Below are 114,079 nucleotides of genomic sequence, written 5' to 3'. Positions count from 1 at the left end.
CCTCCCTGGTTCAAGCGATCGTTGTGCCTCAGCCTCCCAAGTAGCTGGGACTACAGGTGCACACCACTATGCCCGGCTAATTTTTTTCTTTTTCTTTTTTTTTGAGACAGAGTCTCGCCCCGTCACCCAGGCTGGAGTGCAGGGGTGCAATCACAGCTCACTGCAACCTTTGCCTCCCAGGTTCAAGCGATTCTCCTGCCTCAGCCTCCCGAGTAGCTGGGACTACAGGCATGTGCCACCACGCCTGGCTAATTTTTTTTTTTTTTTTTTTGAGACGGAGTCTTGCTGTGTCGCCCAGGCTGGAGTGCAGTGGCGCGATCTCGGCTCACTGCAAGCTCCGCCTCCCAGGTTCACGCCATTCTCCTGCCTCAGCCTCGTGAGTAGCTGGGACTACAGACGCCTGCCACCATGCCTGGCTAATTTTTTGTATTTTTAGTAGAGACGGGGTTTCACCGTGTTAGCCAGGATGGTCTCGATCTCCTGACCTCGTGATCCGCCTGCCTCGGCCTCCTAAAGTGCTGGGATTACAGGCGTGAGCCACTGTGCCCGGCCTCGCCCAGCTAATTTTTGTATTTTTTTTTTTTTTTTTTTTTTGAGATGGAGTCTCGCTCTGTCTCCCAGGCTGGAGTGCAGTGGTGCGATCTCGGCTCACTGCAAGCTTCACCTCCTGGGTTTTACACCATTCTCCTGCCTCAGCCTCCTGAGTAGCTGGGACTACAGGCGTGCACCACCTACATCCGACTAATTTTTAAAATATTTTTAGTAGAGATGGGGTTTCACCGTGTTAGCCAGGATGGTCCCCAACTCCTGACCTCATGATCCGCCCGCCTCGGCCTCCCAAAGTGCTGGGATTACAGGCGTGAGCCACCGCGCCCAGCTAATTTTTGTATTTTTAGTAGAGATGAGATTTCACTATGTTGGCCAGGCTAGTCTCGAACTCCTGACCTCAAGTTATTTGCCCACCTCATCCTCCCAAAGTGCTGGGATGACAGGTGTGAGCCACCGTGCCCAGCCTGTTGTCTTAAGAAATTCATCCATGGTGGCTATGCCCCAGGGGAGTAGGCCCTGCCTTCCTCCCCACAGATGAGGGCTGTGGATTAGAACCGGGGCCAGGGCACCCCCAGGCCTGCTGCCATCAAACACCGCGAGACAGTGCAGACTTCCAGCAACACTCCTTTTAATATCTGGATGTCCAGAGCCACAGCCTGTGTGTTGAGCCCCGGGCTGTTGGCTTCCAGCAGCAGCACCACGTGGTTTTTTGAAAGGAGAGCCCGGAGAGTGGCAGCCAGCAGGGGCCCAGCCCCTTGGGCCGCGTGCCTGGTCCCAGCTGCAGCGTCCCTCTGGCCAGCTACAAAGTGGAATGCTTCTCGAAGGGTACAGTCAGGAGGCGGGCGGCTGCCTCGTCCAAGAACCAGCACAGTTTCCCGGTGTGGGGCTGGACCAGGGCGGCGGGCAGCGGGTTTTCCTCCTGGTCCTCCAAAATGCGCTGCAGAAGAGGGCAGAAGAGTAAGGCCCCGCCCGCGGCCCAGGCGCCGCCCCTCGGCACTCTCCTGGCTCCCCAACCAAGGATAAATAAGACTCTTGTATCTTCAAAATGCGACAATGCCCAGCTCAGCTGTCCTAGTGCCAAACAGCAGGGACAAGAGTCCCTTCCTTTCTATCCACTTTAACTATTTTTATTTATTTATTTATTTATTTTGAGATGGAGTCTCACTCTGTCGCCCAGGCTGGAATGCAGTGGTGCGATCTTGGCTCACTGCAACCTCCGCCTCCCGGTTTCTGGCGATTCTTCTGCCTCAGCCTCCCGAGTAGCTGGGAAGTGCCACCACGCTCGGCTAACGTTTTTCTTTTTTTTTTTTTTGAGACGAAGTCTCGATCTTGTCCCCCAGGCTGGAGTGTGATGGCGTGATGGTGCGATCTTGGCTCACTGCAACTTCCGCCTCCTGGCTTCAAGCAATTCTCCTGCCTCGGCCCCCGCAAGTAGCTGGGATTACAGGCGCCTCCCACCACACCCGGCTAATTTTTTTGTTTTTAGTAGAGACAGTTTCATCATGTTGGCCAGGCTGGTCTAGAACTCCCGACCTCAGGTGATCTACCCGCCTAGGCCTCCCAAATGTTGGGATTACAGGCGTGAGCCACCGTGCCCGGCCGAATTTTTTTATATTTTTAGTAGACACGGGGTTTCACCATATTAGCCAGGCTGGTCTTGAACTCCCGCGTTGAGCTACCATGCTCGGTCCACTGTAACCATTTTTATTTTTTTTTTGAGACAAGGTCTTGCGCTGTCATCCAGGCTGGAGTACAGCGACGGCATCAAGGCTCACTGCAGCCTCAATCTCTGAGGCTCAAGCGATCCTCTTGCCTCAGTCTGCTAAGTATCTGGGACCACAGGCACGTGGCACCCATGCCCAGCTAATTTTTTATTTTTTGTAGAGACAGGGTCTTGCTATGTTGCCCAGACTAGTCTCAAACTCCTAGACTCAAGCAATCCTCCTGCCTCAGCCTCCCAAAGTGCAGGCATGAGCCACTGTGCCTGGTCTGTAACTGTTTTAATACTGCAGTTGGCACCCTTTTTCAGCAAAAGACCAGAGTCAATAGATTAAGCTCTGCAGACCATCCAGTCTCTGTTGCAACCACTCAGCTCTGCAGTTCTGGCCCCAGAGCAGCTGCAGACAATACATACATAAGCGGGTGTTGCTATGTTCCAATAAAACTTTTCTGGGCTGGGTGCGGTGGTTCATGCCTGTAATCCCAGCACTTTGGGAGGCTGAGGGGGGTGGATCACTTGAGGTTAGGAGTTTGAGACCAGCCTGGCCAACATGGTGAAACCCAGTCTTTACTAAAAATACAAAAATTAGCTGGGCGTGATGGCAGGTGCCTGTAATCCCAGCTACTCGGGAGGCTGAGGCAGGAGGATCACTTGAGGTTAGGAGTTTGAGACCAGCCTGGCCAACATGGTGAAACCCTGTCTTTACTAAAAATACAAAAATTAGCTGGGTGTGGTGGCAGGTGCCTGTAATCCCAGCTACTCGGGAGGCTGAGGCAGAAGAACCACTTGAACCTGGGAGGTAGAGATTGCAGTGAGCTGAGGTCACATCACTGCACTCCAGCCTTGGCGACAGACGGAGACTCTGTCTCAACAACAATACCAAAAAGCAAATAAATAAATAAAAATATATTTCCAGTTTCTTCTGTAGTTGTTGGTCTTTTCAACGAAGGCAACTAAAACCTTTTTAATTATTTAGTTTATTTTTAATGCTGTGATGAATTTGTATTTTCCTAAAATACTTTACATAACAGTACCTTTTATTTTATTCATAATACCACGTGATTTTTTTTTCTCTTGATTAGCCTTGTCAGGAGCTTGTCTATCTTTTAGATCTACTTACCATTAAAGTTTAAAATATATTAACCGACTCATTAATTTCTGATTTTAATTTCACTGAGTCCTGCCACTGACTTTTGTAGATATATATTATTGTCCTTTTTCTAATTCTACAGGAAAGCACTTGATTTATTTCAATGGTTTGCTACTTAATAATTTTTTTCTTTTTTTTTTTTTTTTTTTGAGACAGAGTCTCACTCTGTATCCCAGGCCAGAGTGCAATGGTGCGATCTCGGCTCACTGCAAGCTCTGCCTCTCAGGTTCACGCCATTCTCCTGCCTCAGCCTCGTGAGTAGCTGGGATTACAGGCGCCCACCACCATGCCCGGCTAATTTTTTTGTATTTTTAGTAGAGAGAGAGTTTCACTGTGTTAGCCAGGATGGTCTCGATCTCCTGACCTCGTGATCCGCCCACCTCGGCCTCCCAAAGTGCTGGGATTACAGGCGTGAGCCACCGTGCCCAGCCAATAATTTTTTAAAAATGCATTTGAATGCTATTAATTTACCTCTGAATGCAGCTTTGGTCTCATCTCATCAATTTCATTTCACGCCAGTTAATACCTAACTAGCCTTTAATTGCAATTTCCTGGTTTTTTTTTTTTTTCCTTTTTTTCTAATTGCAATTTCAAGTTACCTTTCAACCCAAGAATGACTGAGTTTTCTTCAGATCTGATGCTTCAGCACAATAATGTCTGGGGCCATTTTCTGTCCCTGGGACCCACATGCCTATGAACTTCCTGGGACTAGAACCCTCAGCTGTTACCTTCAGAACAGCTGCCTTGCCTTCTCCGGTTGCCACAAAGATGACAGTTCGTGCTGCATTCAGGACAGGTAGTGTGAGGGTCACACGCTGTGGCGGTGGCTTCGGGGAGTCACTGATGGGAGCCACAATCTTCTCCCGCTCCTTGGGGAGGAAGCCCAGGGATGGAGGCAGAAGGACAATGTCACTTCGGCTTCTTGGACACTTACACACACCAGGCCTGGTCTAGCCACCGTTCCATCCCATCCTACTAACAATCCCATGGTGGGTAGTTTAAGGTCCTTGTTTTAAGGGGTTCAACTGAGACCTGGAAGGGTTGAGCCCAGCAGGCAGGTACGTTGGTGGAGGCTGACTTGAACTCCGGCTCTAGACACCCCACCCCGCAGGTGGCCCTCCCTCTGGAAGTCCCAGATATTAGAGACTGGGCTCAGGACTAGGGTGGAACCCCGCATCGGTGTGCTCACCTGGAGGAGGGGGTGGTCTGGGAAGAGTGAGCAGGTGTGACCATCGGGGCCCACTCCCAGGATCAGCAGGTCGAAAACCGGGATGGAGTCCCCTTGGAATGCCTGGGCGTGGGGAGAAGACAGCCTTGAGAGGTTGTAGGTGGCAGGGGCAGGGGAGACTCAGAGGACACAGAGACAGTTGTCAGATAAAAAAATACAAGTAGCTGTGGCTGGGTGCGGTGGCTCACACCGCACTTTGGGAGGCCGAGGTGGGCGGATCACGAGGTCAGTTCAAGACCAGCCTGGCCAACATGATGAAACCCCGTCTCTACTAAAAATACAAAAATTAGCCAGGCATGGTGGCAGGCGCCTGTAGTCCTAGCTACTTGGGAGGCTGAGGCAGGATAATCACTTGAGCAGTGAGCTGAGATTGCATCACTGCACTCCAGCCTAGGTGACAGAGTGACAGAGTGAGACTCCATCTCAAAAAAAAAAAAAAAAAGGCCTGCAGTGGCTCACACCTGTAATCCCAGCACTTTGGAGGCCGAGGCAGATCACGAAGTCAGGAGATCGAGACCATCCTGGCTAATACGGTGAAATCCTGTCTCTACTAAAAAAATACAAAAAAATTAGCCAGGCCTGGTGGCAGGCGCCTGTAGTCCCAGCTATTCGGGAGGCTGAGGCAGGAGAATGGCGTGAACATGGGAGGCGGAGCTTGCAGTGAGCCATGATCACGCCACTGCACTCCAGCCTGGACGACAGAGCAAGACTCCGTCTTAAAAAAAAAAAAAAAAAAAGAAAAAAGAAATACAAGTAGCTGTAATGCAGGAAACAGTGCTCAGTGTACTCAACATAGCCTGTGATCAAAGCCATACCCATCATATTTCCCCAAGATGTGAGGACCCAGGCCTGTTACCTGGGCAACAGAGGCCAGGTGGCCTTCAGGCTCCCCAGGACAGGGCTGTGGCCTTGAAGAGGGGATTCCTCAAAGGGATCTGCCAGTGATCCCTGGGGCAGTTCCTGCTGGTGACAATCAGAAGGCCGTTCTGTTGCCCAGAGTGTGGCCACTTCGTGGATGTGACTCCCTTGCGGCTGCTCCTCGGGGCTCACCTGTCTCAGCTTCTTGGCGTAGTCCTCAGCCGCCTCCTCCACAGGCAGCTCAGGGTTAATGGTGATCACCTGGCTTTCTGGGATCGGCAATCTGGAGAGAAGATGCGTCTGCAGCCAACAGAGGGACAATGTCACCAACAGACCACCTGGGTCCTCCAGGGAGGTTATGACAGTACTGTCATAACACTCATTTACAGATGGGGAGACTGAGGCATGGGGAGGCTGGTGCATTTGTGCAAGGTCCTTCAGTTGGTGACACTTTGGTTGGTGAGTCACCTCTGGAATGCTGGAAGCCAGGATCCTGAGCCCTGGGTGACCCCGCCTCTCAGGGCAGAGGAGGTTCAAGGGCAAGAGGGAGCCCTGCTGCTCTTGGGGGGCTGGACAGGAGGGTGGCCCCCTCCTGGGTGAATCGGGATCATGGTGGTTCCAGCGGGGGCCAGCATTCCAACAGGAGTCTTTCAATTCCGTTGTATTTGAGGGGTTTCCTGGCCATAGCCTGCACCTGTCTAGCCAGCCCATTGTCCTGTTTCAAAGCCTCCAGGGTCCCACGGCCCTTGGGATAAAACTCAGCCCCTCACCGCCCTCCATGGAGAAGGGTGACCTTCTCCATCCCCACCCTCCCTCCTAAGGCTGCCTGGGAAACTCATATACATCCCTCAGGCCACCTCCTCTGAGCAGCCACCCCCGCCTGCACCTGCCCCACTACAGGGAGTGGGGGCCAGCCTTGCCCAGGCCCAGCACTTGTGGCCAGCGCACAGTAGATGCCCTGGCCTGTCAATGGTGGAGTAGTTGGAAGCAGATTTAACTCAAAAGCACTTGGATCAAGGAGAAAGCTGCAGCCCTATCCCACTGAGATGCGCCCCAGGGGCCCTGATCTGCTCTGAGATGGCGTCCATGTCTCGGTGCCTCGTGTTTGTGCAGTCTAGCTCAGTGAGCTGAGGCAATGCTAAGGTGAGCCACGAAGTAAACGCAGGGGCTGACTGCCCGGAATGTTGACCTGAGGAGTATGAGCTCCACACTGAGGGCACTGGGGAGCCAAGGAGGGTGTGTGAGCTGGGGAGGGACACAATCGTATCCATAGTTGGAAAGCCCACTCTGCTTTGTCCAAGGTCCCTGTGTTAGTCTATGCAGGCTGCTATCACAAAATACCATAAACTTGAGGCTTATAAACACCAGAAAATGGCCAGGCATGGTGGCTCACGGCTGTAATCCCAGCACTTTGGGAGGCTGACGTGGGACAATCGGTTGAGCCCAGGAGTTTGAGACCAGCCTGGGCAACATAGTGAGACTTCATATTTACCTAAAATAAAAAATTAGCGGCCTGGCACGGTGGCTCATGCCTGTAATCCCAGCACTTTGGGAGGCCAAAGCGGGCGGATCACCTGAGGTCAGGAGTTTGAGACCAGCCTGACCAACATGGAGAAAGCCCATCTCTACTAAAAATAAAAAATTAGCTGGGCGTGGTGGTGAATGCCTGTAATCCCAGCTCCTTGGGAGACTGAGGCAGGAGAATCACTTGAACCTGGGAGGCGGAGGTTGTGGTGAGCCAAGATCGCGCCATTGCACTCCAGCCTGAGCAACAAGGGCCAAACTCTGACTCAAAAAAAAAAAAAAAAAAAAAAAATTAGCTGGGCCTGGTGGTGCACACCTGTAGTACCAGGTACTGAGGAGACTGAGGCAGGAGGATTGATAAAGCCCGGGAGTTGAAGGCTGCAGTAAGCCATGATCGTGCCTCTGCACTCCAGTCTGGGCAACACAGCAAGATTCTATCTCAAAAAAAGAAAGAAAAGGAAAGGAAAAGAAAAGAAAGTATAGGAAGGGAAGAAGGAAGGGAGGGAGGTAGGGAGGGAGGGAAGGAAGGAAGGAAGGAAATAGGGTCTTTGCAGATGTAATTAGTTAAGAACAAGTCATAGTGGATTAGTGTGCGCCCTAAATCCAATGACTGGCGTCCATATATGAGAAGACACACAGAATCCGAGAAGGCCATGTGCAGACAGAGACAGGAAATGGAATGGTGTGACCCCAAGCCAAGGAACGCCCAGAGCCCCCAGAAGATGGAGGAGAAAATGAAGGATCCCCCCAAAGAGCTTTCAGATGGGGCGTGACTCCACCAACACCTTGATTTCAGACTTCTGGCCTCCAAAACGGTGAGAGAATAAATTCCTGTGGCTTTAAGCCACTCAGTTTGTGGTCATTTGTTATGTAGCCCTAGGGAACCAATATGGTTCCCCTCACAGAGAACAGGCAGAAGGAGCAAGTCCTGGTTTCAGGTTTGTTCCCATCACACAGCCTTGGCCTTAGCTGAGCCCTCTTGCCGTAGCTTGACCATGGCCAGCTCCTGCACATGCTCCAGCTCTCAGCTCAAATGGCACCTTCTCAGGACCCCCCACCCCATAGCCCTTGACAAATGCTCACTCCCTATTCCCTAGCACTCTGCAGCATTTCACAATTATTTGAGACAGAGTCTCAAATGTCGCTCAGGCTGGAGTGCAGTGGCATGATCTCAGCTCACTGCAACCTCCGCCTCCTGCATTCAAGCGATTCTCGTGCCTCAGCCTCCCCTGTAGCTGGGATTACAGGCGTGCGCCACCATACCCAGCTAATTTTTGTTATTTTTAGTAGAGACGGGGTCTCGCCATGTTGGCCAGGCTGGTCTCCAACACCTGACCTCGGGTGATCCGCCATCCTTGGCCTCCCAAAGTGCTGGGATTACAGGTATGAGCCACCACACCTGGCCAAAAACCCGCTTTTTTTTTTTTTTTCTTTAAGACAGTCTCGCTCTGTTGCCCAGGCTGGAGTGTAATGGCATGATTTCGGCTCACTGATCATTCCTCACTCCTGCCTCAGCCTCCCAAGTAGCTGGGATTACAGGCGCACACCACCACGCCTGGCTAATTTTTGTATTTTTAGTAGAGACAGGTTTCACCATGTTGGTCAGGGTGGTCTCAAACTCCTGACCTCGTGATCCGCCCACCTCAGCCTCCCAAAGTGCTGGGATTACAAGCGTGAGCCTCCGCACACAGCCAATTTTTGTATTTTTTTTAGTAGAGACAGGGTTTTGCCACGTTGGCCAGGCTGGTCTTGAAATCCTGACCTCAGGTGATCTACTCACCTCGGCCTCCCAAAGTGCTGGGATTACAGGCGTGAGCCACCGCGCCCGGCCAAAACTTTTTAATGATGCTCTTGGAAAACACACACAGGAAGGCGGAAGTTAAATGTGTACCCAACTACGAAGTCAGATGAGGAAGGGTCACACCCTGGCTGCCCCTCTGGTCACTAGATGCCTTGGGCAGGTAAGCTCGCCTCTTCTGGCCTCAGTTTCTCCATCTGTGAAATGAGTGTAACATCTCATAGGCTGTGGTGCGGATTCATGAATTGATGCATATAAAGCGTTCAGTAAGCCTTTTCTCTTAATAAAAAACCCACAAAACCATCACCAGCTCAAGATTCTATGCAAAGAGAAGACGACACACCCAGCATGGGGTGTCCCTTGACGCTGCCAGGCTCAGGTGACTTTAAGTTCCTGGCCTTTGAGCCCGCCCCTTCCCACTCTTCCCTCGGCCAGGCCAAGGCTCCTCCAAGCCTCAGTTTCCCTGTCTGTAAAAAGAGCGCGTTCCTCTGATTCTATAGAATCTTGAGGCTCAAAGCCAAAAGATAAACAGCCTGGAAGCAGAACCATCAGAGCGGCAAAGCCGCGCAGGGATCCCCGAGAACTCGCTGGGGTTAGAGAACAGGACCCTGAGACTCAGGCTCTACACCTGATTCCTCGTGCCCCCGTCCGCTAAGGGGCTGAGTTACGGGCATCGTTTGACATGGGCCACTCGGATTCCCTTCCAGGCCCTTGCCCATGCCGTTCCCTCTGCCTGGCCACCAGATGAACCATGAAGACGGACTACAAGTAGACCATTTCTAGCCCTGCCCAGATAAAGGCAGATGGCGCAGTGAGGTCCTGCGCGACCTACTGTAGGCGGGGTTCAGGCGGCGGGCGAGCCCTGCGGGCAAGACCCCCCAGCGGCCCCCGTAGTCGAGGTGAAGGCAGTGGGCGTGGCCATCTCGGCATGACCCCCAGTTGCCCTCGTAGCCAAGTGCAACCGGCGGGCGCGGCCCTCTTGGCATGACCCCCAGCGGCCCACGTAGCCGAGGTGCAGGCAGTGGGCACGGCCCTCTTGGCATGATACCCAGTGGCCCCCGTAGCCGAGGTGCAGGCAGTGGGCGCGGCCCTCTCGGCGTGACTCCCAGCGGCCCCCGTAGCCAAGGTGCAGACAGTGGGCGCGGCCCTCTCGGCATGGCCCCCGGCGGCCTCCGTAGCCGGGGTGTAGGCGGTGGCTGTGGCCCTCTCGGCGTGACCCCCGGCGGCCCCCGTAGCTCTCACCCGGTAGAGGCCGTACGTGCTCTCGGCGTGATCGAAGGGCACGAGGCGCTCGTCGCAGAAGCCCAGCGTCCAGCGCGCTAAGCTGGCTGGCCCGGCAGGGGCGACGGCGGCGGGCAGCTCGCGGGCTAGCATCGAGACAAGGCTCCCGCCCGACAGGCCAAGCGCGAAACGGGCGCGGGCCCCCGCCAGGCAGCATGCTGCGCGCTGGGCCACCAGCTGCGCTAGCGACGCACCCAGCTCCTGGGGGCTCGAGAACACCGAGATGAGACCCGGGGCCGGCGCGGCCATGGCGAGGGCGGCTGCGGGGAGGAGGAAGCGCTCCCTACGGCCGCTAGTACGCCTGCGCAAGGGCCGGCCCTGCCGCTGGGTTTCGAGTACTTTGGGCGATTGTCTCTGGCACATGCGCAGTGAGGCAATTGAAGCACCGCGAAGGTCGGGCTGTCGGTCCGGCCCTACCCGTTGAATCTTTGCCTGCTGTGCCTGAGTCGAAGTGAGCTCGGGAAGCCAGTGCCCGAATGCTCAACCTTGCGGTATCAGGGAAGACCGGAGAGGGGAGCTCAAGAAGAGGACGTCCTATCGAGGCGGCAGGAATTTTCTGAAGGAGGGCGTATTTTGGCGAGTTTTAAAATTCCTGCACCGCCGGGCGCGGTGGCTCACGCCTATAATCCCAACACTTTGGGAGGCCGAGGCGGGCGGATCACGAGGTCAGGAGATCGAGACCATCCTGGCTAACACGGTGAAACCCCATCTCTACTAAAAACACAAAAAATTAGCCAGGCGTGGTGGCGGGCGCCTGTAGTCCCAACTACTCGGGATGCTGAGGCAGGAGAATCGCTTGAACCCGGGTGGCGGAGGTTGCAGTGAGCCAAGATCGTGCCACTGCACTCCAGCTTGGGCGACAGAGCGAGACTCGATCTCAAAAAAAAAGTAGGGGATGAAAATATGCTTGTTGAATTTTTTTTTTTTTTTTTTTTACTTTTTCTGGAGGGACGGGCTCTTGCTATATGGTCTAGGCTGGTCTTGAACCCCTGGGCTCAAGCGATCTTCCCGCCTCGGCCTCCCAAAGTGGTAGCATTCAGGCGAAAGCCACTGCGCCTGGCCATGCTTGTTGAATTTTTTTAAGCTAACGCTCCTAGTGTGCTGTTGTGTCCCTCTGAGTGCCCAGAAAGGCCTCCAATCGAGTTGTTGCCTGGACAGAGGGCTGGAAGGGGAAGAAGGCCTGGTGGGCCTGGGGAGGCTGGGCCACTTCTGAGAGTGGGACATTTCAGTGATGTGTGTAAGCGCAGTTCAACTAACACAGGTAGTGGATTTTAAAGTCAGTAGCAAATTAAGAAAACAATTCCATTTACCGTAGCATCATAAAGAATAAAGTAGGCATAAATTTAATAAAAGAAGTACAAGACTGTACTTCTTGAGAGCTGTAGCTGGGCTTGGTGGCTCACAGCTGTAATCCCAGCACGTTGGGAAGCCAAGGCTGGACCTGGTGGCAGCTGCCTATGGTCCCAGCTACTTGGGAGGCTGTGGTGGGAGGATCACTTGAGCCCAGGAGGCTAAGGCTGCAGTGAGCTGTGTTCCTGCCACTCCACTCCAGCCTGGGCAATAGAGTGAGACCCTGTCTCGAAACAAGCAAAAGAACTAAAACTTTGCTGAAAAAAAAATTAAAGATGATCTAAATAAATGGTAAGACATTCTACGTTCATGGATTGGAAAGTATAATATTGTTAAGATGGCAGTACTCCACAAATTGGTCTACAGATGCAATGTAATCCCTTTCAAATTTACAATGTCTTTGTTGAAATTGACAAATTGATCCTAAAATTCATCATAAATTGCAGATGGCCCCCAAATAGCCAAAACAATCTTGAATAAAATAGGACTCATACTTTCTCATTTCAAACTTAATAAAAAGGTACAGTAATCAAAATTGTGGTATTGGCATAAGGATAGACATACAAATAAATGATTGGAACTGATGCAGAAATAAACCTATGCATATATGGTCAACTCATCTTTGGCAACGGTGCCAGGACTATTCAGAAAGGAGGGCTGGGCGTGGTGGCTCACGCCTGCAATTCCAGCACTTTGGGAGGCCAAGGTGGGTGGATCACCTGAGGTCGGGAGTTCAAGACCAGCCTGACCAACATGGAGAAACCCTGTCTCTACTAAAAATACAAAACCTTAGCTGGGCGTGGTGGCACATGCCTGTAATCTCAGCTACTCGGGAGGTGGAGGCAGGAGAATGGCTTGAACCCCGGAGGCGGAGGTTGTGGTGAGCTGAGATCACACCATTGCACTCTAGCGTGGGCAACGAGCAAAACTGTCTCAAAAAAAAAGGAATAGGCCAGGCGTGGTGCCTCACGCCTGTAATCCCAACACTTTGGCAGGCCGAGGTAGGCGGATCACCTGAGGTCAGGAGTTCGAGACCAGCCTCTCAAATGAAGTAGAAACCCCATCTCTACTAAAAATGCAAAAATTAGCCAGGCGTAGTAGCTCATGCCTGTAATCCCAGCTACTCGGGAGTCTGAGGCAGGAGAATGGCTTGAACCCGGGAGGCAGAGGTTGCAGTGAGCCAAGATTGCGCCACGGCACTCCAGCCTGGGCGAAAGAACAGGACTCCCTCTTAAACAAATAAATAAATAGGCCGGGTGCGGTGGCTTACACCTGTAATGCCAGCACTTTGAGAGGCCGAGGCCGGTGGATCACAAGGTCAGGAGATCATGACCATCCTGGCTAACGGTGAAACCCCGTCTCTAGTAAAAATACAAATTAGCCAGGTGTGGTGGCGGGCGCCTGTGGTCCCAGCTACCTGGGAGGCTGAGACAGGAGAATGGCGTGAACCTGGGAGAAGGAGCTTGCAGTGAGCCGTGATCGTGCCACTGCACTCCAGCCTGGGCAACAGAGCTAGACTCCGTCTCAAAACAAGAAAGAAAGAAAACCCAAAAAGTCTATTAATTAATAAGAAAAACTAACAGAGTTCAAGCCCAAGAGTCATTGGGATTATTTTCTGGCCAACTCGGAGGGAACTTCCTAGACACTGTTGCAGCTAGAGGCTTTGGAACAAGAAAGTTCACTGGGCCACTGTCTCACCTGGAGCCCCTGGCAATGAGTCCATTCCCCTTCTTGTGCCTCAGTTTCTGCATCTGTACAGTGGGGACCATGGTGACACTTCCTGAGGTGGTTGCGAGGTTGGAGAGAGATTAGTCAGAATTCACTTGCCCAGCTGGGTGCTGTGGCTCACGCCTGTAATTCCAGCACTTTGAGAGGCCAAGGTGGGTGGATCACCTGAGGTCAGGAGTTCGAGACCAGCCTGGCCAACATGGTGAAACCCTGTCTCTACTAAAAATACAAAAATGAGCTGGGTGTGGTGGCACGTGCCTGCAATCCCAGCTACTCAGGAGGCTGAGGCAGGAGAATTGCTTGAACCCGGGAGGCGGAGGCTGCAGTGAGTCAGATTGTGCCACTGCACTCCAGCGTGGGTGACAGAGCAAGACTCCATCTCAAAACAAAAAAAAAACAAAAAATTCACTTGCTCATCTGCACACAAGGGTTACCCCCTCAGTGCCCTCTCCCAGCAAATGCTCTGTCACCTCCTGTCCCCTGAGGTAGAGACAACAAACAGGATGCCAACATTATGATACGGGGGGGGACAGCAGAGGTGAGAGTCAGTTGAGAGTACAGTAGTCCCCGCTTATTCAAAGTTTCTCTTTCTGAGGTTTCCACAGTTCAAACATATTAAATGGAAAATTCCAGAAATAAGCAATTCATAAGTTTTAAATTGCGTGCTGTTCTGAGGAGCATGATGAAATCTCAGACTGCCTTGCTCCATCCCTCTCTGTCCCGCCCAGTGTCATGAATCACCCCTTTGTCCAGCAGATCCATGCTGGAGACACCACTCCCCCCATGCCCACTCATTTGTCACTTAGTAGCCTCCTGGTTATGAGATCGAAAAACCAGTATAAACTGGGCACGGTGACTCACACCTGTAATCCCAGCACTTTAGGAGGCCGAGGCAGGAGGATGGCTTGAGCCCAGGAGTTCAAGACCAGCCTGGGCAATACAGTGGGACCTCATCTCTGCAAACAAATCAAAAAATTAGCTGGGCATGATGGTGCACATCTGTAGTCTCAGCCACGCAGGAGGCTGATGGAGGATTGCTTGAGTGTGGGAGGTCAAGGCTGCAGTGAGCTATGATCATGCCACTGTACTCAGGCCTGGGCAACAGAATAAGACCTTGTCTTAAAAATAAATAAATTAGGCTGGGTGCGGTGGCTCACGCCTGTAATCCCAGCACTTTGGGAGGCCGAGGAGGGCGGATCACGAGGTCAGGAGATCGAGACCATCCTGGCTAACACGGTGAAACCCCGTCTCTACTAAAAATACAAAAAAATTAGCCGGGCGTGGTGGCGGGCGCCTGTAGTCCCAGCTACTCGGGAGGCTGAAGCAGGAGAATGGCGTGAACCCGGGAGGGAGGCAGAGCTTGCAGTGAGCTGAGATCGTGCCACTGCACTCCAGCCTGGGAGACAGCAGGACTCCGTCTCAAAAATAAATAAATAATTAAATTAAATTAAAATTAGAAAGGGAGGAAAGGATGAAGGAAAGGAAGGGAGGGAGGAGGAAGGGAAAGAAAAAGAAAGAAGGAAAGAAAGGAAGAAAGAAAAGAAACGAAACATATTTAGGGCTCAGTATTATGGTCAGTTTCAGGCATCCATTTGGGGTCTTGGAACATATCCCCCAGGGATTGGGAGGAATACTGTATAGACTCCTGAGCTTGGAGTCCTGGGTTCAAATCCCAGCTCAGACGGCCACCCCAGCAGGCCTAGCGACTTTCACCCAGAGCTCTCACACCAGCCGGCCTGTACATGGAAGAGGACACTCCCAGGGCAGCCACAGGTGCCAGGACACACTGTGATCTGAACCATCCTGCAACACCTGCAGGAACCCACAGGCAGATTGGATCCTCCCCTGCAACCACAGAGGCCAACGCGGGCCTGTGAGGCCCAGAGGCTGCAGGGAGGTGCCTTCCCCTCGGCAGGCCAGCGAGAGGGCCAACCCGAGTGCCCCTGCCCCAAGGTCCTTTCGGTCTTGCAAATGGGGCCGCATAGTACAGGCTCCCGCCTTTTTCTTTTCTTTTTGAGACAAAGTCTCGCTCTGTCACCCAGGATGGGGTGCAGTGGCACCATCTTGGCTCACTGCAACCTCCACCTCCTGGGCTCAAGCAATTCTCCTGCCTCTCAGCCTCCGGGGTAACTGGGATTACAGGTGCGCACCACCACGCCTGGCTACTTTTTGTATTTTCTTTCTTTCTTTTCTTTCTTTCTTTTTCTTTCTTTTTCTTCTTTTTCTTCTTTCCTTCCTTCCTTCCTTCCTTCCTCCCTCCCTCCCTCCCTTTCTCCTACACCACCATGCCTGGCTACTTTTTGTATTTCCTCCCTCCCTCCCTCTCTCTCCCTCTTTCCCTCCCTCCCTCTATTTTGAACCAGAGTCTCGCTCTGCCACCCAGGCTGGAGTGCACTGTAACCTCTGCCTCCTAGGTTCCAGCAATTCTCCTGCCTCAGCCTCCCGAGTAGCTGGAATTACAGGCATGAGCCACCACGCCCAGCTAATTATTTTGTTTGTATTTTTAGTAGAGAGCATTTCACCATGTTGGCCAGGCTGGTCTTGAACTCCTGGGCTCAAGTGATTCACCCACCTCAGCCTCCCAAAGTGCTGGGATTGCAGGCATGAGCCACTATGCCCGGCTGGCCGAGTCCTGTCTTCTGAAACTCAGCAAGGGTTCTGTGCCACGTAGGGACACTCAATGAATGGGCTCCCAGCAGGCACCAGACGGTCTTCAGGTTTATTTCTTAAATCAATTAGGAAATAAAACCACAGTGCCCAGGAAAGTTCACATGAGATGCCACAGTGTCTCTCGCCATGGCCCCACCACTCCAGGGACCAGGGCATGCTGCTGGAGGGAGGACAGACGGACAGGCGGCCTGGGTGGCCAGCCCCAGAAAGGCTGGCATGGATGTCCGAGATGAGCCACCAGCGAAGCCAATAGGGATGTCTGGGCCGTCCTGGTGAGATTGTCTGGGACATCGCCACCAACACAGTGTCAGAGCCATCAGTGGGGACATCGGAGGGGCCACCACCAGGTGGGGGATATTCAACAGGCTAGAACCCCTGAGGCTTGAGAGGCCAACCCCCGGCAGGAGACCTCCCCTGACCCCTCTGCTGCCTCTCCTGTGGGACCCTCCAATAGCCACACCAGATGAGGACACCCAAGAGGCTCCCAGGACAGGAAGCACCCGGCTGGGCAGCCACGCAGTGCAGGGTTCAGGGCCCTCCAGCAGGAGCTCCATGGAGATGGCTAAATGGGGACATCAAGGCAGGGGCCGACAGTGGCGACATCCAAGTGGTCACAGTCAATTCCGGAAGCTTTCAGGGCATTGAGAGGGGAAGGTGGGGCTGGGGAAATGTGACAGGAACAGGGAAGTGCAAAAGGCAATTGGCCTAGCCTGGGAGATGTTTCCAGTTGGCCTGGGGGCTCCCCCCCGGCTCCTCCATTCAGCAGGGAGGGCGGAGGGCCTGCTTGGAAGTCACATGGAGCTGCAGCATCTGGAACCCAACAGCCACAGGAGGATCGGGGCTCCGTAAGGCACAGCCGAGAGGGAGGTGGGGAGGCCCCAGTCCGAGTCCAGGGCCCAGGGGAGATGATTCATGCAGTCCCCGAGAGCAGCTGGGCCCTGCACAAGATGCGGCTCCCAGGACACTCGTGTTCCACTCTTGGCAGGAGAGGACAGGAAAAAAGGAAAGGCCGGGCCAGTGGCTCACGCCTGTAATCCCAGCACTCTGGGAGGCCGAGGACAGGGGATCACCTGAGGTCAGGAGTTCAAGACCAGCCTGACCAACATGGTGAAACCCCGTCTCTACTAAAAATATAAAAATTAGCTGGACGTGGTGGCAGGTGCCTGTAATCCCAGCTACTCAGGTGGTTGAGGTGGGAGGATCACTTGAACCCCAGGAGGCAGAGGTTGCAGTGAGCCGAGATCCCACCACTGCACTCTAGCCTGGGCAGCAGGGTGAGACTCTGTCTCAGAAAAAAGAAAAGGAAGAGTTAAGGCCAGACAGGCACAGAGATGGAAGGAGACAGAGGCTGAAAAGCAGGGAGAGGAGGCAGACACAGGGGCACCAAGGCAGCAGAGAGGCACGGGTTCCTCTGTGGTTCCAGTTTCTCAGTCCAGGATAGGCCCTGCCAGGTACAGCTCGGCCAGGTGGGTGTGTAGTAGGCGGCCACCCCTGGGCAGGGCTGTCTGGCTCAAGCCGGCCTCTCCCACCAGGCCCAGAGTTTCTGGCCAGTAGAGGAACAGCTTCAGAGGGAGAAGGCGCCCGAGCAGATGCGAGTGTAGACTGCCTCGTTTAAGGGCAGGTAGTGGCCCTGCTTCAGGTCCAGGAAGAAGAGCCGGTCCGAGGTCTGGCGCGGGTCAAAGCCCTCTCGCTGCAGCCTCGTCTTCTGGATCTTGAAGGTGCCTATAGTGGGGATGGGGGGCAGATAAGGGCTGAGCAGGTGGCTTCTGGGAGGCCTCAACTCAACGTCCTCTCCTGTACCTCTGGGCCTTCCCACAGGCTGTCCCCTGGGCAGGAATGTTCTTCCCCATTTTGCCTGCCTGATTCCCCCTTGTCTGTCAGATCCTGGCTTCATGCCCACTCCTCCAGGGAGGCCTCCCTGACCACTCCTCACCAGAGCAAGAAAATGTGTACCCTGCCTGGTCATGTGTCCATTCCCCACACGACAGGCAGGGCTGTGTCTGTTATGCAGTGGATAAGAGTTTAGCAACTTACATCCTGTGGGCCAAATTTGGCCCTCCACCTATTTTTCTAAATAAAGTTTTATTGGGGCCGGGCACAATAACGGCTCATGCCTATAATCTCAGTACTTTGGGAGGCCAAGGCAGGAGGGTCGCTTGAACCCAGGAGTTTGAGACCGGCCTGGGCAATATAGTGAGACTCTGTCTCTACAAAAACAATTTTTTTTTTTTTTTTTGAGACATAGTCTTGCTCTGTCACCCAGGCTGGAGTGCAATGGTGCGATCTCAGCTCACTGCAATCTCCACATCCTGGGTTCAAGTGATTCTCCTGCCTCAGCCTCCCAAGTAGCTGGGATTATAGGCGTGCACCACCACGCCTGGCTAATTTTTGTAATTTTAGTAGAGACAGGGTTTCACTATGTTGGCCAGGCTGGTCTTGAACTCCTGACCTCAAGTGATCTGCCCGCCTTGGCCTCTCAAAGTGCTGGGATTACAGGCGTGAGCCACCGCATCTGGCCAACAATTTTTTTTTTTTTTTTTTTTAATTAGCTGGGTGTCATGGCACGTGCGTGTAGTTCCAGCTACTTGGGAGGCTGAGGTGGGAGAATCACTTGAGCCCAGGAGGAGAAGGCTGCAGTAAACTATGATTGCATTATTGCATTCCAGCCTGGGCAACAGCAAGATCTTGTCTCAAAAAATAAATAAAAATTTAGAAATAAAGTTTTATTGGCACACAGCCATGCCCATTCATTTGCACATTGTCTATGGCTGCTTTTGCACAAGAATAGCAGCATTGAATAGCAATCGAGGCTGTATGACCTGCAAAGCCGAAAATGTTAACTATCTGGTCCTTTAAGAAAAAGTTTGCCTGAGCCCAGGACTGCGAGACCAGCCTGGGCAACTCAGTGAGACCCTGATATAATTTGGCTGTGTCCCCACCCAAATCTCATCTTGAATTGTAGCTCCCATAATTCCCACGTGTTGTGGGAGGGACCCGGTGGGAGGTAGTTGAATCATGGGGGTGGGTGTTTCCCATGCTGTTCTCGTGATAGTGAAGGGGTCTCACGAGATTTGATAGTTTTATTTGGTGGTTTTTAAAGAGGAGTTCCCCTGCACACACTCTCTTGCCTTCCACCATGTAAAAGTCTCCTTTGCTTTTCCTTCGTCTTCTGCCATGATTGTGAGGCCACCCCAGCCATGTGGAACTGTGAGTCCATTAAACCTCTTTCCTTTATAAATTACCCAGTCTCGGATATGTCTTTATTAGCAGCATGAGAACGGACTAATACAGACCCCATCTCTATAAAAAATCAAAAAAATGGCCGGGCGCGGTGGCTCACGCTTGTAATCCCAGCACTGTGGGAGGCCGAGGCGGGCGGATCACGAGGTCAGGATATCGAGACCACGGTGAAACCCCGTCTCTACTAAAAATACAAAAAAAATTAGCCGGGCGTGGTGGCGGGCGCCTGTAGTCCCAGCTACTCGGAGAGGCTGAGGCAGGAGAATGGCATGAACCCAGGAGGCGGAGCTTGCAGTGAGTCGAGATTGAGTCACTGCACTCCAGCCTGGGCGACAGAGCAAGACTCCGTCTCAAAAAAAAAAAAAAAAAAAAAAAAAAAATCAAAAAAATTAGGCGTGATGGTGCCTGCCTGTTCCTAGCTACTCCAGAGACTGAGGTGGGAGGATCATTTGAACCCAGGAGGCCGAGGCTGCAGTGAGCTATGATAGTGCCACTGCATGCCAGCCTGGGCAACAGAGTAAGATCCTGTCTCAAACAAACAAAAAAAAAACGAAAGAAAAAGAAAAGATACACCGAGGCTGGGTGCAGTGGCTCATGTGTGTAATCCCAGCACTTTGGGAGGCCGAGGCAGGTGGATCACTTGAGGTCAGGAGTTCAAGACTAGCCTGGCCAATATGGTGAAACTCCATCTCTACTGAAAATACAAAAAAATTAGCTGGGCATGGTGGTGAACACCTGCAATCCCAGCTATTCAGGAGGCTGAGGCAGGAGAATCGCTTGAACTCAGGAAGTAGAGGTTGCAATGAGCCAAGATCGCGCCACTGCACTCCAGCCTGGGCGACAGAGCAAGACTCCATCTCCAAAAAAAAAAAAAAATACACTGACTATTTCAGAATGCTTAGTGGCAGTGGAAGTGAGGAAGGGAAATAAATAACTACTAAAATAAAACAGCAGAAGGGACCCGCATGAGCCACAGTGCTAGCTGGCTGTGAACCCTTGTGTCAGTCTCAGGACAGTGTCCTGAACTAGGATGAATAAATAAATGGTTTGGATACGGTTTGTTTGTCCACACCAAAAATCATGTTGAAATTATTATTATTATGAGACATTGTCTCACTCTGTCACCCAGGCTGGAGTGCAGTGGCCTGATCTAGGCTCACTGCAACCTCTGCCTCCCAGGTTCAAGCAATTCTCCTGCCTCAGCCTCCTGAGTAGCTGGGACTACAAGCGCATGCCACCATGACTGGCTGACTTTTTTTTTGTATTTTTAGTAGAGACACAGTTTCACCATGTTGGCCAGGCTGGTCTTGAACTCCTGACCTCAGGTGATCCACCTGCCTCGGCCTCCCAAAGTGCTGGGATTACAGGCATGAGCCACCGCACCCGGCCAGGTATTTTTTTTTTTTTTTTTTTTTTTTTTTTTTTTTTTTTTGAGACAGAGTCTCGCTCTATCGCCCAGGCTGGAGTGCAGTGGCACGATCTCGGCTCACTGCAAACTCCGCCTCCCAAGTTCATGCCATTCTCCTGCCTCAGCCTCCCAAGTAGCTGGGACTATAGGCACTCGCCACTGTGCCCGGCTAATTTTTTGTATTTTTAGTAGAGACGGGGTTTCACTGTGTTAGCCAGGATGGTCTCGATCTCCTGACCTCGTGATCTGCCCACCTTGGCCTCCCAGAGTGCTGGGATTACAGGCGTGAGCCACCGTGCCCAGCCCCGGCCAGGTATTCTTTTAGAGCAACACGAAATGGACCAAGACACGAATCAACAGACACACTGATGGATGAAGAGAGGGGTTGGAGTGGGGGAGACTCGCACCTGTGGTGTCCACCTGGGGCAGGAGGCGCAGGAAGATGGGCCGGGCATAGGGTGCCAGCACCTTCTGCAGCTCCTGGTATATCGCGTTGGGGTCCAGCAGGCTGTGGGGGTCTGCGACGGCTGCCATCCCTGCCTTACCCTCCACTCCTGGAGGCAGAGGCTCAGCTGAGGACACCCCGCCTCTCATCCGCCCCACCAGCAGGACCAGATACACTGTCAAGCAGTAGCCCCTGGTCTGTAATCTCCAGTCTCTCCCAACCTGGGATGACATTTATGGAAGCAGCCACACATTTTATGGAGCTCCTGCTTGGCTCGTTGAAGCCATAAGACAGGTGGGCTTTCACGATCCCATTTTCTGGGTGACAAAACTGAGGCTCAACATCACTCAGGTGAACTGGCTCCAGATCCAGTGCTTCCTCCTGGGCTGCCATGAGCAGTTGTCCAGGTTGTGCACTGCCCAAAGGCGCCTGTACTTCTAAGCCCCTTTTGGCTGAGCTCCCTCAGGACCATGCCTCAGGACCACCCCCTGCAACCCCAGCTTGCCTGGAACAGCCACCCCATAGACGGCCACGTCTGTCTGGCCCAGCAGGCGGCTCAGCACGCCCTCCACCTCAGTGGTGGAGACATTCTCCCCTCGCCAGCGGAAGGTATCCCCGCTACGGTCCCGGAAGTACATGTAGCCCAGCTCGTCCATCACTAGCACGTCACCTGGCAGAGGGGAGAGGAGCAGATGGGTGGCGGATCCCCATCCGCACAGTTGGTCACCGGGGCCTAGCAGGCTGCGCACCTGAGAGGTAGGCGCTGTCGCCCTTGCTGAAGACACTGTGGGCGATCTTCTTGCTGGTGGCACTCTCGCTGACATAGCCATCGAAGCGGCGCAGCGGGTCCTGTTGGTTGATCTGACCCACAAGGAGGCCAGGTTCCCCTAGGGAGGAGGCCATGTTCAGGCTGTGATAGGCAGGCAGGGTGTGGGGACCCCAGCTCCAGCAGGGGGGACCACGCAGGGGCCCTGCTCACCGGCCTGGCAGGGGATGCAGAGGCCCTGGGCATCCCGCAGCAGCTCCATCGTGTCCTCATTGACCTTCACCAGCCGGATGGGGTACACATGGGGCAGGATGCGGCTGTTGAAACCACAGGAGCCCACCTGGGATGGGGTGAACTGAGTTGGAAGGAGCCAGGGATATTCGGGGTCCTTCTCACTAACACTTTGCCTGCCTTGCCCCGGGGCTTGGACCTAGCACCTCCAGTGTCACTCTAAGCTCTGTGACCTTGGCTGATCTGCAAAAGCAGAGTAGTGTCACCTCCAACTCAGGGCCCCGCCTCCCACCTTCCCAGCCTGCATTCAGTCAAGAAAAGACCTCTGGCTGGCGCCCACTTCCTGGTCCACAAAACCCTCCATGCTAGCAGGAAGTAGATGCCTCTGTGTGGACCCTACAGCTACGTCAGACACCGCAGAGCTTCACTTGCTGCCCGCCGCCCTGCTTGGCATGGTTCTATGAACAGAAATCCTTCTCCAACACGTTTGAGCCACTACACCCTGTCTGGTGTGTTCTTTCTGCCTTTCCCCCTTCCTCCCTTCCTTCCTTCCTTCCTTTTTTTATAGAGTCTCACTCTGTCGCCTAGGCTGGAATGCAGTGGTGCAATCTTCGCTCACTCTAACCTCCGCCTCCCAGGTTCAAGTGGTTCTCATGCCTCAGCCTCCTGAGTCTGGGATTACAGGCACATGCCACTGAGCCCAATTTTTTTTTTTTTTTGCATTTTTAGTAGAGACGGGGTTTTGCCATGTTGGCCAGACTGGTCTCGAACTCGTGACCTCAAGTGATCCGCCCACCTCAGCCTCCCAAAGTGCTGGGATTACAGGCGTGAGCCACCATGCCTGGCCTGGTGTGTTTCCTATGCAAGAATCTGAGCTACAGTGAGCAAAAGTGCCCTGGGGGCTGGCCATCCAACACCAAGCACACTGAGGAAGGAGCACTGTTCTTGGCATTGGGGACCCAGCCCCCATGGCACTTGCTGGTTTTTTGTTTTTTTTTCCTTTTTAGAGACACAGAGTCTCACTCAGTTGCCCAGGCTGGAGTCCAGTGGTGTAATCATAGCTCACTGCAGCCTCGACCTCGTGAGCTCACGTGATCCTCCCGCCTCAGCCTCCTTAGTAGCAGTGACTACAGGCACCCGCCACCATGCCTGGCTAATTTTTTATTTTTTGTAGAGAAGGGGGTCTCACTACATTGCCTATGCTGGTCTCAAACTCCTGAGCTCAAGTGATCCTCCTGCCTCAGCCTCCCAAAGTGTTAGAATTACAGGTGTGAGCCACTGTGCCCAGCCGACATTTGCTTAATGATCATTATTATGGTCTGTTCTTGGCCGTGGATGGGAGGGGCTTGGGAAAGGAGAGGGAGATTCATGCAAGCGGAGAATGGAGATGATTAAGAGAGTAAGTAGTTGCTAATTATGAAGGTATCTGTTTGCTGCTACTTGGGAGGCTGAGGCAGGAGAATTGCTTGAGCTCAGGAACTCAAAGCTACAGTGAGCTATGATCACGTGGCTGCACTCCAGCCTGGGCGACAGAGCGAGACTCTGTCTCAAACAAACAACAACAACAAAATTAACAGCACGGTACCCAGAGCCCTATTCTCCTTGCTAATCTCCACACGCAGAAACTGAGGCTCAGAAAGGCTGAGGCACTTGCCAGGGCGCACAGCCATACCTATCCTCCAACTCTCCTGACCCAAGGACCACAGTCACATGACTATCTGTGCAGGCTGGAGGATTGTCCCTCTGGTGGTGCACCGACAGTCCCAGGAACTCCCCTTACGCCCCGCCCGACGTGCGCCTTGGCGGAGCCTTCTGCGCCAGTCCAGGCTGTTTTATGGATCCCAGGGGCCCCAGGAAGAGGAGACAGTGGCCTTCCCTGAACTCCGAGACCTGCCCAGGGGCCCTGCCGGTGCGCACCTTGCCGTCCATGTTGGCAATGCTGCAGTTGCACTCGGTGGCGCCGTAGAACTCCCCGATCTGGCGCACGCCGAAGCGCTGCGTGAACTCCTCCCAGATGGCGGGACGCAGCCCGTTCCCCACAGCCAGGCGCACGCGGTGTCGCCTCTCCGCCTCGCGCACCGGCTGCTTCAGCAGGTAGCGGCAGATTTCCCCGATGTACTGAACCACCTGGGGGGCGGGGTGAAGAAGTGGGTGATGCAGACGGTGGGGAGCCCGGATCAGAGGAGAGACCCCGAGACCGCCCCACCCAGGGAGCTAATCCTATGAGCCGAACAGCCTAAGGATGATGATGGCTGCAGAATCGTCCACACTCCATTAGGGACCACATTGACTCCTAGGACTCGTTCAGTCTCTTGCAAAGGGTCTAGGATGCAGCTTTCTTTGTTGTTTTTTAGTTGGGGTCTCCCTGTGCCGCCCAGGCTGGAGTACAGTGGCATGATCACGGCTCACTGTAGCCTCTAACTCCTGGGTTCAAGTGATCCTCCAGCCTTAGCCTCCCGAGTAGCTGGGACTACAGATTTTTTTGTAGAGATGGGGGATATCGCTCTGTCGCCCAGACTGGTCTTGGACTCCTGGCCTCAAGCAATCCTCCTGCCTCAGCTTCCCAAAGTGTGAGATTCCAGGTGTGAGCCACTTGTGCCTGGCCGGATGCAACTTCTATCCAAGCAGATGCAGTGTCTTTCCCCCTCCCCCTACCCGCACCCCTTCATGGTCCCTCGATTCTGCCAGGCAGCTTCCTGGAGATACCACATCCCTGTCTGAGCCTCAGCAGGCACACAGGGCAGGACTAGCAGGAGAGTTGGCACCCCGCAGGGCAACCCTCGGCCTGGAGCCTACACTGTCACCCAGAGCCCCCTGGCTGAGCCTGGGCTGGCCAGAGCGTCACCCCTGGGCAGACCACTCCCAGGTGCACGCACTAGGCTGCGCTGCATCTAGACTGAGCCCCATGGGCCCACGGAGCCACCTGCTCATGGGCTCCCCCTGCAGGACATCTTCCCTCCCTGCCACACATTCTCAAGCCCCTCAAGAGCTTCCTGGGGTCATCTGCCAGGTGCCCCACGGTGCCTTTGAGTTCTCATCTCCAGGTGGGCTTCGGAATGACTGCCCCCCCAATTTACAGATGGAGAAATCGAGGCTAACAGATGGTAAGGAACTGGAACGAGATCACAGAGCTGGGAAGTGGCAGAATTTGATTTGAACCCAGGCATCCTGGCCCCAGAGTCGGAATAAAACAGTTGCATGCCAGGGATTACCCACTAGATGGATCAAAACAGCTGCAAATGTGCTCGGGGCTTCCCGCTCACGCACAGGATGAAACCCACATTACTTCCTGTGGCCAACTGGATCTGGCCCTGCCGCCCCTGCTGCCTCCTCTCCCTCCATCTCCTCTGAACACTCTACCTCCTCAAGGACTTTGCACACGCTAGCCTTTTGCCTGAAGCAGTCTTCCCCCAGATGCATTTGCCTTAACTCTTCGGTCTCAGCTCAAACGTCACTGAGAGGCATCCCCTGTGCCCCCAGCTGTGCCCCCAGCTGCACCCCTGAGAAGATACTGACTAAATAGCTGATGACTAAACCAATATGATCAGCAGACACCACCGCCACGCTCTGAGCTGAGCTTGGAGATGAAGGCACTGAGGCCCAGAGAGGAAATGCAGTGCATCCGAGATCACTGGCTGCTGACCAACAGCAGGTCCCTAAGGAGGAGGGTCCTCTCCCTCCATTCTCAGACTTGGGCCACTGCCTTAGGTGTGGTACAGTCCACACCATCTCTAGGAGAGAAGCTGGCCAATCAGCCCAGCCCCTCCTCAGCCAATATGACTGGTTTAAGAATGGGCACGGCCAGGCAGGATGGCTCATGCCTGTAATCCCAGCACTTTGGGAGGCCGAGGCGGGTGGATCACGAGGTCAGGAGATCGAGACCATCCTGCCTAACATGGTGAAACCCCGTCTCTACTAAAAAATACAAAAAATTAGCCGGCGTGGTGACATGCACCTGTAATCCCAGCTACTCGGGAGGCTGAGGCAGGAGAATGGTGTGAACCCGGGAGGCAGAGCTTGCAGTGAGCCGAGATCGCGCCACTGCACTCCAGCCTAGGTGACAGAGCAAGACTCCATCTCAAAAAAAAAAAAAAACGAATGGGCACACGGCTGGGCGCAGTGGCTCATGCCTGTAATCCCAGCACTTTGGGAGGCTGAGGTGGGCAGATCACTTCAGGTCAGAAGTTCGAGACCAGCCTGGCCAATGTAGTAACACCTCATCTCTACAAAAATACAAGAAAATTTAGCCAGGCATGGTGGCATGTGCCTGTAATCCCAGCTACTCAGGAGGCTGAGGCAGGAGAATCTCTTGAACCTGAGAGGCAGAGGTTGCAGTAAGCCAAGATCACTCTATTGTACTCCAGCCTGGGGACAAGAGTGAGACTCCGCCTCAGAAAAAAAAAAAAAAAAAAAAAAAGCAAGGATTTTTACAGACAAGCTAGCAGGGAGGCTGTATCTGATCTAAATAGACCGTGAAAAACCGGTGAGGATCAGGTGTGCCATCCAATTAGGGCGCAAATCTCTGACAGACCCCAACCCAATCTCTTATTATGCAGGTGAGTAGCTACTCCACGTTGCCTATTTTTTTTTATTTGAAAAAAAAGAGTCCTCGGTAGAACTTCCCTTCTAACAAAAAGCAGCCCAAGAAATCACTTATTTTCTAACAAAGAAAAGCCTGGAAGATAGGGCTGCAAACACAGATAAGGAAGCTGGAGGCTTGCACGGGGATATGCCAGCAGCTGCACCAATAAAAAGGGCTACCTGGGGCCGGGCACGGTGGCTCACGCCTGTAATCTCAGCACTTTCGGAGGCCAAGGCAGGTGGATCACCTGAGGTCAGGAGTTCGAGACCAGCCTGGCCAACATGGTGAAACCCCATCTCTACTAAAAATACAAAATTAGCCAGGCGTGGTGGCACACACCTGTAATCCCAGCTATTCAGGAGCCTGAGGCAGGAGAATCACTTGAACCCAGGAGGTGGAGGTTGCAGTGAGCTGAGATTGCACCACTGCACTCTGGCCTGGGCAACAGAGTGAGACTCCGTCTCAAAAAAGAAAAAGAAAAAGGCCCGACGCAGTGGCTCACTCCTGTAATCCCAGCACTTTGGGAGGCCGAGGTGGGCGGATCAGGAGGTCAGGAGATCGAGACCATCCTGGCTAACACGGTGAAACCCCGTCTCTACTAAAAAAATACAAAAAAACAATTAGCCGGGCGTGGTGGCGGGCGCCTGTAGTGCCAGCTACTCAGCAGGCTGAGGCAGGAGAATGGCGGGAACCCAGGAAGTGGAACTTGCAGTGAGCCAAGATCACGCCACTGCACTCCAGCCTGGAAGACAGAGTGAGACTCCGTCTCAAAAAAAAAAAAAAAAAAAAAAAAGAAAGAAACAGCTACCTGGGGCTGGGCATGTTCACCCTGGGGGCTCCACTATCCCTTTTTTGTTAGCACGTGTACAGTAAGAAAGAAAGAAGCAACAAAAGCCGGGAGCTGTGGCTCATGACTGTAATCCCAGCAGTTTGGGAGGCTGGGGCAGGCAGATCACCTGAGGTCAGGAGTTTGAGACCAGCCTGGCCAACACGATGAAACCCCGTCTCTACTAAAAATACAAAAAATTAGCTAGGCTTGGTGGTAGACCCCTGTAATCCCAGCTACTTGGGAGGCTGAGGCAGGGGAATCACTTGAACCCAGGAGGAGAAGGAGGTTGCAGTGAGCCGAGATCACACCACTCCATTCCAGCCTGGGAGATGCAGCGAGACTCTGTCTCAAAAAAAAAAAAAAAAAAAAAAAAAATTAAGTAAGTAAGGTTCTAGATGACAGCCTGCTGCCCCCATGAGAATGGCTAGACTGCAACTGCTGCTACAGATAAAACAGCAGTGAGCAGTTTCTCATGAGATGTAATTTCTGAACCCAAATAAATGCATGCTCTTGTTTTCTCCCTGTGTTCTTGTTAAACATCACCTTTAGAGATTCTGTCCTGTTTTTTTTTGTTGTTGTTGTTTTTGTTTTGTTTGTTTTTTTTGAGATGGAGTTGTGCTCTGTCACCCAGTCTGGAGTGCAGTGGTGCAATCTCGGCTCACTGCAACCTCCACTTCCCGAGTTCAAATGATTCTCCTGCCTCAGCCTCCTGGGTAGCTGGGACTACAGGTGCCCGCCACCACACATGGCTAATTGTTTTTGTAGAGACAGGGTTTCACCATGTTGGCCAGGCTGGTCTTGAACTCCTGGCCTCAGGTGATCCACCTGCCTCGACTTCCCAAAGTGCTGGGATTACAGGCCTGAGCCACCGCGCCCGGCTCTGTCCTCTATTTCTTTTTCTTTTTTTTTTTTTGAGATGGAGTCTCACTCTGTCGCCCAGGCTGGAGTGCAGTGGCACAAACTCGGCTCACTGCAACCTCCACCTCCTGGTTCACAGGATTCTCCTGCCTCAGCCTCCCAAATAGCTGGGACTACAGGTGCCCGCCACCGTGCCTGGCTAATTTCCCATCCTCTATTTCTTTCTTTCTTTTTTTTTTTAAGACGGAGTTTCGCTCTCGTTGCCCAGGCTGGAGTGCAATGGCACAATCTCAGCTGTCACTGTAACCTCCACCTCTGGGTTCAAGCAATCCTCCTGCCTCAGCCTCCTGAGTAGCTGGGATTACAGGCACGTGCCACCACGCCCTGCTAATTTTTGTATTTTTAGTAGAGATGGGGTTTCTCCATGTTGGTCAGGCTGGTCTCAAACTCCCGACCTCAGGTGATCCACCCACCTCGGCCTCCCAAAGTGCTGGGATTACAGGTGTAAGACACTGGGCCCGGCCCTGTCCTCTATTTCTTTTTTCTTTTTTTTTTTTTTTTGAGATGGAGTCTCATTCTGTTGCCCAGGCTGGAGTGCAGTGGTGTGATCTTGGTTCACTGCAACCTCCACCTCCTGGGTTCACAGGATTCTCCTGCCTCAGCCTCCCAAATAACTGGGACTATAGGCGCCCACCACGCCTAGCTAATTTCCCATCCTCTATTTCTTAAAGAGCCTCTCAATGTTCACTGTGTGCCTTATTTGACACAGAAATTCCACTTCTAGGAAACTGACAGAATGAGCTTCCAAGGGCCAGGAGACAGTAAGTAGTAACCAATGCAAGATGGTGTGTCAAGGACAAAGAGAGATCATCAGACATGACGGGCTTCCCAGTGGAAGGACACCACACCACCCATACAGAATCTTTGCCAAAAAAGTTGAGTTTGAAGCCGATAAAATATATAGCCAGCGATTCTCAAGCAGGGACCATTCTGTCCCCCAGGGACACTTAGCAACGTCTAGACACATTTTTTAAATTGTCACAACTTGGGAGGAGGGGACTGCTACTGGCATCTGGTGCATGGAGGCCAGGGATGTTGCTAAATATATGCTACAATGCATAGGACACCTCCCACCCCAGGGAATGATCCAGCCCCAAATGTTCAGAGTCAAACCTGGTCTGGACACTCTCTCAATTTCTGTAATAAATAAATTCCAAGAGGGAAGAGAGACAGACAGAAAGAGAAAAGGCACCTACAGATGAAATGTTTCTTTTTTTCTTTTCTTTTCTTTTTTTGAGATAGGGGCTTGCTCTGTTGCCCAGGCTAGAGTACACTGGCACCATCACGGCTCACAGCAGCCTTGACCTCCTGGGCTCAAGCAATCCTCCCACCTCAGCCTCCCAAGCAGTTGGGACTACAGGCACAAACCACCACAACCAGCTAGATTTTCAATTTTTTTGTAGAGATGAGGGACTCACTATGTTGCCCAGGCTGGTCTCCAACTCTTGGGCTCAAGTGATCCTCCCACCTTGGCTTCCCAAAGTGCTGGGATTACAGGCATGAGCCATTGCGCTCAGCCAAGAAGTCTTACAAGACACATCAACCAGTCATAATGCTGGTTGTGTATTTAATTATGGAAATAAGAAAAAACACATTTTTGACATTGTGAGACAGGATTGAGCCACTGCCCAGATTCCTGATGACACTGAGAAATCACTGTCACTTAAAAACAATCCTTACCAGACACAAAAGGCTACAGTATCTGACTCCATTGATCTGAAATGTCCAGAACAGGCAAATCATAGAGGCAGGAAGCAAAACAGTGGTTGCCAGGGGCTGGGAGTGGAGGAATGGGGAGTAAATGGGGATGGGATTTCCTTTGGGGAGCATGAGAATGTTCTGGATCTAGATAGACATGGTGATTGTACATTGTGAATGCCACCAAATTACTGACTTTTTTTTTTTTTTTTTTTAAAGATGGAATCTCACTCTGTCGCCCAGGCTGGAGTGCAGTGGCATGATCTCAGCTCACTGCAGCCTCCGCTTCCCAGGTTCAAGCGATTCTCCTGCCTCAGCCTTCCAGGTAGCTGGGATTACAGGCGCACACCATCATGCCCAGCCAATTTTTTTTTTTTTTGAGATGGAGTCTCATTCTGTTGTGCCCAGGCGGAGTGCAGTGATGCAATCTTGGCTCACTGCAACCTCTGCCTCCCGGGTTCAAGCGATTCTCCCGCCTCAGCCTCCCGAGTAGCTGGGATTACAGGCACCAACCACCATGCCAGGCTACATTTCTGTATTTTTAGTAGAGACAGGGTTTCACCATGTTGGCCAGGCTGGTCTCAAACTCCTGACCTCAAGTGATCTGCCCACCTCAGCCTCCCGAAGTGCAGGGATTACAGGCATGAGCCACTGTGCCTGGCCAAATTATTCACTTTAATATGGCTAATTTATATGAATTTCACTTTAATTTGAAAAAACAAGCACTCATCTTTCAAAGGTTATAGTGAAACAGCTACACAGGAAACATGATGCCGTCTGAGGGATGCTTTACGCCATCGCCGAGGGGGGATGTGGGGAGGTGGGGAGGGGTAGGACAGGGTATCTGATAGCCCCTGGGTCCAGCTGAGGGGTGCACCAGAACTCTCTATACTTTTCTGTCCACTTTTATGTGTATTTGCTACTCTCTGTAATTTTTTTTAAAAGATAATTTTGGGCTGGGTACAGTGGCTCACACCTGTAATCCCAGCACTTTGGGAGGCTGAGGTGGGTGGATTGCTTGAACCTAGGAGTTTGAGACCAGCCTGGGCAACATGGCGAAACCTCTTCTCTACAAAAAAAGTTCAAAAGTGGGCCAGGCGTGGTGGTGCGCACCTGTAGTCCCAGCTACTTGGGGGGCCGATGCTGGAAGATCACTGAGCCCAGGAGGTCAAAGCTGCAGTGAGCCATGATAGCGCCACTGCACTCTAGTCTGGGCGACAGAGTGAGATCCTGTCTCAAAAAAAATAATAAACAAAATAAAAATATACTTTTGCATTTCAACATGCAGATTAGTAATTTTCCCAAGACCCCCCCGCCCCGCAAAACATAACCAAAACTCCTCAAAAGCGGAGCCAAGCACAGCTGCGGACCTTGTGGTGTACCCCAAGATGCTCAGCCCAGAGCCCCCAACCCCTGCTCAGCTGTGTGACCTGGACTGAACCTCTCTGGGCCCCATCTGTCCAATCTGCATCTGCCAACTTGCCACAGTCCCTGGACAACCCCTCACCCAATCCTTCCCAGCCAGCCTTGCTATTCCCTCTGGGCTCCATACCTGTTTCCTGTACCTCCCACCTGTATTTCCTGTATCCTGCCCCCCCGTTACAGCACTGAAACCGTCAGCTTGGTTTCCTCTCACTATAGAGGGGAAAGGAGAATTCCTGCTCTTAACCTCTGCCTGCTCTCCTCTCCGGGACAGCAGATGCCTCCACCTCCGCCTCACGCATTCCTCACCTGGAAGCCCCAGCCTCATCGCCCTTCCCCTCCCAGGGTCTCAATTCCCTACAGTCAGCAGCAGGGAGGACCCACAGGGCACAAGGCATGGGGAAGGCGTTGCCATAAGGAGCTCAGGCACCCTGGGCCCAATCCCAGCTGCATTACAAGCCTCAGTTTCCCCAGCTGCAAAATGGGTCCACCCTCCAAGCAGTTATAGGATTGCATTGAGTTTACACGTGGAGGGTTTAGCTCTGGTCTGGACACAGAGCAGGCACTCAGGAAACACTACTTGCCCTCTCTGTCCCCATCCTGGACAGCCATTCCTTAGACCCCACTCCCCATCCCACCCCTAGAGATGGAAGGGCAGGTTGCACCAGCAGGTGGACAGGAGGGCACACATAAGGGAGTTAAGGGAATAGAGCCTGGTCGGGGGGCGGGGCCTGCCTGGGAGAGGACGGGGCCTGACCAGGAGGAGGTGGGGCTTTGCTGGGAGGGACGGGGCCTCACCGGGAGGAGGTGGGGCCTGATTGGGAGGGGGTGAGGCCTGGCTGGGAGGGGCGGGGTCTAGACAGAACAGGGCAGGGCCTGACCGTGCAGTTGTACTTGATGCAGTCGTCCCAGAAGCGGCTGGCCGAGAATTTCTTGCGGAGGACGACTGTCAGCCCATAGATGAGGCACTGCCCCACGCCGATGATGTTTCCTGAAGAGGGTGGCCTCAGTAAGGGGTCCCCCACCCCCACCCACCATTCCCTACCCAGGCCGTAGTACCTGCCGAGTGGTACAGGGGCAGGCAGTCATAGAGCACGTCAGCCGCCTGCATGCGGTAGGCGTGGTGGCCGAAGGCTGCCATGCGGTAGTACCTGCAGGGGGAGGGGGAGCCGGGAGGGCAGAGGCTGGGACCTAAATCCCCCAGGGTACAAGCATGGGGAAGCAGGCTGCGTGTGGACCCAGGCAAAGCCAGCCCAGTTCTCATGGGTTCACAGGCTGGCAGGAAGGAAACACGCAACCAACAATTGTTGGTGGTGTTAGGTGTCACAAGGGATATAATAGGGTCAAGGGGCATAGAGGGGCTGATAGTGACGTAGCCAGGGGGGTTGGGGGATCCTGTCTGGGGAGGTGAAGTGTGATCTGAGACCTAGCAAGAAAGAGCTGTGGGGGCAAGCTATGGAAGAGTGCCCAGGCACAGCACATGCGAGGGCCCTGAGGCTAGGAGTGTATGGGTTTGAAGAGTTTGGGGGGCTGAGGAGGAGTGAGTAAGGGGTGAAGGGGAGGAAAATGACATCAGGGAAGTGGCAGAAGACACCCGAACTGAGAGAGCGTTTTTGTTTGTTTGTTTGTTGTTGTTTGTTTCTTTTTTTGAGAGGGAGTCTTGCTGTATCATCCAGGCTGGAGTGCAGTGGCGGGATCTCAGCTCACTGCAACCTCCGCTTCCAGGTTCAAGCGATTCTCCTGCCTCAGCCTCCTGAGTAGCTGGGATTACAGTCATGTGCCACCACGCCCGGCTAATTTTTGTATTTTTAGTAGAGACGGGGTTTCGCCACGTTAGCCAGGATGGTCTCGAACTCCTGACGTCAAGTGACCCGCCTGTCTCAGCCTCCCAAAGTGTTGGGATTACAGGCGTGAGCCACCGCGCCTAGCCCGAGAGAGGGTTTTATTCTGAGGGTCACGGTAGGTGCAGGGAGGTCTGGGGCAGGGGATGTCTGATTTAGGATTTTCAACCCTCCTGTAGCTGCTGACAGGAGCTGGGCCATCATGGGTGGAGCAGAGAGTGGGGGGAGCAGGAGGAGCCCGAGGAGGGGCTGGCACAGGTCCAGGTGGGGGGCATGGAGAAAAGTAGACAGAGGGAGGGGACAGGTTTTGCTGGTGGGATGGATGTGGTGAACAGGTGGGGGGATGAGAGGGGCCCCAGAGTAGTGGGCACAGGGCAACGAGGTCCCAAGATGGGTGTGAAAATGGGTGTGATGCCTTTGTCTAGCCCCAAGCAGTTATGAGGGTTGCAATGAGTTTACACGTGGAGGGCTTGGCCCTGGTCTGGACACAGAGCAAGTGCTCAGGAAACACCAGCTGCCCTCTCTGTCCCCAGGGTAACGTGGAGATGCCCACAGGAGCTGAGGGGTAGGTCAGGCTGGCAAGATAGCCTGGGTCACTCTCAGCGGCTGAGGGCATTATGCCTGTGGGCCCCTCACCTGCTGTGCACGACAATGGCGGCCTTGGGCAGCCCAGTGGTCCCCGATGTGTAGATGTAGAAAAGACGATCTGCAGGAGATACAGGTGTTAGGGGTGGGGCCTGAGCATTGGGGGTGGGGCCTGGAAGTTGGGGGCGGGACCTGGGCAGGTAGGAAACCAGTTGATAGAGCAGAGGTCCCACCCTTGACTCACCATCCATGCCCTTGCTGGGGATCTGTGCCAAGGGGGCAGTAGAGGCCTCCTTCAGCAGCGGGTCCAGGAGGTGGGTGTCCGGCAAGATGCCCTTGGGCCCCAAGTCTCCAGAGCAGAACTTGATCAAACTTTTCCCCAGATGCCCGCTCACTTCGGCCACCGCTGTGGTCCCCAACACATGGGTCATGGTCACCGCCAGACAGGCCCCCTCCCGAGGCCTGGGATGCACCAACTCCCTGCTCAGGGCATACCCAGACCGTGCATTTCATGGCCACATCCAGGGCGGCCGCCTTCCAAGGCCTGGGGTGCAGCATCTCCCCGCCCACCCAGGGGCCAGTCCTGGGTCCCCGCCCACCTGATGCCCATGCCTGGCCTCACCTGCCACCATTTCTCCTCCAAAGATCAGGGCCTTAGCGCCCGAGGTGCCCAGGCAGAAGGCCAGGGGCTCGCACCGCAGGTTCACGTTGAGCAGCGCGGCCTCCATGCCCGCCTTGGCCAGGCCCAGCCACAGCCCCACGAACTCGGGCCGGCCCTCCAGGAAGATGGCCACCACATCGCCCGGCGCGAAGCCCAGCTGGCAGAAGAGGTTGGCTACCGCATTGGAGTAGGCGTCCAGCTGCGCGAAGGTCCAGCACTCGCCAGTCGCAGCATCCACCAGCGCCAGGCGTTCGGGCTGTCGCTGCACTACCGCCTGAAAGATGCGCGGGATGGTGTGGCCTGCACGCTGGTGCCGCCGCAGCTCCAGGCGCACGCGGATCAGCACAGAGAGACCGCTGGGAGGGAGGACGGAGGGGACAGCGTCACTGGTGCCCTGCCCCACCTGGCCTCCGAGAGCCTCAGCCTCCCTGCTGCAGGACCGCAGGGCAGCCAGGGGCTTTGATGAGGTCTATGGTGAAACTTTTGGTGGCTGGATGTCTCAGGGGACCAAGGGCAAGGGCCATTTACCAACCAGCCAGGAAGTAGGTAGATTCTCAAAGCATAATACACCAGTCACCCTGTCCTCCCCTATACCCCAGCTGGCTTGGTGGCCCTGGGGGAGCTGGGGCCTGATCCCATCCTCCTTTCTGCCCCCTGCGACGTCTGGAGCACCTGACACCATCCCCCACCACCTCCAGCCTGGACTCTTCATGCTCAGACCACCCTAACCAGGACCTCCAGGGTTCAGCCCCGAGCTGGGCAGCTGCTCCGCCCCCAGGTCACTGGGTGGCACCAGGGACAGATGGCTGAAGCATCTAGCACGTGTGCCCCCAACTGGGGAGGGATTGCCCCTGCGCCAGGTAGGGCCAGGAGATGTGCCAGTGGATGGGGGGTGTAGGGACAAATGCCAAGTCCAGATGGACGGTTCCAAGTTCCCCCTCCTCACTTGCTAGTAGCTATAAGGGGCAGAGGCCCCAGGAAACTGCAGAGCCCCCAGTGAAAGGAGCCGGGTTCCTGAATGACTGTGTGGAGGCAGTCGGGCCACCACTTGCTGTTAGATGAATGAGAATGAACTGTTTTTTTGGTTTTGTTTTTGGTTTTTTTTGAGACGGAGTCTCACTCTGTCACCCAGGCCAGAGTGCAGTGGTGCAATCTCAGCTCGCCCTCCACCTTCTGGGTTTAAGCAATTCTCTCGCCTCAGCCTCTGGAGTAGCTGGGATTACAGGCGCCCACCACCATACCTGACTAATTTTTGTATTTTTAGTAGAGATGGGGTTTCATCACATTGGTCAGGCTGGCCTCAAACTCCTGACCTCAGGTAATCCACCAGCTCTGGCCTCCCAAAGTGTTGGGATTACAGGTGTGAGCCACCATGCCCAGCCAAGAATGAACTTTAAAAACAAACAAACAAGAAATGCTTTAGGCTGGGCGTGGTGGCTCACACCTGTAATCCTAACACTTTGGGAGGCTGAGGCAGGTGGATCACCTGAGGTCAGGAGTTCGAGACCAGCTGGGCCAACGTGGTGAAACCCCGTCTCTACTAAAAATACAAAAATTAGCTGGGCGTGGTGGTGGGCGCCTGTAATCCCAGCTACTCCAGAGGCTGAGGCAGGAGAATTGCTTAAACACAGCAGGCAGAGGTTGCAGTGAGCCGAGATCATGCAACTTCACTCCAGCCTGGGCGAAAGAGCAAGACTCCGTCAAAAAAACAAAAAAACAAACAAAAAAGGAAACGAAAAGGAAATGGAAAGGAAAGGAAAAGTTTAGATCACAGAAGCTGGAAATTCAGATTTTCTTGGTTGAGAAGCTGGAGAAATGAGTGGTTCCCCACCCCTTCCTGGCTCCTTGCCCCACCGCCCTGCGCCCCTGGCTCTGGGAACCAATAACCTTGTACTGGGCTAAGCCACTGGAATGTGGGGCGTGTTTGTTACAGTACCTGGCCCTGCCCAGCCCTGACCAACACAGGGCAGGGGCTCCACCCACCTGCCCCTGCTTCAACCTGGCCCGGCCACCACCTCCCTCCAGCGTCCGCATCAAAATCATCATCAAATCCATCCTTTGGATCTCCCCTGCCTTTCCCAGGCCTCCCCAGATTCCTGCAATGGCTCCTCACACCCCCAAAAATGTTCGCAGTGGACCTCAGCACCGATATTCATTCATCCTCTTGGTCATTCATTCATTCTCTCCTTCGTTCTTTCCCTCTTTCATTCCCTCCCTCATTCTCTCCTTCATTCATTCCCTCCTTCATTCATCATTCATTCCATAATTCATTCCATCTTCATTCACTCATTCCCTACTTCACTCACGCTTTCCCTCCCTCTGTCATTCATTCTTTGCTCCCTTCACTCATTCAGTCCTTTTTTTTTTTTTTTTTTTGAGACAGGGTCTCACTCTGTCGCCCAGACTGGAGTCCATGATCTTGGCTCACTGCAGACCTCCCAGGCTCAAGCGATCCTCCCACCTCAGCCTCCCTAGTAGCTGAGACCACAGGTGCACGTCACCAGGGCGGGCAAAATTTTTGTATTTTTTGCAGAGACAGGGTTTCACCATGTTGGCCAGGCTGGTCTCGAACTCCTGGGCTCAGATGGTCCTCCCTCAGCCTCCCAATGTGCTGGGATTACAGGCGTGGGCCACTGCATCTGGCTTCATTCCATCCTTATTTATTATCTTCTTCACTCATTCATTCCCTCCTTTGTTCATTTATTCCATCCTTCATGCATTTATTCCCTCCATCATTCATTCCCTCCTTTATTCTTTCCCTCCATTTATCATTTACTCCCTCTTTCATTCATTCATTCCCTCCTTCCTTCATTCATTCAAGCAGCTGGTGCATACCAGTGTCTGTTGTGCTTTAGGCACTGTTCTCAGCTCTAGGGACAGAGCAGCCAGACCACCAGGCCCCACCCTCTGGGGTTCACAGTCCTCTGGGGAGAGAGACCCCTTCCATGTACATGACTGAATGCCAGACCGTGCTGGATGGTGACAAGACTGCAAGGGGCGATGTAGTCAGTCACATGGACCAAGGGCAGAGGCACGGGAGGCCCTTGAGAGAGGCAGGTGGCATCTGAGCAGGACCTGGTGAGGCAAAAGGGAGTGGCTGTGGGTACATCCAGAATGCAGCCAGTGCAAAGGCCCTGGGGTGGGAAGAGGCCTGGGAATGGGGCACAGTTGAGGACCAGCGTGGAGGTCAGTGTGGGGGGAATCAGGGGAAAGCGAGATGAAAGGGGAGTGAGGTCTGAGGTGGGCAGGGGCCGGCTCCATGGGGATCATGGGCCCCAGGAAGGGTTCACAATGAAAGCCATGGAGACAGGAGGTTGCTGGGATCTGTTGGGGGAGAGCATCTGCAATTTCTAAAAACAAAGGTCCAGGGTTTTCATGATACTTCCTGCATGGGTCAAACCACTTACCCTGGAAGCCCCTAGAAGGCCCCTCTGGCTACTTTTGGGATATGAGCAGGCTGCTGAACTCCTAGTGACAATGCTTCCCTACACGCCACAACCCACAAGCTCACTGAGCTGAGCACAGACCCCCACACACACCCACTCATTGAGCTCCCCCCAGCATCCTCATCACCTCCCTCAGGAAGGCTTCCAGGCACCACATGGCCCATGCACCATGCTTACTGTTCCCCAACCACAGCTCCCCCGAAATGGGGCCACACTTGGTCAGTGGGGCACTGGCTGGTCTCAGGGAGCTCTCTGTTCCACCCTGGGAGCCCTCCCTGTCACCTTCACTCTCCCCATCAAAGCCTTGTGCAGAGCCACCAGGTCATGGGTCTATTTCCCCCTCATTCATTCACTCATTTCACTCATTCATTCCCTCCTTTGTTCATTCATTCTCTCATTCCCCCATTCATTCATTCATTCCCTCCTTCCCTCATTCCCTCATTCATTCATTGCCTCCTTCACTCGTTCCCTCATTCATTCACTCCCTCCTTCACTCATTCCCTCATTCATTCATTCCCTCCTTCACTCATTCCCTCATTCATTCATTCGTTCCCTCCATCATTCATTGGCATTGTGAGCATGCAGGAGATCTGTGCATCTGTGCATCTCTAGCATCTGTGCATCTGCTGGAGTATGTGCTCAGTCAATAGAGGGTGGACCAATGTTCATTTCAGGCCCCTGGGTCCAGTACCTAGGGCATCTGCCCTCCCTAGCAGCCAGTTGCTGAACTCTGATTCTTGAAATGGTGAGCACCTACTGAGTGCCAGGCCCACACTAGCCAAGACCCTGTGGTGATACAGACCCTCCTCCCGCTCCATTCTTTTTTTTTTTTTTTGAGACAGTGTCTTGCTCTGTCGCCCAGGCCAGAGTGCAGTGGTGCTATCTCGGCTCACTGAAACATTTGCCTCCTGGGTTCGAGCAATTCTCCTGCCTCAGCCTCCCAAGTAGCTGGGACTACAGGCGCATGCTGTCACGCCCAGCTAATTTTTGTATTTTTAGTAGAGATGGGGTTTCACCATGTTAGCCAGAATGGTCTCCATTTCTTGACCTCGTGATCTGCCTGCCTCGGCCTCCCAAAGTGGTGGCATTACAGGCGTGAGCCACCGCACCCGGCCATTTTTGTATTTTTAGTAGAGACGGAGTTTCGTCATGTTGGCCAGGCTGGTCTCAAGCTCCTGACCTCAGGTGATCTGCCTGCCTCGCCCCGGCAAAGTGCTGGGATTACAGGCGTGAGCCACCGCGCCCGGCCGGCACTTCTAGTCTTTAAACGCCATGTGCAATGTACTCATTTACCACCTTGTCCTTGGTCTGTCCCTCCCTACACTGGGTAGACAGGGCATGCATCTGTTACATTCTAGTACCAGAGAGACAGCAGGGGAGGAGACCGCCCAAGACCCCGCTCTCCTGGAGCACAGAGAGCTTGCTACAAATAATCTCGAGGGAAGAGAGGCATCTGGGACTCTCAGATCAGGTTCCAATCCTGCAGGCTTAGGGAAAGAGCAGCCACCCGTGGCCCCAGCCCGATCTAAGGGGTCCTGGGCAGGTTCTGGCCCATCACGTCTCCCGGCGGGGGCCTGTCCTGCTGCTCTCTGGGTGGCTCATGGGCTGCTGATAAATTAACATCTCCAGTTGGAGAGTTCCCTCCTTAAGGAGAGAACTTCAAAAAATGTCAATCAGCCACGCAGGCATGCTGGCTCACGCCTGTAATCCCAGCACTTTGGAAGGCTGAGGTGGGAGGATTGCTTGAGCCCAGCAGTTCAAGACCAGCCTGGGCAACATGGTGAAACCCCAGCTCTACTAAAAATACAGAAATTAGCCAGGGTAGTGGCGCAAGCCTGTAGTCCCAACTACTCAGAAGGCTGAAGCAGGAGGATCGCTTGAGCCCAGGAAGTCAAGACTGCAGTGAACCGAGATTGTGTCACTGCACTCCAGCCTAGGTTATGGGAGTGAGAACCTATCTCAGAAATTTTTTAAAATCATTTTTTAAAAATGTAAATGGAGGCCAGGTGTTGTGGCATGAGCCTATAATCCCAGCTACTCAGGAGGCTGAGGCAGGAGAATCGCTTGGACCCAGGAGGCAGAGGTTGCAGTGAGCCGAGATTGCGCCACTGCACTCCAGCCTGGGTGACAGATTGAGACTCTGTCTCAAAAAAAAAAAAAAAAAGGAACGAAACCATGTGCTTTGGAGCAACGTGGATGCAGCTGGAGGCCATGACCCTGAGCAAATTAAGGCAAGAACAGAAATCTAAACACCGCCGGGCCCCAGTGGCTCACGCTTGTAATCCCAGCACTTTGGGAGGCTGAGGTGGGTGGATCATCTGAGGTTGGGAGTTCGAGACCAGCCTGGCCAACATGGAGAAACCCCATCTCAACTAAAATTACAAAATTAGCCAGGCGTGGTGGCGCATGCCTGTAATCTCAACTACTTGGGAGGCTGAAGCAGGAGAACTGCTTGAACCTGGGAGGCGGAGGTTGCGGTGAGCCGAGATCGTGTCATTGCACTCCAGGCTGAGCAACAAGAGCAAAACTCCATCTCAAAAAAAAAAAAAAAAGAAATCCAAATACCACGTTTTCAGTTATAAGTGGGAGCTAAACATTGAGTACGCACGGATGCAAAGATGGGAACAACAGACACTGGGAACTCCATAAGGGGCAACTGAAAATAACCTATTGGATATTCTATTCTGTTCACTACCTGGACAATGGGATGATTACAAGCCCAAACCTCAGCATCATGCAATATACCAATGCAACAAACCAGCACATGCACCCTGCAGCCTAAAATTAAAATTTTTTTAAAAGTTGGGTGGACACGGTTGCTCATGCCTATAATCCTAGGACTTTGAAAGGTCAAGGTGGGAGGATCACTTGAGCTCAGGAGTTTGAAACCAGCCTGGGCAACAAACTGAGACCTCATCTCTGCAAAAAAAAAAGAAAAAAAGAAAAAAAATTAGCTGGCCATGGTGGCATGTATAGTCCCAGCTGCTCAGGAGGCTGAGACAGGAGGATCGCTTGAGCCCAGGAGGTCGAGGTTGCAGAGAGCCATGATAGCGCCACTGCAATCGAGCCTGGGTGACAGAGTAAAACTTCTTCATGAAAAAAAAAGAGAAAGAAATGACAATATAAATATATGTCTCAAAAATTTTTTAAAAATAGGCCAGGTGTCGTGGCTCATGTCTGTAATCTGAGCACTTTGGGAGGCCGTGGTGAGCAGATCACTTGAGGTCAGGAGTTCGAGACCAGCCCGGCCAACATGGTGAAACCCCGTCTCTACTAAAAATACAAAAATTAGCCGGATGTGGTGGCACATTCCTGCAGTCCCAGCTACTTGGGAGGCTGTGGCAGGAGAATCACTGGAACCTGGGAGGTGGAGGTTGCAGTGAGCTGAGATCATGCCACTGCACTCCAGCCTGGGTGACAGAGTGAGACTCTGTCTCAAAAAAAAACTTTTTTATATCAAAAAATAAAAAATTTGGCATCTTAAAGTCGAATGGGAGAAATGACAGTGCTATTCATTGTAGCTTCCAAAGAGCAGATCAGGCTGGGCACAGTGGCTCACACCTGTAATCCCAGCACTTTGTGAGGTCAAGGTGGGCAGATCACTTGAGGCCAGGAGTTCGAGACTAGCCTGGCCAACATGGCGAAACTCTGTCTCTACTAAAGATACAAAAATTAGCCATGCGTGGTGGTGGGTGCCTGTAATCCTGGATACTCAAAAGGATGAGGCACAAGAATCGCTTGAATCTGGGAGGCAGAGCTTGCAGTGAGCCTAGATTGCGCCACTGCACTCCAGCTGAGCCACAGAGCAAGACTCATCTTAAAAAAACTGAGAAAGGGAGAGAAAGAAACGGCAATAGAATATGAAGTATGTCTCGAAAATTTAAAAAATAAAAAGTTTGGCATATTAAATTCGCATACAGGAAATAACAGTGCTATTCATTGTAGCTTCCAAAGGGCAGAAGATCAGAAAAACACCAAACGCCCTACAGCAGGGGAGGGATGACCTATACAATGGCTTGTCTTTACAACAGAAAACTGGGCAGCCTGCACAAGAATGGGGCCCCCCGCTGCAGGCTGATGACTAACGGGGCTCAAACCAAGTGGGAAAATTCAGTGATTTCATGACAAACACAGCAAATCCAGTACAAAGACACTGACCGGCCTTTGTGCCTTCCTGCATCTCCAAAATTGCCAGTAAAGGGATTTTTGTGGGTTTTTTTCGTTTTGTTTTGTTTTGTTTTTTGTAGAGAAGGGATCCCATTTTGTTGGCCAGGCTGGTCTTGAACTTCTGGCCTCAGGTGATCCGCCTGCCTCGGCCTCCCAAAGTACCAGGATTCCAGGCGTGAGCAGTGTGCCCAGCTGATAATTTTTTTAATTTTTTATTGTTTAGAGACAGGGTCTCACTCTGTTACCTAGGCTGGAGTGCAGTGGCACCATTATAACTCACTGCGGCCTCGAACTCCAGGGCTCAAGTGATCCTCCGGCCTCAGCCTCCTGAATAGCTGCCATTCACTGCCATTCTCAAACACACGCGGAGAGGTGAAAAATCAGAATTGCCAACATGCATGTTCCCATCTGAAGTCATCAAGACAACACTCTGCCTTCTTTTTTTTTTTTTGAGACAGGGTCTCACTCAGTTGCCCAGGGTGGAGTGCAGTGGCACAATCTTGGCTCACTGCAACCTCTGCCTCCTGGGCTCAAGCAATCCTCCCACCTCAGCCCCCTGAGTAGCTGGGACTACAGGTGTGCACCACCACACCTGGCTAATTTTTGTATTTTTGTAGAGATGGGGTTTCACCATGTTGCCCAGGCTGGTCTCAAACTCCTGGGCTCAAGCCATCCTCCCACCTCAGCCTCCCAAAGTGCTAGGATTACAGGCGTGAGCCACCGCACTTGGCCCACTCTGCCTCCTTAATTCAGCTCTCACATTGTAAACAAGCACTCTTGTCACAGTCTATTTAAGTGCCATGTTTTTTGCATTTTTGTGCCTTTTTTTTTTTTTTTTGAGACGGAGTCTCGCTCTGCCGCCCAGGCTGGAGTGCAATGGCACAATCTCGGCTCACTGCAGCCTCTGCCTCCCGGGTTCAAGCGATTTTCCTGCCTCAGCCTCCTGAGTAGCTGGGACTACAGGCGCCTGCCACCACGCCTGGCTAATTTTTGTATTTTTAGTAGAGACGGGGTTTCATCATGTTGGCCAGGCTGGTCTCAAACTCCTGACCTCAGGTGATCCGCCTGCCTCAGCCTCCCAAAGTGCTGGGATTACAGGCATGAGCCACCACGCCCAGCTGCATTTTTGTGATTTTTGCTGGTGACTTCGCTGTTGAAAATGACCCCCAAGCACAGGGCTGAGGTGCTTGTCTGGTGTGATGTGCCTCATGGAGAAAATACATGTGTTACAGCAGCTTTCTTCAGGCATGGGTTTTAGTGCTGCTGGTTGAGTTCAATGTCAACACTTCAGGGCCGGGCGTAGGGGCTCACTCCTGTAATGCCAGCACTTTGGGAGGCCGAGACAGGCGGATTATTTGAGGCCAGGAGTTTGAGACCAGCCTGGGCAATATAGTGAGACCTCATCTCCATGTTAAAATAATTTTTTTAAATTTATTTTTTAAAAAAAGGGGGGGAGGGCCAGGCGCGGTGGCTCACACCTGTAATCCCAGCACTTTGGGAGGCTGAGGTGGGCGGATCACCTGAGGGCAGGAGTTCAAGACCAGCCTGCCCAACATGGCGAAACCCTGTCTCTACTAAAAATACAAAAAATTAGCTGGGCGTGGTGGCGGGCGCCTGTAATCCCAGCTACTCGGGAGGCTGAGGCAGGAGAATTGCTTGAACTCAGGAGGTGGAGGTTGCAGTGAGCCAAGATTGCACCACTGCACTCCAGCCTGGGTGACAGTGTGAGACCATGTCTCAAAACAACAACAACAAAAAACAGATGATCATTCTCAGTGTTTATTAAGCACCTACTATCTGCCATGCCCTGTGCTAACCTTATATCCACCCTCCAAAATAAGTCCCTCAGATCCCCATTTGTCAAATAATGAATGAACTGGGGGCTCAGAGTGGGGAATTAACACGCCCAAGGTCACAGAGCAATCTGAGGACAGAACAACCCAGAAATGAAGCCTCCTCACAGCGTCCCTCTAATCCCTGGCAGACTTATTACAAAGCATTTATCAAGTGCTAGCGACATAGCCAGTGGCAGGCCAAGTGCCCATGGGGCACACAGCAGGTGCAGGTGCCCAATGCCTGCGTCTTTTTTTTTTCTTTTTCTTTTTTTTTTTTTTTTGAGACAGAGTCTCATTCTGTCACCCAGGCTGGAATGCAGTGGTGCCACCTCAGCTCACTGCAACCTCTGCCTCCCAGGTTCAAGCGATTCTCCTGTCTCAGCGTCCTGCGTAGCTGGGATTACAGGTGCCCGCTACCACACCCCGCTAATTTTTTTGTATTTTTAGTAAAGACAGGGTTTTGCCACGTTGGCCAGGCTAGTCTCGAACTCCTGACCTCAGGTGATCAGCCCGCCTCGGCTTCCCAAAGTGCTGGGATTACAGGCATGAGCCACCATGCCCAGCCTGGAGCACCTATTATACACCCAATTCTGCTCTAAGGGCTTCCTGTGAGTGAATTTGACAGAGCACCCCAAGAACTCCACGATGGGGTACAAATGTTACACCCATGGGGAGAGGGCCATTATTGAGGGAGTAACCACAGGAAACAGCCCCTGCCAGTAGGCTGCCCGTCCAGAGGCAACACAACAAGAAGAAACAGGAACTGAGGCCACAGCTGCTCACTGTCGGGCTAAACACCAGAGCTAGATGTGGGAACACGAGGATTCACCCCCAGTCTCCTGGTCTCTTGGTCTCACTCATTCTCTCTCAAGGACGCCCACACCAGCAGGCAGTGGATTCCGGTACTTGGTTCTAGCCACATGCCTGGGCAGCCCTGCCTGGCAGCTGCTAAAGCCACCCCCAGCTGGGGACAATGAGCCCACTGTCCAGCTCTGGGCCCAGGACTCGGGGCGGAAGAAATCAACAAGGATGAATACCATCAGATTTCATGCAGGAAGTACAGGGCATGTTAGGAGAGTCAGGGCAGGGTGCTGAAATATTTTCTGAAGCCAAGGTCTAAATTTAGCACTCCCATCACTCCAGTGAGGCACAGTGGCTAAGAGCACATGCTCTGGAGTCCTGTGCCTCCCCAGCTGTGTGTTCCTGGGCAAATAACCTCCCCTCTCTGTGCCTTGGTTCTCTCATGTGTTAAATGGTATTTGTCAGCATCCCTTCATTTTTCAAGACAGAATCTTGCTCCCTCACCCGGGCTGGAGTGCAGTGGGACAATCATGGCTAATTTTTTATGTGTAGAGATGGAGTCTCATCATGTTGCCCAGGCTGGTCTTGAACTCCTGGCCTCAGGCAATCCTCCCATCTTGGGCTCTCAAAGTGCTGGAATTATATGCATGAGCCTCTGCACCCAGCCTCCATCACTTCTGATGTATTTTATTCACTAGAAGGGAGTCACTAGGGCCGGGTGCAGTGGTTCAGCCTGTAATACCAGCATTTTGGGAGGCCGAGGCGGGAGGATCACCTGAGGTTAGGAGTTTGAAACCAGCCTGGCGAACGTGGTGAAACCCCTTCTCAACTAAAAATACAAAAATTATCCGGGCGTGGTGGCGGGCACCTATAATCCCAGCTACTCGGGAGGCTGAGACAGGAGAATTGCTTGAACCTGGGAGCTGGAGAGGTTGCAGTGAGCTGAGATCGCACCACTGCACTCCAGCCTGGGTGGCAGAGCAAGACTCTGTCTCAAAAAAAAAAAAAAAAAAAGGCAGGGCACGGTGGCTTACACCTGTAATTCCAGCACTTTGGGAGGCCCAGGTGGGGGGATCACCTGAGGTCGGGAGTTCAAGACGAGCCTGGCCAACATGGAGAAACCCTGTCTCTACTAAAAATACAAAATTAGCCGGGCGTGGTGGCACATGCTTGTAATCCCAGCTACTCGGGAGGCTAAGGCAGGAAGAAAATCACTTGAACCTGGGAGGCGGAGGTTGCGGTGAGCCGAGATCGCGCCATTGCACTCTAGCCTGGGTGACAGAGCAAAACTCTGTCTCAAAAAAAAAAAAAAAAAAAAAGAAGGGGGTCACTAGGTCCAGCCCACACTCAAAGGGAGGGGACCATGCAAGTGGGAAGAGCAGGAGACAGGGATCCCTGGAGCCATCTTCAAAGCTGCCACCCACAGGCAAGTATGTCAAGCCATGTCAGGAACTTAGAACCAGGCATGGACACCCACAGGGCCCATGGGAGCAGAGCTGGAGGGGAGGGAGAGATGGGCCTGGGTGAACCCAAGAAGGAAGGGATGGCCTTCCACCTAACAAACATGTCCTGCGCTACTGCTGTGCGCCAATCCTGAGTGGGGCGCAGGGCCACAGTGGCACCAAGACTGACACAGTCTCCTTCTGTGCCCCTATAGGACCCACAGTCTAGAAAAAGGCCCAAGATTAAAAGGCAAGAAAACAGGCCAGATGTGGTAGTTCACACCTGTAATCCTAGCACTTTGGGAGGCTGAGGCAGGAGGATCTCTTGACCTCAGGAGTTCAAGACCAGCCTGGACAACATAGTGAGACCTCTCCTCTATAAAAAATAAACAAAATCTGCCGGCTGTTGTGGCACACATCTGTAGTCCCAGCTACTTGGGAGGCTGTGGCAGGAGGATCATTTGAGCCCAGGAAGTTGAGACTAGAGTGAGCTACGATCACACCACTGCACTCCAGCCTGGGTGACAGAGTAAGACTTTATAAAAAACACAAGAAACTTCTAATCCCAAAGCAAAGAAAGAAAAGAAAACAACTAAAAATGCTGGGTTAAAGGAGTTAAATCTTTGTTTTGTTTTGTTTTTTGAGATGGAGTTTCGCTCTTGTTGCCCAGTCTGGAGTGCAATGGCACGATCTTGGCTCACTGCAACCTCTGCCTCCCAGGTTCAAGTGATTCTCTTGCCTCAGCCTCCCAAGTAGCTGAGATTACAGGCGTGCACCACCATGCCCGGCTAATTTTTGTATTTTTAGTAGAGACAAGGTTTCGCCCTTTTGGCCAGGCTGGTCTCAAACTCCTGACCTCAGGTGATCCACCTGCTTCGGCCTCCCAAAGTGTTGGGATTACAGGCGTGAGCCACCACGCCCGGCCAAGTTAATTTTTTATTAATGTAGCAACAAGGTGATCAGAAAATAAGGACCAACCAGAGGCCAAAATGTCATTGTAGCCCCAGGAGGGGGGCAGCTTAGGTGTCAGACAAGCAGGTTTGAGTCTGATAAGACCTCAAAGCATGCCCATTCAACATAAAGGTGAATTGGAAATCAAAATAAGATCTTTCCTTAACATACACACCCCAGGAGCTAAAAGGAAATTTGGTATCTCAGACCTTGCTGTTAGGAGGAAGGGGTGAAATCTCAATTGATGACTCATAACCTCACATGAGTTTGCAACTCCAACCGCATCATCTGGGTGTCTGAAAGTCCTCAAGTAGAAAATATGGTTCAAAGCAGTTCACGCTGGGCACGGTAATCCCAGCAGTTTCGGAGGCTGAAATTGGGTGATCGCTTGAGGCCAGGAGTTCGAGACTAGCCTGGGCAACATGGCAGAACCACGTCTCTACAAAAAATACAAAAATTAGCCAGGTGTGGTGGTGTGCACCTGTCATCCCAGCTACTTGGGAGGCTGAGGTAGAAGGATCGCTTAAAGCCAGGAGTTCCAGACCCTACTGGGCAATATAGCGAGACCCCATCTCTATAAAAAACATTCTATTAACTATCCAGGAGCAGTGGCAGGCACTTGTAGTCCCAGCTATTCAGGAGGCTGAGGTGGGAGGATTGCTTGAGCCCAGGAGATGGAGGCTGGTCCACCTTGGGCAACAGAGGGGACACCCTGTCTCAAAAAAAAGGGGGCCAGGCATGGTGGCTCATGCCTGTAATCCCAGCACTTTAGGAGGCCGAGGCAGACGGATTACGTGAGGTCAGGAGTTTGAGACCAGCCTGGTTAACACAGTGAAACCCCATCTCTACTAAAAATATAAAAATTAGCTGGGCATGGTGGCATGTGCCCGTAGTCCCAGCTACTCGAGAGGCTGACGCAGCAGAATCACTTGAACCTGGGAGGCGGAGGTTGCAGTGAGCCGAGATCGCGCCACTGCACTCCAGCCTGGGCGACAGAGTGAGACTCTGCCTCAAACAAACGAGCAATAGACAAGAGGTAAGTGCAGCTAGGTGACAAGAGGGAAGGAAGCGGAGGCTGGGACATGGTCAGGGACCTCGTGCGCAATGCTAAGGAGTATGGCCTCAATTCTAATTCTATTTTTTTTTTTTGAGGCGGAGTCTCACTCTGTCGCCCAGGCTGGAGTGCAGTGGCGCGATCTCCGCTCACTGCAAGCTCCGCCTCCCGGGTTCGCGCCATTCTCCTGCCTCAGCCTCCCGAGTAGCTGGGACTACAGGCGCCCACCACCACGCCAGGCTAATTTTTTTGTATTTTTATTAGAAACGGGGTTTCACCATGTTAGCCAGGATGGTCTTGATCTCCTAACCTCGTGATCTGCCTGCCTCGGCCTCCCAAAGTGCTAGGATTACAGCCGTGAGCCATCGCTCCAGACCAGTATGGCCTCAATTCTAAGGGCAACAAGGAGCTATGGGAGGGTGCTGAGCAGGAAAATTCAGCAAAAGTTCCCAGAGGGAGAGCCTGCACTGGCTAAAAGGGGTCCAGTATGTTCTGGGCAGCTTGAGATTGACACTGCAAATCTCTCTGAAGACCAGGTGAACATATGGATGGGGGAGTGGCAGGTGGGCAGGGAACAGATGGTAGGACCTTGAGTGCCCAGCTAGGGGCTGAATCTTCCTTCTGCCAAGGATGGGCTGGCCGTGGAAGGTGTCTGAGCAGAGGGCACAGTCAGATTTCCACATCAGAACAACCAAGGGGCCGGGGGCAGGGGGCCATGGCATGCAGAAGGGGGTGAGTTTTAGAAAGTTCAGAACCAGTCAACTTATGGTGGGATCCTTCCCATCTCCACACCCTCTGTGCCCTCCTTACAATGGGTTCAGTCCCTCCTGCAACTCCATCTTACAAGGAGCTGTGAAGGTGTTGAACCCTGCCCCGCTAGCCGGCGCTCACCTGCTCCCACGTGGTGCTGTTCCTGAGATCTGCTCTGATAGGAACCCCCAGCAATGCCTGTTTCATCCCAGAAGGACCTCCAACGGCTCGTTTGAGCAAGCCCCTCAGAGACACCGCAAAAACCCTCCAAGGATCCTTGCACAGGTCACCAGAATCTGCCCCCCAGCATGAACCCAGTGTTCCAGTCTCCAGAAGAGACCCCCCCAAACAAGTCCTGGAATACACGGCAGCCTCCCTACACACTCCGAACAACTCCCAAACCCAAAGTCCCACACAGACCCCAAAATCTCAAACAGTGCCCCAGCTGTAAACGGTCCCGAGGAAACACACGCCTTCAGAAACCCGGCAAGTCCTTTATAGACTTCCTAAGCAGCTCGCTCATCCCTCAGAGAAAGCCCTAGATAGACCCAAAGTGTCTTGGCAACCCCCAGAGACTATCTGTTGGGTCGTCCCTGTGAGCCCCGGTGACCTACTGGAGAGCCCCCTGAAGTATCTCACAGTTATCACGGCTCCAAAGAGACCCCTACACCGCCACGGCTTTCCAGTCAGCCCCAGCTCCCTGGAATTTCCACCAGCTGCCCAAAGTCCCCCAAGTTGCCCCCCAAATCCTCTGAGATCATCACCTAAGCAGCCTGCAACGCCCCAAGCACCTTGGAAGCTACTCATCTCCCTCGAGAAATCCTTAAAGTGTCCCCTGTAGCCCCCTCAGAGCCCCCCAACTGGGCACCCTCTCAGGCCCCGCCCCCGCCCAGCCCTCGGCCCAGCCCCGCCCCCAACCTACAAAGCACCCCCCCGCTCTCCGGACCCTCCAAGCCGTCCCCGCAACCCAGCCCTGCACCGTGCGCCCCCAGAGCCCTCAGCCCCGACCCCGGCCCTGGCCGGATCCCGGCAACACTCACAAGAGGTCTCGCCTCGCGGTCTTGCAGACGATGCGCAGGAAGCGCCAGCCGCCGCTGCCCACGTACACGCCGAGCGCCGCTGCCGCGCTCCAGGTCCACGGCAGCCCCAGCAGCCACAACAGCGCCAGCGAGACCACCGAGGCTGCGCCCGCACCCGGAGCCCGCATCCTGGGGAAGCAGAGAGCGCTGAGGCCGCGGGCCGCTCCAGCTCCGCCCCACGACCCGCTCCGCCCCACGACCGCCCCCGCCTCTACAACGAACCCCGCCCCCAGGCCTCGGCTCCGCCCCCCGCGAGTCCGGGAACGCGCTCCGAGTCAGACTCCGCCCCCAGGCCTGGGATTGGTCAACTCCTCAGGCCAGGCATCGCCTCCTTTCCAGGCTTTTACACCCGCCCGCTAACTAGGAACCAGACTCTGGCCCCAGGCCTGGGATTGGCCAGGTCCTGGCCAGGCTCCGCCCCCGGACCCTGGGTCCGCTCTACTCCATATTTTTGAGCCCATCCTTCCCTGCCAATCTTACAACAGTTCCCGCCCCGAGAGCCAGCATTTCCACCCTGTCAGTCACTGTCAGGCCACGCCACATGCCTTCATCTAGCCTCTATCCTCGATCCCCGAATTACCCTTCACGTCCTGGCCCCTTCTCTCCTGGTCCTGCCTCTACCCTGTGGCATTTTCACCACTCACTGGGCCCCGCCCTTAGGTTATGCTTCTAGCCCCGCCCACAGGCACAAGCCCTCTCCCCCCCGAGTCCCGCCCCTCTCAGCCAGGCCTCACCCCCTAGGTTAGACATATGCCCCCGCCCACAAGCACACGCCCCGCCCTCCAGGAACTAGACCCCTCCCCAGTCCGTTCAAGCCCCACCCCAGTTCCGGGCCTAGCCCAAGTTCCCAGGCTCAGGTTTTATCCAGGCTCAGGTTTTATCCAGGCTCAGGTTTTTTTTTTTTGTTTTTTTTTTTAAAGTCAGTTTATTTTTTTTTTTTATTTTTTTATTTTTGAGACGGAGTCTTGCTCTGTCGCCCAGGCTGGAGTGCAGTGGCGCGATCTCGGCTCACTGCAACCTCCGCCTCCCGGGTTCACGCCATTCTCCTGCCTCAGCCTCTCCGAGTAGCTGGGACTACAGGCGCCCGCCACCACGCCCGGCTAATTTTTTGTATTTTTAGTAGAGACGGGGTTTCACTGTGGTCTCGATCTCCTGACCTCGTGATCTGCCCGCCTCGGCCTCCCAAAGTGCTGGGATTACAAGCGTGAGCCACCGCGCCCGGCCTCAGGCTCAGGTTTTATCCTGGCCACTGGCCCCGCCCTCAGGCTTCGGCTCGGTAGCCACCTCCTGGGTTTCACTCCAGCCCCGCTAGGACCTAGGCCCCGCCCCTCTTCCTACCTGTCTACCTCGAAGCCCCTCAGCCCGCAGAGCCGAGGCGGGCCCTCTTCCAGAAGCCACGACCATAGAGAGGCAACCGGACCAGAGAGAGGACGGCCAAAGAGACATGGGTGCTAGAACGGCCAGCCAGGGTGGGCCGCTGTCTCCATGACAACCAAGCCTTGCCCCGCCTCCTCTCCTTTTAGGAAACACACGTGTCCTGCAGCCGTGGGGCGTGGCTCGCAAGATATCAGGACCGGAGCCCTAGTTGGCGTGCAGGATCTCTACCCCCGGGGACCAGAAAAATCCCAGTCCACACCCACGGCCAGCGCGGGCTGTATTCTTGCCCCAGCTTGTCCTGAATCCAAGCCCCAAAGCCTCTTTCAGTCTTAAAAACACATTCCAGGGCCCGGGGGAGTGCTCAGCTCACACCACGGGGGCCTCACAAGTCTCTAATTGTAAACACGTGTAATTCAAGGACACAGCTAATTCTTAATCCATGTCCCGAAGCCTTGTCGGTTAAGTCTCAACGTCACACCCCAGGATCCCAGGGAGGACAAAATCCACACGCCAGGTCCCCAACCTTCCTAGAAGCACCTACAGGCCCTTTACTTGCACCCCGGGGTCCTAGATGCTCCCCCAGGCGCTGCCAGCGCTGGCCTGGGGGCACCCACAACCCTGTTCTGTGGCTGACCTGAAGCTGCAAAGGGTGCCTTCAGTCTCCCAGAAGCTCAGGCAGGAGGCAGGCAGGGACTAGGAGGCTGAGGCCGGGGACCTTTCTGTTTCTGCAGACTCCTGGACCCTTCTTGGGTGCGCTGTGCCCACTGTGCGGGCTTCTGCTTTGGGGTCCTTCCCTTCCAGCTCCCCCTCCTCTGCCCCACTGCTGATTCCACCACTGCTTGTTTTCTGCTCTGCTTGGCCGACCTTTCCAGCGTTCTCCTTGGGAGGCGGCCCGGGCCTGATTCCAATGCATTTGGAGGACAGGGCTGGGCAGGCGCTCACCCCCTACGCTGCCATTGGTCCCTGCGGGCAGCAGGGTGGCTGGAATAGGGGATCACGAGGAAGATCCGGAGGACAGGCCCAGAGCCAGCCACTGGCCTGCTGCTTTCTGGGCCTGGAAGAGTCAGCAATGCAAGTAACTACAGTTGCACTCTTACCTAGCCAGGTAGCACCGCTGTGATCACCCCGTTTGACAAGTAAAGAAACTGAGGGCAGGCTGGGCGCGGTGACTCACGCCTGTAATCCCAGCATTTTAGGAGGCCGAGTTGGGTGGATCACTTGAGGCCAGAAGTTCGAAACCAGCCTGACCAACATGGTGAAACCCCGTCTCTACTAAAAATACAAAAATTAGCCAGGCATGGTGGAGCACACCTGTAATAACAGCTACTCCGGAGGCTGAGGGAGCAGAATCGCTTGAAGCCGGAAGGCAGAGGATCCAGTGAGCCGAGATCACATCACTATACTCCAGCCTGGGTGACAAAGCAAGACCCTGTCTTAAAAAAAAAAAAAAAATAGAAGAAAGAAGGGAAGGGGAGGGGAGGGGAGGGAAAGGAAGGAAGGAAGAAAGAAAAGAAGGGAGGGAGGGAAGGAAAGAAGGAAGGAGGGAAGGAAGGAAGGAAAGAAGAAAGAAAGAAAAAAAGAAAGAAAGAAAGAAAGAAAGAGAGAGAGAGAGAAAGAAAGAAAGAAAGAAAGAAAGAAAGAAAGAAAGAAAGAAAGAAAGAGAGAGAAACAGGACTGGAGCTGTCATGCTTACTTGGAATTGAGATTCATTCATTCGTAAATGTCAGCTGAGTGTTCCCTGTCCCTCCTCCCCTCCTCTCCTCCTTTCCCTCCTCCTTCCTCTCTTCTTACCCCTCCTCCTCCTTTTTCTTCTCTAAACTTCCCCTCAACCTTTCTTGTGCTCTGATTCTCTCTTCTCTTACCCCACTTCCTCCTTCTTTCTCCCTCCTTCTCTCCTTTCTGCCCTTTTCTCTCCTCCTCCCTGCCCTCCTCCTCTCTTCCCCCCTTCCTCTTTTTTCCTTTCTTCCCTTTTCCCCCTCCATCTTACCAGTTTGTTTGTTTGTTTTGAGATGGAATCTTACTCTGTCACACAGGCTGGAGTGCAGTGTCTCAATCTTGGCTCACTGCAACCTCCGCCTCCTGGGTCCACGCGATTCCTGCCTCAGCCTCTCCAGGAGCTGGGATTACAGGCACACGCCACCAAGCCTAGCTAATTATGTATTTTTGGTAGAGACGAGGTTTCACCATGTTGACCAGGCTGGTCACGAACTTCTGATCTCAAGCGATCCGCATGCCTTGGCCTCCCAAAGTGCTGGGATTACAGACGTGAGGCACCATACCCAGCCAAGGGTTCTAGTTTCTAAAACCTACCTTGGGAAAGAGGGATTCTAGTTTTTATGGCCAGCCTTGAGGGAGAATAGATCTGAGACACAAGAGGGCAGGAGAAGGTCAGAGAAAAACTTTTGCTTCTGAGACCTTCGTTTTGGGGTGTTTTCTTTCTTCCTTCCTTCCTTTCTTTCTTCCTTCCTTCCTTCCTTCCTTCCTTCCTTCCTTCCTTCCTTTCTTTCTCTCTCTCTCTTTCTTTCTTTTTTTCAGTCGGAATCTCACTCTGTCACCCAGGTTGGAGTGCAGTTGCGGGATCTCAGCTCACTGCGACTTCTGCCTCCCGGGTTCAAGCGATTCTCCTGCCTCAGCCTCCTGAGTAGCTGGGATTACAGATGCACACCACCATGCCTGGCTAATTTTTGTATTTTTAGTAGAGACGGGGTTTCACCATGTTGGCCAGGCTGGTCTCGAACTCCTGACTTCAAGTGATCCCCAACCTCGGCCTCCCAAAGTGCTGGGATTACAGGCATGAGCCACTGAGCCCGGCCTGGGTATTATTTTCTGAGCCCCCTAAAACAGCACGGGTATACAGCAGCCTCTGCCCCCAGTTGTTTTCCTAAAATACAAAATCTCCCAATTCACAAACACAGCTGTCCCAGGGATTTCAGATGAGGGACTGGGAACTGTCCTATCCCCAGGAAACTGAGATATGGACCAGGGGGTAAAACTCAGGCTTCCAGGCCAAACTGCTCTCTGCCCCTTTCTAGCCGGGTGGCCTTAGACTGGTCACCTCTGTGGGCGGCAAGCCACCCAGGTACCGAGGCAAGAGACCGAGGGCACCAGCTGTTCCAGTATAATAAAGAAAATATATAGAATAAGAATAGTTATACTAGAAATAGAATATAGATATGATTATATATGAATATTATTAATCATTAGTTAGTTAGTAGCGTTACTCTTTATTCCAGTATTAAAATAATCTCTGTTCTACAATTATAACCTAGGAAAAACCAGGCCATACAGAGATAGGAGCTGAAGGGACACGGTGAGAAGTCACCAGAAGACAAGAGTGTGAGCCCTCTGTCATGCCTGAACAGGGCCACTAGAGGGCTCCCTGGTCTAGCGGCAACGCCAGCGCCTGGGAAGGCACCCATTACTTAGCCGACCTGGAAAGGGAGCCTCCCTTTCCCAGGGGGAGTTAGAGAAGAACGTGGTGGAAGGCCTGACATCAGTCAGCCCTGCCCGCAGCCATCCGGAGGCCTAAACGTCCGCCTGTGACGCTGTGCTTCAGCAGTCACGCTCCTGTTCACAACATCAGTCACTGGATTTAGGGCCCACTCAGATAATTCAGGATGATGTCATCTCAAGATCCTTAACTAAGTAACACCTGCAAAGACTCCTTCTTCCAAACAAGGTCCTATTAACAGGTTCCGGGGATGAAGGCACGGATTTATCTGTTTGTGGGGAGCCTGTAGTTCAACCCACTACAGCAGGAGGAAAGATGAGAGCTATGGTTCTCAACAGAAGCTACATGGACTTCAAAGATGAAAGTGTTCACCTCCCAGTCCTCAACAGACAAGAGGCACAGAGCCCTGGACTAGAGTTTCTTTCTTTCTTTCTCTTGCTCTCTTTCTTTCTTTTGTCTTTCTATCTTCCTTCCCCCCTTCCTTCCTTCCTGCTCTTTCTTTCCCTTTCTTTCTTCTTTCTTTCTTTCTTTCTTTCTTTCTTTCCTTCTTCTTTCTTTCTTTCTTTTTCTTTCTTGCTTTTTCTTTTTTTTTTTTTTTTGAGACAGAGTCTCACTCTGTCGCCAGGCTGGAGTGCAGTGGCGTGATCTCGGCTCATTGCAACCTCCTCCTCCCGGGTTCAAGCGATTCTCCTGCCTCGGCTTCCCAAGTAGCTGGGACTACAGGCATGTGCCACCATGCCCAGCTAATTTTTGTATTTTTAGTAGAGACAGGGTTTCACTATGTTGGCCAGGATGATTTCTATCTCTTGACCTCGTGATCCACCTGCCTCGGCCTCCCAAAGTGCTGGGATTACAGGCATGAGCTACCACGCCCGGCCCCTTCTTTCTTTTTTATTGTTGAGACAGGGTTTCACTCTGTGGCCAAGGCTGGAGTGCAGTGGCACAATCCCAGCTCACTGCAGCCTTGACCTCCTGGGCTCAGGAGGGAGAGCCTCCCATCCCAGCCTCTCAAATAGCTGGGAACACAGGTGTGTGCCACCACACCTGGCTAATTTTTGTAGAGACAGGGTTTTGCTACATTGCCTAAGCTGGTCTCAAACTCCTGGGGTCAAGCAATCTTCCTGCCTTGGCCTGCCAAATTGCTGCGATTACAGGCATGAGCATGAGCCACTGTGCCATACCTAGATCTGTATTTATTTATTTATTTATTTATTTATTTATTTATTTATTTAGACAGGGTCTCACTCTATTGCCTGGGGGCTGGAGTGCAGTGGCATCATCTCAGTTCCCCGCATCCCTGACCTCCCAGGCTCAAGTGATCCTCCAGCCTCAGCACCCTCGAGTAGCTGGGACTACAGGTGCGCCACCATGCCCAGTTAATTTTTGTATTTTTTTTGTAGAGACGGGGTTTTGCTATGTTGCCCACGCTACTCTTGAACTCCTGAGCTCAAGAGATCTGATCGCCTCAGCTTCCCAAAGTGCTGGGATTACAGGTGTGAGCAAATTTGCTCCGCCTAGATCGGCTTTCTTCCATGGAGTCCCAACACAGAGTTTCAAGAGTAAAATGAGAGGCAGAAGGAAACTAAAGATACTCTCCAGGCCAGGCACATTACAGCTGTAATCCCAGCACTTTGGGAGGCTAAGGTGGGAGGATCTCTTAAGACCAGGAGTTCCAGACCAGCATGGGCAAAAGAGTGAGACCCGACCTCTACAAAAAATTTTAAAGCTAGATGGGCATGCTGGCATGCACCTGTAGTCCCATCTACTCAGGAGGCTGAGGCGGGAGGATCCCATGAGTCCAGGAGGTCAAGACTACAGTGAGCTATGATTACACCACTGCACTTCAGCCTGAGTGATAGATTGAGACCCCGTCTCTGAAAAATAAAATAAAATGAAGACATTTCTGGAACTCACACATTTCACCACATTCTATTTTATTTATTTTTGAGACAGAGTCGTGCTCTGTCTCCCAGGCTGGAGTGCAATGGTGCGATCACAGCTCACTGCAATCTCTGCCTCCCAAATTCAAGTGATTCTCCCACTTCAGCCTCCTGAGTAGCTGGGATTACAGGCGTGCACCACCATGCCCTGCTAATTTTTGTATTTTTAGTAGAGAGAGGATTTCACCATTGTTGTCTAGGCTGGTCTTGAACTCCTGACCTCACGCGATCCGCCTGCCTCGGCCTCCAAAAGTGCTGGGATTACAGGCTGAGCCACCACGCCCAGCCCATTCCACACATTTGATACGTCAAAGCAAGTCATGAAACCTACCTGAATTCAAGGGGAGCAGAACTAGTCTCTACCCTTTGACAGGGTTGGAGTTGGAGATGCAAAATATAATGGCCATGACTTTCAACCTTCTACACCTACACATCTACAATCTCAAGGTGTGGGTGGTCCGGACAGAATTCAGGAGGATAGAGAAAAAAAAAATACAAGATCATTTTCATTAGCTGCTTCTTCTTCTTCCTCTTCTTCTTCTTCTTCTTCTTCTTCTTCTTCTTCTTCTTCTTCTTCTTCTTCTTCTTCTTCTTCTTTTTTTTTTTTTGAGATGGAGTCTCGCTCTGTCGCCCAGCCTGGAGTGCAGAGGCGCGATCTCGGCTCACTGCAAGCTCCGCCTCCCGGGTTCACACCATTCTCCTGCCTCAGCCTCTCCAAGTAGCTGGGACTACAGGCGCATGCCACCACGCCCAGCTAGTTTTTTTGTATTTTTAGTACAGACAGGGTTTCACCATGTTAGCCAGGATGGTCTCCATCTCCTGACCTCGTGATGCGCCCGCCTTGGCCTCCCAAAGTGCTGGGATTACAGGCGTGAGCCACTGCGCCCAGCACCCCCATTTTGTTTTGTTTTGTTTTGTTATTTTAGAGACAGAGTCTGGCTCTGTCGTCCAGGCTGGAGTGCAGCGGCGTGATCTCAGCTCACTGCAACCTCTTCCTCCCGGGTTTAAGCGATTCTCTGCCTCAGCCTCCTGAGTACCTGGGATTACAGGAGTGCGCTACCACACCTGGCTAATTTTTGTATTTTTTAGTGGAGATGGGGTTTCACTATATGTTGACCAGGCTGGTCTTGAACTCCTGACTTCAGGTGATCCTCCCGCCCCGGCCTCCCAAAGTGCTGGGATTATAGGCGTGAGCCACTGTGCCCGGCCCATTTCATTAGCCTCTAACTGGAATTCATCAGGTCCTCTCACTGTGAATGTAGACATTGGCTAGCCCTGGAACTTTGTCCCCTGTGGAAATGAAAAATAATTTCATATCACATCCTGATCATAGGAGACACCCTAAAATATCACAGATGCTCACCCTGACTTAGACCTTGAAGTAACTAGTAGAGTCCATGTGAATCAATGTGATTTAATATATTTATGAAAAGGTGTGGCCAGTTGCATGCTCATGCCTGTAATCCCAGCACTTTGGGAGGCCGAGGCTGGAGGATTGCTTGAGCCCAGGACTTGGAGGCCAGCCTGGGCAACATGGCAAAACCTCATCTCTACTAAAAATACAAAAACTTAGCCAGACGTGGTGGCACACAACTCTAGTGCCAACTAACAGGGACGCTGAAATAGAAGGATCACCCGAGCCCTGGAGGTCAAGGCTGCAGTGAGCCATCATCACACCAATGCACTCCAGTCTGGGTGCCTCGACAGAGTGAGACCCAGTCTCAAAAAATATACATACAAAAAAGTCAGATATTAAATTTTTTTTTTTAATTTTGGAGACAGAGTCTTGCTCTGTCGCCCAGGTTGAAGTGCAATGGGACGATCTTGTCTCACTGCAGCCTCCGCCTCTTGGGTTCAAGCAATTCTCCTCCCTCAGCCTCCCAAGTAGCTGGGATTACAGGCATGCACCACTACGCCTGGCTAATTTTTGCTTTTTTTTTTTTTTTTTTTTTTGAGATGTAGTCTCGCTCTGTTGCCCAGGCTGGATGGAGTGCAGTGGTGCGATCTTGGCTCACTGCAACCTCCGCCTCCCAGGCTCAAGCAATTCTCCTGCCTCAGCCTCCCAAGTAGCTGGGATTACAGGCACGTGCCATCACGAGCAGCTAATTTTTGTATTTTTAGTAGAGATGGGGTTTTACCATTTGGCCAGGCTGGTTTCGAACTCCTGACCTCAGGTGATCCGCCCGCCTCAGCCTCCCAAAGCACTGGGATTACAGGCGTGAGCCACCACGCCTGGCCTAATTTTTGCTTTTTTTTTTTTTTTTTTTTTGAGACGGAATCTCACTCTGTCATCCAGGCTGGAGTGCAGTGGTGCGATCTCGGCTCACTGAAAGCTCCACCTCCCGGGTTCACGCCATTCTCCTGCCTCAGCCTCCCAAGTAGCTGGGACTACAGGTGCCCGCCACCACACCCGGCTAATTTTTTTTGTACTTTTAGGAGAGACGGGGTTTCACTGTGTTAGCCAGGATGGTCTCGATCTCCTGACCTTGTGATCCACCTGCCTCGGCCTCCCAAAGTGCTGGGATTACAGGCGTGAGCCACCGTGTGTGGCCAATTTTTGCATTTTTAGTAGAGATGGGGTTTCGCCATGTTGGCCAGACTGGTCTCGAACTCCTGACCTCAGGCGATCCACCTGCCTTGACCTCCCAAAGTTTTGGGATTACAGGCGTGAGCCACCGTGCCCAGCCTATTTTTTATTTTTAGACACTAGGTCTTGCTCTGTCACCCAGGATGGAGTGCAGTAGTGCAGTAGTGCAGTCATTGCAGCCTCAATCTCCCAGGCTGAAGTGATCGTCCCATCTCAGCTGAGTAGCTGAGACTACAGGCTCATGACAACACCATGCCCAGCTAAGTTTTTAATTTTTTCATAGAGATGGGGTCTCACGCTGTTGCCCAAGCTGCTCTCAAACTCTTGGTCTCAGGTGATCCTCCTGCCTCAGCCTCCCAAAGTGCTGAGATTACATGCGTGAGTCACTGTCTGCTACATGGTTTTTTGGGTTTTTTTTCTTTTTTTCTTTCTTTCTTTCATTTTTTTTTTTTTTTTTGAGATGGAGTCTCGCTCTGTTGCCCAGGCTGGAGTGCAATGGCACAAACTCAGCTCACTGCAACCTCCGCCTCCTGGCTTCAAGCGATTCTCCTGCCTCAGCCTCCCGAGTAGCTGGGATTACAGGTGCCCACCACCATGCCTGGCTAATTTTTGTATTTTTTTAGTACAGGCAGGGTTTCACCATGTTGGCCAGGCTGGTCTCGAACTCCTGACCTCAGATGATCCTCCCACCTCTGCCTCTCAAAGTGCTGGGATCACAGGCGTGAGCCACCGTGCCCATCTGTTACGTGTTTTCTTAATGCGTTTGTGGCTCTCTCCTGAGAAGGGCCACACAGAGAGCCCTGCCCCCTGCCCTTAGAGGCCCCTCAGGTCAAGGTTTAGGCAGATTAGTGAAGTCCTAAGCTGGTTTCCTAAAGATTTCTATTTCTGGGAGAGGAGCCAGTCAGCAGACCGGGGACCACACGCCGCGCTGTTCCCAGCACCCAGCCCAGGTTACCATGGCCTCCCTGTTCTCTGGCCGCATCCTGATCTGCAACAATAGCGACCAGGACGAGCTGGACACGGAGACCGAGGTCAGCCGCAGGCTGGAGAACCGGCTGGTGCTGCTGTTCTTTGGCGCCAGGGCTTGTCCGCAGTGCCAGGCCTTCGTGCCTATCCTCAAGGACTTCTTCGTGCGGCTCACAGATGAGTTCTATGTACTGCGGGCAGCGCAGCTGGCCCTGGTGTACGTGTCCCAGGACTCTACGGAGGAGCAGCAGGACCTTTTCCTCAAGGATATGCCAAAGAAGTGGCTTTTCTTGCCCTTTGAGGATGATCTGAGGAGGTGAGGAGGGACAGGGAGGTCTTCCTGGAGGAGGGGGCATGTTCGCTGAAAAGTGAAGCATCCATTCTAACTAGAGTGAATGAGCAGCCTCTGTGTGCCAGTCCATATACTGGGAACTAGGGGGTACAGAGAGGGGTGTCCACTTCCACATGCCGGCTTCCATGCCACCCCAGGGAGCTTAGAGCCGAGTGAGAGGAACAGATGCAAAAGAGAGACTCAACTATGTAATAGCAAGGCCGGGCATGGTGGCTTAACCCTGTAATCCCAGGACTTTGGCAGGCTGAGGTGGGAGGATCATCTGAGGTCGGGAGTTTGAGACCAGCCTGGTCAACATGGTGAAACCCTGTCTGTACTAAAAATACAAAAATTAGCCAGGCGTGGTGGTGGGCGCCTGTAATCCCAGCTGCTTGGGAGGCTGAGGCAGGAGAATCATTTGAATCTGGGAGGCAGATGCTGCAGTGAGGTGAGATCGTGCCACTGCCTTCCATCCTGGGTGAGAGAGAGACTCTGTCTAAAAAAACAAAAAACAAATATATAATAGTGAACTGCGGTAGTGCTCAGAGGACAAAGCTAAGCCAGAAAGTGGAAATACAGTGAGGGAAACCTTGGTGAGGTTCCGGGGTCAGAGGATGCTTCCCCAAAAAAGTAGCTTTAAAGAGAGACCCCTAGCTGGGCGCGGTGGCTCATGCCTGTAGTCCCAGCCACTTGGGAGGCTATGGTAAGAGGATAACTGGAGCTTGGAGTTTGAGGCTGCAGTGAGCTATGATCGCACCACTGCACTCCAGCCAGGGCAATACAAGTAGACCCTGTCTCTTAAAAAAGTAAGGCCAGGCACGGTGGCTCACGCCTGTAAATCTAGCACTTTGGGAGGCCAAGGTGAGCAGATCACCTGAGGTCAGGAGTTCGAGACTAGCCTGACCAATATGGCAAAACCCCGTCTCTACTAAACATACAAAAATTAGCCAGGCCTTGTGGCGCACACCTGTGGTCCCAGCCACTTGGGAGGCTGAGGCAGGAGAATCGCTTGAATCCAGGAGGCGAAAGTTGCAGTGATCTGAGATGGTGCCACTGCACTTCAGCCTGGGCAACAGAGCAAGACTCCGTCTCAAAAAAAAGAAAGAAAGAAGGAAGGAAGGAAGGAAGGAAGGAAGGAAGGAAGGAAGGAAGGAAGGAAGGAAGGAAGGAAAGAAAAGAAAAAATGTTCAAACATAGCAAAAAGTTGAAAGAAGTGTACAATGAAACCCACCGCAACTGTTAACATTTTGCCGTATTCACTTTGTCTACACACACGTGTAGTTTGTGCTAAACTATTTGAAAGTGAGTTGCAGACTTCATGACATTTTCCCAATGTCATGCCTTTTGTTACTCAACAAGTTGGAAGTTTCTGGTCATCATCATAGTTTGGACATCATCAGAGTTTGGACACTGAATCCTGCCCACTGCCCTCGGCAGCTAAAGAGATTCCTCCCTGACGCTAGCAACACTCCCTTCCCTGGGGCAGCTGCAGACAAATGCTGACCTTGTCTGAGACAGGGTCCTCTCAACAAAACATTCACCCAGACTAGTATGTTATCTGGGCAATTCCCATTCCACATCCCCCGTAGATGGGATATCCAGTTAAATGAAATTTCAGGCTGGGCACGGTGGCTCATGCCTGTAATCCCAGTGCTTTGGGAGGCAGAGATGGAAGGATGACTTGAGGCCAGGAGTTCAAAACCAGCTTGGGCAACATAGCAAGACCATGTCTTTACAAAAACTTAAAAAAAATATTAGGTGTAGTGGTACAAGCCTGTAGTCCCAGCTACTCAGGAGGCTGAAGCTATAGGATCACTGGAGCCCAGAAGTTTGAAGTTACCGCGATCTGTGATCCCACCACTGCACTCTAGCCTGGGTGACAGATGGAGGCTCTGTCTCTAAAAAAAAAAAAAAAAAAAAAAAAAAAGAGATGAACAATGAATAATCTTTCTTTTAGTATAAGTATGTCTCATGCATTTGGATATACTTATACTAAAAGATTATTCATTGCTTATCTGAAATTCAAATTTAACTAGTGTGTGTATTTATATATAGAATAGAGAGAGATGGAGTCTCGTTATGTTGCCAAAGCTGGTCTCAAACCCCTGGGCTCAGGCAATCCTCCCACCTCAGCCTCCCAAAGTGCTGGGATTACAGGGATGAGCCACTGTACCCTGCCTCAAATTTTTACTTTTAATTTTAATTTTTTTTTTTTTTTTTTGAGACGGAGTCTCTCTCTTTCGCCCAGGCCGGACTGCAGTGGCGCAATCTCGGCTCACTGCAAGCTCCGCCTCCCGGGTTCACGCCATTCTCCTGCCTCAGCCTCCCGAGTAGCTGGGACTACAGGCGCCCGCCACCATGCCTGGCTAATTTTTTTTGTACTTTTAGTAGAGACGCGGTTTCACCATGTTAGCCAGGATGGTCTCGATCTCCTGACCTCGTGATCCGCCCGCCTCAGCTTCCCAAAGTGCTGGAATTACAGGCATGAGCCAACGCGCCCAGCCAATTTTTATTTTTTTAAGAGAGGGAGTGTCTCATATTTTTAATTGCTGAACCTGGCAAACTACTCATGGGATTTTGTAAGTATTATGGGTTCTCTTTGTGGCAGCCTGGAAAAGGGCCACTGAAGAACTCAGCAGGCTGAAATTAAGAACTGTTAGCTATGGCCAGGAGCAGTGGCTCATGCCTGTAATCCCAGCATTTTGGGAGACCAAGGAAGGCGGATCACTTGAGGTCAGGAGTTCAAGACCAGCCTGGCCAACATGGTGATACCTCATCTCTACTAAAAATACAAAAATTAACTGGTTGTGGTGGCGCACTCCTGTAGTCCCAGCTACTCAGAAGGCTGAGGTAGGAGAATCGCTTGAACCCAGGAGGCAGAGATTGCAATGATGCGAGATCATGCCACTACATTCCAGCCTGGGCAACACAGCGAGACTCTGTCTTAAACAAACAAACAAAAAAAATCCAGGCGCGTTGGCTCACACCTGTAATCCCAGGGAGGCTGTTTTGTGTTGGCACGCACCTGTATTCCCAGCTACTTGTGAGGCTGAGGCAGGAGAATTGCTTCAACCCAGGAGGCAGAGGTTGCAGTGAGCTGAGATCGCGCCATTGCACTCCAGCCTGGGCAACAAGACCGAAACTCCATCTTAGAAAATAAAAATTAAAAAATGGGCTGCACGCGGTGGCTCATGCCTGTAATTTCAGCACTTTGGGAGGCCAAGGCAGGCAGATCACCTGAGGTCAAGTGTTCAAGACCAGCTTGGCCAATATGGTGAAATCCCATGTTTACTAAAAATACAAAAATTAGCCTGGCATGGTGGCAGACACCTGTAATGCCAGCTACTTGGGAGGCTGAGGCAGGAGAATCACTTGGACCCGGGAGACAGAGGTTGCAGTGAGCCGAGATTACGCCATTGCACTCCAGCCTGGGTGACAGAGCAAGACTCTGTCTCAAATAAATAAATAAATAAATAAAATTTTTTTAAAAAATAAAAAATATATATAATTAATTATAAAAGAAAAATAAAGGACTGTGGGTTGAGCCTGGTGCCTGTAGTCCCAGCTACTTGGGAGGCTGAGATGGGAGGATCCCTTGAGCCCAGGAGTTCAAAACCAGAAAAAAAAAAAACAGAACTCTGGGTGATGGGCCCAGTTTGGCAGCTGCCTCTACTCCAGGATGAGAGGGTGGAGGATGCAGGATTTGGGCCTAGATGGGGGGTTTGGTCCAGGGTCTCCTAGGGTTGTGGAGAGCTTCGCATTGACTTCCTTTAAGACTTAGAACAAAGCTGAGGCTGGGCACAGTGGCTCATGCCTGTAATCCCAGCACTTTGGGAGGCTGAGGCAGGAGGATTGCATGAGCTCAGGAGTTTGAGACCAGCTCAGGCAACATAGTGAGACCCTGTTTCTACAAAACAGTTTAAAAATTAGCCAGGCATGGTGGTGCGAGCCTGTAGTCCAGCTATTTGGAAGGCTGAGGCCAGAGGATTGCTTCAGCCTGGGAGGTCGAGGCTGCAGTGAGCTGTGATTGTACCATTGCTCTCCAGCCTGGGTGACAGAGCAAGATGCTGTCTCAAAGAAAAAGAAAAAAAGAAGAAAATTGAAACTCCTTACCATGACCCTATATGGCTTGTGTGATCAGGGCTGTACCCCAATGACCATCCCACCTCAGGGCCTTTGCATGTTCTGTGCCTACTGCCTGGGATACCTTTCCCCCAGTTCTCCAACCCCCTTCATCCCACAGATCTCAGCTCAGAGATTGCAGCTCATCTCTCCTTGGAGAGATGCTCTCTAACCAGCAACCCCTTACCCTGCTTAATATCTCTCTCTGACTTTTTTTTTTTCTTTTGAGATGAAGTCTTGCTCTGTTGCCCAGGCTGGAGTGCAGTGGCACAATCTCGGCTGACTGCAACCCTGGCCTCCCAGGTTCAAGCAATTCTCCTGCCTCAGCCTCCCAAGTAGCTGAGACTACAGGCGCCCGCCACCACACCCAGCTAATGTTTTTGTTTTTTTAGCAGAGATGGGATTTCACCATGTTGGCCAGGCTGGTCTCGAACTCCTGACCTCTGGAGGACCCGCCCATCTCAGCCTCCCAAAGTGCTGAGATTACAGGCATGAGCCACCACGCCGGCCAAGCAGGAGAAATTTTAAAAACCATACATGATGTTGGATGCTGAAAGGCACTTCGGAGAAAAACAATGCTTTGGGTTGTTATTTATTCTATTTTTCAGACAGGATCTGGCTCTGTCACCCAGGCTGGAGTGTAGTGGTGCAATCATAGCTCACTGCAGCCTCGAAATCCTGGGCTCAAGCGATCCTTCTACCTCGGCCTCCTGAGTACCTGGGACTACAGGAGCGCACCACCACGCCATGCTTTATTTATCTATTTATTTATTTATTTATTTATTTATTTATTTATTTATTTATTGGTAGAGACAGGGTCTTACTACGTTGTCCTTATGTCTTGCGATGTGAGGTCTCCATACTACAGGGTCTTAGCCTGCAAATGTCTGAGGAGAGCGCTCCAGGCGCAGGGCACAGCCAGCGCAAATGCCCCGAAGTTGGAGCATGCCTGGGGTGCTGGAGACATAGCGCGGGGGCCAAAGTGTCTGGCCCTGGCCCTGGTCCTCGTGTGCACCTACCCAGTGCTCGGCAAGAGACAGTGCACACAGAAGGCGCTGCCTAAGTACTGGGAGGAGGGATGTGGGGCTCTCTGGTTCAGCATCAGGGATGTGGATCCGTCCAGACTGACCTGCCCGCTCCGCAGGGACCTCGGGCGCCAGTTCTCAGTGGAGCGCCTGCCGGCGGTCGTGGTGCTCAAGCCGGACGGGGACGTGCTCACTCGCGACGGCGCCGACGAGATCCAGCGCCTGGGTACCGCCTGCTTCTCCAACTGGCAGGAGGCGGCGGAGGTGCTGGACCGCAACTTCCAGCTGCCAGAGGACCTGGAGGACCAGGAGCCACGGAGCCTCACCGAGTGCCTGCGTCGCCACAAGTACCGCGTGGAAAAGGCGGCGCGAGGCGGGCGCGACCCCGGGGGAGGGGGTGGGGAGGAGGGCGGGGCCGGGGGGCTGTTCTGACCGCCTAGAGTGGAGGAGAGGAGTGGGGTTTGGTGATGAACCTCCACCTCCACCCCACCTCCGCACGCCTGTAATCCCAGCACTTGGGCAGGCCGAGGCGGGAGGATCACTTGAGCCCAGGAGTTCGAGATCAGCCTGGGCAACAGAGTGAGACTCTGACTCTACAAAAATTAAAAATTAGCCCGGTGTGGTGGCGCGCACCTGTAGCTTAGCTACCCCGGAGGCTGAAGTGGGAGGATGGATTGAGTACGGGAGGTCAAGGCTGCAGTGAACCGTGATCGCACCACCTGCACACTGCACTCCAACCTGAGCGACAGAAGGAGACCCTGTCCCCCAAAACACAAAAGGAAACCCTCCTCCCCGGCCCCGCGGCCCCGCTCCCGTAAGAGAGCGGGATGGGGGTGGGAGTGGGGCCAGGGCGGAGGGCAGGGCCGAGGGCGGATGTTATGACCCCCTAGGGTGGAGGAGTTGGGGTCTGGTGATGAACCCCTCCACTCCGGAGGTGGAGAGCTGGGAGGGAGTGGGGTGGGGATGGGGGGTAGAGGTGCCAGGGCGGAGGGTCGGGGGGGCCAAGGCGGAGGGCGGGGCCGAGGGGGGCTGTTCTGACCCCATAGTTGGGGAAGACTGGTGGAGGGGTGACAGGTCTATGAAAAGCCTGCCCCCCACTGCGGGAGAGCGGGCTGGATGGAAGTCGGGAGGCTGTTCTGAGTCCTCCTCTGCCCCAGGTGGGCAGGCCGCGGGAGGGGAATCTGTAATGAGCCTCTTGGAAGCAGAGGAGAGGGGAGGGGGAGGGGATTGTCAGAAATCTGCGCAGGAGTAGGGCGGGACGGAGCTCACTGTGGGAGCACGAGATAGGGGACTGTCTGGGTTCCGAGCACTCCTCCGGGGGCAGGCGGGGCTGGGGGGCTGTTCTGAGCTCCCATGATGAAGAGGGGTGGAGGCGAAGTGGGAAGGGGGAGGGGTGATGTCTGTTCTGAGCCCATCCCCAGGAGGGGTCAGGGCAGAGGGAGTGTGATACGATCCACAGGGAGAAGCAGGACAGGACCTGGGGAGTCTGTTCTGATCCCCACGCAGGGAAGGGTGGGAGCTAGGATGGAGCGAGTGGCAGGGGATTCTCTGTTCTGAGACATCCCCTCACACCCAGGGGTCTGTTCTGGTCTTCCAGGTGCGCATCTGAGCCTCCCGGGCCAGACAATAAAGTAGGGAGAGCTTTTCAAGGATCTCTATAAATATTTCTGAGACCTGGCTGAGGGGGAGTAATTAATGGCTCCAAAAATGAGAAAATCCAAACTGAAATAGAACAAATGTGCTGAAAACGCCGAGCCCATCCTACATTAAATGAGTTGCCCACTTTTTTTTTTTTTTTTTGAGAGGGAGTTTGGCTCTTGTTGCCCAGGCTGGAGTGCAATGGCACGATCTCGGCTCACTGCAACCTCTGCCTCCCAGGTTGAAGTGATTCTCCTGCCTCAGCCTCCCAAGAAGCTGGGATTACAGGCACACCACCACACCCGACTAATTTTTGTATTTTTGGTAGAGATGGGGGTTTCTTCATGTTGGTCAGGCTAGTCTTGAACTCCTGACCTCAGGTGATCTGCCTGCCTCGGCCTCCCAAAGTGCTGGGATTACAGGCGTGAGCCACCGCGTCCGGCCGAGTTGCCCACATATTTCATGCGCAAAATCACAACAATCCTTTAACAACAGATTTATATGTTACACGGGATGCATTTCAATATTTGGCACCACGTGGGCTCAGGGTCCCGGGCTGCCAGTAGGAGCCAAGAGTCTCCCAGCTCTCCCTCTGTCGCTCGTGGACCGGGGCATTACCAGGGAAGACGGCAGAATATAGAAATCAAAAACTCCAATCTAGAACCATCTCCGGGCTTTGTGACTGTGAGATCAACTCCTTTCTCTAAACCCTAATCCCTTCCTCTGAAAAATTAGAATTAAAGCCAGGTTCTCCCAGGCAGGTCAGTGAAGGCGGAGCAGGTGCTCGCTCGGCTCACGAACTGCTTGGTTTGGCCTCTGGCGCCCTCTAGCGGCAGGACGAGATGGCACACCTTCGGGGCGGGGCCTAGCATTCAAATGAGATGCAAATCACTCCTCTCGTGCCCAGTCTCCGGAAAGGGTTTCTTGGGAGTCCACGTGTGTCCATGGAAACTAGCAAGGGTGACTATGGTGCACGGGAATCTGGCTGACAGGAAGAAGGAGGCTGGGGGCCTGGGAGGCCAGAGGATCCTGAATACTGGACGACCACCTCATTTCATGCTCACCTCCACTTCCAACCTCCAGGTTGGAAAATTGACCCAGCTGAGGACCCTGGTGCTGCCTGATGCTTCATGTTCCAGCAGCCCTCTCTGGACTCCAATAGGCACATCTGTGAAATGGGTGCACTGAGTCTGGGTGTGGTGGCTCACGCCTGTAATCCCAACACTTTGGGAGGCCGAGGCAAGTGGATCACCTGAGGTCAGGAGTTCAAGACCAGCCTGGCCAATATGATGAAACCCCGTCTCTACTAAAAAAAAAAAAATCTATTTATCTATCTAGCCGGTGTGGTGGCACGCACCTGTAGTCCCAGCTACTCAGGAGGCTGAGGCATGAGAATCACTTGAACCTGGGAGGCGGAGGTTGCAGTCAGCCAAGATTGCACCCCTGCTCTCCAGCCTGGGCGACAGAGGCAGACTCTGTCTCAAAAAAAAAAAAAAAAAAAAAAATCACTTAAATTATTTGTACCTCATACCAGGTCTCCCTTTTCCAACAAATCACAGGTGATGTAACCTGTGAACATTGCTACTATTATTCCAGCCAACATGCAGTAACCAGCCATCTCTATCTGGGCAGTAAGGTTGAGGGAGTCCAGTCTCTGTCCCTGTCGGGCTGTGTGACTTGGACTGTATGGTGGAACTCTCCAAGCCTCACCCCCCATCCCCACCTCCCCACTCCCCACCTGTCTGAGCTGGAATGAGAAGGGCAGCTTAGCAAAAGGCCAAGGTAGATGAGCTCGCCATCTACCAAGAGCAGAGTGGGGCCTGCTTGCAGGGTTAACTTTCCAAGTTGAAGCCAGACACCCCCAAACTAGAGAATCACCCCACATACAAACAGCAGGACCAGACCTTAGTATCTGTGTTCCCCCAACCCCAACGAACAATGGCAAAACCTAAGACAGCACTGTAATGAATTTTGGCCATTTAGGTAATTGTCCCCTTATTGTGGGGTTTCATGTATGTTTCAACCTCCCCCACCAGGCTGTGAGCACCAGAAGGGAGAGCTGGGCCTGTCTTGGTCACCTCTGGGTCCTGAGAGACCAGCACATAGATGGGCTCTCCACTGATGTTCATCGAATGAATACATGAAAATATCTTGTATCTCTGTATTCCCACCACCCAGAGCAAAACTGTAGCCCTGATCCAAATGAATTGCTGAGCCCCTCAACTTGGGACTTTTCCTTACCTGGAAAACATGGAAAATTCACCCTAACACTGGTGATGATGAAAGAGTGAGTGTTGGGCTGAGGCCTGATGAATGAATGAATCAATGAATCAATCAATTGAAAGAAGGAACAGGTTCCTGCTACAGATGAAGAGGCCCAGAGAGGTTAAGGGATGTGCCCAAAGTCACACAGCAAAGAAGGAGGCCACCTGGAAGTGAAGGGTCACCCTCACCCCATACTCTTCCTTGGGGCCATTTTACCTACAAGGCTGAGGGCACAGGGCCCAGAAACTCTTTTCAAGGGGCCCCAAAATTTTCAAACCTGAAAAAAAACTTGATTCCAGGCCAGGCGCAGTGGCTCATGCCTGTAATCCCAGCACTTTGGGAGGCCCAGTGGGTGGATCAGTTGAGCTTAAGAGTTCCAGATGAGCCTGAACAACACAGTAAGACCCCATTGCTACAAAAAATTAATTAATTTAAAATAAAGGACTTGAATAGACATTTCTCCAAAGAAGATATATGAACAGCCAAAAAGCCCATGAAAAGATGCTTAACATCATTAGTTATTAGGGAAATGCAAATAAAAACCACAATGAGATATTACTTTATAAGCATCAGAATGACTATTATCAGGGAGGAGGAGGCTGGGTGTGGCGGCTCACCCCTGTAATCCCCCAGCACTTCGGGAGGCTGAGGTGAGAGGATCACTTGGGCATAAGAAGTTTGAGATCAGAGCAATATAACAAGACCCCATCTCTACAAAAAAATGTAAGAAACTGGCTGGGTATGGTGGCTCACACCTGTAATTCCAACACTTTGGGAGGCCGAGGTGGGAGGATCACTTGAGGCCAGGAGTTTGAGACCAGCCTGGCCAACATGGTGAAACCCTATCTCTACTAAAAATACAAAAATTAGCTGAGTTTGTTGGTAGGCACCTGTAATCCCAGCTACTTGGGAGGGTGAGGTGCAAGAATTGCTTGAACCCGGGAGGTGGAGGTTGCGGTGAGCCGAGATCTCACCACTGCACTCCAGTCTGGGCAACAGAGTGAGAGTTCATCTCAAAAAAAAAAGAATGGCTATTATGAGGAAGGAGGAGGCTGGGTGTGGTGGCTCACTCCTGTAATCCCAGCACTTTGGGAGGCTGAGGTGAGAGAATCACTTGGGTATAAAGAGTTTGAGACCAGACCAACATAACAAGACCCCATCTCTATGAAAAAAAAAAAAACTTAAAAATTAGCCAGGCTTGCTGATGCTTGCCTGTGGTCCCAGCTACCGGGGGAGAGACTGAGGCAGGAAGATCACTTGAGCCCAGGAGATCAAGGCTGTAATGAGCTATGATCACACCATTGCAATCCAGCCTGGGTGACAGAGCAAGGCCCTGATGGAAAAAAAAAAAAAAAAAAAAAAAAGAAGGAGGAGGAGGAAAGGAGGAGGAGGAGTAGGAGGGCAGGAGGAAACATGTGTTGGGGAGGATGTGCAGAAAATTAATTTTAAAAACCTCAGACATTGCTGTGGAAATGGAAAACAGTGCAGCTGCTGTGGAAAAGTTTGAGGGTTCCACAAAGTGTTAAAATCGAGTAACTATGTGACTCAGCAACTCCACTCCTAGGAGTCCACGCCCCACAAGAATTGACAGCAGTGACTCAAGAAGATACCTGTGCACACATGTTTATAGCAGCATTAGTCACCTTCACCAAAGGAAGCAACAACACAAATACCCATCAATGGATGAATGAATGAACACAATATGTCCCAGACACACTATGGAATATTACACAGCCATAAAAAGGAATGAGGCACTGATCCATGCTACAAACTCGATGAACCTTGAGTACACGATGCAGAGTGAGAAAAGACAGAATGCCACCTCTTGTATGACTCCATTGATATGAAATGTCCAGAATATGCAAATCCACAGAGACAGGAAGTAGATTAGTGGTTGTCAGCTGCTTGAGGAGGGAGAATGGGGAATGACTGCTAATGGGGATAGGGTCTCCCTTTGGGGGGATGAAAGTCTTCTGGAGCTAGAAAGAGGTAATGGTTGTACAACACTAAATGCTACTGAATAAAATGGTTCATTTTATGTTATGTAAGTTTCACCTTGATTATTTTAAAGTGCTGTGGGAATAATTTGGGGGACCAGTTGGGGAAGGGATCCAGGATTCTCCCTAGCCTCCTAGAGGAAGCAACGTTTACCCAAAGCCTTGAAGGAGGTAAGCAGAGGGGAAATCACAGCCAATGACAGAGTCCCTGGGTTGAGATCAAATGAAAAGTGAATTTTTAAATTTTGTTATTTCTTTTTTGAGACACAGCCTCACTCTGTGAGGCTGTGTCTCGACCTCTCGGGCTCAAGCGATTCTCCTGTCTCAGTCTTGAAAGTAGCTGGGTTCACAGGCGTGCACCACCACACCAGGCTAACTTCCTCACTTTTTGTAGAGATAGGGTCTGGCTATGTTGCCCAGGCTGGTCTCAAACTCCTGGGCTCAAGCCATCCTCCTGCCTCAGCCTCCCAAAGTGCTGGGATTACAGTCTTGAACCACCTCACCCAGCCCTTTCTCTCTCTCTCTCTCTCTTTTTTTTTTTTTCAGACGGAGTCTCACTCTGTCAGCCAGGCTGGAGTGGGCAGTGGTGCAGTCTCAGCTCACTGCAACCTCCGCCTCCCTGATTCAAGCATTCCTCCCACCTCAGCCTCCCGAGTAGCTAGGATTACAGGCCATGCACCACCAAGCCCGGCTAATTTTTTTTTTTTTTTGGTAGAGACGGGGGTTTCACCATTTTGGCCAGGCTGGTCTTGAACTCCTGACCTCAAGTGATCCGCCCGCCTCGGACTCCTCTAAAGTACTGGGATTACAGGCGAGAGCCACCGCGCCCGGCCTCCTTTCTCTTTTTTATTTTTTTAAAATTAATTAATTTATTTATTTTGAGACAGAGTCTGACTCTGTCGCCTAGGCTGTAGTGCAATGGCGTAATCTCAGCTCACTGCAACCTCCACCTCCTGGGTTCAAGCAATTCTCCTGCCTCAGCCTCCCAAGTAGCTGGGATTACAGTCTCTGGCCACCACGCCCGGCTAATTTTTGTGTTTTCAGTAGAGACGGGGTTTAACTATATTGGCCAGGCTGGTCTGGAACTCTTGACCTTGTGATCCCGCCCACCTCGGCCTCCCAAGGTGCTGGGATTACAGGCGAGAGCCACCTAGCCCGGCCTCCTTTTTCTGGTTTTAAACAACAATAAAATCGATGCTTAGGGCGGCAGGGCGGGGGGTGGTGCCCTTTTCTGAACTTAGCGAGCTGTGGGGTTCCCGCGATCCAGTCCCTCGTGGGGCCTCCCTGCCCTGCGCCCCGTGCCAGGCCCCGCCCCGCCAGGCCCAGTGGACCAAGAGGGGGCGCCCGCCGGGCCCCGGGAGGGAGGAGAAAAGACTTTCTCCCAAGTTTTCGCGGAGATTCGGCGTCCCCGCTGCGACCAGCACCCCGGAGCCCCAGTCCTTCTGGCGACCCCCAGCCCAGACCCCGAACTTTCAGACAATCCCTGCGGCCCCGACTCCTCGGGGACCCCCTGAGGACCCTCGGACTCCCCCCAACTCCCCTATCCCCTAAAACCATTTCGATTCCTCAACTCTTCCCCCGGCCCGCAGGAACCCCCGCCATGGCCCGCTCTTACGGCGGCCGGGTGCTGGCCGCAATGACCCTGCTGGGCATCGCGGCGGCCGTGCTGGCGGCGATGGGCGCACAACTGCTGTTCCAGCTGCAGGCGGGCCGCGCCGAGCTGCGGGGGCTGCGCGCCGAGGGGCTGGGCCAGGAGCTGGACGCCGGCCCCGGGCTGCCCGAGGACGCTGCCGGGGCGCTGCTGCCTCTCGCCGCCGCGCTGGCCGCGCTGGTGCTCGTGCTGGGGTTCACCTGCTTGCTGCTCGCCGCCCTCTGTGGCCACCTGGGCGCCGAGCTGGCGCGGGGGCCTGGCCCCAGGAGGTAGGAGGACTGGCCTCACCGCCTGGGAGGCCCGGTTGGGGCCTGGGTGAGCCTGGATGAGCCTCTTCCCCTCTTTTGGTCTCAGGCTGGGGGGACAGCTTCCCTCCCCACTTCCCTCTCCCCACCACTCCATGTATCTCCGCCTCCCTCCTTTCCTCTCTTCCTGCCTCCCTCCCTCCATTCTATATTTGTTAAATTTTGCAGCAGGTGCAACCACTGCTGTGTCTCCCGTTTTGCAGATGAGGAAACTGAGGCTCAAAGAGGGTCCAGGATCAGCCTGCCTGGATCTCAAACAGGGGAGGCTGAGATCTCAGGCTGTCTGGCTTGGAAGTGGGTCGGGGGGCTGGACAGTGCTGGACTTGAACTTGGTTCTGGGTAGAGCCAGCCAGAGCCTGTGTCCTGGCCTAAAATTGAGTTCCTTCCTCAGGTACCTGAACTCAGGGATGTTGTCATTGAGGGACCTCTATCAGGGGCAGTGGTTGTGGAAGGAGGAACCCTCCTTGAGCTGAGGACTCCGCTGTCTCACATGGTAGTGTTTCTCTCCAGAATGTCGCGGGGGGAGAGGAGCCCAAATTCTAGTCCAGAATTCTGTGAAATTGAGCAGATGAGAACTCCCACCATTGGGGTAGATCCTATCCAGACCACGCACCTTCCACCCAAGGGAAAACGAAATGCATGGGTCCCATGGGTCAGCAAACATGTGCTGGGTGCCTGCCTGCAGGGGAATGGATCTGGCTCAGGGCATCAGAGACAGCCGGGACCAAGTGGACCCAGATCTGCTCTCATGGAGTCACAGAAAATAAGGAAACATAACAAGGGCCAGGCATGGTGGTTCACACCTAAAATCCCAGCACTTTGGGAGGCAGAGGCGGGAGGATCATTTGAGCCCAGGAATTTTTTTTTTTTTTTTTTTTTTTTTTTTGAGACAGAGTCTTGCTCTGTCACCCAGGCTGGAGTGCAGTGGTGCTATCTTGGTTCACTGCAGCCTCCACCTCTTGGGTTCAAGTGATTCTCCCACCTTAGCCTCCCGAGTAGCTGGGATTACAGGTGCCCACCACCATGCCCAGCTAATTTTTGTATTTTTAGTAGAGACGGGGTTTCACGATGTTGGCCAGGCTAGTCTCGAACTCCTGACCTCAAATAACCCACCCACCTTGGCCTCCCAAAGTGCTGGGAGGCCAGGAATTTGAGACCAGCCTGGGTAATATAGCAAGACCTTGCCTCTACAAAAAGAAAAAAAAATAATTAGCTAGGTGTGGTGGTGCATGCCTGTAGTCCCATATACTTGAGAGGCTGAGGCAAGAGGATCCCTTGAGCCCAGGAGGTCAAGGCTGCAATGAGCCATGATCATGCTTATGAATAACCACTGCACTCTAGTTTGGGCAACATAGTGAGACCCCATCTCTAATAATAATAATAATAGCAGATGGTAATGAGTGCTGAGAAGGAAAGGAAACAGAGAGATGGGATAGAGAGGAGATAGGACTTTGGGATTTCTCCTGCTTAGGAGGGTTGTGAGTGAGGAGCACGGTGATCTGATTTAGGTTTTGAATGACCACCTCTAGCCACTGTGCTGAAAAGGGGACAGGAGGGAAGGCGGCAGGAAGACGGGGAAGGCGTCCACTTTCATTACACTGGTGGGAACTGAGTGAGGATGGAAGCTCTCAGAGCCTCCATTTCCTCCTCAATCAGTCTCACCTCTTGGGGTCGCTGTTTGTACCATCAATAACAGCACGTGAAACTCAGTTTCCTCATCTCTCAAAGAAGCTTGTGGTCTGTAAAATAATGGAAGCCAGGTGTGTAGCAAGTATCTGCACATAGTAGCTGCTTCCTGAGTGTTCGGTGTTTGAGTGGACTCATGTATATAGATGGATTATAGGGGAAAGAGAATGGATGGTGGATGGATGGAAGGAAGGAAGGATGGATGGATGGATGGATGAGGGGTGGATGGATAGTGAATGGGAGATGGATGACCAGTGGATGGGTGGGTGAGGGATGGATAGATAGGATAGCGGAGGGTGTTTAAACGAATGGATGGATGGATTAATAGCACATGGTTAAATGGATGGAAGGCTGTATATGAGTGCTGGTCGAATAATCAATGAATATGAATGGTAAATGGATGGTGGACACTGACTTGGAAAAATGGACGGGTGGATGGATGGAGCATAGATAAATGGATAAATATCAGATAGGTGGATGGTGGATATCTAAATGATTGTATGGATGGATGAATGGATGGGGCTGATGGATGGCTAGATAAGTGGATGGATGAATGAATTGATAAGTGGATGGATGAATGAATGAGTGGATGGATGACTGGGTTGATGGATGGATAAGTGGACGAATGGATGGATGGATGGATAAGTGGATGGATGGATGAATGGAAGGATGGATGGATGGATGGGTGGATGGATGAGTGGACAGATGGATGAATGGGTGGATAAATGGATGAATGGATAAATGGGTGGATAGATGGATGGATGGGCTGATGGATGGATGAGCTGATGGATGAATGGATGGATAGATGGAGAGTGGATAAGTAAATGGATGTAAATGGGTGGGAGAGTAGATGGATGATGGTTAGGTACTCACATAGATTTTGGGTCCCTGAAAGCTGGGTCCTTGTCTCATTTAAGCTGCTCTCCCTCCCTGTCCTCACTGACCTCCCCCCACCAGCTCCACTTCCAGAACCCTTTATCTTCCTGCTCCCCTTCATTCTAGGTCTGACTGGTTTCTCTACGACTGCCGCCTCCTCAGACACGTGGCCCTTGGCCTTTTCTGCTGTGGGATCTCCGTCTACTTAGCAGGTGCGTGCTGGAATAGAACGTGGAGCATAGGACCCTGGGTTGGGTAGAGAGCAGCAATGGTCCCCTAACTGGGATCAACTCTGCAGACAGCCTCCTTGAGTTCAACTCCAGGCTCTGACACTTCCTTGCTTTGGTGCCTTGGGCAAAGTCTCTCTGTGCCTTGATTTCCTCATCAGTACAATGGGAATAACTGTCATTACCTCACAGAATCACTTCAGGAGATTCTGAGATTTAATCCTCATGAAAGCCCATAGGACCAGGCATAGTAGCTCACATCTGTAATCCCAGCAATATGGGAGACTGAGGTAGGAGGATCGCTTGAGGCCAGGAGTTTGAGACCAGCCTGGGCAACATAACAAAACCCCATCTCTACAAAAAAAAAAAAATATATATATATATATATATATATACACATATATATAGACTTGGTGTGGTGGTACACACCTGTAGTCCCAGCTACTCAGGAGGCTAAGGTGGGAGGATCACTTGAGCCTGAAGGTTGAGGCTGCAGTGAGCCATTGATTGCACCACTGCACTGCACTCCAGCCTGGGTGATACAGCAAGACCCTACCTCATTAAAAAAAAAAAAAAGAAAAAGCAAAAACCTGTGGATGGCATCTGACTCCAGCAGGGACTCCGCAAGTGCTAGTTGTCTTCAGAACACTTCTGATTCATCAGTTTTATACATTTGTTTGAATAAAAATTTTCATGGCCTGAGTGGTGTCTAAAGATAGCATTTTGGCCAGGCGCAGTGGCTCACGCCTGTAATCCCAGCACTTTGAGGGGCCGAGGCTGGTGGATCACCTGAGGTCAGGAGTTTGAGACCAGCCTGGCCAACATGGTGAAACCCTGTCTCTACTAAAAATACAAAAAAAATAGTCGGGCATGGTGGCGGGTGCCTGTAATCTCAGCTACTCAGGAGGCTGAGGCAGGGGAATCGCTTGAACCTGGGAGGCAGAGGTTGCAGTGAGCCAAGATCGCACCACCACTGCACTCCAGCCTGGGCAACAAGGGTGAAACTCCGTATCAAAAAAAAAAAAAAAAAAAAGAGCATTTTACAGGTTGGAATGAGTAAAAGCTGTTTTGGTTACAAATATCAATCTCCAGCTCAAAAATGGCTTAAGAAAAAAAAAAAAAGGATACCCCAGATGCCAGAACGCACCACACTGTCCTTCCTTCCTGATTTGTAATAACTTTTCTTCAATCAACTTTCTTTCATTCATCCGGGCTGGTAAAGGAACCAAATCATTAAGTGTCTTTCAAGAGACTCCTAATGCCTTATATTTAGTTTTAGTCTTGAAACAAATGTGTTGATGATGCTGCAGACTCAACACTGAATCATATATAAGTCCCTGCCAGCTCTGTAAACAATCTGTTTTACAGGAAGAAAAAATATCCCACTGAATGAAAAACAGGATTTGCTATTACTGTTTTTTTTTTCATAGTCCCACCATAGAAAAATAGAAGTTTAAAAATATTTAGGCAGGGCGCGGTGGCTCACACCTATAATCCCAGCACTTTGGGAGGCCGAAGTGGGTGAATCAGTTGAGGGTAGGAGTTCAAGACCAGCCTGGCCAACATGCTGAAACCCCCCTCTATTAAAAATTTAAAAAAAATTGGCTAGGCCTGGTGGCAGGTGCCTGTAATCCCAGCTACTCAGGAGGCTGAGGTGGGAGAATCGCTTGAACCTGAGAGGTGGAGGTTTCAGAGAGCCGAGATCGCGCCACTGCACTCCAGCCTGGGTGACAGAGTGAAACTTCATCTCAATAAATAAATTTTTAAAAAGATATATTTTAAATTTTTTTTTTTTGAGGCAAAGTCTCGCTCTGTCACCCAGGCTGGAGTGCAGTGGCGCGAACTCGTCTCACTGCAAGCTCCGCCTCCCGGGTTCACACCACTCTCCTTCCTCAGCCTCCCAAGTAGCTGGGACTTCAGGTGCCCGCCACCACGCCCAGCTAATTTTTTGTATTTTTAGTAGAGACGGGGTTTCACCATGTTAGCCAGGATGGTCTCGATCTCCTGACCTCGTGATCCACCTGCCTCAGCCTCCCAAAGTGCTGGGATTACAGGCAAGAGCCACCGCGCCCGGCTCTTAAAATATTTTTAATGAGATGTGAGCCTAAGGCTCACTGTGGGAATTTATATATATGAAGTGCACGGAATGCTACATAATTTTTGTTGTTTGACTTAATGAAATGCTCCAGAGGTAGTTTTTTAAAAAAAGGAGAAGGGATGGATGACTTGTGCATCTGAAATTATCAGGGAAATTTGGCCTCAGATGTGGCTGGATCCAGGTACTCAGATTAGGTTACCAGAAGTGCCTCTCGGCTGGGTGCAGTCGCTCACACCTGTAATCCCAGCACTTTGGGAGGCCGAGGCGGGTGGATCACTTGAGGTCAGGAGTTAGAGACCAGCCTAGGCAACATGGTGAAACCCCATCTCTACTAAGAATACAAAAATTAGCCAAGCATTGTGGCATACCCCTGTAATCTCAACTACTCCAGAGGCTGAGGCAGGAGAATTGTTTGAACCTGGGAGGCAGAGGTTGCAGTGAGCCGAGATCATGCCACTGCACTCCAGCCTGGGCGACAGAGTGAGATGCCACCTAAAAAAAGAAAAAAAAAAGAAAAAGAAAGGAAAGAAAGAAATTAGCCAGGCATGGTGGTTCATGCCTGTAGTCCCAGCTACTCAGGAGGCTGAAGGCAGGAGAATCACTTGAATCCAGGAGGCAGAGGTTGCAGTGAGCCAAGATTGTGCCACTGCACAGCCTGGATGACAGAGCGAGACTCTGTCTCAAAAATGATAATAATAATAATTATAAGAAGAAGAAGAATAAAAGAAAAAAGAAACAGAAATGCTTGACACTTCACCTCTTCATCTGCTGTTCCCTGAGTGAGCTTCTCTCTAAGAAAGATGCTTCTATCTGTAAGCAATTTTGACACAATGCCTGGAGCCTGGAGTCTTTGCACAGGCCAACAGAAATATTAAAGACCTAGGGAATAAGATATCCTCATTCTAAAATACAAGAACAGTTACAAAAGGAAAAAAAAGGTAACATTATGTCAGCCTCACTAAGCGTAAAATTGAGAATTCATTCACCTCCCATTTAGATTGTTTTTGAGGCTAGGTGACCTCATTCAGCAAGAATTCCCAAGCACATCCAACCAATCATCCTTTCATTGCTAGCTAGAACTAAAACAATAATTACAAAATCCCTTTCAGAATGTTTCCAGCAAAAAGAAAAAAAAAAGTCCTTGGCCTTGCTTTCACATGTCAGACATCATGCAGTGTGATATCTTCCAAAGCAATAGTACAGAGCCAGAGAACGCGTATAAACAGCCTGGAAAGTGCCAAAAAAAAAAAAAAAAAAAAAGTCCCCCATGTGTTCTGGGCCCCTCTCCTACCAATACCCGAGACATTGCAGGAAAATGTTTCTGTCCCAATAGCCCAGGCTAAAGTCTCAGGGCTGACTCTGATAGGCTGAGCTTGGGCCATGTAATATTTCTCCACCAATCACTAACATCGGGGGAAGCAATTAATGCTCTGATTGGCTGAGCTTGGTCCAATGAGGACATCATTGATGCCAAAGTGGGTTAGTGATCCCGAATCCACTCTGCAGTGTAGAGATGGGTACCAGACCAGGGATTCTCCACTGAGACTGATTCTGGCCTCAGAGGACTTTTGTCACTGCCTAGAGACATTTTTGGTGGTCGCCACAGAGTTGAGGGTGGGATGCTACTGACATCTAGTGGGTAAAAGCTGCTAAACGTCCTACGATGCACCACCACTAAGAATGGTGCCAACTGTATGCTGGAGAGGCTGATGGAGGGATAGCTAGCTCAGGTCCTCAAAGTCTCTTCTTTTTTTTTTTTTCTCTGAGACGGAGTCTTGCTCTGTTGCCCAGGCTGGAGTGCAGTAGAGTGATCCCAGCTCACTGCAACCACCACCTCCCAGGTTCAAGCGATTCTCCTCCCTCAGCCTCCCAAATACCTGGGATTACAGGAGCCCACCAGCACGCCCGGCTAATTTTTGTATTTTTAGCAGAGACGGGGTTTCATCATGTTGGCCAGGCTGGTCTCAAACTCCGGGCCTCAAGTGATTCGCCCACCTCGGCCTCCGAAAGTGCTGGGGTTACTGGCATGAGCCACCATGCCCGGTCCCTCAAGGTCCCTTCTTATTCACATTGGCTAACTGAGGCCAGAGAGGGGTTGTGAATCTCTCAATGTCCCCCAAGCCTGGGGCGTGGCAAACCTGTGGGCACTGGAGAGTAGACAGCAGAGGCTGGTTCCTCCACCTTGACCCTCACCCCCACCCCAGGCAGAGACAGGCAGAGATGCAGGACCCTGAGAGCTGAGTTGCTGGGGGTGTTTCTGGTTTTGTTTGTTTAGAGACAGGGTCTTGACATGTAGCCCAGGCTGGACTTGAACTCCTGGCTCAAGCAATCCTACTGCCTCAGTCTCCCAATCCAAGTAACTGGGACTCTAGGCGTGCACCGCCATACCCAGTTAAGTTGTAGTTTCATTGTGGCAAAGTACACATAACAAAAGCATTACCATTTTAGGCCGGGTGCGGTGGCTCATGCCTGTAGTCCCAGCACTTTAGGAGGCTGAGGCGGGTGGATCACGAGGTCAGGAGATCGAGACTATCCTGGCTAAGAAGGTGAAACCCCATCTCTACTAAAAATACAAAACTTAGCCGGGCGTGATGGCGGGCGCCTGTAGTCCCAGCTACTCAGGAGGCTGAGGCAGGAGAATGGCGTGAACCCGGGAGGCGGAGCTTGCAGCGAGCCAAGATCGCGCCATTGCACTCCAGTCTGGGTGACAGAGCGAGACTCTGTCTCAAAAAAAAAAAAAAAAAAAAAAAAAAATTACCATTTGAACCAGTGTATTTTATTTCTATTTTTTGAGACAGGGTCTCGCTCTGTCACCCAGGCTGGAGTGCAGTGGTGTGATCATAGCTGACTGCAGCCTCCATGTCCTAGGCTCAAGCAATTCTTCTGCCTCAGCCCCGCAACTAGCTGGGACTATAGGCAAGCACTGCCATTCCTCGATAGTTTCGTATTTTTTGTAGAGACTGGTCTCCCTATGTCACCTGAGCTGGCGTTGAACTCCTGGCCTCAAGTGACCTCTCACCTCGGCTTCCAAAAGTGCTGGGATTACAGGTGTGACCCACCTCGCCCAGCCTTTAACCACTTTAAAGTGTACAGTTCAGTGGGATTTAGCACATTCACGGTCTTAGGCAACGATCGCTACTATCCGGTTCCAGAATATTTTCATCACCCAGCAGGAAACCCTGTCCCCATTAGCAATCACTCCCCATTCCCCCTTCCTCATCCCTGGCAGCCACTAATCTACTGTCTGTCTCTATGGATTTGCTTGTATTTTTTTTTTCTTTTTTCTCGAGACAGCGTCTTGCTCTGTTGCCCAGGGTAGAGTGTAGCGGCACGATCTCGGCTCACTGCAACCTCCATCTCCCAGATTCAAGCAATTCTGCCTCAGCCTCCCAAGTAGCTGGGATTACAGGCATGTGCCACCACACCTGGCTACTTTTTATATTTTTAGTAGAGACAGAGTTTCATCATGTTGGCCAGGCTGGTCTCCAACACCTGACTTCAGGTGATCCACCCACCTTGGCCTCCCAAAGTGCTGGGATAACAAGCATGAGCCACTGCGCCCGGCCAGGATTTGCCTGTTCTGGACATTTCAGATCAATGACACCTCACACTCTGTGGCTATTTGCATCTGGCTTCTCTCACTCAGCATGATGTTTTCCTGGTTCATCCACATTGTAGAATGGAACAGTGTGTCGTTCCTTACATGCTGCATCATATTCCCTCATATGGGTATTCCACCAACAGGGAGGCTTTTTTTTTTTTTTTTTCGAGGCGGAGTCTCGCTCTGTCGCCCAGGCTGGAGTGCAGTGGCATGATCTTGGCTCACTGCAAGCTCTGCCTCCCGGGTTCACGCCATTCTCCTGCCTCAGCCTCCCAAGTAGCTGGGACTACAGGCGCCCGCCACCACACCCAGCTAATTTTTTGTATTTTTAGTAGAGATGAGGTTTCACCGTGTTAGCCAGGATGGTCTCGATCTCCTGACCTTGTGATTCGCCCACCTCGGCCTCCCAAAGTGCTGGGATTACAGGCGTGAGCCACCGCGCCCGGCCAGGAAGGCTTCTTAAGAGATAGAGCAGGTGGCCGGGCACAGTGGCTCATGCCTGTAATCTCAGCACTTCAGGAGGCCGAGGCAGGTGGATCACCTGAGGTCAGGAGTTCAAGACCAGTCTGACCAACATGGTGAAACCCCCATCTCTACTAAAAATACAAAATTAGCCAGGCATGGTGGTGCATGCCTGTAATCCCAGCTACTCAAGAGGCTGAGGCAGGAGAATTGCTTGAACCCAAGAGGCAGAGTTTGCAGTGAGCTGAGATGACACCACTGCACCCCAGCCTCGGCAACAAGAGCAAAACTCTGTCTCAAAAAAAAAAGCAGGTCCCGTTCCTCCCCAGCTCCAAAATCCCCCTACTCATTGCTCTTAGAAGAAAATCCGGTGGGGCACAGTGGCTCATGCCTGTAATCCCAGCCCTCTTGGCAGGCCAAGGTGAGAGGATCACTTGAGCTCAGGAGTTGGAAACCAGCCTGGGCAACAAGGCAAAACCCCGTCTCTACTAAAAATACAAAAATTAGGCTGGGCGCAGTGGCTCATGCCTGTAATCCCAGCACTTTGGAAGGCCGAGTCGGGTGGATCACCTGAGGTCAGGAGTTCGAGACCAGCCTGGCCAACATGGTGAAACCCTGTCTCTACTAAAAATACAAAAATTAGCCGGCATGGTGGCGGGTGCCTGTAATCCCAGCTACTTGGGAGGCTGAGGCATGAGAATCACTTGAACCCAGGAAGCGGAGGTTGCAGTGAGCCAAGATCATGCCACTGCACTCCAGCCTGGGTGACAGAGCAAGATTATGGCTCAAAAAAAAAAAAAAAAATTAGCCAGGCATGGTGGCATGCACCTGTAGTCCCACATATTCAGGAGGCTGAGGTAGGAGAATCACCTGAGCCTGGGGAGGTTGAGGCGGCAGTGAGCTGTAGCCAAGCCACTGCCTTCCAACCTGGGTGACAGAGCAAGACCCTGTCTCAAAAAAAAAAAAAAAAAAAAAACAAAACCAAGAAGAAGGAAGAAGAACAAGAAGAACAAGAAGAAGAAGAAGAAAAAAAGAAGAAAAAGAAGAAGAAAGGAGAAGAAGGAGAAGAAGAAGAAGACCCACACCCCTTTCTGTGGCCTCCACCTCCATCTGGTCCCCAACATCCACTCCTTCCTTAACTCCTCCATCTCTCGCCCACCTCTGCACCTCTCTGCTCCAGCTACACAACCCATTTTTCTTTTCTTTTCTTTCCTTTTTGTTGAGACTGAGTCTCACTTTGTCACCCAGGCTGCAGTGGTGTGATCTCGGCTCACTGCAGCCTCCATCTCCCAGGCTCAAGCAATTCTCCTGCTTCAGCCTCCTGAGGAGCTGGGATTACAGGCACCCACCACGATGCCCAGCTAATTTTGTATTTTTTATAGAGACAGGGTTTCACCATGTTGCACAGGCTGGTCTCAAACTCCTGACCTCAAGTGATCCACCCGCCTCAGCCTCCCAAAGTGTTAGGATTACAGGCGTGAGCCACTGGGCCTGGCCAGAACCTGTTTTGCTTTTTTCTGAGCCTCGGACACTCTTGGGTGTTTCCACCTCAGGACCTCTGCACTTGCCATGTCCCTGCAGCTGTCATCCTCCTCAGCTCTCCCAGAAACTGCTGCTTCTTCCCCCAGGGTCTCAGCTCAAATAGCTCCTCCTCAGGGAAGCCCCAGCTCACAGCTGCTGAAATTAGTCTCTTTCTGTTGTCTCCTTCGGAGGCAGCCCTGTGCTTCAGAGCACAGACTCTGGAGCCCACCAGCCTGGGTTAAAATCCCACCTCTGTCACTTCCTGGCTGTGTGGCTTTGAGGAGTCCCATAACCTCTCTGGGGCCCAGCTTTCTACTCTGTAAAATGGATGTGATGATGATGCACATGTGGGATGTGGGAGGATTAGATGCCTATTCTACGTGCCCGTCACGTGGCAGGGTTTTTCATGATTTCTCCCTGTGTGCAAGAACTCCCTGAGGGCTTGGAGGGCAAATGTTTGTTGACTGAATAAATGAGAGTCGTTTCCTTCCCTAGCACTGTCCATCTATGCCTTGCTACTTTTCGAGATCGAGACAGGCGCAGCAGCCGCTTCCATCCTCGGCTCAGGCGCCCTGGTTCTGGTGGCTGTGCTGACCCACACTCTCCTCCGGGCTGCCCGGGCCACCCGCCGTGGGCTCCACGAGTTGTCCCCGCCATCCTTTGAAGATGACCTTGCCCGCCCTGCCGAAGTCTCCAAGGCCAGCCCCAGAGCTCAGTCTCAGCAGGGTATCCATCGTCGGACCCCCTATTCAACCTGTCCAGAGCCTGGGGACCCCTTTGGGTCCATGGCCACTGCCACAGCACCTGCAGCCCTGGGGGGAGGCTGGGAGAGCAGCCTGCCTGCATCCCGAATGCACCGGACGCTGTCGGCCGGCCTGGGGCACTGGGACGGGGTTACCCATGAGATGCGTCGAATGCTGGGCCACAGACCAGGGAGCACGGGGAAGGACTCCACACTGGTATGAGCCCAGGGATGAGGAATAGAGACCTGGTGTAAGAAAAGGATACCATAGAGATAGGTTCGGGTTCAGCTGCAGTACCAGTAGGACTTGATTTTTCTCTCATTTTATTGCATCCTTGGCTTTTGTCCTCAAGATTGCCTCTTGGCACAAAATAGTTGCCAGAGCTCCAGCCTTCACCTCCTTGTTCTGAGGGAAAGTCAGAGGCCAGCACTGGCTGGGTGTCTCCTGGAAGTCTTCCCAGAAAGCCTCGAAACCCTTCTTTTTATATCCCACTGGCCAGAACAGAGCGAAATGGCCACACCTTTCTGCAGGGGAGGCTGGGAAATGAGGCTGTCCAGATGGATGAGATTCTGTTACTGGCAGAAGGGGAGCGGTGGGGGGGCGCTTAGGCAGTGATTCTCTAAGTGTCTCCATCCATTTTACAGATGAGGAAACCGAGGCCCCAAGAGAGGCAGTGACTCACCAGGGGGCCCACGGCCAAGACTGAGCACCAGAGCCAGGATTCTCACCTGAACCCCGTAATCTCCATGCTGCTGATGTGCAAGTCTCAGACTCTGCAAAATCCGCTGCACCCCCTCGGGCTGTGAACATTTCAAACCCATGTGTGCCAAGCTTGGAGCAGCCCAGGGCCAGGGGCACGGCTGGAGGGCTGGACCCAGGTTCCTGGCTGTGGACTCACGGCTGAGGGCTTAGCCACTTTGTGCCTCAGTTTCCTCATCTGTAATACGGGGACACGAAGTGGCCCTGTCTCCAAGGGCTCTGACAAGACACATGACTTCATGTGAGGCATTCCGGGGACCCCCACACAATAGGCCCTCAGTGTGTGTTAATCGTTCTCATGCTGCTGCTGCTTTTGGGTTGTAGACATGGGTAGTTTCTGGGGCTCAAGGAAATAACAGAGGGCTCTCCAAAGGTCTCCTGTCTTTCACAACCCACAAGTAAACTCTGATGTTCACTATCTGTGTGTTACTCAATATTCAATTGTGCTGCGTGGCCAAGCCCAGGCCCATGGGTGGGACTTGGGTCGGGGGAAGGAACGGCAAAAGTGAGGGCCAGGCCATGCCCCTTGTAGTCCCCAGGCTGGGACGCGTGCTCCACCAGTTATTTTTGTTTGGTTTTGGTTTTGGTTTGAGATGGAGTCTTGCTCTGTCTCCCAGGCTGGAGTGCAGTGGCACGATCTCAGCTCACTGCAACCTCCGTCTCCCAGGTTCAAGTGATTCTCCTGCCTCAGCCTCCCGAGTAGCTGGTCTTACAGGTGCCTGCCACCATGCCCCGCTAATTTTTATATTTTTAGTAGAGACAGGTTTCACCATGTTGGCCAGGCTGGTCTCGAACTCCTGACCTCAAGTGATCCCCTGCCTCGGCCTCCCAAAGTGCTGAAATTACAGGTGTGAGCCACTGCTCCTGGCCTTTTAAAAATTTTTTTGAGACGGAGTTTTGCTTTTGTGGCCCAGACTGCAGTGCAATGGCCCAATCTCGGCTCATTGCAACCTCCGTCTCCTGGGTTCAAGCGATTCTCCTGCCTCAGCCTCCCAAGTAACTGGGACTACAGGCAAGGGCCACCATGCCCGGCTAGTTTTTACATTTTTTGTTTGTTTGTTTGTTTTTGAGACAGAGTCTCACTCTGTCGCCTAGGCTGGAGTGCAGTGGCGTGATCTCGACTGACTGCAACCTCCGCCTCCCTGTTTTAAGTGATTCTCCTGCCTCAGCCTCCCAAGTAGCTGGGACTACAGGCAAGGGCCATCATGCCTGGCTAGTTTTTACATTTTTAGTAGAGATGGTATTTCACCATGTTGGCCAGCTGGTCTCGAACTCCTGACCTCAAGTGATCCACCCACCTTGGCCCCTCAAAGTGCTACAGGCGTGAGCCACCACGCCTGGCCTGAATTGTATACTTTTAAATGGTTAATTCTATGTTAATGTGATTTTTCACCTCAACACATTTTTAATTTTTTTTTTTAAAGAGAGGGGTTTGCTCTGTCACCCAGGCTGGAATGCAGTATTTGATCACAGCTCACTGCAGCCTCAAACTCCTGGGCTCAAGTGATCCTCCTGACTCATAATCCAGAGTAGCTGTGACTACAGGCATGCACCACTACACCTGGTTAATTTTTGTATTTTTTATTTTTGTAGAGATGGTGTTTTGCTATGTTGCCCAGGCTGGTCTTGAACTCCCGGGCTCAAACAATTCTACCTCAGCCACCCAGTAGCTGGGATTACAGGGGTGTGCCACCATGCTCCTTCCCACACACACAAAAATAAAGCAAGGCTGGCGCAGTGGCTCATGCCTGTAATTCCAGCACTTTGGGAGACTGCGGTGGACAGATCACGAGGTCAGGAGTTCAAGACCAGCCTGGTCAACTTGGTGAAACCTTATCTCTACTAAAAATACAAAAATTAGCTGGGCATGGTGACGCACGCGGGTAATCCCAGCTACTTGGGAGGCTGAGGCAGAACTGCTTGAACCGGGACCCAGGAGGTGGAGGCTGCAGTGAGCCGAGATTGTGCCACTGCCCTCCAGTCTGGGCTACAGAGCAAGACTCCGTCCCCCACCCAAAAAAAATTCAAAAATACAAAAAATTAGCTGGGCAAGGTGATGGGTGCCTGTAATCCCAGCTACTCGGGAGGCTGAGGCAGGAGAATCGCTTAAGCCGGGGAGGCAGAGGTTGCAGTGAGCCAAGACCGCGCCACTGCTCTCCAGCCTGGGCACAAAGCGAGATTCCGTCTCAAAAACTAAATAAATAAAAATAAATTAAAAATTGCACCCTGGGCACCTCAGCAACCTCACCCTAGGCTGGTCCCTGCTCTTCCTCCTGATACCTCGAACTTGAACCTTGGGAATGATAAGGTTCCAACTTGGGAGGCCCGGCTGAAAACCGCCCCCGTCGTCTGCACTGCCTGGAAGGGGAGCCGAGTTACTGAGCATCTTCTCATCTCAGCCAGAATCAGGTGAGGCGCAGGGCAAGGCTGGTCCTGGGGCTGCAGCCAAAACCTCCAGACTCCAGGCACCTGATATGGGTTTGGCGTGCGGCTTTCAGAGTGTTCCGGGAGCTGGGCAGGCCTGCCTTAAGGAAGAGTCATGCAAACTCAGTTTCATTCTTTATAAACAGAGGTGAGCTCCCCTACCCACCAAGCCATAGGCACAAGGCCCCAGTCGAAAAGGGTAGAAATGTCTCCATTAATTCCACGGGCCTCACAAACACAAGCTGTGTCAGCATTCTGGTATGGTCTAGGGTATGAATAGTATCTGTCAAAGATGTTGTCTTGCGAGAGGACCATCTGAGGCCAGGAGTTCGAGACCAGCCTGGGCAATATAGGTAGACCCCCATCTCTAGAAAAAATTAAAAATTAGCCAGGTGTGGTGATGCACACCTGTGGTCCCAGCTACTTGGGAAGCTGAGGCGGGAGGATCAGCAATGATTGAACCAACTGCAATACAGCCTGGGCAACAGAGCAAGACACCATCTGTTTATAAGGAAAGCAGGCCGGGTGCAGTGGCTCACTCCTATAAGCCCAGCACTTTGGTAGGCCAAGGCAGTCAGATTGCTAGAGGCCAGGAGTTCAAGACCAGCCTGGCCAACTTGGCAAAACCCCATCTCTACTAAAAATACAAAAATTAGGCGAACCACGGCGGCTCACGCCTGTAACCCCGGCACTTTGGGAGGCCAAAATGGGTGGATCACAAGATCAGGAGTTCAAGACCAGCCTGGCCAACATGGTGAAACCCCATCTCTACTAAAAATACAAAAATTAGCTGGGCGTGGTGGTGGGCGTCTGTAGTCCCAGCTACTTGGGAAGCTGAGGCAGGAGAATCGCTCGAACCCCAGAGGCAGACGTTGCAGTGAGCTGAGATCGTGCCCCTGCACTCCAGCCTGGGCGACAGAATGAGACTCCGTTGCAAAAAAAAAAAAAAAAAAAATTAGCCACGCATAGCCAGGTGTGGCGGCTCATGCCTGTATCCCAGTACTTTGGGAGGCCGAGGCGGCTGGATCATTTGACGTCACGAGTTCGAGACCAGCCTGGCCAACATGGTGAAACCTGTCTCTACTAAAAATACAAAATTAGCCAGGTGTGGTGGTGCTTGCCTATAATCCCAGCTACTCGGGAGGCTGAGGCAGGAGAATCACTTGAACCCAGGAGGCGGAGATTGCAGTGAGCCGAGATCATGCCATTGCACTCCAGCCTGGGTGACAGAGCCAGATGCTGTCACACACAAAAAAAAAAAAAAAAAAAAAAAAATTCCACAGGCCTCGCAAACACAAGTTCTGTCAGCATTCTGGTATGTTCTAGGGTGTGGACAGTATCTGGCAAAGATGTTGTCTTGCAAGAGGATCACCTGAGGCCAGGAGTTCAAGACCAGCCTGAGCAACATAGGGAGACTCCATCTCTACAAAAAATTAAAAATTAGCCAGGCGTGGTGGTGCACACCTGTGGTCCCAGCTACTTGGGAGGCTGAGGCAGGAAGATCAGCAGTGATTGAACCACTACGATCCAGCCTGGGCAACAGAGCAAGATCCCATCTGTTTAAAAGAAAAGTAGGCAGGGCACAGTGGCTCACTCCTATAATCCCAGCACTTTGGGAGGCCAAGGCAGTCGGATTGCTTGAGGCTAGGAGTTCAAGACCAGCCTGGCCAACATGGCAAAACCCCATCTCTACTAAAAATACAAAAATTAGCTGGTCATGGCTGGGCGCTGTGGCTCACACCTGTAATCCCAACACTTTGGGAGGCTGAACCGGCCAGATCACTTGAAGTCAGGAGTTCAAGACCAGCCTGGCCAACAAGGTGAAACACCATCTCTACTAAAAATACAAAGAAAAAAAGAAAGAAAGAGAGAGAGAGAGAGAGAGAGGGAGGGAGGAAGGAAAAGAAAAGAAAAGAAAGAAAAAGAAAGAAAGAAAGAAAAGAAAGAAAGAAGAAAGAAAGAAAGAAAGAAAGAAAGAAAGAAAGAAAGAAAGGAAAGAAAGGAAAAGGAAAGAAAGGGATGAAAGAAAGGAAAGGAAAGAAAAGAAAGGAAGAAAGAGAGACAGAAAGAAAGACAAGAAAGAAAGAAAGAAAGAAAGAAAGAAAGAAAGAAGAAAGAAAGAAAAAGAAAGAAAGAAAGAAAGAAAGAAAGAAAGAAAGAAAGAAAGAGAAATTAGGCTGGGCGCGGTGGCTCACGCCTGTAATCCCAGCACTTTGGGAGGCCAAGGCAGGTGGATCACGAGGTCAGGAGATCGAGACCATCCTGGCTAATGCGGTGAAACCTCGTCTCTACTAAAAATACAAAAAAAAAAAAAAAAAATTAGCTGGGCATGGTGGCGGACGCCTGTAGTCCCAGCTACTTGAGAGGCTGAGGCAGGAGAATGGCATGAACCCCGAAGGCGGAGCTTGCAGTGAGCCAAGATTGTGCCACTGCACTCCAGCCTGGGCGACAGAGCGAGACTCCATCTCAAAAAAAAAAAAAAAAAAATTAGCCAGGGATGGTGGTGGGTGCCTGTAGTCCCAGCTACTCAGGAGGCTGAGGCAGGAGAATCACTTGAACCCCAGAGATGGAAGCTGCAGTGAGCCACAATCACACCACTGCACTCCAGCCTGGGTGACAGAGGGAGACTCTGTCTCGGAAAAAAAAAAAAAAATTCTATAGAGACTGGGGTCTCCCTATGTTGCCCAGGCTGGCCTCAAACTCCTGGACTCAAATGATCCTCCCACCTCAGCTTCCCAAAGTGATGGAATTACAGGGCTGAACCACAGAGCCCAGGCCCTCTGCAACGTTTGAATACAGGAAGTGTAGGGTTTGCCACTAGTAGAGGCCACTCCCGGGGAGTCACATCATCCATTCTGCCTGGATGTCAGGCTGCAGGAACCTTCCAGCTTCAAAGGCCTGTCAGAGTCAAGAGGTGTTTCTTCAAGAGTCATCAGGGGCAGCTGAGAGACACGGGTCCTATGCATTCTCCCTTACATGTATCCCATGAGATGAGGACCGTTGAGGTTCCCATTGTAAAGATGGAGAAACTGAGGCATAGAGAAGTTTAAGCCACAGCTCAAGGTCAGCAGCTATTGAGTAAAGGAGCTGGGATCATGTTTCTCCAGAAATACCACTCTCAGTACCCATGCCCTTGTGGAGCCTGGGAGTAAGCAATAGGAGATACACCCGCCTGGGCAACATAGCAAGACCCCATCTCTACAAAAGTAAAAATGTAGCCAAGTGTGGTGGCACACATCTATAGTTCCAGCTACTAGGGAGGCTGAGATGGGAGGATAGCTTGTGCCCAGGAGGTCAAGGCTGCACTGAGTCATGACTGCACCACTGCACTCCAGCTTGGGCAACAGAGTGAGACCTTGCCTCAAGAAAAGAGAAATGGCCAGGCACGGTGGCTCGCACCTGTAATCCCAGAACTTTGGGAGGTCAGTGTGAGCAGATTGCTTGAGGTCAGCAGTTCCAGACCAACCTGACCAACATAGTAAAACCTCATCTCTACTAAAAATACAAAAATTAGGCCAGCACGTTGGCTCATGCCTGTAATCCCAGAACTTTGGGAGACCGAGGCAGGTGGATCATTTGAGGTCAGGAGTTCAAGATCAGCCTGGCCAACATGGTGAAACCCCATCTCTATTAAAAATAAAGAAATGGTGAAACCCCATCTCTACTAAAAATACAAAAAAAATTAGCCGGGCATGGTGGCAGGCGCCTGTAGTCCCAGCTACTCAGAGAGGCTGAGGTAGGAGAATAGCGTGAATCTGGGAGATGGAGCTTGCAGTGAGCCGAGATTGCGCCACTGCACTCCAGCCTGGGCGACAGAGCGAGACGCTGTCTCAAAAAAAAAAAAAAAAAAAAAAAAGAGAAATAAGGACTGGGCACGGTGGCTCACGCCTATAATCCCAACACTCTGGAAGGCCAAGGCGGGTAGATCACCTGAGGTCAGGAATTCGAGACCAGACTGACCAACATGGTGAAACCCCATCTCTACCAAAAATACAAAAACTAGCCGAGCATGGTGGTGGGCGCCTGTAATCCCAGCTACTAGGGAGGCTGAGGCAGGAGAATCGCCTGAACCCAGGAGGCAGAGGTTGCAGTGAGCTAAGACTGCACCATTGCACTCCAGCCTGGGCAACAAGAATGAAACTCCATCTCAAAAACAAACAAACAAACAAACAAAAATTTAGCTGGGCGTGGTGGCGGGCACTTGTAGTCCCAGCTACTCGGGAGGCTGAGTCACGAGAATTGCTTGAACCTGGGAGACGGAGGTTGCAGTGGGCCAACATCGCTCCACTGCACTCTAGCCCGGCGACAGAGTGAGACTCCGTCTCAAAAACAAAACAAAACAAACAAACAAAAAACCCCAAAAACCACAAAAATTAGCTGGGTGTAGTGGTGCATGCTTGTAATCCCAGGTACTCAGGAGGCTGAGGCAGGAGAATCACTTGAACCCAGGAGGTGGAGGTTGCAGTGAGCCGCCGAGATGGCACCACTGCACTCCAGCCTGGGCCATAGAGTGAGATCCGGTCTCAAAAAATAATAATAATAATAAGAGAAGGATAGGCATGGATCCCGGACTTAGTGCTGTGGTTCCCAGGGCCCTCAGCTCCTTCCTCGGTAGCCCAAGATGATGTAAGCTCAGCCTAGAAATGTTACGATTGATGATACCCAAGTCAGAAGCAGGTGGGGTAGGCTCCGTCGGGCCCCTCCAACCCTTGCGTGATGCAGTCCCCAGGCCTGTCTGGGCTCAGAGGGCTGGGATTTTGCAGGGTGAGTGGCCCTGTCATCAGTGACAATTGGTCTAGTCGGACCCAAGGCCAGGATGGGTCATCCTCAGGCCCCTCGTCACACACAGACTCCCTGAAATGAGATCTGGGGCTGCTTTTGGGGCAGCTGAGAAGGATGGCAGAGAGGACAAATGGCATTTGCTTTCTGGCTGGATCGGGTTCTGTGGCTGGCGCCAGAGGAGCCTGGGTGAGACCTGGCAGATGATCCGTGCGCCGGGAGCCAGGAGATGCAGGCAGGTGCCTTAGCACCAGAGACCTAGTTTTTCCAAGGCAGCTGAAGAGTTTGGGGAAAGAGCGTACATTTTGCATCATCCCCGCTCACCTCCCCTTCCAGGAGAACTCACTGTCCCCCGTCTCAGATTCCCAGGGCCAGGCCAGGTCTCCACCCCGACAAAGACTCTCTTCTTAGCCAAACTTGAGTCAGAGTCCACTGAAATCTCTTCTGCATTTGGCCTTGACCTTGGCTCCAATCCTGTCTTTGATCTGTCTCGCCCAGTTTTAGCAAGAATCCTGCTAAGTCAGTTTCTTGATAGCTGATCGCCCTGGCCTGGCTTCAGCAAGGATCCTATTAAGAGAGTTTAAGGTGACTCCCCAAGCCTTTATAATTTTCTATCCACTGACCCCCCTTGCCCTGCTCCGTGGCTATAAATCCCCCCTTGTTGACAACTTCGTGGATTCAGAGTTGAGCTCAATCTTGCATGCAGTAGTCTTGAATAAAGCCTTGTTTACTTTTAACAATCATCAGAATTATGTACGTGTGTGGATTTTTCTTTTTCCTTTTCTTTTTTTTTTTTTTTTTTTTTTTTTGAGAGGGAATCTCACTCTGTCGCCCAGGCTGGAGTGCAGTGATGTGATCTCGGCTTACTGCAACCTCCGCCTCCCTAGGTTCAAGCAATTCTCCTGCCTCAGCCTCCCGAGTAGCTGGGACTACAGGCACCCACGACCATGCCCGGCTAATTTTTTTTTTTTTTTTTTTTTTTGTATATTTAGTAGAGATGGGATTTCACCATGTTGGCCAGGCTGGTCTTGAACTGCTGACCTAGTGATCCGCCCACCTTGGCCTCTGAAAGTGCTGGGATTACAGGCGTGAGCCACCATGCCCGATCATGTGTGTTTTTTTCATAGAGATGGTGTTTCACTGCTGCCCAGGCTGCCCTTAAACTCCTGAGCTCAACAGATCTCCCAGCTTGGCCTCCCAAAGTGCTGGGATTACAGGTGTGAGCCACTGCTGCACCCAGCCCCCAATTTTTTTTTTTTTTTTTTTTTTTTGAGACAGGGTCTTGCTCTGTCACCCAGCCAGGAGTGCAGTTACGCAATCATAGCTCACTGCAGCCTTCACCTCCCAGACTCAGGCGATCCTCCCACCTCAGCCTCTCGAGTAGCAGGGACTACAGGCACGTATCACTATGCCTAGCTAATTTTTAATTTGTACAGACAGGGCCTTGCTGTGTTGCCCAGGCTGGTCTCAAACTCCCGGGGGCTCAACTGATCCTCTCGCCTCAGTCTCCGGTAGTGCTGGCATTACAGGCATGAGCCACCATGGCTGGCCAACTTTAATTATTTAAAAGCTTGGATGTTTCTTTAGACAACACCGTCCTCACTGTAAGAAAATGACCCTCCTATTAGGCCGGTTTCTGTACCACTACAACTAACGAAGTCTATTGCTGCTAAGAAATAAGCCTTAGCTTTGCTATTTATTTATTCATTTACTTAGAGATAGGGTTTTGCTCTGCACTCAGGCTGTTTACTTTTTTTTTTTTCAGACAGAGTTTCGCTCTTGTTGCCCAGGCTGGAGTGCAATGGCAGGATCACAGCTCACCGCAACCTCTGCCTCCCGGGTTCAAGCGATTCTCCTGCCTCAGCCTCCCGAATAGCTGGGATTACAGGCATGCGCCACCACGCCCTGCTAATTTTCATTTTTAGTAGAGACGGGGGTTTCTCTATGTTGGTCAGGCTGGTCTTGAACTCCCAAACTCAGGTGATCAGTCCACCTCGGCCTCCCAAACTGCTGGGATTACAGGCATAAGACACTGTGGCCTGCCTTACTTATTTATTTATTTAGAGACAGGGTCTCACTCTGTCACACAGGCTGGAGTGCAGTGGCGCAATCATAGCAAACTGCAGCCTCGACCTCCTGGCCTCAAGTGATCCTCATGCCTCAGCCCCCAAAAGTGCCAGGATTACAGATGTGAGACTCCAAGTATGACAGCCTTAGTTTTTCTTTTTCTTTTTGAGATGGAGTTTCACTCTTGTTGCCAAAGCTGGAGTGCAATTGCGCAATCTTGGCTCACTGCAACCTTGACCTCCTGGGTTTAAGTGATTCTCCTGCCTCAGCCTCCCAAGCATCTAGGATTACAGGCGTGTGCCACCAAGCGCAGCTAATTTTTATATTTTTAGTAGAAACAGGGTTGCACTACGTTGGCCAGGCTGGTCTCAAACTCCTGACCTCAGGTGATCTACCTGCCTCGGCCTCCCTAAGTGCTGGGATTACAGGTGTGAGCCACCATGCCTGGCCAGCTTTTCTAAACCACAGAGATCTGGTGGATGTTTACAACTGCAGCAGAATGTGGGCCACCACAAGACTACAGCATAGCAGCCGTCATACACGTCCATGGGCATGCACTTATGGAAGAAGGAAGGTGTGAGTTTAGGGTGGTGAATTTCTTCTTCTTTTTTTTTTTTTTTTTGAAATGGAGTTTCATTCTTGTTGCCCAGGCTGGAGTACAGTGGCACAATCTCAGCTCACTGCAATCTCCACCCCCCAGGGTTCAAGCGATTCTGCTGCCTCAGCGTCCCAAGTAGCTGGGATTACAGGCACCTGCCACCATGCCTGGCTAATTTTGTATTTTTGGTAGAGATGGGGTTTCACCATGTTGGCCAGGCTGGTCTTGAACTCCTGACCTCAGGTGATCCACCCACCTCGGCCTCCGAAAGTGCTGGGATTACAAGCATGAGCCGCTGTGCCTGGCCACATTCTTGTGGTTTTTGTTGGTGATTTTGCTATTGAAATTCCCCCAGACACTGAAATGCTGTCCAGGGTTCCTAAGTACCAAAAGGCTGTGATGGCTGGACTCGGTGGTTCATACCTGTAATCCCAGCACATTGGGAGCTGAGGCAGGAGGATTGCCCAAGGCCAGGATTTCAAGACCAGCCTGGGCAATATAGTGAGATCCCCATCAGTACAAAAAATTTTTTTAATTAGCCCAGTGTAGCCTGTAGTCCCAGATTGGAGGATCATCTGAGCCCGGGAGGTCAAGGCTGCAGTGAGCTATGATCACGCCAAAAATAAAATACTCAAAAAAGAAAAAAAAAAAAAAAAAGTCTGTGATGCACCTCATGGAGAAAATCCGTTATAGAGAAGCTTCATGCAGACATGAGTTTTGGTGCCGTTGGCTATGAATTCAATGTAAATGAATCCACCATAGATATTAAATAAGGTGTCTTTAAACATATGTACATAAAACAAGGTTGTATGAATTGGTGGATGAAAATGGTGTGGCCTGGGCCAGGCGCAGTGGCTCACACCTGTAATCCTAGCACTTTGGGAGGCCGAGGCAGGGCATCACTTGAGGTCAGGAGTTTGAGATCAGCCTGGCCAAGGTGAAACGCCGTCTCTACTAAAAATACAAAATATAAATTAGCTGGTTATGGTGGCCCAAGCCTGTAGTCCCAACTACTCGGCAGCAAGGGGCGGGGGCTGAGGCAGGAGAATCACTTGAATCTGGGAGGCAGAGGTTTCAGTGAGCTGAGATCATGCCACTGCACCCAGCCTGGGCGACAGCGTGAGACGCTGCCTCAAAAAAAAAAAAAAGGCCCCAGGCGCGGTGGCTCACGCCTGTAATCCTAGCACTTTGGGAGGCCAAGGAGGGTGGATCACGAGGTCAGGAGATCGAGACCATCCTGGCTAGCACAGTGAAACTCTGTCTCTACTAAAAATACAAAAAATTAGCTGGGCGTGGTGGCGGGCGCTTGTAGTCCCAGCTACTCGGGAGGCTGAGGCAGGAGAATGGCGTGAACCTGGGAGGCGGAGCTTGCAGTGAGCCGAGATCGCGCTACTGCACTCCAGCCTGGGCGACAGAACAAGACTCCGTCTCAAAAAAAAAAGAAAGAAAAGAAAAAAGACAGCAATTGCTGGGTTTCAGTCCCAGTTGTGGCCTTAGCATCCCCGTCTCAGTTTCTCTATCTAGAAAATGGCAACGAAACCTGGGCTTCCCAGTGGATTGTAGGGAGACTAAATGAGGTAATAATGGTGTATCGCGTGTTGGGGATGTGGCCTCTGCAATAGAAACAGTACTTGTTTTATTATTATGCCAAATGATGGAGGGCCGGGACGAAGTCTTCTCTATATTCTAGAATCCAGACTCACTCACTCCCTGAGCCTGTTTCCCACTCTGTAGAATGGAAGACCCAAACTGGGCGCGATGGTTCACGCCTATAATCCCAGCACTTTGGGAGGCCGAGGCTAGCGGATCACCTGAGGTCAGTTCAAGACCAGCCTGGCCAACACAGTGAAACCCCGTCTATAGAAAATACAAAAAATTAGCCGGGCGTGGTGGCAGACGCCTCTAATCCCAACCACTCAGGAGGCTGAGGCAGGAGAATCGCTTGAACCCCAGAGGTGGAGGTTGCAGTGAGCCGAGATCGTGCCACTGTACCCCAGCCTGGGCCACAGAGGGATACCCCGTCTCAGAAAACAACAACAACAACAAAAACCCGGAGACCCAGCAGCACCACCTCCCAGCCATGATTTCACCCACTTGCCAGGTGCAAGAGTGGCCAAGTCTCAGCTCCACGTGCCTAGTGTGGACAGGCGGCAGGATCAGGACTCCAGAGGGCGAGAACCAGGTAGTGTTTATTGCCAGGAGGACACCCGCACAGCCTCCGGACCCCAGAGGGTTTTGACACGAATGACTTAAAGGCACTGGCTTCTGTCCAGCTCCAGCCCTGCCCGGCAGGGCGTCGGGGCGGAGACCCCATCACCACGCAGCCTCGACCCGCCCCCTCCTCCAGGGCTGCAGCTCCGCCCAGTGGCTGAAGATAGCAAATGCCTTGCAGGGCGGAGGTTCGCAGGATGCAGTGAGGCGGTGTGGCCCCAGGCTGTCGGGAGGTGGCGTAAGGGGGCTCTTTCCGCGGACGGGTGAGGGACTATGAGACGCTGGGGGGCAGGCGGGCAGCCGCGGTCTTCTCCACCACGAAGCCGTAGTTATACTGGGGGACGGGGAGAGCGAGAGTGAGCAGGTGCCAGAGTAAAGAGAGAGCCAAAGTGGGGGTGACTGAGGAATGACAGAGGGGGTACTTAGGGACTTGAGTGGTCTTCTGCCCTGGAGAGATGGGGTGTGTCTGGGGGAAAGTGGGGATGGGGAAAACTGGGACAGCCTGGGGAGGACGAGGGGCGCCAGCCCCTCAGGCACCTCTTCCCTAGCCCTGCACCCACCTCCTCCTCAATGTCCGCCAGAGACTTGATGGTCAGGTCCCCAAAAGCAGAGAAGGCCTGGCGGGCAGAGGTGGGTCAGCCTTGGGCCCGATCTCAACCTGAAACCCCCTTTCCCTCGTCTTCAAGGAGTCCTGCCCCCACCCGCCCCCACACTCCCTGAATATTCCCTCGGACATCCCTCTCCCTTATTTTTATTGTTTGTTTTGTTTTGTTTTTAGAGACAAAGTCTCTAAAGCCGCGCCTGGCTAATTTTTGTATTTTCAATAGAGACGGGGTTTCACCATGTTGGCCAGGCTGGTCTCGATCTCCTGGTCTCCCAAAGTGCTGGGATCACAGGCGTGAGCCACCACGCCCGGCATCCCTCCCCCTTCTTGTCACAGCCTCTAGCTACTGGTGTCCAGCTGCTTTCTCTGGATGGATCCCTCCCCATTCTGAGACTGATGACCTTCCAGCTGCCACCTGGAGGTGACATACTCCGGCCCCAACCCAGGATGTGGCCCTCTGTGCTGGGGCCCTGGATACAGGGATGTCCTGGCACCCAGAATGGTGATGGCAGGCGCAGACCCAGGCCCCCTGAGACCCCGACTCACCAGGGGGCTGCAGCTCTTGCCCTCAAATCGTGGGTGGAGTGTGAAGGGAACCCCATCCATGGCTGAAAAACACAGGCGAGGGGAGGAGGTGTGTAGGGAACTGCCCACCCCACCTACAGAGGCCTAACCCTCACAGCCTGGCTCCTTCAGTCTTTACAGAATCCAGAGTTGGGAGAGGGAGGTAGGAAGATCCTTCCTGGTCGTGTAATCTCAAGACAGTCACACCCTCCACCTCCATGCCTCAGTTTCCCCACTCTGTGCTCACCTGAGATGCCATAGAGGCTGGAGGCCTCGTAGATGGAGTCATTCCTCCGCAGAGTGGATGCCCGAGAGCCCAGCCTTGACGGTGTCCGCTCCAGGAGGCCGCCCTTACTGGAGGTGGGATGACTCAGGTCAAGCCTCATCCTCCCCCAACGGCCACCCCCACTCCAGTGCCTGAGGGCTCTCCTTGGCCACCCCCACTCCGGTGCCTGAGGGCTCACCTTGGCCACCCCCACTCTGGTGCCCGAGGGCTCACCTTGGCTGGCTGGCTGCATCCAGAGAGAGGCCCTGCATGTCCCAGCTGAGACCTCGAGGCTTGGGCACTGGCCTCGGGGCCTTGGCCTTCTTGCACCAGATGGCAAAGCCGCCCATGTCCCTAGACCGGGAGGGAAGGTGGGAGAGATGCTGGCCCGGTGTGGGGCCAGGGTTGAGGATAGCCCCTGGAGAAGGAAGGGGACCCAGGCGTCCAGATGACCTCTGTCTTTTGGGGATTTTTTTTTCTTCTTTGAGATGGAGTTTCACTCATGTTGCCCAGGCTGGAGTGCAATGGCACAATCTAGACTCACTGCAATCTCCACCTCCCAGGTTCAAACAATTCTCCTGCCTCAGCCTCTGGATTAGCTGGGATTACAGGCAATCATGCCCAGCTAATTTTTTATTTTTTATTTTTTTTAAGTAGAAATGGAGTTTCACCATCTTGGCCAGGCTCGTCTCGAACTCCTGACCTCAGGTGATCCACCCGCCTTGGCCTCCCAAAGTGCTGGGATTACAGGCGTGAGCCACCGTGCCCAGCCTTTTGGGGGATTTTTATTTCAGCATCTTGACCCACACCCTAAGCACCACACCAAACTAATACTGCTGGGTTGAAATCACCGTTCTGTCTACTTCATTTTTATTTATTTTATTTTTGAGACGGAGTCTCGCTCTGTTGCCCCAGACTGGAGTGCAGTGGTGCGATCTCAACTCACTGCAATCTCCGCCTCCCAGGTTCAAGCGATTTTCCTGCCTCAGCCTCCCAAGTAGCTGGGACTACAGGTGTGTGTCACCATACCTGGCTAATTTTTTGTATTTTCAGTAGAGATGGGGTTTCAACATGTGAGCCAGGATGGTCTTGATCTCCTGACCTTGTGATCCACCCGCCTCAGCCTCCCAAAGTGCTGGGATTACAGGCATGAGCCACCGTGCCCAGTCCTGTTCTGTCTACTTTAGACACCAAGTCACTGACTCCTAATGACAGTCCTACAAGATGGTATATATGTCCCGGTTTTAACATGCAGAATCTGAGGCTCAGAAGGTAGAAGGAACAGGAGACCTCAGGGGTGTCCTTGAGGGTCAGATTGGTGAGATCATGAGTTGGGAGAGCAGGGAAGGTGGCTAGACACTGGGGGGTGGCCCTACCCTATTCGAAGGTATCCAGGCACTGTCTTGGTCTTCCCACTCAGCCGGACATCAAACACAGCTGTGTCCGCGGCTCCCAGGGGCAACAGCTTCACACACATGCGTTTCTTCTTGGACACAGAGGCCTCTGGGAGTGGGGGGCAGGGGAGTGAGAGAGGGAAACCAGGCAGGGATGGGAGGGCCCAAAGATGACTCTAGGGGGGCAGGGGAGTGAGAGAGGGAAACCAGGCAGGGATGGGAGGGCCCAAAGATGACTCTAGGATGAGGCTCGCCAGGATGCTGTTTAAGGCAGCCACATGGATAGCACTGGGGATGGGGATGGGAGGAGTGGTTCAATCATGAATGGTATAGATGAAGGAGGGGATTCCACGCAGCCTTTAGGAGCCGCTGGAGCAGGCTGATCTTTGGTGATATGAAGCTGCATTCATGGGGTGGCTAGCTGTGGAATCGGACAGAGCTGGGTGCCCAACCTGGCCCTCAAAACTTACTTTCCGTGAGCCCTCTAATCCTATAGAGGTTAGCCAGCTAGCACCCATGAGCCAAATCGGGCTCAAGGCCTGTTTTCTTTTCTTTACTTTTCTTTTCTTTTTTTTTTTTTTGAGACAGAGTCTCACTCTGTCGCCCAGGCTGGAGTGCAATGGCACGATCTCAGCTCACTGCAACCTCCGCCTCCCAGGTTCAAACAATTCTCTTGCCTCAGCCTCACGAGTAGCTGGGACTACAGGCGCCCACCACCATGCCCAGCTAATTTTTTTTTTTTTTTTTTGGGGACGGAGTTTTGCTCTTGTTGCCCAGGCTGGAGTGCAATGGCAGGATCTCGGCTCACCGCGATCTCTGCCTCCTAGATTCAAGCAATTCTCCTGCCTCAGCTTCCTGAGTAGCTGGGATTACAGGCATGCACCACCACACCTGGCTAATTTTGTATTTTTAGTAGAGACAGGGTTTCTGCATGTTAAGGCTGGTCTCAAACCCCTGACCTCAGGTGATCCACCCTCCTCGGCCTCCCAAAGTGCTGGGATTACAGGCATGAGCCACCGAGCCCGGCCTAATTTTGTATTTTTAGTAGAGACGGGGTTTCACCATGTTGGCCAGGCTGGTCTGGAACTCCTGACCTCAGGTGATCTGCCCACCTCAGCCTCCCAAAGTGCTGGGATTACAGGTGTGAATCACCACACCCAGCCTAAGGCCTGGTTTCATACAGCTCATGAGTTAAGAGTGATTTTTAATTTTTAAGGAATTGTAAAAAAATTGAATATGCAAAACACGTCATCTGCCCTGTAAAGCCTAAAATATTTACTATCAGGCCCTTTACATAAAAGTTTGCCAACTCTAAGAAAAAATAAAGAAAAAAAAAAGTTTAGCTGGGTGCGGTGGCTCACGCCTGTAATCCCAGCACTTTGGGAGGCCCAGGCAGGTGGATCACCTGAGGTCAGGAGTTCGAAACCAGCCTGACCAACATGGAGAAACCCCATCTCTACTAAAAATACAAAATTAGCTGGGCGTGGTGGCGCATGCCTGTAATCCCAGCTACTCTGGAGGATGAGGCAGGAGAATCGCTTGAACCCAGGAGTCGGAGGTTTCGGTGAGCCAAGATCGCGCCATTGCACTCCAGCCTGGTCAACAAGAGCGAAACTCCATCTCAAGGAAAAAAAAAAAAAGGTTTGCCAACTCTAGTATGAATGAATATAGCCTGAGTTAAATAAAAATGACAAGAAAGGGTGGGAAAGTTCAGGTGGGGCTGGAAGGGCTGCACTAGGGTTGTGGGCCCGGAAGAGGAGGGTAGGGAAGGGTGAAGATGACATCTGAGGGAGGACGGAGAATGAGCTACAAAGAGGAGAGAAAAAGTGCCCCAGGCAGAGGAAGCGGCGTGTGCAAAGCCTGGAAATGAAAAAGAGAACTGCGCAGTGGTTTTGCTTGGCTATGGTGTAAAAAGACACAAGTAGCACGACAGTAGTGAAACAGGTGGCATGGACTGAACTCTTCACTCGAGGATGGAGGCTGTGCCAATCACATCACACAATTTGAATCAGGACAGGGGATGTCGGTCCACCCTAGGGCAGGGCTCTGAGTCCTCAGCCAAACCTGTCATCACCCCGTGTGCCAGGGGGCAGCCGAGGCTCAGATACCGCGCGCCCATCGTCCCTCCTCCCCCGCTCCTCCCTGCAAGGGACCCGGACAACTCTCGCCTCCAAAGCAGGCCTTACTGGAATCCATGGGGTCGCAGACCGAGGAGAAGCCCAGCGGCAGGGGGCTCTTGTCCACCACGATCTGGATATCGGCCACCACGTTCTCCTGCGGGTTCTGGGGGTGGAAGGGGGACACGGCGAGGGTGGCCTAGCAGCGGGGACAGGGCACCTGGCATAGGGCACCGTGAATGGGCGGGGAGGTGGGCAGACGCTGGTGGTTCCGAAGGTGGGCACCCCTTACCTCTAGGCTGCCCAGAGAACTAAGGCACAGGAAGTAGCCAGATTTCTGCGCGAAGCTCTTGCCAAAGCTGGCGGGTGCCCCCTCGACGGTGCAGGAGATCTACCGGGAGGACGCGGGTCAGCGCGGGACTCCCACCCCACAGCGGCTGCCTCCCCCATTCGACCCCCGCCCCTCGACGCCGCTCACCGCGCTGAACCCCCGCGGCGGGGGTGCAGAGGCCGACGACCAGGCCAGGCCAGCCAGCGGCGCCAAGTCTGTTCCGGGTACGGGATCCATCCTGCGAGCCGAGCGCCGAAGGCGGGGTCGCGGGGGACAGCCTCGAACCTCGGAACAGCCTCCCGACGGCAGCGCTCGCGACCGAACTACAACTCCCAGAAGGCCATGCGGGGCGGAGAGTGCCCAGAAGCGCAGTATACGCGTGCCCGAGGAGCTGTTGGCCAATGGCGTGGGGAGGCGGAGCCACGCCACCACGCACCGCCCAGGTTGCGCGCGTGAGCGACGATGGCGGAAAATGATCTTGCCGGCTTTCCACGCCCAGCAACTTCCGCTGGAAATGCTACGCCACAGGCCCAAGAGACTCGTTCTCTGCAAATCTGCACTACGTTCCCCAGAATTCCTTGCGGCCTCAGCAGCTAGTCCAGAGAAAAGCTCGGTGCTTAACGGAAAAGTTGGGGGATTTGTGGCCGCGCGCAGTGGCTCACGCCTGTAATCCCAGCACTTTGGGAGGCGGAGGCGGGCGGATCATGAGGTCAAGTGATCGAGACCATCCTGGCCAACGTGGTGAAACACCCTTCTCTACTAAAAATACATTGTGAAGAATCTGCAATTCCAGTTCTGGGAAATCATCCCAAAGGAAATCATCGTGGGATACGCAGCTGTTGATTTAAAGAGCGAGCACTATAGACCATCATGAGCCTTGAAATCTTGGGTATAACTTGAAGACTTGTTCATAGGAACAATACGTTTAAAAAGCGAGGGATAAAAGCATTTACTGCCTGTAGTCCCAGCTACTGAGGATGCCACCAGCAAACCGAGTTACTTCCCCACTTTGTGTAGGTGGCAAAGAAGGAACATCCAATCAGCAAAGGCAATCAGGTTTTATTCACTGGCCAGGAATGGAGAAGGAGAGGCTCTCACTCTAACTGCCCCTTCTCCCTCAACAGTAAAAAGCATAACGTTTTATTTCTTCCCCTGGGTACAGGAAGGGAGAGGAATGCTAGCATGTGCAGGGTGGGACTCCAGACACGCAGGCTGAATTCATGAACATATGTCTTCATACAACCCATCTACACAAAATGGAGATTTTCTTTTAAGAGAAGGAATTTTAGCATTATAATTATATATTGATGATCTAAAGTCGACTAGAGGTCGTCTATTCCAGTTTGTGCCGATTTAGGGATCTTATCTTCCTCTGGTATCTGGTCAGGGGTCAAGAAGCTCTGGTGACATCCCTGGCTGTCTGCAATCTTTAAGCAGCTGTGCCTTTTTTTTTTTTTTTTTGGACTAAAAAACAATAAGAAAAAAACTTTCCCAGTTATTTTATTAGGGCTGTCCTGGTAACAGGATAACAGGGAGGCTGAGGTGGGAGGATCCCTTGAGTTCAGGAGTTTGAATCTAGCCTGGACAACATAAGGAGACCCCCATGTTTAAAATGAAAGAAAGAAAGGGAAAAAATGTATTTACTATAATAATATGCTTTTAGGCCAGGCGCGGTGGTTCACACCTGTAATGCCAGCACTTTGGGAGGCTGAGGCAGGCGGATCATCTGAGGTCAGGAGTTTGAGACCAGCCTGACTAACATGGTGAAACCCCGTTTCTACTAAATATACAAAAAATTATCCAGGCATGGTGGTGCGCGTTTGGAATCCCAGCCACTCGGGAGGCTGAGGCAGGAGGATCACTGGAACCTGGGAGGTGGAGGTTGCAATGAACTGAGATCGTGCCATTGCAGTCCAGCTTAGGCAACAAGAGCGAAACTCGTCTCAATAATAATAATAATAATATGCTTTTTTACACCCATTGGGGGAAAAGTTTAGAAAAATAACGAACAAGTACCCTGTGCTGCCCAGACTAGCGAACAATACAGTCAGGGTGGCTAATGGTGACCCCAAGAAACCAAAGGGCAAAATGTCTGCTTATTATTTCTTTGTGCAGATGTACAGAGAAGAGCATAAAAAGAAAAACCGGCCTGGCACAGTGACTCACGCCTGTAATCCCAGCACTTTGGGAGGCCAAGGCAGGCAGATCATGAGGTCAAGAGATCAAGACCATCCTGGCCAACATGGTGAAACCCTGTCTCTACTAAAAATACAAAAATTATCTGGGCTTGGTGGCAGCCGCCTGTAGTCCCAGCTACTCGGGAGCCTGAGGCAGGAGACTCTTTTGAACTTGGGAGGAGGAAGTTGCAGTGAGCGGAGATTGTGCCACTGCACTCCAGCCTGGGCGACAGAGTGAGACTCCATCTCAAAAAAAAAAAAGAAGAAGAAGAAAAACCCAGAGGTCCCTGTCAATTTTGCGGAATTTTCCAAGAAATATTCTGAGAGTTGGAAGACAATGTCGGTGAAAGAGAAGTCCAAATTTGATGAAATGGCAAAGGTGGATAAAGTATGCTAGGATCGAGAAATGAAGGATTATAGGCCAGCTAAAGAGGAAGAAAGAAGAAAGAGCCTAACGCCCCCAAAAGGCCACCGTCTGGACTCTTTTATTTTTTATTTTATTTATTTATTTATTTTATTTTTTTAAATATTTTTTTATTTTTTATTTTGTTTTGAGACGGAGTCTCGCTCTGTTGCCCAGGCTGGAGTGCAGTGGTGCAATCTCAGCTCACTGCAAGCTCTGCCTCCCAGGTTCAAGTGATTCTCCTGCCTCAGCCTCCGGATTAGCTGGGATTACAGTCATGCGCCACCACATCTGGCTAATTTTCTTTTTTTTTTTTGAGACAGAATCTCGCTCTGTCGCCCAGGCTGGAGTGCAGTGGCGCAATCTCGGCTCACTGCAAGCTCCGCCTCCCGGGTTCACACCATTCTCCTGCCTCAGCCTCTCCGAGTAGCTGGGACTACAGGCGCCCGCTACCACGCCCGGCTAATTTTTTGTATTTTTTAGTAGAGACGGGGTTTCACCGTGGTCTCGATCTCTTGACCTCGTGATCCGCCCGCCTCGGCCTCCCAAAGTGCTGGAATTACAAGCATGAGCCACCACGCCCGGCATCTGGCTAATTTTTGTATTTTTAGTAGAGATGGGGTTTCACTATGTTGGCCAAGCTGGCCTCAAACTCCTTACCTCAGGTGATCCACCTGCCTTGGCTTCCCAAAGTGCTGGGATTACAAGCATGAGCCATCACACCCAGCCAACTGTCTGGATTCTTCATGTTCTGTTCAGAATTCCACCCCAAGATCAAATCCGCAAATCCTGGCATCTCTATTGGAGATGTGGCAAAAAAAAAAAAAAAAAAAAAAAAAAAAAAAAAAAAAGCTGGGTGAGATGTGGAATAGCTGAAGTGACAGTGAAAAGCAGGCTGACGTCGCTAAGGCGACAAAGCTGAAGAAGAAATATGAGAAAGGTTGCTGACTGTAAGTTGAAAGGAAAGTTTGACGGTGCAAAGGGTCTTGCTAAAGTTGCCTAGAAAAAAGTGGAAGAGGAAGATGAGGAAAGAAGAGGAGGAGGACAATGGATGAGAAAAACTGTTTCTATGCCAGGAGTGATGGCTCACTCCTGTAATCCCAGCACTTTGGGACGCCAAGGAGGGTGGTGGTCAGGAGTTCGAAACCAGCCTGGCCAACATGGTGAAACCCCATCTCTACTAAAAATACAAAACATTAGCAGGGGGTGGTGGTGCACACCTGTCATCTCAGCTACTCCGGACACTGAGGCAGGAGAATTGCTTGAACCCAGGAGGCGGAGGTTGCAGTGAGCCGAGATCACGCCACTGCACTCCAGCCTGGGAGACAGAGCGAGACTCCATCTCAAGGAAAAAAAAAGGGTGGTTGAGACCAGGCACAGTGTCACCCCAGCACTTTGGGAGGCCAAGGTGGATGGATCACTTGAGGTCAGTAGTTGGAGACCAGCCTGGCCAACATGGTGAAACCCCGTCTCTACTAAAAATACAAAACAATTAGCCGGACTTGGTGGCAGGTGCCTGTAATCCCAGCTACTCCCGAGGCTGAGAGAGGAGAATTGCTTGAGCCCCAGAAGTGGAGGTTTCAGTGAGCAGAAATGGTGCCTCTGCACTCCAGCCTGGATGACAGAATGAGACTCTGTCTCAAGAGAAAAAAAAAAAAAAGCAGACTGGGCACGGTGGCTCAAGCCTGTAATTCCAGCACTTTGGGAGGCCGAGGTGGGTGGATCACAAGGTCAGGAGTTTGAGACCAGCCTGACCAACATGGTGAAACCCTGTCTCTACTAAAAATACAAAAATTAGCTAGGCATGGTGGCATGCACCTGTAATCCCAGCTACTCAGGAGGTTGAGGCAGGAGAATCGCTTGAACCCAGAGGAAGAGATTGCAGTGAGCCCAGATCACACCACTGCACTCCGGCCTGGGCGACAGAGCAAGACTCCGTCTCAAAAAAATAAGTGGTTGAGTTTTTGGCAAGGCCTATTATTTAAACCATAGCCTAAATGTCTTCCAAAGTTAACTTGACCCCGTAGCCCAGGAATAATTAAGGGGAAAGTAAGGTGGGGTTTGGGTTAGCTTAGCTTACTGTTCTAACGTTCTCACTGATATAACTTTTGCAATGGTGATTTCATCAGTTGGGTGCAGGAAGATTGTGAGGGTTCTTTTGTTTCATTTTGTTTTTGAAATGGAGTTTCACTCTTGTTGCCTAGGCTGGAGTGCAATGGTGTGACCTCGGCTCACTGCAACGTCTACCTTCCAGGCTCAAAGTGTTATCCAAGCGAGTTAGAGAAAACGCCACACTTCGAGACAAATTAAGAGTCCTTTATTTAAGGGCAGGCGCAGTGGCTCAAGCCTGTAATCCCAGCACTTTGGGAGGCAGAGGCGGGAGGATCACGAGGTCAGGAGATCGAGACCATCCTGGCTAACACAGTGAAACCCCGTCTCTACTAAAAATACAAAAAAAATTAGCCAGGCGTGCTGGCAGGCGTCTGTAGTCCCAGCTACTCGGGAGGCTGAGGCAGGAGAATGGCGTGAACCTGGGAGGCAGAGCTTGCAGTGAGCCGAGATTGCGCCACTGCACTCCAGCCTGGGCGACAGAGCGAGACTCTGTCTCAAAAAAAAAAAAAAAAAAGAGTCCTTTATTTAAGCTGGCAGCCAAGAGAGGACTTGACGCTCCAAAATTCTCTCAGCCCCGAGGAAGAGGCTTGATTTACTTTATACCTTGGTTTAGGAAGGGGATGGGAGCTCAAATGCAATAATTCTACAGAAGTAAAAACATGCAAGAATCAAAAAACAAATGGTTACAGATAAATAAACAATTTAAAGACAAATGGTTACAAAAAAAGCAACGGAACCAGGTGCTGGGCTCTAAATCCTTCATAAGAGTTAGATATGGATGCTATGCTGGACACGGACTCAAGGCTTTATGTTGTTATCTTTTTGAGCAAAATCCTGGGAACTTCATACATTGTTTGTTCCAGTACCTTAGCAGTTAATTGGGCTCCTTGGAAATGCTGAGGATCTGCTTACACAGGTTAACTCCTAGAGGAAGGGGGTTGGGTAAGGAGCCCTTAATGTCTTGTAAATCAAGGGGCCAGATGGAGTTCGTCCGGCTTTCCCAGCTAAGGGAGAGTCTATTCATATGGGAAACAAGGCTAGGTAATTAAGGAGACAAAAAGGGAAATTTTAAAAATAGGGTTAGTACAGCACTTTGGGAGGCCGAGGCGGGTGGATCATGAGGTCAGGAGATCGAGACCACGGTGAAACCCCGTCTCTACTAAAAATACAAAAAAAATTAGCCGGGCGTGGTGGCGGGCTCCTGTAGTCCCAGCTACTCGGAGAGGCTGAGGCAGGAGAATGGCGTGAACCCCGCGAGGCGGAGCTTGCAGTGAGCCGAGATTGCGCCACTGCACTCCAGCCTGGGCGACAGAGCGAGACTCCGTCTCAAAAAAAAAAAAAAAAAAAAAAAATAGGGTTAGTAAAAACAAGGTTAAAATAGGGTTAGTAAAAACACAAGGTTAGGCATTACAAAAGGATTCTCCTGTCTCAGCCTCCACTGGGATTACAGGCTCGCACCACCATGCTCAGTTAATTTTTGTATTTTTAGTGCAGACAGGGTTTTGCTAGGTCACCCAGGCTGGTCTCGAACTCCTGGACTCAAGCGATCTGCCAGCCTCTGCCTCCCAAAGTGCTGGGATTACAAGGGTGAACCACCCCACTGATCAAGGGGAACATATTAATACTGTGTTTGTTTCTTTGTTTTGAGACGGAGTCTCACTTTCTTGCCCAGGCTGGAGTGCAGTGGCATGATCTCAGCTCACTGTAGCCTCCACCTCCCAGGTTCAAGCAATTCTCTTGCCTCAGCCTCCTAAGTAGCTGGGATTATAAACACGCGCCACCACACCGGGCTCATTTTTGTATTTTTAGTAGAGACGGGGTTTTACTATGTTGGCCAGGCTGGTCTTGAACTTGTGACCTCAAGTGATCCGGCTGCCCCGGCCTCCCATTGTAGGGTCCAGCCCCACAGGGTCGGTGGGTCTCTCCTCATGTATGGCGATGAGAGAGTGTAGAAATAAAAACACAAGACAAAGAGATAAAAGAAAAGACAGCTGGGCCCGGGGGACCACTACCACCAAGACGCGGAGACCAGTAGCGGCCCCGAATGTCTGGCTGTGCTGTTATTTATTGGATACAAAGCAAAAGGGGCAGGGTAAAGAATGTGAGTCATCTCCAGTGATAGGTAAGGTCACGTGGGTCACGTGTCCACTGGACAGGGGGCCCTTCCCTGCCTGGCAGCTGAGGCAGAGAGAGAGAGGAGCCAAAGAGAAAGACAGCTTACTCCATTATTTCTGCATATTAGAGACTTTTAGTACTTTCACTAATTTACTACTGCTATCTAGAAGGCAGAGCCAGGTGTACAGGATGGAACATGAAGGTGGACTAAGAGCATGACCACTGAAGCACAGCATCACAGGGAGATGGTTAGGCCTCCGGATAACTGCGGGAAAGCCTGACTGGTGTCAGGCCCTCCACAAGAGGTGGAGGAGCAGAGTCTTCTCTAAACTCCCCCGGGGAAAAGGAGACTCCCTTTCCCGGTCTGCTAAGTAGCGGGTGTTGTTCCTTGACACCTTTTGCTACCACTAGACCACAGTCCGCCTGGCAACGGGCATCTTCCCAGATGCTGGCGTCACTGCTACACCAAGGAGCCCTTCTGGTGGCCCTGTCTGGGCATAACAGAAGGCACTCTTGTCTTCTGGTCACACCTCACTATGTCCCCTCAGCTCCTATCTCTGTATGGCCTGGTTTTTCCTAGGTTATGATTATAGAACAAGGATGATTATAATATTGGAATAAAGAGTAATTGCTACAAACTAATGATTAGTGATATTCATTGATATCATTAATGAATATATATCTGGTATAACTATCTATATATCTATATAAGATCTGTATCTGGTATAACTATCCTTGTTTTATATTTTATTATACTGGAATAGCTCATGTCCTCGGTCTCTTGCCTCAGCGCCTGGGTGGCTTGCCGCCCACATCCCATAGTGCGGGGATTATAGGCATGAGCCACTGAGCCCAGACAGAAACATATTAATACTATGAACAACACTCAGCCGTAGGCTGGTTAAGAGGCTGGAGACTGAAAGGTGGTGTTGATTGACCATGGACCCAGGGAAATATCTGCAGTGGGTTAAGGATACTCTGTGTGTCTTACAAAACAGAGACACAGATGCTGCCTAAGAACCAGGTCCTCCTGGAACCGGCACCAGGGAAGGATCTGGAAGGAAAAGAAGAATACCTGTGATAGGTGTGAGAGAGGAGTGCCACTCACTGTTCACTGCAGCAGCAGGCGACAGGTGAATTCTGAATTCTTTTTTTTTTCTTTTTGAGACAGAGTCTTGTTCTGTCATCCAGGCTGGAGTGCAATGGTGCGATCTCGGCTCACTGCGACCTCCGCCTCCCAGGTTCAAGCAATTCTTCTGCCTCAGCCTTCCAATAGCTGAGATTACAGGTGCCCACCACCACGCCCATCTAATTTTTGTATTTTTAGTAGAGACAGAGTTTCACCATTTTGGCCAGGCTGGTCTCGAAGTCCTGACCTCAGGTGATCCACCCACCTCAGCCTCCCAAAGTGCTGGGATTACAGGTGTGAGCCACCTCTCCTGGCCAAATTCTGAATTCTTCTTTATGGGAAGTGAGAGCTTGGGACATAGGCATCCCCTTGAACCCAGTAACCCCACTTCTGGGAGTTCAGTTTAAGGAAAGCCTGCAGTCAAGTCCAAAACTTATCAAATGACAAGGGCAAACTATGATGGGGAGCTGTAATGTACAAAGTGCTAAGCTAAGCACTTTCTATATATTGCTTTTTCCTGTCAAAGAAAATAAAAATATGGCCGGGCGCGGTGGCTCACGCTTGTAATCCCAGCACTTTGGGAGGCCGAGGCGGGCGGATCACGAGGTCAGGAGATCGAGACCACGGTGAAACCCCGTCTCTACTAAAAATACAAAAAATTAGCCGGGCGCGGTGGCGGGCGCCTGTAGTCCCAGCTACTCGGAGAGGCTGAGGCGGGAGAATGGCGTGAACCCGGGAGGCGGAGCTTGCAGTGAGCCGAGATTGTGCCACTGCACTCCAGCCTGGGTGACAGAGCGAGACTCCGTCTCAAAAAAAAAAAAAAAAAGAAAAGAAAAATATGAGGGCCTTCCAAAGGCAATTTGCCAAAGAAAAAGTTGTTGTTTGTATTGGTTTGTTTGTTTTTGAGACATGGTCTCATTCTGTTGTCCAGGCAGGTGTGCAGTCATGCGAACATGGCTCACTGCATCCTGGATCTCTTGGGCTCAAGGGACCCTCCTACCTAGCCTCCTGAGTGGCAGATCACCTGAGGTCAGGAGTTGGAGACCAGCCTGGCCAACATGGCGAAACCCGGTCTCTACTAAAAATACAAAAATTAGCCAGGCGTGGTAGCAGGTGCCTGTAATCCCAGCTACTCAGGAGGCTGAGGCAGGAGAATTGCTTGAATGCGGAGGCTGCAGTGAGCCGAGATCACACTACTGCACTCTAGCCACCACAGGCGCAGCCACCATGTCCAGCTAATTTTTAAATGTTTTGTTGAGGTGGGGGGTGGGAGGAAACTCACTTTGTTGTTCACACTAGTCTTGAACTTCTAGGCTCGAGTGATCCTCCTGCCTTGGCCTCCCAAACTGTTGGGATTACAGGCATGTGCCACCGCGTCTGTACCAAAGGGAAAGTTAGGTCTGGAGACGGAGCCACACAACACGGAAGTTCCTTTCCCAAATGCATGGCTGTTGCTTCCTGATCGTGTTAAGTGTTTAAGCGTTGTACATTACCCAGATGCCTACAAGAAGAAAAAAAAAAAAAGCCCTCACACATCTCCAGATGATCACCCTCACAAATTGTTCATACGTAAATTCTTTGCTTACCCCTAAATCTTTCCAAGATGTCCAGCCTCCCATAAACAAAGATATGTAACCTTAGGTTTGCAAGCTTTATGTGACCCCTTGTCCACGGAACCAGTCTGTTGAAGTTCATCCTGACAGCACTGATTACAAGCTTACTTTCCCCGGTGCAAAACAAAGACAGGATGACATCCATCAGCCTTCCATCAGACCCTGAGACAGCTGCAAAATTAATCTTTCCTTTACTCCTTCTTCAAATGTTTACCTTGGGTATAGACATAGTTTCAGTTTCCCTGGGCACTAATTAAAGTCAGAATAATGTAACTGATGAAAAATCTCACTGCCTACTTTCTTTTCACTGTTTTCTCTGAGTTGATGGAGATACTGTTTCAGTTTCTAATTTGTGTGGACATTCCAATCGACTGGGAAGCAGCAGTTATCACACCCCGGCTATAAGAAAGCAGAGGTTGGCTGGGGGCAGTGGCTCACACCTGTAATCCCAGCACTTTGGGAGGCCGAGGCGGGTGGAACACTTGAGGCCAGGAGTTTGAGACCAGCCTGGTCAACATGGTGAAACCCCGTCCCTACTAAAAATACAAAAATTAGGTGGGCATGGTGGCACACACCTTTGATCCCACCCACTCGGGAGGCTGAGGCACGACAATCACTTGAACTCGGGAGGCGGAGGTTGCAGTGAGCCAAGATTGCACCACTGCACTCCAGCCTGGGCAACAGAGTGAGACTCCATCTCAAAAAAGAAAGAGAGAGAGAGAGCTAAAGAGAGAGAAAGAAAAGCAGAAGCCCGAGGGAAAGGAGCTGGTTCGCCATGATGGAATTTGAGCCCAAGTCTGACTCCAAACCTGCACTCAGTTCCCCCCAGGGCAGGGCTTGTCACGTCTGGTGGCACCTCTGACACTTGGGGCTTGATCATTTACTGTGGGGGGCCATCCTATACACTGTAGTGTGTTGAGCAGCGTCCCTGGCCTACATCCCTCGATGGCAGGGGCACTCCCAGCCCCCGCGGTGACAATAAAAATGTCCCCTGGAGCAGAATCGCCCCCACCCGGTGAGTGCCCTGGGGCCAGTGACTTCCTACAGGAATGGAGTTGTCCTCAGATGCCCATCCGGGGCCACATCTCAGTATCCCAAAGTAAGTGAAATATACATGTAGTGTAATAAACAGAAATGAAACAGCTGAGGGACGTTTGAGGATGATCTTTGCTCCTTAATTTTTTTTTTTTTTTTTCTTAGCCAGGTGCAGTGGTTCACACCTATAATCCCAGCACCTTGGGAGGCTGAAGAAGAAGTATCACATGAGCCCAGGAGTTTGAGACCAGCATGGGCAACATAAGGAGATCCTGTCTCTACAAACAATACAAAACTTAGCTGGGTGTGATGGTGGTGAGTGGCTGTAGTTCCAGCTACTCAGGAGGCTGAGGCAGGAGGATCGCTTGAGCCCAGGAGTTTGAGACAAGCCTGGTCAACATAGTGAGACCCCCATCTCCACAAAAAATAAAAAAATTAGCCAGGCGTGGTACTGCACGTCTGTGGTCCCAGCTATTCCGGAGGCTGAGGTGGGAGGATCGCTCAAG

At 51.9% G+C, this 114,079-nt stretch overlaps 5 protein-coding genes and 1 pseudogene across 15 annotated transcripts; 3 read left to right on the top strand and 3 right to left on the bottom strand.

The window, feature by feature from the left end:
• Nucleotides 1-1,160: 1,160 nt before the first annotated feature.
• Nucleotides 1,161-10,474, bottom strand: PGLS (6-phosphogluconolactonase). 3 transcript variants are annotated; one of them, XM_055239332.2, is made up of 5 exons: nt 10,070-10,453; nt 5,698-5,805; nt 4,609-4,710; nt 4,148-4,288; nt 1,161-1,486 (listed from the first exon to the last, which is right to left on the bottom strand). In XM_055239332.2, the coding sequence occupies exons 1-5, from the start codon at nt 10,355-10,357 to the stop codon at nt 1,349-1,351; spliced, it is 777 nt and encodes a 258-aa protein (XP_055095307.1). In that variant the 5' UTR covers nt 10,358-10,453; the 3' UTR covers nt 1,161-1,348. The 3 variants fall into 3 exon arrangements, 2 of the variants coding, with proteins under 2 accessions (XP_055095307.1, XP_055095306.1); XM_055239331.2 differs by lacking the exon at nt 10,070-10,453 and having other exon boundaries at nt 5,698-6,254; XR_010115318.1 differs by lacking the exon at nt 1,161-1,486 and having other exon boundaries at nt 5,504-5,805; nt 10,070-10,474.
• Nucleotides 10,475-15,891: 5,417 nt separating this feature from the next.
• On the bottom strand, nt 15,892-52,228 carry SLC27A1 (solute carrier family 27 member 1). 6 transcript variants are annotated; one of them, XM_055239304.2, is made up of 13 exons: nt 52,019-52,228; nt 49,969-50,136; nt 34,444-34,838; nt 34,066-34,227; nt 33,873-33,942; nt 32,455-32,546; nt 32,277-32,386; nt 23,864-24,073; nt 21,929-22,055; nt 21,699-21,836; nt 21,455-21,619; nt 20,912-21,058; nt 15,892-17,578 (listed from the first exon to the last, which is right to left on the bottom strand). In XM_055239304.2, the coding sequence occupies exons 2-13, from the start codon at nt 50,133-50,135 to the stop codon at nt 17,421-17,423; spliced, it is 1,941 nt and encodes a 646-aa protein (XP_055095279.1). In that variant the 5' UTR covers nt 50,136; nt 52,019-52,228; the 3' UTR covers nt 15,892-17,420. The 6 variants fall into 6 exon arrangements, with proteins under 6 accessions (XP_055095279.1, XP_055095280.1, XP_063472419.1 ...); XM_055239305.2 differs by lacking the exon at nt 52,019-52,228 and adding an exon at nt 51,346-51,452; XM_063616349.1 differs by lacking the exon at nt 52,019-52,228 and adding an exon at nt 50,588-50,605.
• Nucleotides 52,229-60,261: 8,033 nt separating this feature from the next.
• On the top strand, nt 60,262-66,456 carry NXNL1 (nucleoredoxin like 1). Its single transcript, XM_055239339.1, has 2 exons — nt 60,262-60,644; nt 65,926-66,456. The coding sequence occupies exons 1-2, from the start codon at nt 60,319-60,321 to the stop codon at nt 66,236-66,238; spliced, it is 639 nt and encodes a 212-aa protein (XP_055095314.1). The 5' UTR covers nt 60,262-60,318; the 3' UTR covers nt 66,239-66,456.
• A 6,834-nt stretch (nt 66,457-73,290) lies between these two features.
• On the top strand, nt 73,291-86,038 carry TMEM221 (transmembrane protein 221). Of its 2 annotated transcripts, XM_063616454.1 has the most exons (4): nt 73,291-73,626; nt 76,351-76,436; nt 84,629-84,859; nt 85,521-86,038. In XM_063616454.1, the coding sequence occupies exons 1-4, from the start codon at nt 73,307-73,309 to the stop codon at nt 85,580-85,582; spliced, it is 699 nt and encodes a 232-aa protein (XP_063472524.1). In that variant the 5' UTR covers nt 73,291-73,306; the 3' UTR covers nt 85,583-86,038. The 2 variants fall into 2 exon arrangements, with proteins under 2 accessions (XP_063472524.1, XP_055095309.1); XM_055239334.2 differs by having other exon boundaries at nt 84,629-85,573.
• Nucleotides 86,039-97,674: 11,636 nt separating this feature from the next.
• MVB12A (multivesicular body subunit 12A) lies at nt 97,675-103,456 on the bottom strand. Of its 3 annotated transcripts, XM_055239335.2 has the most exons (9): nt 103,137-103,456; nt 102,951-103,049; nt 102,728-102,824; nt 100,524-100,650; nt 99,382-99,501; nt 99,130-99,236; nt 98,865-98,926; nt 98,275-98,331; nt 97,675-98,048 (listed from the first exon to the last, which is right to left on the bottom strand). In XM_055239335.2, the coding sequence occupies exons 1-9, from the start codon at nt 103,224-103,226 to the stop codon at nt 97,986-97,988; spliced, it is 822 nt and encodes a 273-aa protein (XP_055095310.1). In that variant the 5' UTR covers nt 103,227-103,456; the 3' UTR covers nt 97,675-97,985. The 3 variants fall into 3 exon arrangements, with proteins under 3 accessions (XP_055095310.1, XP_063472523.1, XP_063472522.1); XM_063616453.1 differs by lacking the exon at nt 98,275-98,331 and having other exon boundaries at nt 103,137-103,345; XM_063616452.1 differs by having other exon boundaries at nt 97,675-98,926; nt 103,137-103,332.
• A 1,504-nt stretch (nt 103,457-104,960) lies between these two features.
• LOC129460203 (high mobility group protein B3-like) lies at nt 104,961-113,327 on the top strand (annotated as a pseudogene).
• The last annotated feature ends 752 nt before the right edge of the window (nt 113,328-114,079 follow it).

The sequence above is a fragment of the Symphalangus syndactylus genome, chromosome 13, assembly GCF_028878055.3.
Source record: "Symphalangus syndactylus isolate Jambi chromosome 13, NHGRI_mSymSyn1-v2.1_pri, whole genome shotgun sequence".
Classification (NCBI taxonomy): domain Eukaryota; kingdom Metazoa; phylum Chordata; class Mammalia; order Primates; family Hylobatidae; genus Symphalangus; species Symphalangus syndactylus.
Note: the sequence above shows the minus strand (reverse complement) of the source record. Positions and strands in the feature narration are given on the sequence as shown.

Coding starts and splice junctions, on each gene's coding strand:
- PGLS (XM_055239331.2), bottom strand. CDS start 6,216: ATGGGCTGGCTAGACAGGTGCAGGCTATGGCCAGGAAACCCCTCAAAT. Junction 4,711..5,697: donor ACGCCAAGAAGCTGAGACAG/GTGAGCCCCGAG, acceptor CCCCACGCCCAG/GCATTCCAAGGGGACTCCAT. Junction 1,487..4,147: donor GCAAGGCAGCTGTTCTGAAG/GTAACAGCTGAG, acceptor CCTCTTCTGCAG/CGCATTTTGGAGGACCAGGA.
- SLC27A1 (XM_055239304.2), bottom strand. CDS start 50,135: ATGCGGGCTCCGGGTGCGGGCGCAGCCTCGGTGGTCTCGCTGGCGCTG. Junction 32,387..32,454: donor GCCCCTGTACCACTCGGCAG/GTACTACGGCCT, acceptor CACCCTCTTCAG/GAAACATCATCGGCGTGGGG. Junction 21,059..21,454: donor CTATGGGGTGGCTGTTCCAG/GCAAGCTGGGGT, acceptor CTCTGCCTCCAG/GAGTGGAGGGTAAGGCAGGG.
- NXNL1 (XM_055239339.1), top strand. CDS start 60,319: ATGGCCTCCCTGTTCTCTGGCCGCATCCTGATCTGCAACAATAGCGAC. Junction 60,645..65,925: donor TTTGAGGATGATCTGAGGAG/GTGAGGAGGGAC, acceptor CCCGCTCCGCAG/GGACCTCGGGCGCCAGTTCT.
- MVB12A (XM_063616452.1), bottom strand. CDS start 103,226: ATGGATCCCGTACCCGGAACAGACTTGGCGCCGCTGGCTGGCCTGGCC. Junction 103,050..103,136: donor CGCCGCGGGGGTTCAGCGCG/GTGAGCGGCGTC, acceptor TCCTCCCGGTAG/ATCTCCTGCACCGTCGAGGG. Junction 99,502..100,523: donor CCTGGATACCTTCGAATAGG/GTAGGGCCACCC, acceptor CTCCCGGTCTAG/GGACATGGGCGGCTTTGCCA.
- TMEM221 (XM_055239334.2), top strand. CDS start 73,307: ATGGCCCGCTCTTACGGCGGCCGGGTGCTGGCCGCAATGACCCTGCTG. Junction 73,627..76,350: donor CGGGGGCCTGGCCCCAGGAG/GTAGGAGGACTG, acceptor CCTTCATTCTAG/GTCTGACTGGTTTCTCTACG. Junction 76,437..84,628: donor GATCTCCGTCTACTTAGCAG/GTGCGTGCTGGA, acceptor TTCCTTCCCTAG/CACTGTCCATCTATGCCTTG.